Source organism: Terrapene carolina, unplaced genomic scaffold, assembly GCF_002925995.2.
Source record: "Terrapene carolina triunguis isolate 2854851 unplaced genomic scaffold, T_m_triunguis-2.0 Scaffold23, whole genome shotgun sequence".
NCBI classification, from domain to species: Eukaryota; Metazoa; Chordata; order Testudines; family Emydidae; genus Terrapene; species Terrapene triunguis.
In genome coordinates, this window is record NW_020664374.1 from 15,614,655 (window position 1) to 15,758,833 (window position 144,179).

At 41.2% G+C, this 144,179-nt stretch overlaps 2 protein-coding genes across 5 annotated transcripts; one reads left to right on the top strand and one right to left on the bottom strand.

Moving 5' to 3' along the window:
- Window positions 1–12,930: 12,930 nt before the first annotated feature.
- On the bottom strand, window positions 12,931–48,280 carry LOC113406149 (Fanconi anemia group B protein-like). Its single transcript, XM_026649108.1, has 9 exons — window positions 48,260–48,280; window positions 37,210–38,240; window positions 35,089–35,241; window positions 34,440–34,532; window positions 23,645–23,773; window positions 22,820–22,983; window positions 19,386–19,840; window positions 16,667–16,904; window positions 12,931–13,477 (listed from the first exon to the last, which is right to left on the bottom strand). The coding sequence occupies exons 2-9, from the start codon at window positions 38,131–38,133 to the stop codon at window positions 13,057–13,059; spliced, it is 2,577 nt and encodes an 858-aa protein (XP_026504893.1). The 5' UTR covers window positions 38,134–38,240; window positions 48,260–48,280; the 3' UTR covers window positions 12,931–13,056.
- Window positions 48,281–48,495: 215 nt separating this feature from the next.
- On the top strand, window positions 48,496–106,442 carry LOC112117523 (motile sperm domain-containing protein 2). 4 transcript variants are annotated; one of them, XM_024215483.2, is made up of 15 exons: window positions 48,496–48,654; window positions 48,945–49,008; window positions 62,449–62,604; window positions 63,529–63,615; window positions 66,335–66,489; window positions 73,439–73,499; window positions 75,634–75,672; window positions 77,743–77,867; window positions 81,322–81,492; window positions 92,168–92,280; window positions 93,777–93,873; window positions 94,691–94,787; window positions 102,367–102,496; window positions 105,313–105,415; window positions 106,281–106,442. In XM_024215483.2, the coding sequence occupies exons 1-15, from the start codon at window positions 48,646–48,648 to the stop codon at window positions 106,425–106,427; spliced, it is 1,554 nt and encodes a 517-aa protein (XP_024071251.2). In that variant the 5' UTR covers window positions 48,496–48,645; the 3' UTR covers window positions 106,428–106,442. The 4 variants fall into 4 exon arrangements, with proteins under 4 accessions (XP_024071251.2, XP_024071252.2, XP_024071253.2 ...); XM_024215484.2 differs by having other exon boundaries at window positions 48,948–49,008; XM_024215485.2 differs by having other exon boundaries at window positions 48,951–49,008.
- The last annotated feature ends 37,737 nt before the right edge of the window (window positions 106,443–144,179 follow it).

Below are 144,179 nucleotides of genomic sequence, written 5' to 3' on the forward strand. Positions count from 1 at the left end.
TTAGACTGATATACACTTTATAAAGAGGATGTATTCCCTAATGCACATTTATAAGATGCATAGACTACCTTTCCTTTGAACATAGCTAAAAAATGCTAAACAATCATCCTACCAACCTCATGGTGTGCAAAGTTGTTTTCAAATGCAAATAATTTTGTTAAATCCAGTTTCTGCCAGAGCAGATATTTCTCTGCAAAGACCCTGCCAAATGTTTACATACACACCCATTGACATCCAGAATGAATAAAAGGCCAGGGGAGTGGGGTGGGGGAGAAAAACCCAATTTCCTCAATCAAACTGGGCCACTGTATTTTGGCTCAAACTTTCACAAAGTTATTCATGTTCATGCAAAGACCAAGAATGGAAAATTTCAGCCTGAAAGATGAAAAATTTGGAAAAGCTAAAAGCAGCTGAAAATGGGGGTTTATAGTAAACAAAAACCAAACCAACCAAATAAAAAAAATCCTTCAATAAAATCCTGGCCTTCATTGGGACCAGGATTTCACTTATAACACCCCCAGACACGATGCCTTTATAAGCTGGGAAATTTATTCAAAGGACCCCCAAGAGATTTACAGACTTATTAGGCCCCAATCCTGTAAGTGACTCTGAGCAGATGGTCCCCTGGATGACAGAGGAGTCAGTTTCAGGATCTGAAACTTAATGAATATATAGGCTGCACACAGGGATTACTTCATTTTCAACTGAAATACAACCACTAGTGGAATGAGAGGTAGCAGCTGTTTAATTGCATGCAGCAGTAATTCTCAACAGTTTAGGAGAGGGATTGCATTTATAACTACACCAACCATTCTAGTTAGGCAGAATGTAATTACTGAAATTTGAATTTGGCCAGAACACCAGACTCAACACTTTTGTGAAAGGTGCTATAGGATCTTTAATGACCAAAAGTTTTTGTGGTTCTTGGCTTTATATCTTATCAGAAACAGGTCATTCCTCAACATTATGATGGAGCAGTACTTCAATATGAACTCAGAGGGAAGAATGCCACCTGTCAAATCATCCCAGTGTTCCAGTGAAATCTAGCCAAGTAGGCAACACTGCTTGATTAAGAAAAGTGGCAGGATTACAGAAATGTGCGCTATGGCTGCAGGAACAATAGCCTATTTATTCCTCCCTAATATTCAGCTCAGAAATATTTTTATTGGTTAGTATTTGGATTCAGATAATGCTAATAATGTGTACTAATGGGTAAATTCAAGAAAACCAATTGGTAAGCACCAGGGAACACTAACAATGAAAAACTCTCCATTTACCTTTGTAGATCCTTGGAGAAGGTGGGGGACAAGGAGGGTGAGAGAAAGGAATATAGCCCCTCGAAAGGGAGTGTGTTCAGCAGTGTTCATATCAAAGAAAGTAGTAAGTCACCACACATGCACTGCGTGATCCCCTTTGAGAAACAGAGCAGAGGATATTTGTAAATTAATATGCAGAGTAGGAAAGTCTCTCTTCAGAAACGCCAGCTCTGTACTTGACTTGGGAATAACTTTGAAGGATGCAGAGATACTGCATGCCCTGTATCACTAAAAAAAACCTGTTTGAGGACACATTCATCAGGGACTGGGGTGAGAGATTGGAAAGGCAAGAAGTGTCAATGAGATTGTGAGTTTTCTGCAGAGTGTGTGCCCTGATCTGATGAGAGAGAATGGAAGGGTTCCTCAAGGGGCATCTCACATTAATATTCACTGGAGATGTTTGAACGGTTACACTGTTCACCTACCATAAGCTACAGGGACTGAGACAGAGATATCCCAAAAGCCTATGGCAGGAAGACAACCTGCATGCAAGGACACGGGCATGATGAAATTAGAAGATTCACAGAAGCCCAAGGCAGGGAAGCAGACCCACAGGGAACAGGAGTAGAAACATTCAGGAGTGATCAGACAGAAGCTGCTTTGGGCATTATCTTACAACTTGGTTAAAATAAACTGCAAGCTGGCCCCACACACTTACTAAATCCTCTAGATGACAAAGTATACACACAAATAACTACAGTTAAAATGTAAGTGTGTTTACTGGAGTTTTGTCTGTATAGGACTGTTTTCCTGAAAGAGGAAGCCATGAGTTTTACTTGACCATTCCAATATCCATATCACAATCAAAGATATTTCTCCCACAATCTCAAGGCAACAATACTGTACAAGAGCACTACGCTATCCAGTGTTCACACTCATACACACAGCACCACTTATAACACCTGTAATTATCCTTATTTCTAGTTTAAGCACTGTTAGAGGTCCATTTCAGACAAGTGCGATTTTAGTGACTGGCGCTTTAATAGATTCATCAACAATATATTTGTTGCAATCTGAACTCACATAAAATGCACAGTGAGGTTTCAAGACAATTTTTATGATAATTCCATAAGGGGCTTTTTTTTTTTTTAATCCTATAATTCAATTAATTTATTTAAGTCAGATTAGATATTTTTTTTGGGGTTTTTTTTTTTTTTTTTGGTAAAAGCTTTGCTTTTATTTTAATGAAACCCGACACCATGTGAACTATACAACTCCTTTTAGTGAGTATGCTCTTCTTCAAGAATGCAGGAGAGTGAATTCTTGTCTATTTTTTTCTTCCCAAGTGAAATATTCATTTGTAATTGACTTTGCTATTCCAGTAAATTACAAATGGACAAGACCAGCATAGTTTATATAGATGGGATTTACTCCAATTTCTGTTAGATTGATATGGGATTCTAGCAGTGAGATACCAGTAAATCAATGCACAGTTCCTGCAATGAAGAGAAGACTTCTATCTGAAGGGGAAAAACAAAAACTGTTTAAATGTAAAAGACATGGTGAGGAACATATACTGATCCTTTTTATCTACTTCATTAAGTGACATGACAAAGTTTATTACCTTATAGTACTTCGAGATGAGTGGTCCCTCTATCTGTATTCCACTGTCAGTGTTCATATGCGCCACGTGCTCAGAGTAGGAGAATTCTTGCAAGCAGTGTCCATTGGTCTACGCATGCACCCTTGGTCTCCTTGTGCCGCAAACCAAGTAGATAAAGGGAAGAGTGGACCGATTACCTCTTCAGTTACTTTTTCTACCAGGAATGATCTGAAGCAGAAGGGAAGGAGGGTGGCATAGGGACCAAGGAATGGGTTGTCAGGTCTAATGGTTAGAGTCAGGAGCTTGGAACAACCGGAGTGGGAGCCATAGTCAGGTGCCAAGCCAGGATCCAAGCATCAGGGGTAGGGCATATGAGCAGGGACCTACAGTGAGGCAGGAAAGCAGAAACTGGAACAGAGGTGGAATCTGGGATAAGGAGGGCAGGAATCAAGAACAGGGAAGGCAGGGCTCAGGAGTCAGGCAAGTAGACAAGGTCCTGTAGTAACAGCCAGCCAGGGATTCACCTAGTTGCATGGACAAAATTCCTGAGTTTCTTTCTGGTTTAAATCCTGCAATCGGTGGGGCTGGACATCTCTTCCAATCAGGAGCTTAATGGGCAGGGTCCCATGAGCTACAGCTTTTCTAACCCCCTTCTCCACTGGTTTGGGCAAGCTCCTCGGTGGCAGCCAGGGTCTGAGCATGACCTGGGAGCCTGGGTTCCAGGCCTACGATCCCTCACAGGCAGGTAGTGGAATACAGATAGGCCACACTTCTCAAAGAACCTCCAGTTACTATAAGATAAATAACTTTTTCTTCTAGTGCTGGTCCTTATACATATTCCAATGCCAGACAAAGAGTAATCAGGTAAGAGGAGGATGCGAGAATGCAGGCAGCAGAGTAGCTTGAAGAACCGCTGTCCCAAAGGAAGCATCAGTAGAGGAGTCCTGTACTAGAACATCTCAAATATGTGTGGATGGATCTCCATGTAGCGGAGTTGCAAATGTCAAGTAGGGTACTTCCTGAAGCATTGCAACTGATGTTGCTTGTGCTCTTGTAGAATCAGCCCTTACCCCATAACAGGGAGGAAGATGTGACAGCTATTAGCAGAGTAGGATGCAGCCCAAGGTCTATTTAGAGACCCTCTGGGAACATATCGCTTGACTGGTGAGAAACAGTCTAAGTGATTTTTTGATTGTTTTTGTCCTTTGTAGGTAAAAAGTCAAGACTCACATGTCAGACAATGAAGTCACCTCTTCTCCTGAGATGCATGAGGTTTCAGAAAAACCACAGGTAAGGAGATGGACTGGTTGAGGTGGAACTCTGAAAGTACCTTGTGGGTGAACTTTGGGTGTAGTTGTAATGAGATTTTGTCCTTATGGAATATAGTGTACGGTGGATCTGCCTCTAGGGCTCCAAGCTCACCTGTCTTTCTGGATGAAGTGTTGATCACAAGGAATGCAACCATTGATAGGTGACACATGGAATATGTGACAGTGGTTCGAAGGGACGCTTAGTGAGTGTCAAAGTACAAGGTTAAGTTCCAGTGAGGCGTAGGCTTCCTTATTGGTGGGAAGGTTCTGATTAGGCCTTTCAAGAATTTGTCAGTCAACAGATGAGTGAAGATTAAGGAACCATCTGATGGTGGATGGTATGCACGGATTGCTGCCAGATGGACACAGAAGTGTGGGAGAGCCCAGTCATTTTGAGAGAAAGATGATAGTCCAAAATAAGGGGAATATCTGCTATTATATGGAGATATACCTATATCATAGAACTGGAAGGGACCTTGAAAGGTCATTGAGTCCAGTCCTCTGCCTTCGCAGCAGGACCAAGTACTGTCCCTAACAGATTTTTGCCCTGGATCCCTAAATGGCCCCCTCAAGGATTGAACTCACAACCCTGGGTTTAGCAGGCCAATGCTCAAACCACTGAGCTATCCCTCCCCCCTCCTGACACAGGAGATACTTGCGCAAATGGAAAAACACTTCCACTTGGCTGAATAGCATTTCCTAATGGAATCTTTTCTGCTGTAACTAAGGATGGTTTTATGGCTCCACAGAAGGAACATTCTAGGATTGATGCCCATCCAAAAAATTCAACCCATGAGTTTAAGTAAAAGTGCTTTGGGGCTGGGAAGCTTGATCCTGCTCTTTTCCTGGGTCAAGAGACTGGCAAAGGAATGGATGCTAATCGGAGGACGAGATTACATTAGAAGGAGATATGAGACCCAAAACTGTCTAGGCCAACTGGGTGCGATGAAGATGACTCATGCCCTGTTCTGTCGAACATTCCGTAGTATTTAAGGTAGGAGTGGTAAGGGAGGAAAGGCATAGCTCAGATATCCTGACCAGGGAGCAGAGCATTGCCCTGAGCATTGACTTAGAGCTTCCCTGGAACAGTAGATGTTGAATTTCCTGTTTATTTTGGAGGCAAACAGATCCCAAGTAGGGGTTCCCCACTGAGCAAAGATAGTTCACTACCGTATCATGCATCTCCCATTCGTGATTAATGGTGAAATGCCTACTGAAAGTATCTGCCAACACACTGAGTTCCTGGGAAGGTAAGCTGCTGACAGGTTGATTCGATTCCTGATAGACAGAATATGGTGAAAACCCAAATTGTCAACCTGAGCTTGACAAATTCATACACCCCTTCACCAGTAGCATGAGAGAACCTTTCCTAGTGAGTAGAGGCTTGCCCATCCAATTCTGAATTAAAAACAGTTACTCACCTTCTTATAACTGTTGTTCTTCGAGATGTGTCATTCACATCCATTCCAATCAGGTGTGTGCGCGCCGCATGCATGGTTGTCAGAAAGTTTTCCCTTAGCAGCTCCTGTTGGGTCAGCTGTGGAGCCCCCTGGAGTGGTGACTTCATGGCGCTCAATATATGACCCTGCTGACTCACCTTCAGTTTTTTTTTGCTGGCTACTTTGACAGAGGGGAAGGAGGGTGGGTATTGGAATGGACATGAACAACACATCTCAAAGAACAACAGTTACAAGAAGGTGAGTAACGTTTTTTTCTTCGAGTGCTTGTTCACATCAGTTCCAATCAGGTGACTCCCAAGCTGTACCCCGGAGGTGGGGTCGGAGTTAAGGAATCACTGATTGGAGCACCGCCCTGCCGAATGCTTCATCATCTCTGGCGTGTCGGGCGATAGCATAGTGAGAGGTAAACGCATGCACCGTTGCCCAAGTTGCTGCCCTGCAGATCTCTTGTATCGGGACTTGGGCCACGAACCCAGCTAACGAGGCTTGTGCCCTTGTGGAATGTGCCATAAGAGTTGGGACTAGGACCTTGGCTAACTCATAACACGTGCGGATGCAGGATGTGATCCAGGAAGATATTCTTTGAGATGAGATCGGGAGTCCTTTCATCCAGTCTGCTACCGCCATGAACAGTTGGTTCGTCTTTCTGAACGGCTTCGTGTGCTCGACGTAGAATTCTAGCACTCTCCGAACATCCAGTGAATGCAGCCTCTGCTCTTGGGTACTGGTGTGAGGCTTAGGATAGAAAACAGGTAGAAAAATGTCAAGACCAGTGTGGAATTGTGACACTATTTTGGGAAGAAAGGCTGGATGAGGCCTGAGCTGCACCTTGTCCTTGTGAAAGACTGTGTAGGGTGGACTGGAAGTCAGAGCCTTTAATTCGGACACCCAGCTGGTTGATGTGATGGATACCAGGAAGGCCACCTTCCACGACAAATAGAGCAGGGAGCAAGTTGCCAGTGGTTCAAAAGGGGACCCCCATGAGCCTTGAGAGGAGCAGGTTAAGGTCCCATGCGGGAACCGGTTGCCTAATCTGTGAATATAGGCATTCCAAGCCCTTGAGGAAATGTCCTACCATGGGGTTGGCAAATACGGAACGTCCAGACATTCCCAGGTGGAAGGCTGAGATAGTAGCGAGGTGTACCTCGACAGATGCTGCTGCTAGGTCCTGCTGTTTGAGACGCAGAATTTACTCCATGGTGAGTGGTATAGACGCCTGGAGTGGAGGTGTGTTGCTGGGCACACCAGCAAGTGAATCTCTTCCACTGGCGGTGGATGGTTTCCTGCTGCCAAGTAGACCCTCCCTTACTGGCTCCAAACATAGGAACGCCATGGGGTTTAACTGATGTTAACCCCAGGCTGTGAGGTGGAGGGACTGGAGGCAACAGTGGTCCTGAGTGATCAGATCGGGGCAGAGTGGTAGCACAAGCAGGGTGTCCACTAACAGCTCCAGAAGTGTGGTGTACCAGCGTTGATGGGGCCATCCTGCAGCCAGCAGAATTTTGAGCAGCCCCTTGTGTACAAGTGGGACCGGTGGGAAGGCATACGTGAGGTGGTCTCCCCAGGGCAGCAGAAACGTTTATTTTCAAACTTTAAGTTTTAAGGGGACTAGGCAAAGCTTGGTTTCCCTATGCTTTATTTCAGTTTAAGTCTCACTGAGTTAAGTTAAAGAGTAAACAGCTTTAACAGCTCTGCATTAGATTCCTCTGCTAAGAGGTGTGAAAACGGAACCGCCACAGGCGTGGTCCCTTATCTTCCAACACCGGGTTATTAAAACAGAGTGTGAGTATTAACCAAAGTTTGCAGCACATAATATTGTATTATCATACGTATCTCTTGAATAACAGTAATACAATTGTAACTCTGTAATTCTAACTGTTTTACCATTTGCTTACTATTTCATTGATTTTAATAAAAAGGTCTTTATGACTATATCTGTCTCAGTGTAAGTTTCCTGTCATACCCCCAAAGGTCCTTTTATAAACTCTGTGAAGCCTGATTCAGGACGAACTTTATCTTCTGATCAAACAAATCGGCGAGCCTAAACCCATACTAATTAATATCCATAAGTATTATTATTAATTAATTAAAATTAATTAAATAAAAATAAATTAAGTGGATATATTAAATCAACATTACTAACACACCCCAAATCAGGCTACAGGCATGACAACAGATACTGACCAACAGAGAGTGAGCAGAAGCCACAAGCCTGTTCAGACTGATAAATGGTTCCTAAAGTAATTTTGATACAGCTAATTAACAGAGTATTTTTTCTTTACTGCCAGGGTTATGGAAAAAAAATCTTTAATCTTATTGTTCTTATGGAATTTGTGTGGTTAGAGTCAAGGTTTCAGTATCCACATAAGCTAGAGACAAATATAAAGCAAACTCAAAGCTCAAGAGTTAGATGATCCACAAAATAGCTGGAGAAAATAAGAATAATGTCTTTCTATAATTTTTGGGTAAAACATCTATTGAGAGTTTCAAATAAATATTAATCACTATATCATTACTAAAAGTGCACAAAGATTTTCTTATTTGTAAAAGAAAGCTACACAACATTTCAAGTCCAAAAAAAAATTTATGTGAAATGGAAAACCACTATTATTGGCATAAAACAAGATTTTAATAGATTTAGGTATGTATTAGTAACCACATGCAATTAGTATGCCATTTATAAGCCAACATGCAAAATGTTTTAATTCCTTAGATGTTTGTAGGCATTTTTCAACACAGACTGTCCTTTTGTGTTTGTACACATCCTAGCAGAATGAAGTCTTGGTCCCCAGCCACTATCTTAATACAAATAAACGTACATGTATTTTGCTGAAACAAATGCCAACATATCATCTAAGATATTGTGTTTCAGTAATAAAGGAAATTAATTTAATGGAGAAAAATTACAAGCCTAGATAAAGAATTAGGGTAGCGATGGGTGGAAGACACTAACAGTTACCACTCATTATAATACAGATAGCTCATTTTGGGGTACAGTCTGCCACTCTTATGTTGAACATTTTATTCCACAGTTACCCCAGTTGCAATATTATTACTTACTCAGCAAGGATCTATGCAACTGAGAGTAAGGATGGCAAAACCTGGCCCTTGGGAAAATTATTTAATCTGAGCTGTTTATATAAATTTACATTATTAGACTTATCCATTCAGAAAACTGTGCTGTTTGGCTTCTGGAAAGATTCATGCATAATTTTTTTTGTACTGCTAAGAAGATTTTTTTTTTTTTAACTCAGCATAAGCAATTTCTACTTAGCACTTACAGGGCTTTGCGTCTTCAAAATACTGTACAAACATTAATCCTCACATTGCTATCAAGTTGATAGGTTTCATTCCCATTTTACTGATGAGGAAATAGGTTAGGTGATTTGCCCAAAATCATGCAGTAAGCCACGGGCATCAAAACTCATGAGTTCCTGTCTCCCAGTCCTGATCTAGCAGTCAGAGCATCACGTACCCTGATGAATAGGTCATCTTAGAATGCATTTAGAGGAGACTATAGATTCCTCATCTGGTTATCATCACTATCAAGATCTTCACAAACACTCTGTAGTGGACAATACACCAAAGGGCAATTGTATTAACTTATTTGGAAATTGTAATTATTATCAGTCACAGGGTTTGACTGGAATATGCAGATAAGTGCCTTCCAGGTCCACATTGGAGAGATTGTAGTGAGAGTAGAAGTTAGTTAGTTTTCATCCGGACTTTCATCTTCACTGACCAGTCAGCCTCCTAAAATTTAAGATGGCATGGACTCCTCCTGATCTTTTTCTTATTATAAACATGAAGTAGAAACCTTAGCACCTTTCTGGCCCAGTTACTAAATCACTCATTTTAGAAACCAGATAGTAAAGATAGCATCAACATTATCCAGAAGTTAGCGGGAACAAGCTGGGGATCAACTGTCCCAGTTCTATGAACATCAGCTTTGGCCCTGGTGTACTCAGTTCAGAGCATCATACACCAGTGTGAACAAAAAGCTGCCATATCCAAATTGTGGATAGGCAGGCTGAATCTGAGTATGTGAATCATTACAGGAACTTTAAAATCAACGCCTTTACCATGGCTTTCTGTATTAACAAATATTGATCCTCCATTTAGTTATATAGCCACAGCACGAGAACTTAAACGTGCCAAAGACTACCCAGAAATTCCCATCAGGCAGGTTATGGACAACATACACCAACAACAGCTGAAATCGTGAAAACCACTATGGACCTGACATGCGACCACTTCATGTCTTTGGATCTGTCCAGGGAATGGCAAAGTGCCTGGAGCTCATCCATCATTCCAAACAAGCATGTTATCACTGACCCAACAAGCCACCCTCCCAATTTCAATCATGCAGACTTTGGACCACACTAAACTGCACGCAAACAAACCATGGCAGATGCAGCTACTTGACGCACAAATGGAAAATCAAAGACTCCCCTTTGTGCAACTGCAGTGAACATCCAAACCATCACACACGTCGCTAATGCAGTGCCCCAAATAAGGATTCCAAGGTGAAATGGATGATATCCACGTCATAGAGATCTTGAAATGGCTTATGGACTTTCAACTGTATCTATAGAATGTTGCTCTGTAGACACCATATGCATGTGGAAGAGAGAGTGTAGATACACCCTGAGTTCCTTCCCCTGACGCAACAAGACCCTGTGGCCTGGAAGCATTCACGACAAAGCTCCTCTTCTCCTCTCCTGAGAGGGTGCGCCTTGTAGATGGATCATTTCTTGACCTTTGGCTTGCTCTGTTTGGCCTGCTCCATTATGACAGCAAGGAGGAACAGACACATGGAAAGAATTTAGTGCATGACCCATTCAGGGAGTAAAGCCCATGAATTTTTAGTCCCCCAGGGCAAAAATAAATGTAGGGAGGAGGGAAGTATTTTGCATGCTGCTGGATCCAAATAAATAAATAAGCATTAAAAGCTCGGATTGCAACTGATGAAATACAAAGGCTAATACACACTCTGCGCTGCCATAGCATCTGCTGCAAGGGAAGAAAAGTGGCTACATCCTAGAGCCTGATCGATAAATTTGAATTCCCTCCAGTATTTGCAGAAAGCAAGGCATGGGCCAATCAACTCTGAAAGGGGGAGAAATTGAGATCTAGAAAGCCAGTGATATATTTGATATAAGACAACTTTGAGCAAGTTACTCTAAGCAGTTTCTCCAACACTCAACTAAAATTGACACTTCAATCAGTTTTATCTGGGTTCTCTCCCAATATTAGAATTACAGTATGATAAATCAAAGTCATTTCAATAGAACATACCTGTAAAAATTCCTGGTTTTGTTCATGTACTTCTGCAAGTTTGCCCCACTGGTTGTTGGATTTCCTAAAGCATATGACTGTGTAGATTTGGATTGCTGTGGGGTTCATATATAATATTTAAACTAATCATCACACTCTTCCCCCATCCCAGTGAAGGCAAACAGCTTAAGGCAAATTTGGGAGTTTCTAGGCCAAGACATTTGATATATTGCAATTTTTAAAAATGCTCCCCATGTGAAAGGTCTGATTTTTGAACCTTGCCAAAAATAATATTGCACAATTGTTCAAACTTTCTAGAAAAAATTTACCGTGGTTTAAACTGTTAAATAATGTATTATATATTAGTAGCGGAAAACCCATGCTGTCACAGGTACGGGCTGTTGGGCCATCTGTACAGTCTCCCTTATACAACCAATGAAATTGTTGCATGCAAATTAACTGAAGAGCAATCTTGGGTGATTAGCTGAGTTACCTCTAATAGCACAATACTCTAGGTCTCTTGGCATGGCATAGATACATGCCTTCTGTCACACACGTGTAATTTGTAAAGTCAAAATGGCTGGGAACTTAAAATTCAACAGCAACAGACCACAAAACCCTGTGATGATTCAACCCGGTGATATCCTGAACAAAAAGTTCAGTTTGTAGCTGTTTCCATCACTTTGCGCTGACTCAAGACATTCTAGGCTTCAGAGTGACATGCAGACAGGTGAAAATCCTGGAATCTTATTTTATAGATAAGTGTTAAATATCAGGCAGACTGGTATAGTTTTGGTTGTTATTTCTTATACAGTTCACTTTAGACCAGGGATCGGCAACCTGTGGCATGCGGCTCGCCAGGGTAAGGGCTGGCCGCCGCTTCCCGCAGCCCCCATTGGCCTGGGACAGCAAACCGCGGCCAGTGGGAGCCGCGATCGGCCGAACCTGCGGATGCGGCAGGTAAACAAACCGGCCCGGCCCTCCAGGATGCTTACCCTGGCGAGCCGCATGCCAAAGGTTGCCGATCCCGGCTTTATACAGACAAGACAAGATTCCCTCCTGAAGGTGCTTACAATCTAAATACTGTGAGGGCATGCATGCAGTGTATCAGTCACTGTATTTCCATAGTCCTTCCTTATAAAGAATAAGCTCTTTAGCCCAGACAACTTAAATTCACTATTTAGGTAAAATCTAACAAATATTTAAAACTATCTTAATTGCATTTTGCCTCAGTTGACAGTCTGATTTCTTGTTTCTCTTTCCCCATTAATGTAACCAAAACCTGACAAGTTTGTTTGACATGTTCTGTAGTTTGATTAGTTTTCCCAGTATCAGTGTTATTATTTATTTGATAACAACCTAATTTTGCATTTATAGTCAGCCACTAATGTTCAAATGTGCTCTAGATTTGGTTGCGATGTTCCTTATTTTTGCATCTCAAATATATTTCTGAATTGCCCATTAATATCTGGAAGTCAATGTTATACATGTAGAAGTACATTTCCTATCTTAAGGAAATGGAACAAAGCTACCAATTCCTCACCATAAGGAGACTCAAATTGAGGTGGTTTATTTTAGCAGAGTGTGGTCACCTGAAATTATGGATACCACTTTTGATTCACCTCTCCAAAGAGGAAGTCTATACAATTTATTTTACAAGTCTAAGGGAATTAGGTGCCCAAGCCCTATTGAAATTCAGTGGAAACTGGGTGCTTAACTCCTTTAGATTCTTGTAAATCCTAACCTTAAGATTCAGTTTTAAATCAATACAAATCTAAGTATTGTCAATGTCTACAACAGACATCTTACAGGCTTTATTTAAAACTGTAAAAAGTACTTGCTATCTAGCTGTCCTAGAGGTCCATCTTTAATGTTCCATTAGTGTCAAACTGGCTATGCTTCATCAGCCAAAATATAGGTATTTATTTATAGCAATTTATGATTTACAAAGTGAAAAGCTATATTAATACTAAGTACTTTCAAAAAAGGAAAATATGTATCAAACAGTAGTGACAACACCGGTAGAAAAAAGTTTTATTCTACATCTTCTAAAAAGGAGTTACATATAGAAAGTAAAAACAAAATATATATAGTGCTTGATAGTGTCATTTAAATAAAATTGTATTCAAAATAAATTTTGAGAGGAGTCATTATGAAATGTTCAGTCTCCATGCAATCGTATCAGAACACAGTTGAGCCTCAGTAATTTCCAAAGTAATTTGTCTGTAAAGGGCACCGCTCACTGTTCGGTTCATACCCAATGCACTTTGCTTCTGTTCGTTTTGAAGCTCCTCTCTGAACTGCCGCACTGCTTCCTTTTTGTCAGACAAAGATGACACTGTAACCTTGCTCATTTTCTTGCCTGCCTCACAGCTCAATGTCAAGTTGTTTTCAACTTCACTTACTGCAGAGGAGAAAGAACTCCGAAGGGTGACCATTTCCTTTTCCAAAGCTAGTGCAAACTGGTCAGTAAGGATGTCCTTGCTTTCTAACCTCAGGGGTTGTACTTTGCAGGTTGGTGGGAGAACTCCAAGGAGGCTATGAAGGCACTGGAACAAGACAGTTTGATTTCTGCAAAATAAAACAATCATCAACACAAGGATACAATTCTTTCAAAATTCATTAGTGGAACTGTACAATGAAGCTACTTTAAACTGACTGGGGAAATTACCTAGACATCTTATTGTGTAAATCTTTTAAGTTATATTTCCTGCAGGTGGAAAGACAAGCAAAATCTTCCCTTTGGAGCTTATGCCAACTACTGTATAGCTAAAGAATTAATGCTAAGCAGACTTGTGCAACATCAGCAAATATTCAGTGCTGACATATATACCCACAGTTAAGAGTGCTGTGTATCATCTGTTTCTGGGAGAAGTATTGGACTGTAATTAAGGGGGTGCCTATAATGTGAAGGAGATTAATGTGTTGAGTTAGTGTGTTTCCTTATATGCTGAGCCAGAAGGAAGTTACAATGTGTTTTGTGTGGACATTAAAGTATAGTAAAGAGTTTACAGAGGGAATGGGTATTAGAATGAGAGTTAATTATAAGTATAAGGGCAAAGTGATACAGTGAAGTTAATAACTCTGATTAGAGATATAACCAGAATTCCTCAAATGTACACTTGGCACTAGTTTTCAATGAATTAATTACATGGGAAGTTTGAAGGATAACTAGCCAGTGGTTTGTTAGCAAAATCGATAAAAACAATGGTGAGAGACAGTTTCTTAAAAAGACTGATATTGAATCAGTTTTCACTAGCGGATTCATTCAGAGTTCCTCAGATGAGTCAATTTTTACTCAAATAATGTTCTTTAAATTTGGTGATGATACACTGTATTCTTCATTTGAAACAAAGAGGCTAATCCCTACTTTGAGCGAAAACTGAACCCACTATAGTTATAAAGGCACATCAGTAATACCCTCTCTTTACTCTGCCTTTTAGACTGAATTCTTCAGGGCAGGGAATGTACCATATTTCATGTTTGAGAAGTATCTAGCATACTGCGTAGGCTACTAAGCCAAATAATACTGCTATTATTAACATAGTACTTGGCCTGATGGAAGAAGTTCTGTGGCCTACCCATTTCTCAAACAGGTAAGATCCAAACATGGATACATGCTAGTTCAACTGATCCACACTGAAAAAAAATAACGAAGGGGCAATCGTGACTATTCAGACAAAGACTTATACTATCGTTTTAGAATTTGAGGACAGGAATTAATCAGCACTGCATACAGAATATTGAATTAAAAGTCACTTTGAGGTGTTATTAAGTGAAAAAATGGTTAATGATCAGATGAGCATTTGTAGATTTCTTATTTTTAATCACAGTGTTAAGGATAGGGGCAAATTTAGTTTTATTTACATAAAAGTTATATTACTACCTTTTAGTGAAATTCAGGATTTTCCTGAATTGACAGTCTTGCAATTCAAACTGAACTGCTATAAGCTGAAAAAAGTAGGGAACTCATGAGAGTTGCAGATATTTTCACTCTCCAAACTGCCTCATGAAGTTTGCATATAAGAAAGCCTCCAGGAAGGCTTGCAAACGGCTAAGCTTCATCCGTTCGCTGAAGATCTATGGTTAGCAGTGAGAAGATTCCAACTTCTAGTGCCAAGGGAATATAGCCAGAGATCTGACTCAGAGACATGCGTTATTTTCCAAGGGTAGTAAGCAAAGACAACCCTTAAAGTTGCTGAACATACATTATTGCACGTTCATGGAACTGTATATTTTGACATATTAAATAGCATTAGTCCTGTATATACTTTGATTTTATGTCCAGGTGTCTGGGCAGAGCACAAATGATTGCAAAAGGCAATCCAATCAGATCTACTAATAGGCATAGGATGGTAATTTAAAAACAGTTCTAAATGGCTGTCACTGCTATGCTATGCTTATTACACTATGACAAAATAATTACAATGAAAAAATGATATTCTGCCTCAAACTCAAGTTATGGAGGATGTGACATTGCACCCCATATTCTTCATAGTGATATTGCTATATGATCATAGCATAATTCTGATGTATTTTATGCAAGATAAGCCATGTGAGGTGCCATTGGAAAACTTATGATTCGCTGAATATGATTTCTTAAAATCATATGTATCATTGTATGTATGCATGTATCATTTTTGTATCTGAAGTTAATACTATGTATCTGTATTTCAAATGTACTTACACCTGGGTAACGCCCACTAGATAAGATGCTTTCAGTCTAGATAGCTGGTTGGGAAGGGCCTATTCAGAGCAATGAGCCATTAGAGAAAACAATAGGCCTTAGGAGAAGCTTATCTCCCACCTGGTGAGCTGTCCTGAGAACGTTAGACAGCCTATGAGTGATGGCTGCTATGACTCTACAAGGACATGTGACCAGGCCCCACGATGCTGGACTCCATCTTGGAATGTCAGTATTTTTCCACAGAATGGGCTGGGAACCAAGCTTTGGAACAAAGGGTTCCCTCCATATGCAAAAGCTATATAAGGCAGGAAGTGACATCATCTGGTCTTCTTCAGTCCCCACACAAGACTACACCTGGAAACACCTGAGGAACAAAGACTGAACTGGGGGAAGTGCTGGACCCAGGCTAAAAGGATTTCTAGCCTGCGAATGAAACACCTGGGCATTCCAAGCTGTGAAGCAAGTGCAACTTGCCCCTTAAGAATCTGCAGCCTGCTTGTATCATCTTTTATGGTGAGAATCTGCTAATTCATATCCAATCTATCTAGTATACTAAGCTTAGTTTGTGTTTTTTGTTTCTTTGGTAGATAATCTGCTTTGATCTGTTTGCTATCCCTTATAAATCACTTAAAATCTATTTTTTGTAGTTTATTAACTTGTTTTGTTTTAATCTATATCAGTGAGCTTTGACAGGAGTGCTTGGGGAAAACTCTCTCGCTTGGTTACTACAAGTGTGCATTGTTCTTGTCACACTGAGGGAGAGGTGGACCGGGTATTAAACCCTTATACTGGCCAGATTTGACCAGGGCAGGATGGTACTGCTCTGGGGTCCCAGGCTGGGAATCTGGTGGTTAGAGAGCCTGCGTGTAACTGCAGCTGGGTGTGTCCGTACCTGTATGAATGCTGGTGAAAGTGCAGGCTGGAGGGCTTTGCAGCTTGTCACAACAGTACAGTGTGAGGGAGCCCAGGCTGGTGGATCAGGGGGCTCAGTGGTACCCCAGCTCCAGGTGGCACCCCAGAGGGAACCCATCACATAGGTCTTGGTATTCCCTAAGCTTTCCAACTACTATTACCTGCAAAACAATGTTAAAGTTCCTTCAAATGGAGTTTGTAGATTCCAGTTAAAGATAGTGCCATGCAGACTTCCTAATTTATGACAAAACATATTTTCAGGGCATTCCTTGATTGGCATACACTCCATTTGTGACAGTAGCCACATGTTCACTGGAGTCAGTGTGCAGTCAGATGAGACTATCTGAAAGGAGAATTTGAGAGATATTGCAAGAATAGCAAATATATCTTCCATGATGCCTGTAAGAGAAAAAATATGAAAGGGTATTAAATCTAAGTATTTAAATATTTTACTAGTTAACAAACACTGATCAAAATGTGTTTTTCTTTCAGATTTCATCCTTAATTTCAATATCTCCTTTTTACTGCTATTTCAAGAAAGCTGGAACTGGGAAATTTCAATGTTTCTATGGTCACGAATGATATCTACCTTGCTTACCTAGCAATGGTATGTCCCTCTTGCTTGATCTTACATCACAACTGTCACTCTTGGATTCTACTTCACCTCACAAGTCTACCAAAGCATCCAGCCCTCCCGAGGGAATTCCCTTCCCACCACCTTCTTACTGGGGTTCTTAGCAAGCATCCAGGTCAGTTGACAACGGGCCTCCTGGATATTAGAGAGTTGTAGGGAAAAACATTGGTTTGCCAAGAGACTTATCAATAGCCTACTGTGATATTAATATGATTGGTGGACCTTGGCCATTGATACAGCAGCTCCTAAAGAGTCTCCTCTTCCCTGGCTTTGCCTTCAGAGAGGACAGAGAATTCCGGATTCCCTGCAGCTGATTGAGAGAGGGAGGAGAGATAACTGTATCACTAGAGAGGGAGGTCTGATTCTAAAATGGTTTTATGTATGGCTGCATTTCTGAACAGGAGTTTTTTCAATTGTTTCAGTGTCATCTGTATGAGGTAATCTCAAAATTTTTAGCTAGTTATCTCAGGAAAAATATTTTGTTATACAATTGTTTATATGAAAGTTAAATATCTCATATTTAGAGGAGATAAGCAGCAGAGACTGTACCTTTAAAGACATTTTGCTCCCCCTCTCCTTCTCAGAGCAAGCTCTAAGATTTGCCATATAAACTTGTTTGTCAGCTCCTCTTGAAGAATGAATTTTAAAATTGGTGCCCCTTGTTCCTCTATTAAACAAGAATAAACTGGAGATCCCAAATTACCTTCTTTATATCATTCTCTCTTTGTATACCTCTTTCCTATCTCATCATCCCCTTATTTAATTCCTCTAAATTAAAAAAAAATATCTCAGCCTTTTCAGTTTCTACTCATGTAGAAGTCTTTCCATGCCTAAAGAGATGTCACTTGTCTCTGGGCATCTTCTATTTCTGCTACATCTTTTTTTGCGAGAAAATGACCAGAATTGAATGCATTATCCAGGGAGAAGGCATTGATTTATAATGGGATAACCCCATTATATGTAAAACGGATATCCTAAACATTGTTTGCTTTTTGATCACCCATGTGCATTGAACAGAAAAGCAGATTACGGTTATTTTGATCCCAGCAAAGTTTAGGCAGAGCTGGTAAGAAAATTTCAGATAAAACTGTATACACTGGTTTGCCAAACCTGAAATTTCTTGTGAAAGTGAGTCAACTTCAACAACCTTTTGATGAGTATTTGCCAAATCACAGACAGTTGCCTGGTTCCCTGCCTGCTCACCTGGTTAGCTTCTGGGGAGCTGTGCCATGCAGATCATGAATCCCAGGGTCCGTGGCTCCAGAGCAGCCCCACTATGTCAGGGTTCCCAGGATTCCTGCCGGTAGCCTGAAAGCCCTGGGCACTTCTCAGGGTTTCCAGGCTCCCTGCTGTGGAGGGATTAATTGGGGCTCTGCTCCCGGTGCCATGGCAGGGAACCTGGCAGACTGGAGAATCTTGGCTGAAGCCAGGGCTCTCAGGACTTCCAATGTTCTCTGTCATGGAGCTGGGAGCCTGGAATGAGCTCCCAGGGTTTGCAGCTTTGGGACACTTTCCATGGCAGGGCTGCCCCAGCACAGTACACCCTGAGCAGGTCTGGGAGCCAGGCAGCTGCTGAGTGAAACTGACAACAATCTCAATTTCATGCAACAGCAGTTGGATGGGAGAGCACATTTTATTTTGGAAACACCACATGTCAGCATTTCTGAAATGACAGTTTTTCAGAATTTTCAGGTCACAAGAAGTTTTGAAAAATTTTGTTGTGTTCCAATATGGAACACAACCAAATTTCAAAGTGTCAAAAATTCTCAAACCAGAAATCTCTCAACCAGCTCTAGTTATATGAAGTTCAAATTATTCTTTCCAGGATACATTACCTTCCATTCATCATCCGCCATCAGAGTGCCAACTGACTTAGTTTTGTTAGGTCCCTTTGAAGTTCCTCTCAGTCTTTTCTAAATAAAGAATCTAAATTTTATGTTGCCTCCAAATTGTGCACTGCTCTTCACCTTTTTAAGATCAATAAATACATTTAAACACTAAACCTAGTACAGAACCTGGGAGCAACTCACTTAACATTTTTCCACATTGAGAACACATTTTTCCTACTGTTTTCTGTCTCAGTAGGTTTCTAATTCATGACAGACTTTGTAATGAAATTATACATATTTTGATAAAAATGATCACAACATGAAAAAATGAGATTATGGCTTGAAAACAAAGATGAGGATATTAAATTAACCAGCTCTTCTGACTAATGTGAACAAGTCAATGCATTACATATTTACCTGTACAATGACTATCATTTCTTAGCAAGTTTACGGAATATTTTCCACTTGAAATATCTTCCAGGCATAATGAAATTTTCCCACATAGTAAAGTCAGCTGTCTGCTTTCCTGCAGGTTGCCATCTTGATATTTTCTCCTCTTAGCATGCAGTAGTATCATACAACATATATCTCGGAAAGCCAGCAGCGGTGAAAGGCGGGTAACAGCAACAAATGTCTTTGCCCCATCTGATGGAATTTTAGAAGGTCTTCGAGGGTACTCTTTTTTCAGATCATTCTCGCTATGGAAGTCCAATTTTATCCTTTTTGGTTGTGGTTCCATTTGGCATGAGGAGATAGACAATGCTGAGAAAGTCTTATTCAGTTTAACTATTTTACTCTGACACTCAATAACTGGAGAAACTGAAGTGAAGTCATGCTCCATTACCAGGGATAAGCTAACATCATTCAGTGACCTGTAAAACCCATACAACATTATTGTACTTCAAGTTCACATTTTATAGTCAGACAAATATAATCAAAGCTTTGCAAAGATGTGTACTGACATTTAGTGCTTTAACGTCTTGGAGATTCAAGATTTTATGCTGTCAGCCGAATTACCAAAGAACAGATGAATTGATCAAAAATCTTTAACATACTTTCAGACTAATTCATGTGATAGTGCAAAGGTGTCTGGTTAGAACTTTGAAGTTATATATTAGCATATACTTTACCCAACACAGTATGCATGGTGTTAGGTTTCAAAAACACAGGCTGGGATTTTCAGAGGAGCCTACAGGAACTAGGTGTCAAATTCCCATTGGAAGTTAATAGGATCTCTGTGCTTAATTCTCTTAGATGTCACTGAAAATCCCAGTCACAAGTTTGTGTAGATAAATGATTAAAGTTTTAAGTTTATTTTTAAATTTTGTTTTAAAAAGTATATTTACTTATAATGCAGTACAAGGATACCTAACATACAGAACAGCAACATTCTTTCCTTCTTTAAAATCTGTTTGAAATGTGATGTTAATTCTTCAAGTGAAGGATAGGGCCCTTCTGCTACTCCATACTTAATTTTAGAAACTTCTATGCAGTTTTGTTCAAATAGCGTGTGAATTTCAAATTAAGATTCTAAATTACTACACTATTTGACTTAATAGATATAATACAGTGCTGTGTGAAATTTGTGAAAAGCTCTATTCACTTTAATATTACTATGTACTGTTCTCTCACAAGGGCCCTTAAATGACTTGAAACAATGTTTTTGTTAATTTCATTTTGTCAGTCAACTAAGCTTCAAGCTATGAGTCAGGTTTAAAAGACTCATGTTTCACAGTTTTCTTTGCAGTGAGGTAACATCTTATGCTACAATACAACATTGCAATTTTGCTCAAAAGGAAGGGGAAATGTTTTTAGGCATAGGCATCACTAGTTAAATATTCTGTGGTCCCATTAAAAACAATTACTATGTTAAATACAAAATTACTACCATCAGAGCTAAAAATTAAAACTTTAAAAGTGAAGATCATCTCTAAGAGCCACTGGGGGAAGAGGTTAAGTCAAGTTTTTTTTAAATAGCTATAGCAATCTGGCAGTTGAGAGAGACCATACCTATAGCTCAGGCACAGTGGCTAAAGGGCTTAGCGGGTCAGTTCACTCACAGTCATGGGACAGATTTTCAATGGCACCCTCCTAAAGCGTAACTTTTCCAACTTCTACTACATTGCTTGTGGGAATATACATAGGTCAAAAGGTGAGAGCGCTGTCTCTAACAAGCAATATATGTTCCTGTGTCAAGTTCATGAGTTTCAAGTATTTACTTTAAATCAAGTTTTCAAATTAAATACAGGTCTGTCGCATCTTACGCGCATTTAACATACGCGATTTCAGCTTTACGCGGTCGGCAAAAACAAAAAAAAGAGAAAAATAACAATTTTAATACTGTACCTGTAGTGCGGGCGATTCCGCCCTCCATTCAACTCAATGTAATTTTGACTATACGCGGTTTTCGCTTTACTCGCTAACCTTGGAACGGAACCCCCGTGTAAGATGAGACTCGCCTGTACTTGCTAATTATATTTTTCTAGAGTGTAAGTGATATTAGTGAACACCCTCTAGGGATGGAAAATGTTCAACTAACTATGAAAATCAAGATACATAACAGAATAAACAAGCCATTTTAAAGAAAGTTAGTTTTATTTAATTTATTTATACATACATACAGGAAGCGCTACAAATTTATTTATACTTGATTTAAATCATGTGGGATTGCCAAATTTTTATTTGACTTCACACCAAACTGTAACATAATTCAATTTAGAAGACTAACACTGGAGTATCTGGATGCACGTCACATGGCCAGATGTTACAAACGTTAGGGTCAATAAAAAGTCTGCAATGTTTTCTACTGTACTTTTCTCTTAAGATGACATGGACTCTTGCCAAGAATGGAAATAGAAAAACATTTTTAGATTTATTGAAGGAACTATGCTAAGGCAGCAGTAAGGGTACAGTGAAAATTTAAGCTTATAATGGGGTTGCTAAACCATGGCTCTTTTACAGTTAAAGTGCGGCTTGTGGAGCTCCCTACATCCCCTCCTCCCCTCCCTATTCTCCATCTACTCGGGGGGAGATCAGGGCTTCTGCCCTGCGGCAGGGTGGTGGGACCAGAGGTTCTGCCAGAGACAACTGGTGCCTTCTAGTGGAGGGGCACAATCTAAAGTTTCATTCCCCCCCCCCCCCCCCCCCCCCCCCCCCCCCCCCCCCAGACATGCTTCCCCCCTTACTCTCAGCGGCCCCTCCCTGCAGCTTCCAGATGTTAGCTCTTCAGGGAGAGGCAGCAGCAAAAGCAGTGGCTCTCCCTGCAGCTCCCAGCTGTTTGCCGCTGCCTCTCCCTATGTCTATAGCTCCCAGCTTGCCAGCTCCAGCAACTGCCGTGCAGGGAGTGGGCCTGGCGCCACCATGTGACTGAGCAGGGCCAGCAAACTCTGGCAAAAATCAGGGGACCCTACATGTCTCCTTCCATGTATCACCTTTGGCTTTTGCCCAATGGGGAGGAGGGTCTTGGGGCTTCAGCCCCACGGGGTATGCCTGCCAGGGCTAGGGGTCTTCAGCAGGAACGGGGCTGAAATCCTGAGTCTGGGCAAACGTCTCCCACACAGCTGAAGCCCCAAGATCGCCCTCCCTGCAGGGCTGAAGTTCCGAGACCCTCCCACCCTGCAGGACTGAAGCCTTGAGCCCCAGCAGGCGCGTCCCGGTTCTTGAACTTCTGAAAATTGTCATATGCGGCCTAAAGGGTAAGTAATCCCTGGCCACCCCTGGATTATAACATAAAATATAGATTTCTAAAGCACAGAAAGTCACAAGTCAAATTTTTAACTTTGCAGTCACCTTCAACTTTGTAACTGCAGGATCCAACTTATAGACTAAGTTATTAGAACGTATTTACTTACAAGTTAGGTGATTCTGTTATTTTTACTCCAATTACCAAACTGTCATCCACCACACGTTGCCATAATTTCTCTATGAGATATTCTGGGACCTCAGATGTCAATGTCATCTTTTTATCAAGAGGATGAAGATTTTCTGTATCATCCCAGAGCGAAACAAGACCTTCCTTACAGAAAAATATATCTGTTTAAATAACTGAAGTGCATACAGTATAATTCTTTTACTGCAGTACTTAAATGTTTTTACTTTCCTGATTACCAAAAAGTATTCAGCTGGTCATGAGGACAAAACAGAAACTTACCTGGAGTGTGTTATACCTGAAGTATTAATGGAAATCTACAGAAACTAATTCTATCCTCTACAATAAATGTAAGATGTGTTTATCTAACTGTGCTTTGCCATGAACTCCTCATATGCATTAAGAAACTCAAAATTCATCCTTCCATTGTGAAACTGATTATATATTACAACAACCCTGGACAGTCACATAACTGGCTTGAACAGGGTTATGTGATCAAAAGTTGTCTTGCACTATTGCCCTCTTAATTTCTTAATAGCTTTTGGTACCTAAAACTATTAATTAGCTAGACCTTGACTGAAAAGTGAGGCTTGAGATGCCCTAAAATAGAGATGCTCCAGTACAAGTTAATTGAATATGCCGCATATCTAGGGCAATATATTAAAGAGTCAGTTTCCTTAAGTCTGTCACCTTTTCAAACCACAACTGAAAAGTCAGTTTTCTACTATATACCCATCTCCACTTAAAATAGATCATATTTCATTTTGACAAAAAAATATAGAAACCATGACAACACAATCTATTTTACCTCTTCTGCAGTTGGTAGGATATGCTCTCGTTCTTGGACAAGATCTATTAATGCGCAGCAAGATTCAAAAAGAACCTTCTCCTTGAGCCGTAAATGCTGCTGTAGTTCCCGAACAGAAGTGTAACCAGCCTGTGGGGTATAAAAAGGATGGTGATTAGACTTAAGTCAGCAAAGTATAAGTGGAAGTGTCTTAGGGCCTTTCAGCTTTACATTCCACTCTAGACATTTAAGTCAAGATTTTAAAAAATAGGGTGCCTCAAGTTAGGCACTGAAATTCATGTTTTGAAAATCAGGCCACTTTGTTGACAAAACAAACTTAAGTGCCTAACATTAGGCACTTTTTTTTTTTTAAGTATCTTGGCTTTAAGATAGTCTTCTGGATCCTCAAAAAAAATCACAGACCCACACAAATAGTTAGTCATCTTTTCCGGATTCTCTTTTCCTATCTAAATAGAAAGTTCTTTTTACCTATGTTGGTAGGGATTATTGGCTGAACAAAGACCTTACACTTAACTTGATATCATGTTAAATACAGAGAAATGCTAACTTCTGAATGCCCCCATCTGATCAATTTCAAAATTGCCTGGAGTGTTCTAGGCAGAAATTGGCAGACATCTATTATTTTGGTGAAAACCAGAACGAGGGGAGAGAAGAGAAGGGGAAGCAAAGGACCCATTAAGTCCCTTGCATCTAGTTAGTAGACTTAGCTGCTTCAACCACCTCTTTAATCGTCTATAGGTCAAAAAAAAAAAAAAACAGTTGATGGCAGCTATTCAGCCTTCTTGCTGAATCTCAGCTCTGCCCATCGTCCCATTAGAGTTTGATGACATCCTGAATGCACTTATCTCCGGGACAGGAATAAAATGAGTAAGAATGGTGTGGAGGAAGAATGAAGGGTCAGGGAGCACACAGAGGCGGGAGAGTCAATAGAGGAATGCAAGGAATGTATGGTCTGTGCAGGAGCTCAGCCTGAAGAAGCAATAAAGAGTGTGACCCTCTGGTAATCTAATTTAAACTGTAAGGATGATAAATTATTGAACCCTAATTTGCATCTTCTAGGTTTTTTCTCCAGAAACCTTGGCACAGAAGTCTGGAATGTGCTCTGCCTCATGACAAAGCAGCAGTATTCAAGTATTTGTTTAGTAAACTTTTTGCTGGGTCTTCACCTCTGTCCTGCTTTCTAGAAGAGCATCAAGAGAATTTTAGAAAAGATTCAGGACACAGCTATCTTTTCAAAAGGATAAGGTGTGAAGATATAAAAGTAGGGGTTCATTCACTTAGTTGTTTCTGCAGGCCGAACTCCATGCACACCGCCCCGCTCTTGCTCCTAAGCTCCCTGTTTGGTACCCTCACATTCCTTTCTATTTCAGGAACTCACTGCAAACCCTTCACCATCCTCATGCCAAGGGCTCCATGTGTCCATTTCTCATTCCCCCAAAGACTCTCTGACTCCTCCATTCTAGGTGCTATGTGCACCTGCATTCCCCAGTCTCCCTCCATTTCCCCCCTTCCACTCCATACCAGGGTCCACCCCCCATTTTTCCCTCTTGCTAGGGTCCCTGTGGGCCCCTCTTTTCGCCCACCATTATTTCTTTTTTTTCTATCTGGGAGATATGTCATTTAGGATATCAACATGTCAAACTGTTTTGGGACAATGGGCAGAGGTGAGATAGTAACTTTCCAGCAAACATATCCCTAATTGGTGCTATCAACCAACTACAGTAAAAGCTGTGTTATCCGGCACTTTATCAGTCAGAAAGCTCTATTAACTGGCATTTCCGATATCTCCCAATACAGATTTTCAATCTAGTAACTGGGACTAGTATACTGCCCAGGAGGTTATGCAATTGCACATTCTGCACTCTGTTTATATGCAAAAGAGGCAGAAGACAAGTAAGCAAGCTGGTATCAGGGATTTATTCAAAAAAGCAGTTTCCAGGGTGTGTCATAGGATCATTACAGATCCAGCCCAATCTCCTACACCTTCTACATCTACAATGATAATTGATGTTGATCATGATGACCCTGAGGCACTGCAAGATCCTGAAGTGCCTTCTGAATCATCAAAGATTAAATTATGTTCAGAATCGTTTTAGTGTTAAACATATTTTTTGTGATCTGGGTCTATGCCATGCGCTGTCCATAGTGATATGTAGTGTCATAAGATAGCCCTACTGTATAGAAAACTTTACCTGTATTCACCTAAGTGCTTCAAGAAACCAACTACTCGGCAGTGCAGTACTGCTACTGGATTGGTGAGTACCTGTACACTCACTATTTTATACCTTATTCATTTTCATAATTATTTGAAAATTGGTATTCCATTGGTAAGTATAATTAACTGGAATTTTTACTAACCGGCATGCCCCTCCCCGCCCCATACCCCTAACATGCCAGATAAAGCTTTTACTGTAATTTGATCTATAGACAATTGCAGAGGTGCTTGAAGCTATGGCTCTGCTAAACATATTCCAAGGGCTCCACGTGTCCTCCATTTTCCCCCTTCCAGTTTTCTGAGCCCCCCCCCCGCAAAATTAATAGGGTTCTGTCCCTTGAGGCGTAGAAATTCCCTGAAATTTTGGAATTAATCAATGTGGCATTCAAAAGTTATCATGTTACATCCAAACTCATGAAATGCCATTAAGTTGAGAGTAGGATCTCTAAAACTTGTGCAATAATACTAATCTAAGAAATTAAGATGCACAGAATTTGAAAGTGGAGAGCAATTTTTTGAATAGGAATCAGTCTTGCGTGTTTCACATAAGTCATTTCCCTCTAGCGTAAATGAAGCCCTGGGACTTTTCTGGAAAAAATGTTGCATTTCATGACTGTCGATGAAATCTACCCTTGAGCAAGAGATAAAGTTGCCAATTAAGTTATATAAAATAATAATCAGCAGGAGGATGGAAATTTTACAATCCCAGGGTTCTCTATCTAGATTGCAGATCTATGAAGATCAAAAAGCACTCAAAAGGAAATTTTCAGTATAAAGAATCTTACATGGGAGGAGTCAACAGGTCCATGAGGCCCAAAGCAAAAATTATTGCCTTCGAGAAAGTAGGAGAGACAGGAAGGAGGCACCTATAAAACTTCAGTGGCCAGACAGGAAGGTACTGACCTATAAAGCTTCAAGGGTCCAGGCTACTTTTGGGGCTTATGCAAAGATTACCCTATGAATATATTTTTCTATAAGCATTTTTTTCTGTAGTCAGCTCTCACACAAACCACTACCTAGACTAGAAATGGGGAAAATAAAGCCCTGCATCATCAAAGGTTGATGAAGCATATGTTGCATCTACATACTGCTTATATCACATTATGAGTACAATGTGGTCCTGACCTGATTAGGGCATCTAAGTACTACTACACATACAACAAAAGAAATAAATCACAGCGCAGACTGCTTCATTATCTCTACCAGTGGCTTCATATATGTTGAGCAGGGCTTATAATAGCAGAAAACTACAGAACACAACATAAGTGATCCTTTGGGGGCAGATAAGCAAACAATTACCTAAAAATACCCCTTACAATCTCTGAAGATCACAGAGCCACTCCATGAGTGTATCTTAGCTTGAAAAGTTAACAGGTAGAACAAATACTTGTGATAATTCTCATAAATTAAGCATGCATATAAGTACTCATACCACAGTGATGGGGTCATATAATAACCAAGAACAGTAAGGTAGTCTTCTGTTAGAATGAGATCATCATATAATTCTACAGATTCTGAGCCATATCTATCACAGAGCCACATTGAAAGAATTGGGGGGGGGAAGGAGGGGGGAAAAAAATCAAGAAAGTCTGAGTACTCCAGGCACACCAAATTTTCTTCACCATAACATTACTGGAGCTTATGAAAGAGGAATAAGATGGTGGCTATAAGTTTTCAACAGAAAGCTGAGGAGATAAAACTGAAGAAACTGGATGTGTTCTGGACTTTGGAAAATTACCCCTCGTGCTTGCATTATTTTTCTTAGTCGATTCTGTTTAGGCATTTTACTTTTGCTTGCTTGTTTCGCAAGCCTAACCCCACAAATCAGCTCCTGACACATGGGAAAATATCACCAAAAGGTTAAGTGTCTCGTCCATGGTCAGAGACCAAGTCAGAATGAAAAACAGAATGAGGACCCAAATCACTTGACTGTTAGGCGTGTGCAAAACCTAAGAGACTACTGTGCCCTCCTTTCTCTCAAGGCAAACCATCACTGTTTAGAGAGCCTACAGCCTTGGCTACACTTGCAGATGTACAGCGCTGTGAGTTAAACCTGACTTCGTGCAGCTGAGTAGGGAAAGCGCTGCAGTCTGTCCACACTGACAGCTGCCCAGCGCACTGTCGTGGCTACATTTGCAGCAACTGCAGCGCTATTGGGAGCGGTACATTATGGGCAGCTATCCCACAGAGCACCTTTTCCCATTCTGGCGCCGTGGGTTGTGGGTGCGGGGGATTCTGGGTCCTGTCCCAATGCCCCGTGATGCATCGCTTCGCATCCCAGAAATCCCTTTGTTTCCGTCTACCTTTGGCGCCATCTTTCAACGGTTTCTGTGCAGCGCGATCTGTCTGCGGGAAATGGAGTCCGAACTGCTGAGGCGTATGCTGACGAGTCTCGCCAGCACGTCACGTTTGGCTGTCGAACTATTCCTTAAGATCCAAAGTGACAGTGAGGGTGAGGAGTCCGACGATGCTAGCGAGCCGAGTAACGCGTACGACACGAAATTGCTTGTGGCATTCACGGACATGCTCAGCACCGTGGAACGCCGCTTTTGGGCTCGGGAAACAAGCACCGAGTGGTGGGATCACATCGTCATGGAAGTCTGGGATGACGAGCAGTGGCTGCAGAACTTTCGGATGAGAAAAGCCACTTTTATGCGACTGTGTGAGGAGCTCGCCCCCACCCTGCAGCGCAAGGACACGAAATTGAGAGCTTCCCTGTCAGTGGAGAAGCGGGTGGCTATTGCAATCTGGAAGCTGGCAACTCCAGACAGCTACCGGTCGGTCGCAAACCAGTTTGGAGTGGGAAAGTCGACCGTTGGAATCGTGTTGATGCAAGTTTGCAAGGCCATTAATCGCATCCTACTCAGAAGAACCATGACTTTGGGTAACGTGCAGGAAACAGCGGATGGCTTTGCACAAATGGGGTTCCCTAACTGTGGAGAGGCGATAGATGGGACACACATTCCTATTATGGCACCACCCCACCTAGAATCCGAGTACGTTAATCGGAAGGGGTATTTCTCTATGGTTCTCCAGGCGCTTGTGGATCACCGTGGGCGTTTCATTGACATTAACACAGGCTGGCCCGGAAAGGTGCATGACACACGCATCTTTCGGAACACTTGGCTGTTCAGGAAGATGCAGGCCGGGACTTTTTTCCCAGAGCGGAAGATCGCGGTAAGGGAAGTTGAAATGCCCATTGTGATCCTTGGAAATCCCGCTTACCCGTTAATGCCGGGGCTCATGAAACCCTACACAGGGAGCCTTGACAGCAGCAAGGAACGGTTCAACTACAGGCTGAGCCGGTGCCGAATGACTGTGGAGTGTGCCTTTGGCCGTTTAAAGGCCCGCTGGTGATCTCTGTATGGGAAGCTGGACTGGGCCGAAAACAGCATCCCCGCTGTTATATCCGTGGTGCTGTGCCCTCCACAATATTTGTGAAGGGAAGGGTGAAAGCTTCACTCAGGCATGGACCTCCGAGGTTCAACACCTGGAGGCTGAATTTGCACAGCCAGAGAGCAGGGCTATTACAGGGGCCCAGCGCGGGGCTGCAAGGCTTAGGGATGCCTTGAGGGAGCAATTTGAGGCTGAAAACCAGCAGTGATCTCTGGTGCCCTGCACGGGAGTGAAGTGCAGTAGTTCCAATCTTTAGGAATCAGTGTCTGCTAAGCAGACAAGCAGACTTGCAGTGCCTGTTTATTTCCTGGGCTAAGGAGTCTTTTACTTTATGCAATAATAAGGAATGTTTTCAAAGCCAAAGAATCCATTTATTGAAAAGAAAAAAAAATTATTTATTGACAAGAAACAAGGCGGTGGAGTGGGGAACGGTACAATCACAGATTCGCGTATGTCCTGTCTGGTGTGCTGTGCAGTGAGTGCTGCACTTCAGGACAGCTATACTGCATGGTGATGGGGGTTGAGTGCAGAGGGTAAGGGTCGTGGTTTTCAGGGCTGGGTGGTGAAGATACTGGTGTTGGAGGCAGCGAGTGGCGTGAAGAACATGGAAGTTGGGGAAAGTAGGTTGGAGGTGACAGTGGGGCACAATGGAAAGAGTTTTGGGACAAGGGCTGTAGGGCGGGGTGACGTTTGCGTTTGCGGTACTGCTCCTCTTTCTGCATGGCTACCAGCTCCTGGATAGCGTCTGCTTGGCGCTCCAGGATGCTTATGAGCCTATCAGTGCTTTGCTGCCGGTGCGCAGTGCTTTGCTGCCAGTGCGCTGCGTTTTCCTGGCGGATCCTGCTTTCTCTCTCCCTCCAGTTCTGTGCTTTCTCATTCTCTTTAATAGATTGCCGCATCACTTCTTGCAGCATGTCTTCTTTGCTTTTTCGCGGTCTCTTCCTGAGTCTTTGCAGTCTCTGAGCAGGCGATAAGAGGGACGGCTGAGGTCTCAAGGTTGATGCAGCTGTATAGGCAAAATGCAACATTTAACAGAGTCAGCATTGTTTATACCAGACAGAGTAATGATTCCCCCTGCCCTTAAGGAGTAGAAAACACACAGGGTCTACACAATAGCATAATTTTCCCGTCCGAAACAGAGCACACATATACTCAAAATGGTGAGTAAGGGGGACTGATTGTTTCAGGGCTGCACTGGCCTCTGGGTTTCTGTGCCTTGGGGAGAGCCAACAGCTTCAGGGGGCACCTATACTGAACACTGTCCCAACATTTTCCACAGGAGTTCGTCCTGGACGATATCTTGCTGCTGAGGGTGACCTGGGAAGCAAGGGAGGGTCTTGTACTGCAATGCGGCTTCCGCCCTGGCCCATATGCAGCTTGCCTGTATGCAGCAATGGTCCCCCCGCCCCTTGCGGCACAGTGGCGCGGACACGTTAGCCTGGCTGGGACAAGGACCACGGTGGCTCTCCCGATAAACCTGCGCAAGAGCATTGCACACGTTCTGGATGAGACATTCGAGGAGATTACCGAGGCCGATTACCGCGATGTGATAAACCACATCAATGCACTATTCCGCATCTAGGAATGCATGCCTAACCCTCCTCTCCCAAAGAGCCCGCACCGAAAAAATTCCTTCCCGAAAAAAAAAACCCGCTTACCGGGAACCTGCTCTTCTCTTTGTCCTCCACCAAGTACTGGCCGCTGCGACTGGCTACTTTCCTCCTGGCTTGAGAAGAGCTCCTGGCTGCATGGCTCCTGGGATTCCGGGGTTTCTCCATCCGGCCCACCACCATCACTCCAGTTTTCCTCCTCCTCCTCCTTCCCCCCATACCAGCTCTGAAGTGTCCATGGTGGTGCTCGGAGTGGAGGTGGGGTTAACCCCAAGTATTGCATCCAGCTCTTTGTAGAATCGGCAGGTTGCGGGGGTAGCACCCGAGCAGCCGTTTGCGTCGCACGCTTTGCGGTAGGCACTCCGCAGCTCCTTCACTTTAATCCTGCACTGCAGGGCGTCCCAGTCATGGCCCCTTTCCATCATGTCCTTTGATACCTTCCCGAAGGTATCGTAATTCCTACGGCTGGAGCGCAGCTGGGACTGTGTAGCTTCCTCCCCCCAAAACACTGATGAGGTCCAGCAACTCGCCATTGCTCCATGCTGGGGCTCGCTTGGCACGTGGAGGCATGGTCACCTGGAAAGATTCGCTGATAGCACTCCACGCCACGCCGGGCTGAGCAAACAGGAAGGGGATTTTTAAAATTCCCGGGGAATGTAAAGAGTCGGTCACACGGTTGGTTACCTGAGGCCAGGGCAGTAGACTTTGAACTGATGACCAGAGCCGCTAGAATAGGCATTGTGGGATACTGCCAAATAAGTCTGGAGGCTATTCACAGAGCATTGGGCGGCCACACTGGCACCGCAGCGCAATACTCGCTATTCCTCTCGGAGAGGTGGAGTACATGCAGCGCTGCAACCACGGAGATACAGCACTGCAAATGCCTTGCCAGTGGGGACGGGGAGTGAGTTACAGCGCTGGGGGAGCCTTTACAGCGCTGTAACTCGCAAGTGTTGCCAACGCCTACGACTGCCCTGCCAGAAGAGAATCTCAAGCAACAAGAGTAACCATTCAAATATTAAGTTGGTATTTAAACACAGTGTGTATATAATGGCCATTGTGATGGTTTTAGGTATTTTGATAGAGTAGTTTCAACATTACTCCCAAATCCCTTTATTTTCTGGATTTAAGTTGGAAACAAGTAAATTCTCTGAAAACATTTGTGATTTTTTTCCCATTGCACAGAAATTTTATATATTTCCACACCACTGGTTTTGTTTCTGATGCAAGAACATTTGCAATTTAGTAGGTTCAAGTTCTGCTCTCAGGTACGCACATCCAACCTGTAGTAAGGTATGTTAGGAAAGACAATGAAGATTACTTGGCTAACAGAGTAATGAAATATGGACCACCACTGATGCAAAACCAGAATATTTCATATTTATTTCTCCCTGCGCCATACTATATGATACAATTAACAGCAGAAATTATTTTCTGCTTTTTTTGGCATAAATTTATCTTACGTTCTACAACAGGTATACAACGTAAGAATGGTCATACCGGGGTCAGACCAACAGTCCATCTAGCCCAGTATCCTGTCTTCTGACAGTGGCTAATGCCAAATGCTTCAGAGGGAATTAACAGAACAGAGTAACTATTGAGTGATTCATCCCTGGTCATCTAGTCCCAACTTCTTGCAATCAGAGACTTTGGCATACCAAGAGCTTGGGGTTGCATCCCTGACCAGCTTGGCTAATAGCCATTGATGGACCTACTCTACATGAACTCATCTCATTCTTTTTTGAGCCCAGTTATTCTTTCGGCCTTTACAACATCCCCTGGTAAGGGTTATGCTGACTGGGTGTTGTGTGAGGAAGTACTTCCTTTTGTTTGTTTTAAACCTGCTGCCCATTAATTTCATTGGGTGACCCCTAGTTCTTGTGTTATGAGAAGGAGTAAATAACACTTTCTTATTTACTTTCTCCACAGCATTCATGGTTTTATAGACCTCTTTCATATCCCCCCTTAGTCATCTCTTTTCTAAACTGAACCGTCCTCATCTTTTTAATCTCTCCTCGTACAGAAACTGTGCCATACCCCTAATCATTTTTGTTGCCCTTCTCTGTACTTCTTCCAATTCTAATATATCTTTTTTGAAATGGGGTGATCAGAACTGCATGCAGTACTCAAGATGGGGGCATACCATGGATCTACAAAGTGGCATTATGATATTTACTGTTTCATTATCTACCCCTTTCCTAGCAGTTCCTAAAACTGTTAGCTTTTTTGACTGCTGCTGCACATTGAGCAGATGATTTCAGAGACTTATCCACGATGACTCCAAGATCTCTTCTGTGAGTGGTAAAGGCTAATTTAGAGCTTATCATTCTGTATGGTTTTCACCTATCAACACTGAATTTCATTGGCAATTTTGTCACCCAGTCTTGTGCGATCCCTTTGTAACTCTTCACAGTCAGCTTTCGACTTAACTATCTTGAGTAATTTTGTATTGTCTGCAAAACTTTGCCACCTCACTGTCCACCCTTTTTTCCAGATCATTTAGAATATGTTAAATAGCATAGGTCCAAGTACAGATTCTTGGGGGACTTCACCATTTACCTCTCTCTATTGTGAACACTGACCATTTATTCCTACCCTTTGTTTCCTATCTTTTAACCAGTTACTGATCCATGAGAGGACCTTCCCTCTTATCTCATGACTGCCTATTTTGCTTAAGAGCTTTTGGTGAGGAACCTCGTCAGGGACTTTCTGAAAGACTAAGTACACTATATCAACCAGATCGTCCTTGTCCACAGGCTTGACGACACCTTCAAAGAATTCTAATAGATTGACGAGGCAAGATTTCTGTTTACAAAAGACATGTTGACTTTTCCCCAACATATTGTGTTCATCTATGTGTCTGATAATTCTATTCTTTACTATAATTTCAACCAATTTACCCGGTGCTGAGTTAGGCTTACCAGTCTATAATTGTCAGGATTGGCTCTGGAGCCTTTTTTTAAAAAAATGGAATTACTTTAGTTATCCTCCAGTCATCTGAGACAGATGCTGATTTAAGCAATCGATTACATACCATATTAGTAGTTCTGCAATTTCATATTTGAGTTCCTTTGAAATTCTTGGATGAATACTATCTAATACTGGTGACTTATTACCATTTATCAATTTGTTCCAAAACCACCTCTATTGACCGCCTCTAGTCTGGGATGGTTCCTCAGATTTGTCACATAAAAAGAATGGCTCGGGTATGGGAATCTCCTTCACATCCTCTGCAGTGAATATTGATGCAAAAAATTCATTTAGCCCCTCCGCAATGACCTTGTCTTCCTTGAGTACTCAATTAACATCTTGATTGTCTAGTAGCCCAATTGATTGTTTGGCAGGTTGCTGTTTCTGATGCACTTAAATTTGTTGTTGTTGTGTGTGTGTTTTGCTATTTGCTCTCCAAATTTTTTTTTTGGCCTGCCTATTGCACTTTTACCCTTGACATGCCAGAGTTTATGCTCCTTTCTATTTTCCTCAGTAGAATTTGACTTCTAATTTAAAAAAAAACAACAACAAGAAACAGCAATTTACATATTAGGAAATACAGAGAGCGCTACAGAATGCAAACCTGTAACCTTGCTTCGAGAGCTTGGATGGTAAGAAAACCATTCTCTTGTAGTTCTTCCGTAGGAGGAAAATCCTCTTTACAATTGATGTTGCTCTAAAGAAAACAAAACATTAGTCTACCAGCTGAAAGCAAGGTGCAGCTTATTGACATACAATTATAGAAGAACCTATGATGAGAAATTACAAAGCCACAAGGACCATAATGTGCAATAAAAAAAAAAATCTTATCTACCAAATGAAATTAGAGGTTAATGGTAAATATTGCAAAGACCAATTTATGAGAGGTTAATTAACAAGCGCCAGGCTCTTAATTAAGTGTCTTTGGTTGACCAGAAAATAAACAGTGTAGCAAGTGTTGCTATATGAAGTATCAACATGAAGCCTCTTCGGCAGCATTATTTTAATTTCCCCAAAGATCTTCTATTATTGACTATCACGTCAAGTCAGATAGTTATTTCAATTGATTCTTGTTTGTTATAACCTCACTATTAAAATCATAAGGCATTTTATTCAAATTCAAATTTAAGGGGATTTGACAACATATGTACAGCTTCACTTTGCAGAAATATTTCTATTAATATATTGAGGTTCTGTTAATGAAATTTCATTAGCATGTACTGAATGGGTAAGAAAAGGTAAACTGAACTTACTTCATAGCTGACCTCTCCCAAATCTGTTATAATGAATGTACTTAAATTATCTGTATTGGATTCGTTCTTAAAAAGCAATAAAATTTGTTCAGTCCCAGTGCCAATAAAGTCATCTACCAGAACAGACGTCACTTCTTGCCATCTGGAAGCAACCTGCAGTTAAATGCAATATTAAAAATGTATACACCTTTTTCTAAGACATCTGTATTTGAGATTCAATTTTGTTACAGTTTGCCTACAATTATTCACTTTTTAAAAGAGCACATAAGAGAGCAATTACTATATTTGCACAAGCAGGTACTTTTAGTCTAGGGCAGGGGTGGGCAAACTTTTTGGCCCGAGGGCCACATCAGGGTTGCGCAACTGTATGGAGGGCCGGGTAGGGAAGGCTGTGCGTCCCCAAACAACCTGGCCCCCACCCCCTATCCGCCCCCTCCCACTTCCCGCCCCCCTCAGAATCCCCAAACCATCAACCCCCCCGCTCCTTGTCCACTGACCGCCCCCTCCCGAGACCCCCACCCCCATCTAACCCCCCTGCTCCCTGTCCCCTGACTCCTATCCACACCCCCGCCCCCTGACAGCCCCCCCCCAGGACTCCCCCCCACTATACAACTGCCCTCTGCTCCTCATCCCCTAACCAGCCCCTCCCAGGATCCCCCGCCCCTAACTGCCCCCCGGGATCCCAACCCCCTATCCAACACCCCCTGCTCCCGGTCCCCTAACTGCCCTCCCAACCCCTATCCACATTCCCGCCCCCTGACAGGCCCCCTGGGACTCCCACTCCCAACCCTCCCTGTTCCCCATCCCCTGACCACCCCCTCCTCCCTGTCTGCCCCCCAGGATCCCCCGCTCCCTGCCCTCTTACCAGCAGCAGGAGCTCGCAGCCGCGACACCCGGCCAGAGCCAGCTGCGCTCCCCATGCCGCCCAGCGGGAGCGGCAAGCCAGAGTGCTGCCCGCGCGGCAGCGTGGCTGTGAGGGACGGGGACTAGGATCCCCGGCTGGGAGCTCAGGGGCCGGGCAGGACAGGCCCGCGGGCCGTAGTTTGCCCACGTCTGGTCTAGGGGCTGGACCATGGTACTGTGAGCTAAAGTCTCAAATTCTGTTCCTAGCTCTATCATTGACTAGCTGTGTCACCCTGGACAAATTAGTTATCTTCTCTGTCTCAATTTTCCCCATCTGTAAAGTGCATATAATGTCTTTAAAAGAAAAGTCCACTTTTCCAGATAACGTCTTTCAAATACTGCAACTTTTGAGTGTTTAGTCTTAAATACAATTTACAATAAGAATTTTCAGAATTTATTGAGACCTGTGATTTAGTCATGTGATTCCCATCAATATTAAGATAGTTGTAGAGCTAAATTCTGCACCATGTATGGAAAACTAGCTTATTCACAGAACAGTTAAGGAGATGGTAACTTCAGGCATTTAGAGCCCTCCATTTTCCCTCTCAAAGCTCAAATTACAAACAAAAATATCAAATTAAATGTTTATGTCAATTAGGTCCATTAAATGCAGAAAACTGAACAAAAAGTGTATTTTGTGCACTTTTAAGGCAAACTAAGAGTTTCCAAATAAAGCAAAATTATGCAGAGCTTTGGCAGCATATCAAGAAAACACTAATAATTCACACTGCCTCATGAATTTAGGAAAACTAAAGCCAAAAAATGTCCATGGGCTTCACCTGCTGCATTTCTTTGTTGCCAAAATGTCAGGGAAAGTTAGTAAAATTCAAGCAGCAAATTTAAATTTGGGGTCAATATCAATTCAGTTCAGTTCTCTAAAATGGATTATGTAAAAACATTCATAACAGAGTCTTGCTATATGGGCAATTCTTATTCTAAACAACTTTTGAAATAGGAATAGGGACACCGGCCAAGTCTCAATTTTTTAATTAAGCAACTGAATCATTTACTTGTTGTTTTTTAGACATATCACAGAGCAACACTAGGAAAGATGTACCCTACTGTATTTAGGTCATTTTAATGGAAACAACATAAGGAGGAGCAGAGGGTGAACACTAATCTCTCTCTTGTGGGAACCTGACTTACAAATGTAGATGGGGAGAGGAAACAGAACCCTTAAAAACTTCCATTGTTTCTAGCTATATAAGACCACAATACCTGAAAGCTGTCTCTCTGCACAGCACAGACATTTCCAGAAGCAAATGACACAACATACAGCACGTCATTTCTGCTTGTTGTCGCTACTTGTATTGAACAGGGCTCCTCATATGGAAGCTGGCAGATACCTTTAGGAAGACCATCTTGGAACCAAATCAACTGTTTTTTGTGGGTGATGGCAACAACTGATGTTCTGAATTGGCTTCTTGATATAGCAGTCCTGCAGACATGCACACAAGATATCACGCTGCTATAGGCATGAGGCAGAAAACAGATGCCAGTTAATATTTTCTGATTTTCAATTGCATATACAACAAACTCACTACCCCAGATGGCTCCATCTGATAATGAAAGTGTTTGCCCATCTTTTTCTTCTGGCAAACAAGCAGTTCTCGTCCCTAATACTACGATGCCTTCATTCTCAATCTCATCCGCCCATTCAATGGAAGAAAACTGAACAGAAGCACTTAGCACTGTGCAAGTTTTGGTAGAGACATAAAAGAGTTTTTTGGCATGTCTCCATAATACTGTTGGACCATTAAGCAACCTTATATCATTTTTCAATTCATAGTCCAATTTAAAATTTAAGCACTGTTCAAATTTGTTGGAGCTGTGAAGCAACAATAAAAAGTATTTGAAAACACTATTGTTTTTTTTCTTTCTCATCAAAATACAGGGGAGATTAATTCCTGTTCTGAAGTCTGCTGTACAGCTGCAACGAACAATTTTAATATTCAAGCTCCCACCATGCATGCTGAACAGTCCTGAGGATTTTTGAACAAACAGCTTAGTGCCACTGTCATATGCCATTCTGTTGACATGTAATCTTGTTGTTTTTTCAGCCGCACATTTTGCTTTTGACAGCTGAAAAATGAGGACTTCTCCATTGTAAGATAAGATGTTTTCTTGTTCATCTGATAGCATTTCCCTTTATGGTTATTCCACTACATGAATTCTGGACGTCTCTCCATTTTTCATTAGGATAATTTTTCTGTTGAACAAAATTTGTAATCCAACCGATCTTTTTCAATCTACAAAAGTAAAAAAGAAATAAAAGCTTTTTAGATTAATTGAATATAAGTCACAAGGATTGCATATAGAATCATAGAATATCGGGGTTGGAAGGGACCTCAGGAGGTCATCTAGTCTAACCCCCTGCTCAAAGCAGGACCAATCCCCAGACAGATTTTTGCCCCAGATCCCTAAATGGCCACCTCAAGGATTGAACTCACAACCCTGGGTTTAGCAGGCCAATGCTCAAACCACTGAGCTATTGGTTACTGGTTACAAACCAATCATATGGTCCCTACTATAAAGTTCTGACCTTAATGTGATGTTTGCCACAGTTACAAATGCAGGACTAGAATCAAACTTAGCAACTTTTTAATCAAATATAGATAATCAGTAACATTTTGTGGTAGAGATTTAATATTTTTACTATTAATATGACAAAATATATTTTAGTTAGTTTTTCACATTGTTATTTACCAGAATTATTAATTTACTGGCTGCCAACAATTCTACAACACAAAATAATTTATTTCATTTAAGCTATTTGATAACAAAATTCTATTAAGTTGTTTCACACGTATGGAATCATGAAAATTCAAGACGATAGCTCTAGGAAGAAATTAAACACATCAGGAAATTGCAACTCCAAGAACTCCCAAACTATTTACTCAGGCATAATTCTATTTACATTTAAAGAATTTATTACATAAAAACGGCCATACTCGGTCAGACCAAAGGTCCATCCAGCCCAGTATCCTGTCTATCGACAGAGGCCAATGCCAGGTGCTCTAGAGCAGTGGTTCCCAAACTGGGGTTCGTGAACCCCTGGGGGTTCACAAAATGTTACAGGGGGTTCTCGGAAAAAAATTCCCTAATGGCAGACAGAACTGTCCCTAGGGACCTCAGGCAGCACGGGGCCAGCAGCCCAGAGCCCCTGAACTTCCAAGAGCTAAGCAGATCAAAGCAAGCCTATCACACTGAGGAGATTTAAACTTCAAGACTCCTTACAAGAAAAGGAAAGGGAGGTGGATATTTTTTGCTGTTTTTAAAATGAAATAGACAGCTAGTGTTGTTTTTAAAATTATTATGAAGAACAAGTTTAAGCTTTGTTGTAACGTGCGTTGTTTGCCTGGACTGCTCAAGACCTGAATGCTTGTGTAGGAGGAACTCTTTGAGTTGACTTCTTAAATACACATCTGATACTCCTTGATGAAACATAGGAGCCTTGTCTTATAACAGGCTTATTCAAAGTGATACAAGCTAGAAAAGTGAGATCTTGGAAGAGTGTTGCCGTTTTCATAATGTAATAAAAATACTGTAATGATAGATAATAAATAGTATGTAATAAGCATGTCATAAAAACAAATTGTGTATTTCCAAGATCACTGCTTTTATAATTTATACTCAGGTAAAGGAGAAAATCCCTGGAAATATTCATTTTTAGGAGGGGGTTCGCGAGACTTGACATTTTCATGAAAGGGGTTCACAGGTTGTTAAAGTTTGGGAACCACTGCTCTAGAGGGAGTGAACCTAACAGATAATGATCAAGTGATCTCTCTCCTGCCATCCATCTCCACCCTCTGACAAACAGAGGCTAGGGACACCATTCCTTACCCATCCTGACTAATAGTCATTAATGGACTCTTGAGCACAGTTACACAAAAAGGTCTTTTTAAAAGACTTCATTTTCAGAATAAGAATACAATTATCATTGTTGCCTAGAAAACCTTTTCTAGACAAAATGTAAAGAATGGAGGCAACCTAAGCCAAGTGACAGGTCACAATTTATATCCCAACTACATATTCTTAGCAAGCTCCTGAGAAGAACAAAGGTTAATTTCCATTAGCTGGTCCCACAAATCAATAGCAACTGAAAACAGCTTGATTTATATCTAGTTTATTTTTAGCAAGGAAACAAGCAGATATTGGGAAAGTAAATTGAATTCTTAGCTGCATTTAAAAAAAAAATCAATACTATACATTGTGAAAAATATATGTTTTAAAATATGTAGCAACCATTTTAATAATACTAAATTACTTCCATACTAAGCCCTATAATTAATCTGCTCACAAGCTTCTCAAACAAAATTGTTTTTCATGTAATATTTCTCATTTCAACTGATGTAGTTTGAAAGTGATTTTTTTCATCCAAATCTGGGCCAAGTTAGTTGAGCTTTTCTGAGAAAAAACCAACACATTTTCCCCATAAGTTCCATTCAGAAGTTTTTTTCTTGGATAACAAACACATCCAAAGCAAGACGCTTCAAACTTGGCGTATTAGTTCTTATTGAAGCTTAAAAAGCGAACCAGGTATAAGGAAAACTGATCAGCAGTTGGAGACAGTTAGGAACTTTTAAAGTAGACGAGCCTGATCTCGAGCCTGTTCTTCTCTTCGGAGTTCGCTCTGCGGAGGCAGAACAAGGAGCCTCTCCGAAGAGAACAGGCTCGAGATCATGCTCGTTTCTCCCGGGCTGTGTGGGGAGGAGCACGGGCAGCACCCCAGGGACACGGGATGCTGATCAGGTGGTTTCACAGTTTCTTTGAGCATCATCTGGACCCATGGAAAAGAAGCCCTTGAGGAATTCCACCATGATTTCAATAATTTCCATCCCACCATCAACCTCAGCCTAGATCAATCCACACAAGTGGTCCATTTCCTGGACACTACTGTGCTAATAAGCGATGGTCACATAAATACCAACCTATACCGGAAACCTACTGACCGCTATACTTACCTACATGCCTCCAGCTTCCATCCAGGACACACCACACCATCCATTGTCTACAGCCAAGCTCTAAGATACAACCGCATTTGCTCCAATCCCTCAGACAGAGACAAGCACCTACAAGATCTCTATCAAGCATTCTTAAAACTACAATACCCACCTGCTGAAGTGAAAAAACAGATTGACAGAGCCAGACGAGTACCCAGAAGTCACCTCCTACAAGACAGGCCCAACAAAGAAAATAACAGAACTCCACTAGCTGTCACCTTCAGTCCCAACTAAAACCTCTCCAGCGCATCATCAAAGATCTACAACCTATCCCGAAAGTTGATCCCTCCCTCTCACAGATCTTGGGATACAGACCTGTCTTCGCTTACAGACAACCCCCCAACCTGAAGCAAATACTCACCAGCAACCACACATCACTGAACAAAAACACTGACCCAGGAACCTATCCTTGCAACAAAGCCCGATGCCAACTGTGACGGGTTGGATCACAGAAACCCCCTTGGGAGCTGCCACCCGATGTGCAAAGACTACCCCTGCTTCTGTTTTCCCTGCCAGCTCAGGACTCCAGCACCCTGTCTTGCTGAGCGAGACACTCCAGTCTGGCTCCAACACAGACCCAGGGTCTGAATTACTTGTCCCAAAGCTGCAAGTTTACCCAAAAACAGCTCATAGAAGTGTGCTTGTCTTTAGCACTCAGATGCCCAACTCCCAATGGGGTCTAAACCCAGATAAATCCGTTTTACCCTGCATAAAGCTTATGCAGGGCAAACTCATAAATTGTTCGCCCTCTATAACACTGATAGAGAGATATGCACAGTTGTTTGCTCCCCCATGTATTAATACATACTCTGAGTAAATTACTAAATAAAAAGTGATTTTATTAAATACAGACAGTAGGATTTAAGTGGTTCAGAGTAGTAACAGACAGAACAAAGTAAGTCACCAAGCAAAATAAAATAAAATGCGCAAATCTATGCCTAATCAAACTAAATACAGATAATCTCACCCTCAGAGATGCTTCAGTAAGTTTTTCTCAGACTGGACAACTTCCAGGCCTGGGCACAATTCTTTCCCCGGGTACAGCTCTTGTTCCAGCTTAGGTGTTAGCTAGGGGATTCTCCATGATGGCTCCTCTCCCTCTCTGTTCTCTTCCACCCCTTTATATATCTTTTGCATAAGGCGGGAACCCTTTGTCCCTCTGGGTTTTCACCCCCCCTCACTGGAAAAGCACCAGGTTAAAGATGGATTCCAGTTCAGGTGACATGATCACATGTCACTGCAAGACATCATTACTCACTTGCCAGCACACACATATACAGGAAGACTCACAGGTAAACACAGTCATCTGCAGACAATGGTCCTTGTTAATGGGAGTCATCAAGATTCCAAACCATCATTAATGGCCCACACTTTACATAATTACAATAGGCCCTCAGAGTTATGTTTTATATTTCTAGTTTTAGATATAAGAGTGGTACATTTCTACAAATAGGATGATCACACTCAGTAGATTCTGAGCTTTGTAATGATACCTTACAAGAGACCTTTTGCATGAAGCATATCCCAATTACCTTACATTCACTTATTTTTATAAAACCATATAGACTGCACAACGTCACACCAACTCTGTCCACATATCTATTCAAGTGACATCATCATAGGACCTAATCACATCAGCCATACCATCAGGGGCTCGTTCACCTGCACATCTACCAATGTGATATATGCCATCATGTGCCAGCCATGCCCCTCTGCCATGTACATTGGCCAAGCTGGACAGTCTCTACGCAAAAGAATTAATGGACACAAATCTGACATCAGGAATCATAACACTCAAAAACCAGTAGGAGAACACTTTAACCTGTCTGGTCATTCAATGACAGACCTGCGGGTGGCAATTTTGCAACAGAAAAGCTTCAAAAACAGACTCCAGCGAGAAACTGCTGAGCTGGAATTGATATGCAAACTAGATACAATCAACTTAGGCTTGAATAGGAACTGGGAATGGCTGAGCCATTACAAACATTGAATCCATCTCCCCTTGTAAGTATTCTCACACTTCTTATCAAACTGTCTGTACTGGGCTATCTTGATTATCACTTCAAAAGTTTTTTTCTCTTACTTAATTGGCCTCTCAGAGTTGGTAAGACAACTCCCACCTTTTCATGCTCTCTGTATTGTGTATATATCTCCTCAATACATGTTCCATTCTATGCATCCGAAGAAGTGGGCTATAGCCCACGAAAGCTTATGCTCAGATAAATTTGTTAGTCTAAGGTGCCACAAGAACGCCTGGTTTTTTTATAGATAAGTTTGTGATAAGAACCAGCAGATTAAAAAAAAAGGTAACTGATGAAAAAATTGCCCAGTTTGTTTATGCAACAATCTCTCCTTTCTGTACGATTGAGAACCCACACTTCATTAACATGGTTCAGTCACTAAGACCAGGATACAGTCCACCCAACAGAGTAGATGTCGCAGGCAAATTGCTGGATAAAGTGTATGAAAGAGAAATTGAGCAGTGTGCAAAAGGTCTAGAGGGTGAAATTGTTAACCTGAGTCTCGATGAGTGGAGCAATGTCCACAATGATCTTGTTGTATGTGCTTGTGAGACAACAGAAGAAGGGAATGTCTTCCTTACAGAAACAATTGATACATCAGGAAATGCGCACACATAGCAGAATACTTACAAGTAGCAGTAAAAGCTGTAACAAACTGTGACAAAAAAATTCAAATGTCTAGTATGCAGCTTGGTCACAGACAATGCTGCAAAAATGTATCCAAGATGAGAAGAAATTTAGAGGAGAGTCCCAAGCTAACATAATATGGTTGCAGTGCTCATTTGATGCACCTCCTAGCCAAAGACGTTAGTGTTCCAGAAATAAAGGCTAACGTTGTTGAAATTGCAAAATACTTCCGTAACAAAGCAGCACTTTGCAGCAGCTGCTCTGAAAAAAGTGGGATGAACCAAGCTAACTCTCCCAACAAGACATGCGATGGAACTCAGTAGTGGACTATTTTGAGCACTATATCAAGAACCAGCCTAATCTGATGACGGTTTGTGAATAAAATCGTGAAAAAATAGATGGCACTGTCAGAGCTAAAGTTCTCAGCATTGGGCTTAAGAGAAATGTTGAACACACGCTGAGTACCCTGAAGCCTATTTCTGTAGCCTTGAACAAAATGCAGGGAAATAATGCAGGGAAATAGTTGTTTTATTGCTGACGCTGTTGAAATATGGAAGGAACTGAGTGAGATCTTAAAAAGAGAAATATGCATTGACAGAGTTAAATTACAAGCATTAAAAAAACAAATGGGACAAGCACTATCTCCAGCTCATTTTCTTGCAAATATTCTCAATACTCGGTACCAGGGTCAAACCTTAACTGCTGAAGAAGAGGAGTTGGCTATGACATGGACATCCAGGAATCATCCCTCCATAATGCCGACTATAATAAACTTCAGAGCTAAAGGTGAACCATTCAAGAAATATATGTTTACTGATGGTGGTTTAAAGAAAGTCACACTAGTGAATTGGTGGAAGTCACTTAAACACTTGGATTCAGAGACTGTTGAAGTGATAATGTCACTTTTAACAGCAGTAGCTTCTTCTGCCGGTGTAGAAAGAATATTTTCTTCCTTTGGACTAATTCATTCCAAATTGAGAAATCGTTTGGGACCTGAAAAAGCAGGAAAACTTGTTTTTCTTTTCCAGATTATAAACAAACAGGAAAATGAAGGTGAAGATGACTGAGTTAGCTACAGAAGCCAGTATTTTAAATTTCTCATGTTGACCTGGCTGACATAGTCGATTTAAATTTTTAAAAAATATTTCATTTAACCATTTTAGTAAAAACAATTTTAACAAAAACAAACCTGATTTTAAAATATTTGAATGTTTAACTAAATTCAAAAATTCATATGCTTTTTTTGTTAAAATATTATATGTTTGCTTTTGAAAAAAAAATCCAGAATACATAACGTTGTTGTTTTAGTTAAATAAAATGATTTAAATGTCTGTCTGGTGATGTTCTCCTTCTAATACAGCATGGCAAGAAAATCCTCCAAATATTAACAACTAACCTGTTGAATTGGAGATAGTTCACCTCCCAAGGACTTCATAAATATCTGCTTCAATTACCTTTGCTAAATGAAATAACCAATCATTCATTTTCTGATATAGCTGTAAAACTAATCAGACAAGTTTTCAAAATAAATCACTGTAGTGTGTACCTTCTAAAAATGAAACCTTCATCTATCTCTGAGTTGTGAAGAATATGTATTAAGGTTATAACAACCAACAAAAATGCACTTTTATGTACAAATCCATGATTAAATCGAGTCTTCCTGACTAGTGATTTAAATCAATTTGATTTAAATCAAATCCACCCTGGAAATACAACCTGGCTACAAGTTACCATTCACAAATTGCACAATAATAAGAAAGAGATAATAGATAAAAAAATGGATTAAAATTTGTTGTAAAACATTTATAGTAAAAATTTAGTTGAAGTTTTCGTGGATACATTTTTTTTCATTAACAGTCCCACAAAAACAAAAGTGACCACATTCAATTTATAAAAGACCATGTTACAAGTAATTTGTTAACCTGTATTAGTACATCTACTAGTAACTTGTACAAACAAAGTTATACCCATCCAATGAACACAAGTTAACATTACCACAGGAATGGGCAAGTCATTTAGTCACTCGGTACATTAGTTCCCCAACTGTAAAACAGGAATAGTAGTAATTCCCTACTTCACATCAGTGTTGTGAAGATAAATACATTAATGATTGTGACAGTCAGATATTATAGTAATGGAAACCACTTAAATACCCAAGATTTATAAATAGTCTGCAAAAGTGAGGTTCCTATTTTATACAGATTCTTATAACATCCTCATCACTGTAGTATGTGTGCGCCATTTCCTATTTTTCAAATTCAGTGTATCTAAAGACCCAGAACTTGCAACTAATTCACCCGTGTGCTGAAATGGTACCTGTCTGTGCAGTGCAAGTTGCAAGGTAAGCCTTAAGATTGCACCAAAATAGGTTTTTCCAAGTAACAAACTTTGCAGAAATAGTATTTTCATTTAAAAAGCAAGTTAACACCTCTGATAAAATTTCTATCTAGGACTGATCCAAAAGGAAGGGAACTATTGTTCTAGCCATCCAGTGAGGAATCCCCCCATTACTCCAAGTACTTAATAAGACAATCTTACAAAAATGAGTGTTCTAAACTACATGTAAAATCTTGGCTGCTGCATATTACAGTATATTCGCATTAAAGCTACAATACTAGTTGCATTCTTCTGCTCTGTTTAGCAAAGTGCTTTTTACAGTAGCAGATGTTCACTGGGCAGATAGGATTTTTTCTAGCACCAAAATCTGGAGATCGTCCAAGGTTTTCTATTTATGGCATTGTTTTGTCATGGATTCCAACAGCTCTCCTCTTCAGTCATACTTTTTGATCAAGATGTAAGATATCAATAAGCTACTTATAACTACATGTATTAAGGATGTATAATTCACAAAAGAGAAAAACTTTACTAACTTGTACACTTTAGATAGAAAAGTAGCTCTCTGGATACCTAACCATCCTTGGACTAGCCAAGCTGAACCAGCCCAAATATAGCAGCAGACCACATTCAGAAATTACCAATTGAATGGTTGCCACTGGATGTTGCAACTCACACCATCAATGTGGTGAGAAATGCAAGTTGCAAGTGACTTATCAGGTGATGTGTACATTTTACAACTTTGAATGTGGGCAGAACACTTAGATTCTCTATTCAGTCTGATAGTTCAGCTATCAACTAGATCAGGGGTCGGCAACCTTTCAGAAGTGGTGTGCCGAGTCTTCATTTACTAACTCCAATTTAAGGTTTCGTGTGCCCATAATACATTTTAACGTTTTTAGAAGGTCTCTTTCTATAAGTCTATAATATATAATGAAACTATTGTTGGTGTCACTAGGCATAGCTACCAGGTAACTCGGGGGAGTGGAAGGCCATAAGTGCCGATGAAACTCCTTTGCTCTGGGTCTAAGTGAACCACAGTGACTCCATCTTGTGAACTTTCACCTACTTCTATGCTAGCTGCTTACATGCTGAAGCAGGCTGAAGCAGAAATGTAAGGGTCAGCTTTTTTCTAGCAGACAGCTGCTGTTTTGCTCGCACTAACAGAAACGTAGTGATAAGACGGGGGAAGACTGCTGCACAGGCCTTGCAAGGCCAAAAGATAAGCAGGCGAAGGGAAACTTTTCTAACATGCACAATGTGTACCTGCTGTAACTGCTATTGGGTAGGGAGGGGTATGAGGGAGAAACCAGAACAAAAGGCTTACTGAACAGAGCTTGGAATATAAAAGAGAAAACTTGCTTGTATGTGCTGTGCTTGATTTGAGATGCGCCTGTCTCTCAGCAACAATTTGAGATCTCAAATAAACTTGGTTTACTTCTCCATACCTGGTGTGTCTATTAGTGCGGCGCACACCAGGCAACGAACCCCGCTGCTGCCTCCTCGGGCCCTTTTGGGCTGGCAACACTATTGTTGTATGTAAAGTAAATAAGGTTTTTAAAATGTTTAAGAAGCTTCATTTAAAAATAAATTAAAATGCAGAGCCCCCTGGACCGATGGCCAGGACCCGGGCAGTGTGAGTGCCACTGAAAATCAGCTCGCGTGCCGCCTTCGGCACCCGTGCCATAGGTTGCCTGCCCCTGAACTAGATGAACGCTGTTCGTGTAAGTCAGGAGAGTCCGATTCCCAAGCTAGATAAGAGTGGGCAGCACCTTTCCCAATCTGCCCCTCGCCCCCAACACACTTTACTAAAGTCCTTTCCTGAGATGTGTAAATTAAATGCCAAAAGTAAAACTCAGCCCAAACCTCAGCCACGGGTTTCGCTGCGCTGCGGGGTCCTCCCTTCAGCCCACACCTGAAGTCATCGCTCTTTACACAGCCAATCCCTTACTTCCAGGCAGAGTAACTAGCCGCCTACCCCAGAGAGGCGGCCCTGCCCCGGCCCCTGGCAGCTCAACACGTGCCCCCAAGGGGGTGAGCGTTGCTCGGGCGGGGCGAGGATTGGGCTGAACACACGGGGGGGGGGTCGAGGCGCTCCGTAGCTGTTCCTAGGCAGCAGCCAGAGGCGCCAGGCGCGGGGGCCGTTACACAGGCACGAACCTCCCGACCCCGTAACTTCGCTAACTGCGCCCCGGCCCCGCCGCCGCGGTGGCGCTGAGGGCAAAGGGCAGCAGACCGCACCTGGCCGCGCTCGGGCCCTGCCCCACCCGCGCGCGCCCTTACCCGCCCTGTGCGCCGCGCGCGCCGACACCTCCCAGCTCAGCTGCTCCCGGCCGGCTCTGAATGGCCCGCCACGCAAAGCATTGTGGGAAAGGAAACTCTCCCGGAAAGGCTGGCGGGGGGGAGGGGGAGAGAGACAGACAAGAAATGACGGGCAGGCGCTGGGCGGGGCTTTGGGAGGGGCGGGGCTGTCTCTCAGGCGGGCGTCATGGGGGCGGACGGCGGCGGGCTGATTGACCTGTGGGGGTAGTTCCGGGAAGCGCGCGGCGTTAGTCGGCGCTCCCTTGCTCCCCCCCCCCCGCTGCTCTCTTCGTCACGCGCTCCCCTCCCCTTCCGCTCCGCTGCCTTGTCACCAGCTGCTGCGGGGACCGGGGAACCTCAGCGGGACCATGGCCGGCGTGAGTAGCTGCGCGAGAGCGAGGCGGTCTCTGTCCCCTCCCCCTCCCTACTGCGGAGCCCGCTGACCCCGGGGAAAACGAGGGTGTCCAACTTGCGGGGGGTGGGGACACGAAGGACTGGGGAGGGGAGCTGCTGGAGGGTATGGGGTCGGGGACAGGGGAGGGGGACCACTGGAGACCATGTGGGTTGGAAGACACAAAGGAGTGGGGTGGGGGGAACTGGGGGAGAGGGGGATACCTGGGAAAGGGGTGTGGGGGTCTCATACCGGGTTTATCCTCTTGTTTCTCAGCAGCAGGACAAGGCTGCCTTAATTAGCGAAACCAGACGACGCTTTGAGACTGAATATGTGCCAGGTTGGTACCATGGTGGTGGTGATGTCCATCTATTTTAGGGTTTCATGTGCTGTCCATCCCCAGCTGTAATGCTGGGGTAGTGTTAAGACAAGTGTTTCTTCACATAGATTGCACATCACGTGGTTTGCACAACCCTTCATTATTTTGTAATGCTTGTGTCATTTTGCCATTCTCTTTTCCCCATGCACCCAAGTGAATTGATGTCTTGTCCTTCTTCAGGTGAGTTGACATGCAGAGCCCTTCATTTCCCAGATCATGGGAACTAACACACATTCATGCTGTACACACTTGGTAGTTTCTGTGAAATGAGTTGTTCCTGTTTATTCCATTTTCTACTACCCAGGTGACTGCATCATAAATCATCACTGTAATTGGTGTGCTTCTAGTTGGCAGTGTTAGAGAGGAGGCCAAGGATAAAATGGGCATAGTGCTGATTCACTTTGACTCCTAATATTTTATTATTATTATTATTTATATTACACTAGGACCTAAAAGCCCTAGTCATGAACCAAGACCCCATTGTGCTATACACTGTATAAAAAGACAGTCCCTGCCCCCAAAGAGCTTACACTCTAAATATAAGACCAGACACAATAGATGGTCTTAAAGAGGTCTCTCTGTGTCTGTGTTGATTTGCCCCATGTCTTACACTGGGGGAATACATAGGGTGACAGCACATTAGTTAACACAACATCAAATAACTCCATTTAGTATTTAGCATTGTGGTATTAGAAAACATGCTAGTTATGTTTTCTAACACAGCCAGTGTAAACATACTCTAACACAGTGCTTCTCAACCTATTTACCATTGTGGGCTTCATATGCAGCTCTCTATGTGTTGTGTGGGCTGGTGCATCCACACAATATATATGCTACCTGTATGTCCCTGAGGATGCCACATGGGCCTCAGCTGTGTGCCAACTGGGCCACAAGCGGTCCATGGGTTGGGAACCACTGCTCTAACATGATCTCAAACATGATTTGGCATTCAGTGTAGATAACATCTCTCCCCTTTCTTCTTAGGAATAGAAGAACCCAGCAGCATAAGAACTATGATACTGTGTCAGACCAATGGTCTGTCTAGTCCAGTATCCTGTCTCCAACAATGGCTAGAACCAGAGCTACAGGGTTAGTGTACAGAATAGGGCAGTTGGAATGATCCACCTTTCTTCCCCTTCCCACTCCCCCCTGGCTTCTGGTAGAGGTTTAGGGTTGTCCCGAGCATGGGGTTGCATTCTCAACCATCTTAGCTAGTAGCCATTGATGAATCTATCCTCCATGAACTTATCTAGTTCTTTTTTTTTAACCCAGTTATACTTTGACCATCACAACATTCCATAGCAATGAGTTCTAGAAGTTAATTGTGCAAAAATGTACTTCCTCTTCTTTGTATTAAACCTGCTGCCTATTAATTTCACTGGGTGGCAGCTGGTTTTTGTTTTGTGGGAAAGAGTAAATAATATTTCTCTGTTCACTTTTTCTACACCATTCCTGATTTTGTAGACCTCTATCATATCCTTTTTAGTTGCATCTTCTCTAAGGTGATCAGCGCTAATCTTTGTAGTCTCTTCTTTTATGGAAGCTGTTCCATACCCTTCATCTTTGTTGCCCTTCTTGGAACCTGTTCCGGTTACGTTCTATCCTTTTTGAGATGGGGCAACCAGAAGTATTCAAGGTATGGGTACACCATGGATTTATATAGTAGCATTATGCTATTTTCAGTGTTCTTTACTATCCCTTCACTAATAGTTGCTAACATTCTGTTAGCCTTTTTGACTGCTATTGCACGTTGAGCTGAAGTTTTCAGAGAACTACCTACAAGTGATTCCAGTATCTCTTTTCTTCAGTGTATATATGCAGTAAATTGTGTTAGTTGAACACCCTGGACTCTACCCTTTTAATATAGGCCTCAAACCTTCAAATGCACATTTGCTTTAACTTTACACCCATGAGTAGTCCCATTGAAGTTAAACACGTGAATGAGTGTTTGGGGTTTGGGCCATAATAAGAATTCTTGTGACTTGATAGTGAGTGCTTATTGTGCTTCCTCTGCAGTTCTGTTTTTAAAACAAACAAACAAACAAAAACCTTGAATGCTGCATAATTTGACTCAAATTTAAATTTGGGGCACATTAATCTTGATTTTTTTTTGTTACAGTAGAAGTGGAAGGGACAGCTATGGTTAAGTTTGTATAATGGCCAGCATTCAAACTCCCTGTTTTCAGTAATTATGAAAGATTGTAACTTTCATCTTTTGGGGCTGCAATATTTTAAGCTTTACCTGAAGGTGAATTTTTCTTTACTAGTTTGGGAGGGCGGGAGAGGGGGTGCTGTCATTGAGCTCAGTGAGTTTCGAGTTCAGGGAGGGTGGATATACGTTTCCCACTATACAAAAGAAATACATTTTGCCACTTTTTAAATCGACCAAGCAGCTGCAAAACTTGTAATGAAAAATTGAACTTTGTCATGAAAATATTCCTGATTAAAGAGCAGAACTTTTTAATTTCTAATGATATCTTTTCAGCCAACAGCTCTGACTAATAGATTATATTTTATTTGGTAAATCCTCTGTGTATATATACCTTCAGTATATTTTTCTCCGCACAACTGTTTTAACCAGGCACCTGTGCATAGTCAGCCTTCCTTAGCTGCAAGTTTTGTGAATTTGTTTAAAAAACACATGACGTAGAATGTACTATATGAGCATGGCATGCAATATTTACAAAGCTTTCTAGCTCACTCAAACAAAACCGAATTTCATCATAACACCTCTCTTCCTTTCTAGGTTTCAGTCCAATCTCTCTTTTTAGCTGTGGAGCTGTTTAAAAATAAATAACAAACATCATTGTCACTTTAATAGCAAATTTTTTTGTTCCACTCATCTCATATTCTAAAATGTCTTTGCCTCTCTCTGGTCAAAGAGAAATTATATACTGCTTGAGTGCTGATAGAATTATTAAAATATATACCATGGAGCAGAAGGAACTTACCATACCATATGAAATCTCTACGTAAGTAAAGATGACCTTGGCAGTTCCGTAACAGAACTGTGAGACATTGGGGTTCTTGTTTGGATTATAAAGCCTCTTGAATATTGTCCTTTTCAGACAGGAAACCATTCCTTCCCCCGTATTAGTATTGGGGAAGGAGGATTACTCTTTATCAGTGTGATATTATCATGAGACCATAGCCATGTCAGGATGGTCGTGGGTGGTTATCTAATGCTGCTTTGGTCCTTACACAGTCTCTGTTGAGAAGTAGTATAAAATTCTCTAAGTTATATCTTCTTGGAATAGGGAGCAGCCTCCCTGATCATAGCTAGAGAAGTCTGTGGAATTTCCATGGGCTATTAGCCACAAAAGCTGTGTTGGGCTGGCTAAAACGCTTAAAGAAGAAGCTTATACCATTGCTACTGGAATACAAATAGCTGTTATACTACAGTACTTGGAATTTCTATAGAAATACCTTCTCCATAAGCCCCTTTTCTGGTCATGTTCTAGAGGTTTTTTCTTTAGTTCTATTTTTTCCCATGAAAGCAGGATTATGATTTCTTCAGTTAATTTGCCCCAAGGTTGTAATTCTTTGTTTGTGGCATCATAATCCTTCATGCAGTAATCAAGTGCAGTGTGAAAAAATGAGGATTTTGGCTTCAGAGAGGAATAATCAGCAGCAGAACCAGACAAGCTGTTAAGAACATAGAACATGTTATACTTAATTTTCCTCTTCCCCTTATCTGAGAAAATGTGAGGAACTCTGAGTCAGATACACTGATGAACACCTGAAACAAACATGGACTGCTCTGTTGTAAAGGAAGAAAACACTGCTTGATATCCAGTTCTGTTAACCTGTCTTAAATTTGGGCACCAGCACTGTAGGAGGTAGCTTGAGAGATGTGGGCTGCTGCTGTGTTCATAGTGTCCACTAAACTTGCCTGGAGTATTATAGTTACAAAATGGAAAAAATGGTCTACTTCCCATTTACAGAGGGGCTAGGAGAGGTAAAAGCTAGTCATTGTGTGATATTGTTAAATTCTTAGCATATTTGAGTATGAGAGAACTGCAGCTTCCACTGTTTTGCTTCTTTCTTTAATTACACAAGGAAGTCAGTGTCTTTAATTATACTGGGGAGAGGTTTTTTGCCCCACAACAGAAAGGTACCATACCATAATGCAGAATTCATGATTTCTGTGTTGTCTCAGCAGAGAAAGCAGACTAAAATTGAGGTGTCAGTGTCACGAACATGGTTACTATTGTTGTAATGTGACGTTATATTGTTGTTGTGTTGTTTATTTGTTTTGATATGAAAAGTTGGAGAGCCTTTGAAATATTAGTTTAGTGAAAACACTTAAACCTATATTGGCTGACATTCAAGCTTTTTTTCACATTCCATAAAAAAAGGAGTAAATTAAAAATATATATTCCTTGTCTGCTCACCTTTAAAGAAATTTGAATATGAAATGTAATCTATATTAATTGGTATATCTAACTACAAAGACTAAGGCCAGGTCTATACTACCACTTACTTCGGTATAACTAACATGGCTCTGGGGTGTGAAAAAGCCACCCCTCTGAGCGATATAAGTGACACCAACCTAAGCGCCGATGTGGACAGTGCTATGTTGGCGGTAGAGCTCCCACCGACATAACTACCCCCTCTCGCGGAGGTGGATTCATTATGCTGACGGGAGAGCCCTCTCCCGTCGGCATAGAGAGTCTTCACCAGACGTGCTACCACGGCACAGCTGCATCGGTGAAGCCACGCCGATGTAGTGTTTCTAGTGTAGACTAGCTCTTCATCACATAGTTTTTGAACCATCTTAGATCTAAAGAATAATCAGACAGAGTATACTGCTGTGTTGATAATTTGCAGTGTAGGAGTTAGGAATCAAATTCACCATTTGAGAAGTTTTTCAAAGCTTTTTATAAGGCTGGTTAATCGATGTGGTTAAAGTAACCAGCTGTTTAATAATCAGATATAGTTTGAGAAATAATACAAAACTTAAGGCTTCATATAAATATAGGATAATTTCACTCTCATTTCCCAAAAGAAGGGTACTTGCATGAGAGTGCCTCTTTGTCCATGTCCCTTGAAGCAATCTGGAAGGAAGATTAGGCAAATGTGAGGTATCTGATCTGGAAAACGTATATGTTTTCATGTTCACTATGATCTGAGTTTTTCTTACATTTAAAAACATATATCAATGTTGTATCTTCTGTCTTCTCTTTTTGAGTTAAAGGAAACAGCCTGTGCCTATGAACAAAAATATACTTTCTAGTATCAAAATGCTCTGTATTTGAATATTGTAAATATGCTTTTAAAAGTTCCTTTTGCTCAGCTTGAAGGATTAGTGGCTGCTATCTGAGCAGTACTGATGTGCAAGATTGTGGCAGTGCAGTTTGGCCCATGCAGTGGGGGGGAAAAATAATCTTTTTTGAAAGAGCTGTTGACATACGTGGTTGGGGTGGTGAGACAGAAACAATGAAAACAAGATTATTTGCCAGTAGTGACTGGTAATAGCAATATCTTCTGTCAATCAGTCTTACATTTTCCTCTTTTTTTTTTTTCCCTCTGCTAATACTTTTCACTGCTTAGGAAATTTCTACAAGTGGCTTTACGTTGCTACTGTTAGTGTTCCTTTCCTCATGTAAGTAGTGTGATCCTGAAAGAATAATACTAATTGTTTTAGTGATAGCTTAATCATTCCCATGCAAAGTCTTTAGTAATAAGGGAGGAGAATTGAAGAAAAGATATTAAATATATGTAATTATATTTGAATTATCAATTCATGTTTTTCCTTAGGCATCAGTGCATTTTCAAATATAATTTTGTCACATTAGTTTTTGAGATTTTTCCCATATGTAGTTCTCTTGGTACACATAACTCATTCCAAATGTAAGGTTTGTTCCTGTTCTCATTTAAGGCAATGGCAAATCTGTAGTTGTCTTTAATATGAGTAGGATCAGACCCTCCATGTTTTGAATTCTGTGTGCTGAGAGAACCATGATTTACATATATGGGAAGGGCTCACAGAGGCTAGTGCTGTGACTAGTTTTTTTAAAAAAACAGCCCAACACTCCTTAAGGGCAGATGTGTTGCTTGCCTGTTCACATCTGTTTAGGTTCTGAAAAACATGTTTTTCCAGGCTCTGACTCAACAAGCTGAGAAATGATATATTTACATTTGTATCCGTGCAGATAATGAAAGAATAAGGCCTTGTCTACACTGCAAAATTTTGTCAGCAAAAGCTGGGTTTTGCTGACTAAATAGGGGAGGTGTACACACTACAACGCTGTTTTTTTGTGGCAAAACAAAACTGCCTCAATGAGCGGCATAAAGCTTTTTGTGGCAAAGTTAAACTGACAGAGCAGCAGTGTAGACACTACTGTTCGTTTTGTTGACATAACTGGCTTCCACTAGTATCCCACAATGCCTGTCCTGACCACTCTGCTCACTGTTTTGATCTCTGCTGCCCTGCAGCCATGCACCTCTCCCCTTTCAAAGCTCCAGGAAGTATCTGACAGGTGAGTGTGCTGCTCCATTTAGGGAACAAAGAGCAAATCATTAATGTTAAATGCTCCTGTTCTGCCCTGCACTAGGAACACAGACTGGGAGTTGGGGTGGGGAGGGACTGCTGTGCTGCTTTGACATTCCTCAGCAGGGAGAGCTCACAGAGCTACTCAGGATGCTGCTCCCCGCAGCTGAGGAGGTTGTGGGAGAAGTCCGAGGGAATCACAGAACCATAGGCAGGCAGGCAGAGCTGGCTGCTCTGGGACTCGTTGTGTCTAAAGCCCCTTTCAGAATGCGGCCCTGCGAGCATGGGCCGGAGGACTCAGGAGGAGCAGGGGCAGCCAGCGGCTGGAGAGAAGCGGCACTTTCCCCTTCAAAGCGCCGCTTCTCTCCAGCCGTCTTTGAAGGGGAAAGCGCCGCTTCTCTCCGGCCACTGGCTGCGCGGCTGGCCCTGCTCCTCCTGAGTCCTCCGACCCGTGCTCGCAGGGCCGCATTCCGAAAGGGGCTTTAGAGCTGCAGGCCAGTGCCCTGCAGCCCCTAAAGCCCCTGTGTTCTAGGTGGCCCTGCTGGGGGGGGCAACTCTCAGAATCGCGGCTCCTAGAATCGCAGCCATGGGGGCGGTGCCGCGCTGCGCAGAGCCACCTGCATACCCCCTGCACCAAACAGGAGCTGCCCCAGGTAAGTGCTCTGCACTTCCTGCCTGCCCCAGCCCTGAGCCTCCTCCCGCACCCCCACCCTGAGTGCCCTCCCACACCCTAACTCCCTCCCAGACCCTGCACCCCCAGCCTGAGCCCCAGGGGCATCTCCCCACCACAGTACAGTACTGTACAGTATATAATGCCTTTTGTCTGCCCCCCAAAAATTTCCTTGGAACCTAATCCCCTGCATTTACATTAAATCTTATGGGAAAATTGGATTCGTTTAACATTGTTTCACTTAAAGTTGTATTTTTCAGGAACATAACTACAATGTTAAGTGAGGAGTTACTGTACTTAGCTTGTGATCAAATCACCACTTAACCTTTTCTTTGATAACCTAAATAGATTGAGCTTCTCAAGTCTCTCACTGTATGGTCTGTTTTCCAGTTCTTAAATCATTCTTGTGGTTCTTCTTCTCTAAACCCTCTACAATTTTTCAACATCCTCTTTAAAGTATGGACACAATATTCCAGTAGCAGATTCATTGGTATTGTAGTTAAAGGTAATATAACCTCCTTTTCGTACTCAATATTACTTGCTTATACATCCAAGGATTGCATTAGCTCTTTTGGCTACAGCTTCTCACTGGCAGCTCATGTTCATCTGGTTGTCAACCATGATTTCTAAGTTCTCTTTAGAGTCCCCTATCTCATAAGTATGGCTTATATTCTTTGTTACAAGTTGTGTGACCTTGGCTCACCTGTCGTTAGATCTAAAGGAAGAAAACGCCATCGTACAAAGGCACAGAATATGGCCAAAGGTTGCTTCAGAGTCTTTGGATAAAACAGCACACTTTGTAGCAAATGCAGTTAGAAAAGATATGCTCTAAGTTCCCCCAAAGCGTGTGAACAAAAGTAGATCTGTTCCCATACAAGGCAGAACTTAAAGTGAGAGAGCCGGTGAAACCCAGAAGAAACCCTGAAGGATTCAAAATCCATTCTTCATTCATCGGATCTGTATCCGTTAATGGTTAAGGCAGGTAAACCGGTTAACAGTTAACATTTTTACATCCCTACAGGAAAGGCATGGACAAATTGGAGAAAGTCCAGAGGAGAACAACAAAAATGATTAAAGGTCTAGAAAACATGATCTATGAGGAAAGATTGAAAAAATTGGGTTTGTTTAGTCTGGAGAAGACTGGGAGGGGACATAATCTTCAAGTACATAAAAGGTTGTTACAAGGAGGAGGGAGGCAAATTGCTCTCATTAATCTTTGAGGACAGGACAAGAAGCAATGGGCTTAAATGTAGCAAGGGAGGTTTAGGTTGGGTATTAGGAAAAACATCCTAACTGTCAGGGTAGTTAAGCACTGGAATAAATCGCCTAGGGAGGCTGTGGAATCTTCATCACTGGAGATTTTTAAGAACAGGTTAGACAAACACCTGTCAAGAGTGTTCTAGTTATTACGTAGTCCTGCCTTTACTTCAGGGGCCTGGACTAGATGACTTTTTGAGGTCCCTTCCAGTTTTATGATTGACAGTTATAAGTGGCCCAGAAACACAGTATTAGGTAGGGATATAAAATGTTAACCGGTAAGCATTAGGCTTACCAGTTAACTGACCTTAACTGTTAACCCCCAGTCATGTGGCACCGGCAGGCCACTGGCTCCCCGGCTACACCTGTCCCTGTCCCTGCCCCACCGGCCGGCCAGCCGACCCCAGTCCCATGTCCAGCTGACTGACCCCAGCCCCCACCTTGCCGGCCAGAGCAACCCCAGCCCCTCTCCCTTTAATCAGTTAACCGTTTAAATGATATTTTAATTGTTTAAACGATTAATTTTTTAACAATATTTACATCCCTAATAGCAAGTAGGGTGCAGATTTATATTAAGATACATCCCATAGAAGTAGATGCATTATGTAAGCTTCTACCTGTCTCAAACAAGTGCTCCTAATCACTCGTTCTCTTGACCATTGTACTCTGAAATACATTTTAAGAGAGCAGAGAACCTGCAAAAGGCAAAGTGGAGTAGTCTGATATTCCAGTTTTAGGACTAGAGCTGACTGCAGGGCCAAGGCATTGTGATTATACCTTGTTTTAAAAAATTATAAAGTGCTCTGCTGCACCTTAACTATAACTTGGTTTGTCAGGATTCAATCTAAATCGTTGGTCAGTAAATCTTGATTTCATCTGACACAGATATCCATGGTTAGCTGTTGGCCAACACAGCCTCCCCTGCACCAAGCGCAGAGGTGAGCAAACTACGGCCCGCGGGACCGTCCTGCCTGGCCCCTGAGCTCCTGGCTGGGCAGCTAGCCCCCGGCCCCTCCCCCACTGTTCCCTCTCCCCCGCAGCCATGCTGCCACGCGGGCAGCGCTCAGGGCGGCGGGGCTGTGTGCTCATGCAGGACAGTGCGGCAGCGTGTCCGGCTTCAGCCGGGAGGTGCGGCTCCAGACATGCTGCTCTGAGCCGCATGGTAAGGGGGCCAGAGGGTCTTGGAGGACAGTCAGGGGGCAGAGGTTTGGGGGGGGCAGGGGATGGGGAACAGGAGGGATTGGATAGGGGTTGGGGTGCCAGGGGGCGGGGGTGTGGATAGGGGGTGGGGCAGTCAGGGGACAGGGAGCAGGGGGGTTAGATGGGTGGCAGGGTCCCGGGGGGCGGCTAGGGTTCTGCGAGTGGGCGGTCAGGGGACGGGGGGGGGAGGGTTGGATGAGTGGGGGGTTCTGAGGGGGGCAGTTGGGGCGGAAAGTGGGAGGGGTCGGATAGGGGGCGGGAGCCAGGCTGTTTGGGGGGCACAGCCCTCCCTACCCAGCCCTCCATACAGTTTCGCACCCTGATGTGGCCCTCAGGCCAAAAAGTTTGCCCACCCCTGACCTAGCGCCTTCAGGGATCCCAATCTCTGCAGGCCCAAGATGTGGGGAAGGTCCTGATCCTGGTGAGGCAGAGCAGAGACCTGGACTAGGACTGTGAGGTGCAGGAAAAGGAGGAGGATGGGCCCCTGCCTTCGGGGGAGGTGATCCTGTTGCAAAATGGCTCCTGCTTGGGGATGTCCCCCCTCCCTGGCTGATAAGTGAGTGAGCAGGTATTGACAGTGGGGCTGCAGGGGGCTCCCTGCACAGCCCCGGGGCCAAAGACAGCAGTGTGGTCTTCCCCTCCGCCAGGTGATCCTGGCTTTGTCCCACCAGGATTGTGGTCTTCTCCCATCTTACTTTGTGCCTGCAGGAATTGGGTGTCACTGCCTGCAGGGAACCCCCTGCAGTACCCACTGTCCCAGTGCTGCTCACTCACTCATGGTTGGGAGTGTGGGAGTTATACTGCAACAGGGTGGCCTCCTCCGTAGCTGTGGCTTGCCCTCCTTTTAATCCTGGAGGGGTGGGGTGGGGTGTCGCTGCTCTGCTATGGTCTGCCCAGCCAAGATCTCAGCTTTTTCTGCATCTTGCACCTGCAGGGACTGGATGTCATTAAAGAATTGTCTGACCCCTCCCCACCACCTTGATTTCCCCCAACTCTGAAAATTCAAGTAGATAAAAATAAAGTAAACAAAGCCCCATAATTTCATTCAACTGAGAAAATTAAAATAAATAAAAATCAATGATATCCATTAAAATAACAAAAACAAATACTGAATTCTGCCAAGCCTAAATATAACTAGGGTACAAAGCTTGTCTAGCAAGAATATTTTACAACTGTGTAGTTTATGGTAATTCTCAATGGTTAAACTGTAGAAAATTTGAGTTAAAAGGCGCATGTTCACATTAACAGTAATAAGAACAGGAGTACTTGTGGCACCTTAGAGACTAACAAATTTATTAGAGCATAAGCTTTCGTGGGCTACATCCGAAGAAGTGGGTTGTAGCCCACGAAAGCTTATGCTCTAATAAATTTGTTAGTCTCTAAGGTGCCACAAGTACTCCTGTTCTTTTTGCGGATACAGACTAACATGGCTGCTACTCTGAAACCTGTCATTAACAGTAATGTACTTGATCTTAAAAAGTAAATGTCACAAGACTGAGAATCTCTCCTTATCACTTCAGCAAAAATTTAGAGGAACTTACAGTGTGTGTGAGTTGTACAAATAACCATGCTAACCCTTCTCTTTTTCTATTTATTGTCCATTCCACAAAATTACTTCTGCATTAGCAGAGTGGACATAAATTAATGGCTATTTGAGACATTCAGCAAATATTAATCAATTTATTTGTTTCGTTATTTTGCAGATAACTTCAGGGTTCAACAAATCATCTTTTGTTGTGTGCTTGTTACCTCTATTTCACCCCTCACTCTAGCATTCTAATCAATAAAAATTAGGATAACTTTCTGATAGGCTTAGGGCCAAATTCTATTTTAGGGTATGTAACCACTGAGTTAAATGGAAATATGTGCAAATAAAACCTTTATGCCACACTACATTATTACAGGTGGAACTGCCTACTGTTAAGGTTGCCTAGCACTTCCTATTATAAAAATAATATATGATCGTGTAATGAAAGGCTATATCATAATGGATACAGACAGTGGAGCCAAATTAAGGTTGTACAGGCAGCCTTAATTCTGGGATTTCCTAACTTCAGAGTGCTTGATTTTGCAAACTTAATAAAGTTCTTTTGACCTAGTGTTTGTGATTTATTTATATATATAATTGATATATTTTATATGTATTTATATATACTCATCAGTATCTACATATAAAAATATCAGCCAACATAATGGTAAAATATCAATTTTGAACTCTCAATTTGGTAAAAATTAAACACGATGTGTTAGGTCTTCAAATCCATATGTGGAGTCTATGTAGTAACAGAAGTCATCCTGGATCATCTAATAAGTTTTACTATTTTTCAATAAACGTTTTCTCTCTTTTTCACCTTTAATGCTCTTAATGGTAGGCTGTTTGAGTTGCTTGCTGCGGAAATAGGGAGCAGTCTTTCCCTCCTCCAGTAATTGAGGTTTAACAAAAGTATTTGAGAAAGGAAACACGTTTTTTAGGTATAATCATATATAGCGGTAGCTTCAGAGAGCAAAACCACAGTAGGAAGTCAACATAAAATCTATGAGCAGCAAAGAGAAATTAAAAAGTTTTTCAGTACACAATAAAGAGAGATGCTCAGAAATCTTTCAGAACCTGCAGAAATATATTTTCTCCATTTTGCTCTTATTCTAAGCACTGTATCTGTGTGTGTGTGTATGTGTATATTTTTTATATATATATATAAAATTAGACAGTCACTGCATCCAAAGAGCTAGAAACCACAACAAGAAGTTAAAAAAATTACTTCTGTTGAACAGTGGCTGACAATAAGGTTAAAGCATATTATCTGGATACCCAACAAAAAAAAATAAATTTTGTTGTGAGGTGCAATTCCATGTTACAAAATAAATTTTCTTTACTACTTTCATTTTATACCATTTTTATGGAAGTCAACATTGATCTAAAAACTGAACCTTCTCATCTGAACAAGTCAACAACAATACCCCCAGGTCATTTTCAAAGGTAGTTGTCTAAAGTTAAGCATCAAAACCCATAATTAGGCACCTAAATCAATAATCTGATTTTCATAAGTATGGAACCCTCCAGCTCCGATTTGACCTTAAAATAATTCCAATAAAATGTCTACCAGTTTGCTTTCTTGTGTAGGAAGGCTTGTGATGTTCTTTGTAATCTAAACCAAAAATTACATATAAGGGGAAAATAATAAGATAAATGTATAACCAATAGGCACTTTGAAATGTATCATTTAATTTTGTTTAATATGATGGTGTAGAGCATAGCTGGGAATGGTAGTCAGTTTTTATATATTTTGCCATTTCTTGAGGGATCATAAATGCCTATAATAAACTAATTTGGAAAATCCAGACATGAACTGATGTGTGCGTGCACTTGCAAATTTTTGAGACTTCCAGACTTTCTAGACTTAGTATTCTATTAGAAACCAGTCAGTCTTTCTGTGTATTTGAGGAAAAAGATCGGAAGAAAATTATCTGCTTGTCATGCGGATACAATTATTTTTGTCAATTTTTGATTTTTATTTAAAGAAAAATACTTACATAATGCATTTCTTTCCAACCCCATGAAATATTATGTCAGTTTCTTAATAAATTCCATTTTTTAATGTAGTCGATAAACATTTTCAATAGCTTACGTTATTCCATGCTTGCTTAAATGTGCTGAAATCTTGAGATCTTTGTATTCCCAGGCAGACTGCTGCCGTAAAACTTGCCTAGTTTCAATTTTGTAATATTTCTGTAGCAAGTGCTGTATGTTTACAACACTAAAAATTTCCATTTTTTAAACTAGATAAATCAGATAAATATGATTCCAGAGATGTGGAAAGATTGCAGCAAGATGATAATTGGATTGAAAATTATTTAATTTGGCGTCATGATGTTGTGGATGATACACTGAAGATGATTGATGAAAGCTTTCAGTGGAGGAAAGAATACATGGTCAACGGTAAGATGTCATTTACTGCTAATTAATATGTTGGTGATGTATGTCAGTTTCTCACTGAATTATACCTAAGGCCCTATATACAGTTTCATTAAGTACCAATGCAAATGGTTATATAAGTTCTTCTTTGTCAAGTTGACATATCGATCACTAGTTGTGCTTTATAATTTGGTGTGGCTGGGTTGTGGGCAGTGGAGTTATGCAATAGCCTACTGGGTCAAAGATAATTTGGAATTTGAAGGGGTTGGGGAGTTTGCTGGACTTCAATTCTTTGTGTGTTCCTCAGGTGCAAACCTCTACGGGAATAAAAGTTCTCCTCCTCTGGTCTGAAAATTATTCAGGAGAAGGTGGTCCATAGCTGGGAAGACGCATGCCCTGCAGGGGTCATAAGCTAATAATTCATTAGCTCCTCTACTACTGAGAGGAAAGCAGAATCTTTTCAGATTAGTAAAACTAATTAAACCTGTGAAATGTGATCATTGCAGTTATTACTGTAATGTCCAGAGGCTCCAATCAAAACAGGGTCCCTTTGTGCTGTATAAACACACAAAGACAGCGCCTGCCCCAAATAGCATACAGTCTAAATTAAGAAAAGTTGCAACAAGTGGGTGTAACAGAGTGGGGATGCAGGAGGGAGGCCAATGCTAACAAAATATTTGTAGGTCTTTTTTCCTCCAGCTATCTATAGCTACTTGGTTTTCTTCTCTCTTCCCACACAGATGCTAACCTTTTTCTAGCTTAGTTTAAAACAAAAAAGAGAAAAAATATTAGTTTGCAAATAGGTTTATCCCTTTATTTTACAATTCATTTATCTCACACATATGAAGATTATTTTGAATATGAAGTTTCTTATTCTGTTTTAAGATTAAATGGTATTTTTTAGTGACTTTTAAACAGCAAAAATAAGGATGCCTGTTTGCTTTGCAGATTTGTCTGAATCTGCCCTTCCAAAATGGTTATTTGAAAATGGTGCTCTTTACCTGCATGGATATGATAAAGAGGGCTACAAGTTATGTAAGTTACATGCACTCTTCTTTTTTCAGTTATCTATTAGTGTTTTTATATATACAATTATACATGTTCATATTGGAGACTGCTAAAATGCTGGAAGTAATTACTTATCAGGAACTACCTTTGTGGAAATAAATGAGGAAATCAAGTGAATTTTCAATGAATATCTGACATAGATCATGGGCAAATGGTTACATTTGCATTTTTCATCATGTATTGTTAAGACCTTCAGCCATGCTCGTTGAGTCCAAGAGTCTTTTACTAGAGAGGAAAAATCTTTAGTATTCATATTTTGTAGCTTGAAATTCAGCTTTCTCATTGTAGCGTTCATGATCCCCAAAAGCTCAATGTTAAGGTTACATTCAGTTTTCCTTCATAAACTTTACCTCCCATCCCAGTTTTGTAATGCAGTTGTAAAGTGTTCCATTAAAATGCAATGTTTTTATCTCTTTTGCTGCGAATATATAGCCATCTACAGGACAGCATATTGTCATTGCAATCATTTGGTACAGCTGTAACACACCATGCTTACACATACTTGAACTGGTGCACAAGTTTTCACATCACTGTTTGAATTGAACTTGTTCTGAGAAAGGCCTTGGCCCTCCATTACAGTTTACTGCCCCTATGCAATAACAGTATAGGCAACAAGCACTGGCATTGCAGATGCAATGGTGTAATTAGTTTTCCCTGTTTAATCCTCCAGTTCTCCTGACCATCTTTCCAGGTTACCTTTGACAGCCCAGAGAACTGTCTGTCATATGGCAAATCCCTTGGTTACCAGCTGCATGCAGGCCCAAGAACGCTCAAAGTACTGTAGTATCCACTCAGGTCTCAGATTTGCCTACCTCCTCCTGCCTCCCCCTCCCCAATCTCATTGAACGTAGCAGCACTTGAAGAGGTATGAACCACTCCTCCTCAACTTGTTTTAAAATAATAAAATAGGGAATGAGGCGGGCGGGGAGGGGGAAACAATTGTTTGTGCTTAATAATAGCACTTAAATGATCCCAGTTACCCATTGAAAAAAGTCAAATTACAAAGGTGATGTGTGAGGTCCCTTTTTTTTTGCTCCTATTGTATGTTTGGAAACAATTTTCTATTTATTTAGGTTAGGATGTCTGTATCTTTGCAGTGGAAAAAGATAGAGACTTCATTTAAATGAAAATATAGAATTTTCAAAATGTAGAATATAGCAAAAAAATGCAGTGAGACCTGATTGAAAATAGCAGATGAGCTTTTCTTGTCTCCTCTCTCCCATGTGTGTTGGGGACTTTTTGCAGGGTCAGTTTATTTCAGAAGTGTGTGTATCTCTATGTAAATGTAATTCTAAAAATCTACTTCATCTTTCTGTTCCTGTCAGAGTTACCTAATGACAACAGACAGTGAGAATGTTCAGTGTTGTCATACGGACATGGGATTTATTACTCTGTGCCTCCCACAGATCTCCCACTTCCTCCCGAAAAGGTGTCCAATGAGCATGCTCAGAAAGTATTTTGTAGTTAGTTAGGCTTTATTTCCCCCCAAATCAAATATAGACACTAGTTCTTAGTAAGTGTTCTAAGGTGGATTGATTTAAATCATCCATTTTAATCAATTTTTCCATTTGTACTTCAGTTATTTTCTAAAGAAAGATGCTTCTCATTGGTTGATTATAACATCTTGATTCACAATTAAATAAAGCCATTACACCAAATTTGGTGCACCTTTTTGCTACCTAGCAGGTACCCTATAACTATGTATATTTATTTAAGCAATTTATAGCTCAATATTTTCAGATTCTTATTGTTCATTTTCCATATGTTAGAAAATGATGCATGATATATTGCTTATTTGCTAGATAATTACCTTTTTGCTCATGATTTGTATCAAGTTGTGTTAGGATTGTAACTGGAATTTAAACAAACAGTATATTAATCTTTTATTTAAATGTTTTAAGATATTATAAGTATAGGCTTTAACATATTTTGTGTTAAATTCAGATTTCATTTTAAAGAGGTTTATTTTTTGAAAGAAAAACGTAGTGTAATTTAAAGACAAAAAAATCTAATTTAAATACAAAAAAAAAAATCATAGGTTTTTATCCACCCTGAAGGGGTGGATAAAAACCAAGATGCCAAGATGAAAATTTTAAGAACTGTTGGCAGTTTGCTTCAGAGGTGTGAGCCAAGTTTGGGCGTCAAGAAGTTCTAATTTTGATGCTTGCTCTAAAATGAAAGTTAGAATAGAGAATGCCTCGCAACCTTATCAATAGTGACTGTATCCAGAATCTGGTAAAATTAGTTCTTAGTGTCTGTATGACTATAGACTTTATTCAGGAAACAAATCGTGGTAGATGCAGGTTTTGTGTAGAAGCATTTGGAGAGAGAGAGAGAGAATGTGTGCTCATTTGTTGTTCACTGTACTACTAGCATTCAACTAAAAATATATATATATATATATATATATATATATATATATATATATAAAAAACTATATTTTCCCTTTTGTTCTTCTTCTATACCTTGTGTTCTGTATGAAAATACCAGATTCAAAAAGATCATTATTTTACCACTGTTTCTATAAGAACAGCTGTGAAATGGCTGACAATATAGAAACTGTACATAGCTGTATCGAGGAGTTGGTGGATTTTGTAAGAGGTCACTTAACACTTACCACTAATATGATTCTGGTATTCTGATAAGTTGTTGAAGTTTTTTATATACATATATGTTTTCTTTGTAGTCTGGTTCAGGGTGAAGCTTCATACAAAAGATCCTAAACTGCAGTTTGAAAAAAAGAAGTTTGTAGCCTTTTGGTTAGAGCATTATGCCAGAAGAGAGCATGGGAAGCCTTTAACAGTGGTGTTTGACATGGCTGAAACTGGACTCAGTCACATAGTAAGCATTTTAATTATGATTTCTGTTTAGACTGTATAGCTTAATCGAGCAGGTCCTGTGCAGCACATTAGATCTAAATTATACAGCAAAGTCCTAGAATCTTGATCTCATAACTGCCCCCTTCTCCCAGGCAGTCATGGCAGATGGCTTTTACGCAGCCTGGTGGCAACTAAGGCTTTTTGTTCTGTATTTTCTCTTCCCCTTTTGAACTGAGGCAAAGGTTACTTCATTTACTGGGAGGAGGAAGAGCTACCACAGTCACACTTAACAGCAACTGTCTACCCTACTATACCCTGACTCACTATCTGCCACTGCATCCAAAAATGCCAAATTAGTATGTTAGATTGTTAGTATTTTTGTTGCCTGCAATGAAATGGCACCCACTTACAGCAGTTGTGAATTTGACCCATACAGCCTGCCTCTAGTTACTGACATCAGTCTGTAACTTTCAAGAGCCCCAAATTCACAAAATTATATTTACTAAAGGAGGGGGCTAAAACACACTTACTTAATGTTGAGCCTCTATTTGTAGTGTAGGAATATAAATGTGGCAAAGTATAGATGTTGGGTGTTCTGTAATTTGCTTATGGCCGTGATCTAAAGCTTCAAGTCCATAATGTTTTTTGCATTATACTGAAATGACTATCTATTTCAAGATGAAAATCATGAATTTCATTAAAAGTTTTTTTCATTTTAAAAGGTTGTTCTCCGATAATGTGTATTTCCAACTCAATCTTCAGGATTTCAATTTGCAAAAAGCTACAATGACTAGTTATAAATGATATTTCTTCTCTTGCGTCCTCTGCATATTCCCACCAATGGGGTGTGACAGCGGGGGCAGCCTAGATGTTGGAACCTTCTTGTAGCAGTATGCATTAGAGGGCTCATGTGTTCCTCCTGCCCTTTTCCCTCAGCATTCCTGAACGTTCCGAGGGGGCGTTTTGCTCCTTGCTGCCTCAGTTCTTTCCAACCACAGCAGCAGACAGATGTGAACGGATACAGTTCCCTTCCACTAAAAAAGATTTAGTGCTTTTTAGGGATAGTTTTACTATTAGGTATGGTTCGGATCTATTATAAGTTTAGATTGTTCGTTTAGGATAAATTTTGTTTTATACTTAAATCTTCTATTCTAACTACTGGTTGCATGCAGATCCAAATGTGAAAAGATCAGGTTTTAAAATGTACACATCATTTGCAGTGGTCTTCGTGGCATCAGATTGCTTGCACTCAATTCCTAGCATGCCTGGGTGAGCTTCACTCTCCTTTAAGATGTACGAACTGCAGCACCTTTACCCCATGAGCAAGAAAGAAATGTCAGAATAGGCTACAAGCCTTATTGTTACAAGCAGCTCTGGCTGCAACTCCTGTCTGTTCGAACTCTTCTGAAGGGTCTGAGACTAAGAACAGGAGGCCAGTGTCAACTCTAGATACTTGCAGATCTAAGCAGAAAACAGTTCAGCACAAGACACAAAACTCCTGATCCAAAGCGATCATGTTGTTGATACTAAAATCAGCAGATCCAACATCTACATACTTACTACCGCCACTGGTGGTGGCCTTGTACATAAGAGCCAAACCATGTGAGCGCATCGGCTCTGAATACCCTGGCTCCATTGCATGTGACAAAGCTGGAGATTCTTCACATCTCTTGGAGCAGGATCAAATCTAATAGATACACATGTAACAAGAGTAAAAGCTCTCAGGATAATTTTTGCCCATTCCTTGCTTCAGAGGGTTCCATTGGATTTGAAGAAGCTTTTGGAACCGTTGTTGTCAGTTTGTCTGGGTCCTTTGGTCACGCTTGTGAAGCAAGTGCACATGGAGAAAGAAGAGAGAGACTCCTGTGAGTCACCCTCTTCCTTCGCTGTCTATATAGAAGAATATTCTGTTAGAGGGCTGGATATTTATCTGAAGAGGAAGCCGCCTGTGGTACAAATGGAATATCAGCAGCTAGACCCAGAATTTGATTAATTCTTCTCCTGATGAGAATGTCGGTATAGCTTACAGATTTTCCTAAATAGAATGGTGCCTACGTTAAAGCTCTTATCAGTTACCTTAGAGGAGACTTTTCACCAAGTCTTTGATATTCTCAGCTCTAACTTTGAGTAAAGTCTCTGTGCCAATTTTAGATGGTCTCTGGCAACCAGCAGAATCTATCTGATCTAATCGTGCTTCTTGTCAACTGCTCTCAAAAATGCTGATAAGCTATATCAAATTCCATATGAAAGATTATCTTGCTTCCATATTCTTCCTACTCATAATTTATTGGTAGTAGTTGCAGTGACCAACAGGTCAAGAGGTGGACATTTGCATTCTACGGCCTCTGACAAGGAAGGCAGGAATTTGGAGTTGGTGGGGAGGAAAATGATTGTTTCTTTCCTCACCCTCAGGATGAGAGTGGCAAATTACCAGGCAGTGACGTTGCGGTATCATCAACATTTTGTCCCATAAGTGGTACTGTTTGCAAAGACACTTTCTGAAGACCAGTGCAATATAGTAATTACATTAATACAGATGGATGGAGGGTAGTATAACACACAGTATCCTTTGATGTTTTTGACTTGGTTGTAAGATCGATTGCAGTAGCAATCACATGGTTATGATCTTCCATTCTCCCGCCAGAGACAAAATCTAAAATAGTGCATCTGTTTTGAAGGAGATGGCCTGTTTAATAATAGGAAAGATAAAAATTTGGAGAGAATGAAGGATAAGAATCTTACAACCAAGATCAGTGTGTCTTTTTCAGTCTTGGAGGAAGAATTCCATGACCTGTGTTCAGGTACAATTGAAAGCTTTATACACCATCCTCCTTGTCCTCTTAGGCTCAGAGACATCACTCATGCCATCACAAAGCTTCCTTCGCCTACGTCTGCTGAATGTCAAGCCTGAAGTTTGATAGGAGGATCAAAAGCTGCAAACAAATTGATAACATACTCACCTCCCTACCCTTTGGAAAACTGGTTTTCTTAATTCCTTGATTCATACAGTTTCATCAGTTTGGACAAATGGGTTTTGAGGATAATAAAAAAGTGTTTATGCCCAAGTTTGAAACCTATTCTCCTTGAAAGATCTCCTCCTTTCGTCTCCCCTGCCCCTTTTTCAATATTCAGGGATTTCTCCCTCAACAGTGTGCTAAGATCAGAAATCCAGTATCTGATTCAGGCAGGAGCAATAGAGGAGGTTCCAAGGGAGTTCAGAAATCAGGGATTTTACTCAAACTATTTCACTAATACCAAAGAAGGATGGAGGTTCATCTGATATTACATGTGAGGAAGCTCCACACTTAAGTCAGGAAGTTCTGGTTCTGTATGTTGACTGTAGCCTCATGTTATCCTTCCCTTTCAGCCCTAAATTGGTTTGTAGCTCTCAATCTAAAGGATACATATTTCTAGAAGATCAAATCACTGCAAATATCTCTACTATTGATCATGACTATCTTCAATACAAGGTCTTAACTTTTGGCCTTTCTACCACTTGTAGGGGTTTTTACTAAGTTCCTCTTTGTAGTAGGAGCTTGTCTTGAGACAATAGGGTATTTTTGTCTCCCGATACTTAGACAATTGGTTTCTTAAAGCCTCATCAAAGGAGAGCCTTATAAGGGACATACACATTAGATTTTCCCTTTTGGAAGGTTACGACTCTTGATAGATATGGAAAAAAAAACCTTCTCTTTCCTAGTCAAAGATTCCATTCATAGGAGCAGTCCTTGACTCACAAGTAGGCAGAGCATTCCTGTCAATAGAGAGCTTTCTGAAACTACTCTCTACCATATGGCTATTACATCAAAATCCTTCTCAAAAGATCACTTTCTTTCTGCATCTGTTGGGTCTTATGCTCTTGCAACATGCATCGCAACTTATTCCACACTCAGAAAGAGGCCTGTTCAGCATTGGGATGATACAGAACTATGACATACCCAAAGATGACATTTTTCAGGAGGATTTCTATCCCTAAAGAAATTCTTTCATCTCCTGTCACAGTGGACCTACCCAGAGAATGTTCTGAAAGAGGCATGTTTCAATCCCCCAACTCCTTAATTGAAAATCACTTTGGAAGCTTCAAAGACTGATGAGGGAGTGCAACTTGACTATCTCTTAGTTCGGGACCATTGGAGTTACCAAGAAAAGATATTACATATGAGGGTACAGTAATTGAGAACTATCTGTTTAGCTCTCAAATCATTACTACCTCACATCCAGAACAAAGCAATTCAAGTCATAATGGGCAACAAGACAGCAATATATTAACTGAAGAAGCAGGGAGGAGCTCACTTGTTTCAACTGTACAAGGAGATGATCAAGTTATGGGACTGCTGTGTCCACTTCAACATCTACCCAATTGCCTTGCTCTTAGCAGGCAAGGAAGTGACAAAGCTGGCCAACTCAGCAGAGATCTGATGCAGGTGCATTAATGGTCTCTAAAGGACTCAGTAATGTAGGATGTATTGAATGTTTTTGAGGTTTCTGGACATAAGTCTCTTTGCCACAGGCAGAACAAGAAGTGCCCTCTTTTCCAATTGAGAGACGGGAGAGACATTCTCCCAATGTCGGATGTGTTCCTTCTGAATTGGTGGATGGGCCTGTTATGTGTTTTCTCCTCTTTTACACTTTTTTATACAGAGGGTTTTACAAAAATAAGATGTGAGTGGGCCAGGATAATCTCAGTTGCTCCTTCATGTGAGAGACAACAGTAATATACAGACCTTCATCAATTCTCCAAGGGGATCTACATACTTATGCCAGTGATGCCAGGCATACTTCTGCAACAGGACAGGAGGATTTATCACCCGAAGCCTCTTTCGCTACATCTAGTTCCATTGGCTTTAACAGATGTTGAAATATCTTGCACTTTAGACGTGCAGCAAATGTTATGAACATAAGTGATGTAGATTTGTGAAGTGGGTAGCTGGAAAAACATATAAATCCTGTACAGGCACTAATTCATTGTATCCTTGAACATTTACTGCATTCAAAGTCTTTAGACCTGTAGCTACCTTCTCTGAATGCATTTAGCTGCAGTAGCAGCCTATCACATAATTATAGTTTTAAAAAAAAAAAATTCTTGGCACGTGACACAATTAAAAAAATGTATTGACCAGTAAAGGACACTGTTTTAGTTTGGTCCTGACACAGCTCATGAGCCCTCCTTTGGAACTAATAGCAGATTGCTCTTTATCTTTATGAAACATAGTAAATGGTGAGTCTGTCATGGGACATACAACTTGCTAATCCATCTTGCTGATGTAATGGCTATCATAAAAGCTGTTTTAACAGACCAATAAAATAAAGTTGTACTTGGACCTCATCCTAGATTCCTTCCTAAAGTGGTTGTTGAGTTTCATATTAATCAATCAGTCAGTATGCTGGTTCTCTTTCTGAGACCTCGTGCTCATAAAACATAATCCAAACTACATACTTTAAATGCTATAAAAGTACCTTAGCTTACTATCTAAATAGAACAAGAAAATTTTGACACTCTCCTAAAACTTTTTATATCTTATGCTAAAAGCCATAGAGGTCAGGATATTTCTGCTCAGTTGTTATCTAGAGGCTGAGATAGTGAACAGAACAGAGATATAATCAGAAATCATCAGTTCCTCTTTCTGCTGGAGTTAGGCCATACTCAACTAGAGCAATATCTACCTCTATAGGGACATGTTCCCATTGTTGAGCTCTGTTCAGACCTTTACAAAACACTATTAATTGGATTTGACATCTGAGTCAAATGCTCCATTCGGTAGGGCACTTCTGTATTTACTTAATTAGACCCTCAAGTCCTACTACCCAGTCAGGCATACTGCTTACTAAAGTATCCCATGCGTGGCAATGTGCAGAGTACATATGAAGAAGAAATGGAGGTTGCTTACATTTTTAACCAGAATTCTTTGGGATGGACTCTGCATATTAACACTCTTGACCCACCTTCCCCTTTTCTTCAGAGTCCTAATAAGATATTAACGCTGCAGAAGCTGTGAAAGGACTGAGGTGGCAGGAAGCACCTTGCCCTTGGAATGCTCAGGAATGGTGAGGGGAGGGACCAGGAGTGCTCTAACAGGCACTGCAAAAAGTAGATTTCACCATTGCATCTGCACCAGCCAGTGCATCTCATGAGTGTGAATGTTCATCTTGAAGAACTCTGGTTGCAAGTAAGTAATCTCCATTTGGCTCTGCTTCATAAGCTATGAAGATTGATTTTATTTATTTATTCATTTTTTTAGTTGCAATGTGCCTCAAGTATGTACCTGTTTTAACAAAAAAAATTCTGAGTTCTGTTGGGGTTGTGAATTTTCAGCAGTGACCAGATAGTGTTAATTCCTTAATCTTTTGCAGAACTATGATTGTTCATAGAATTTTAAATGTTAATTTTTGTCTCAAAATATTAGTGAACTATGATTTCATTAGAAATCAAGACAAACAGAACTAAAAACCCCTGATAAAAGGCAAAATTTTCTTATCCCTAAACGTTTTACCTCCAATGTACAGAACGTATGTAATTTGCTTGTCTTACTTCAGTGCAAGTCATTGCTTGTACTATGTAAGAAAGGCTTAGCACATTGCCATTTAGAGACAGAGGTTTATTTCTTCTGTTAGTCTGTAGTTCTTAGAAAATCTCTTGTTCCTTTCCTGAGACCCCAGTTCTTCAAAGACTTAATACATGTGCTTAACTTTATGCACTGCGAGTAGTCTTAGTGAAGTCACTAGAACTACTTTCAGCTTACAGAGTTAAGCATGTGTATAAATCTTTGCAGGATCATGGCCTTGCATTGCATTGGAAGTTGGGGTAGTGTTTGAAATTTAGTATACTGTATATACCCTGTGTACATTTATTATGTTTTTCTTTAATTGTGAACTTATCTCAGAAATTTTTTATTACAAAAGTCAGTTTTTATCTAATTTGTTTTTAAATTATAATTTCTACTGCATTTATTATTAATTTGCCTTTATTTTAGGACTTGGACTTCATTCGGTTCATCATCAACTGTTTTAAAGTTTATTATCCTAATTACCTCTGTAAGTAATGTATATTATCCTTTCTAAGGGGATACAATTTTATAGACATTGTATTATCCAATGTTGTTTTACTATATAAATATTTATAACTGATAAGGAGAGAGGGTTTTTTTTTTTTTTTAAAGGTTTGTAAATATTACTTTTTGCATGTGTGGACTGCAAAGGTAAAACCAAAATAAAGTCAAGAAATATGTGTTTGACATGCCCCTCCTGTATATCACATGATAGAACTTCTCCCAAATAATACCTAGAGCATATCTTTTGGAAGAACATCCAATCTTTGTTTAAAAATTGTCAGTGATGGGAGAACCCATCACAATCATTGGTAAATTGTTCCAATGGTTAATTAATCTCACATTTAAAAATTGACACCTTATTTCCAGTCTGGACTTGGCTAGCTTCAACTTCCAGCCATTGGATCACATTATATCTTTCTCTGGTAGACTGACGTGTGCATTATTAAATATTCGTTTCCTCATGTAGGAATTTACAGAATGTGATTCAGTCACCCATAACTTTTTCTTTGTTAAATAGCTAAATAGCTGTAGCTCCTTGAGTCTATCATAAGGCAGGTTTTCTAATCCTTTAATCCAAGGGTTCTCAAACTGGGGGTCGGGACCCCTCAGGGGGTCATGAGGTTATTACATGGGGGTCGCGAGCTGTCAGCCTCTACCCCAAACCCCGCTTCACTTCCAGCATTTGTAATAGTGTTAAATTAAAAACACTTCTTTTTATATTTATAAAGGGGGGTCACGCTCAGAGGCTTTCTGCGTGAAAGGGGTCACCAGTATAAAAGTTTGAGAACCACCGTTTTAATCTTTCTGGGCTCTTCTCTGAACCCTCTCAATTTTTTAACATCCTTCTTGAACTGTGGGCACCAGAACTGAGCACAGTGTTCCAGCAGTGGTCACACCAGTGCCAAATACAGCGGTAAAATAGCCTCTCGGCTCCAACTTGATATCCTCCTGTTTATGCATCCAAGAATCCCATTAGCCCTCTCGGCCACAGCATTGCACTGGGAGCTCATGTTCAGCTGATTGTCCACCATGACCCCCAATTCTTTTTCAGAGTCAATATTATAGTTGTGTTGTTGCCCTCCTTTCTTTGTCCATTTCTGTCCCTTTCCTCTTCAGTTTCATTGTTTGGCCAAAAGTTGGAAGATACTGCTATGACAATTGCCACTCTGTAACAGCCAAGAGGCTAAAGATTGAGTGGAAATGGACTCTCCCCATTATCTCAGAGATGATCCCTCCATGACAGAGTTGAGGCATATTGGTGGGGCTGTATGGGGGGAAAACTTGCACATTGTCCATGTTAATCTTCATTATGAATAGATACAAAGCTTCAGCCAATACTGTCATTTTTCTCTTCCACGACTTCTAAATTCTTTTTTTTTTTTTCAAGTGAAAATGTAGCTATGAACGTTTTAAAGTTTAGCTGTTTGAGTGGCATTTTATTTCTTAAAATAGAAGGTACCATTCTGTTATAGTTGCTAGTATTTTGAACTGTTAAAAATTAGTGTTGTAATTTCACACAATGATAAAGTTATTACAATAAAGGTGCATATTATTTGCATCTTTTATCTGCCATGGCGGGGAGGGATAGCTCAGTGGTTTGAGCACTGGCCTGCTAAACCCAGGGTTGTGAGTTCAGTCGTTGAGGGGGCCATTTAGGGATCTGGCGAAATCAGTACTTGGTCCTGCTAGTGAAGGCAGGGGACTGGACTCGATGACCTTTCAGGGTCCCTTCCAGTTCTATGAGATAGGTATATCTCCATATATTATATTATTTAATACAGTAATTTAAATGAATTCTTTGAATTCAGGATGTGGGTAACTATTCTGACTCTTTTGGGATAATTTTGCCTTTTTTTGTATACCAAAACAATACATGCCTTAGTTTCCAATGGGCTTCCTAATACTTCTGTTCATCTTACCATAGGGATAGTTTTGTATACGTTGATTATTATTTGACAAATGGAGGAAAGCTAATTTTTTCCTAAAGAAAGTAAGCATGGAAATTGAGTGTTCTGCTTTTAATAATCCTCTAATATTAACGCTTTCTCCCCTTCTTTTTTTTGTTAATATATAATATCTTTCATTTCAATTATCTCTTTTTCCTATTGTCTTTACAGCAAAGATAGTGATCTTTGAAATGCCATGGATAATGAATGGTAAGTTAAAGTAAACTAAAAATATTTGTAATTTTCTGTAATAAGTTTAAAAAGCCCTGTTCTGATATATTAATTCAAACATAAACTGATTTTTGGAGGGGGGGGGGTTATAAAATGTTTTTAATGTTGTGGGGTGTGTGTGTGTGTGTGTGTGTGTGTGTGTGTGTGTATATATATAGAAATATATAATTAATGCATAGGCCAAATTCTTCTTTTAGTTAAGCACATGGTACTTGACATTTGTCAATTATTAGGGCATTGAATGCTTTAGTGTGCAGCTTCCTGGCATGTTGTGCTGTGACTCAAAGATTAAATAAATAGTCTTATTCAAAGTGCAGATCAAGACCTGCATCCACCTCCGCCACGTTCATATCTTGGAAGCCCTTAATATGCAGATTACTTCTTGAAGCATCCATTTTCTTGGTTTCCTGAACCCCAATCCACTCCAGGTCCAGACTTGCTAGGCTTGGTAAATGTTTTTCTGCTATGGCGAAATCCAAATAGTGCGTTATGCTGGTTAGGGTATATGCATGACATTGATAATTGCCATATATATCTATGCTGATACACCTCTACCTCGATATAACGCTGTCCTCGGGAGCCAAAAAATCTTACCGCGTTATAGGTGAAACCGCTTTATATTGAACTTGCTTTGATCCACCGGAGTGCGCAGCCCTGCCCCCCGGAGCACTGCTTTACCGCGTTCTATCTGACTTCATGTTATATCGGGTGGCGTTATATCGAGATAGCGGTGTACGTGTACACCAGTAATCAGCCTAGTCAACAAACTGGGTAGACGTGTTTTATTCCTCTATATTGCACATGCGCACATAGCTATAAAAATTACCCTTTTGCTGCATGTGCACAGTCCATCTCTATTAAGACTCTTTTAGTTTTACATTAAGCAGGTTAAAACTGCTACCATTTAAAACAACAAACCTGCCCGAGAAATGCTTCATTCTCCCAACTCTTCTCCCACCCAAAATTGGGAACTTACCCACTTCTCCCTCCACCTTCCCTTTCCTCTCCAAAATAAATTACTGGTCTGATATTCAAGAGGACTAAATATTTAGTCTTTGATCTGTCACTGCTTCAGTTCATAGCTTGATGAGGTCTTGGGAAGGATGTAAGTAATCATGTTAGTGTCTGGGTCATGGAATTTGAGCCAGCTTGCTTTAGGTTCATAGAGGACATTTCCAGCAATCCTCAGGAGCAAATTACCATCAGACACCGAAAGTCTTGCGGAATTCTCCAGAAGCCTCACTTCTTCCCCTATTTCAGCCACCTTTGCAAAAACCGGTGTTGCACTCTAGGCAAATTTGAGGATACAGTGGAGAATTCCAAACCAGCTATAGAGGATGAAGATCCTCTTTTTACCCTACTACTTTGGGATTGTTTGTTGCATTTTTTTTTCATGTGTAGCATATGTCCTGATGCTACTTTTGAACTGTGCTACTTTTTCCAGTAAGAAACCATGCCAAATACCATTCCTCCTTTCCTTTTCAGAGATCCCTTTCATAAGCAGAGGTCCTGGCCTTTACCTAGGGTAGAGCTGCTGCATGAAGTTCAGTACACCCCTTCACAAGTCACTATGCCCTTGACAAGACTAGATGCTTATTTTCAGTGAACAGTACTTCAGTTGCTGTTCAAGGAGCTAGTCTCCTGCAGTGGGGCACTGGGGAAACAATGTTACAAACTGACTACTTACCAACAATAACTTTTGTTGCCCAAATATATTGCCTTCACCGAGCCTCTTCTCAGTTTTGGAGCACACATCCAAATGAGGTTTCTAGGTGTAGAGGGGTACTGCTTTGGGAAGTGGGGTGGGGCAGGCACACAGGGTATTTATATTCTTTTTTTTATACCGCAAAATCCTGGTACGTGCATGTGCTCTTTGCCTAGTGGGACGTTTTATAACGGGTAAAGAAACCCTAGCTGGATATCTAGCTATTTCACTGAATTCCGTACTTAGCCTAATATTTTATGAGCATTTATTTACATGCTATCAATGGCAGATAAAACTGCAGTATTTGTTTCAGGCAGTTTATGTATTATTATTTTTTTGTCTAGCTGCTTTTAAAATTGTGAAGGGTTGGCTTGGTCCAGATGCGATAAGCATGTTGAAGTTTGCAAACAAGAATGAAGTGCAGGAATACATCAGTGCAGAGTATCTGCCTGCCTACATGGGTGGAATTGTAAGTATATTGAAATTTTAAAATACCTTGTAATGATTAATATCTTCATGCAATTTTTGAGTGCATATAAATTGCACGATTACACACTGTAGTAGAGCCAGCTAGCATTTTTCAGATAAGTATCTGAGTGTCCATTTGATAATAATAAACTTACAAATTAACTGTTAATGATTTAAGTTCTATTAAAAATCTCAACTGATGATTTTCAAATTTTTGTATGTTAGTTTTAAAAAAGTTTTCATAGCTCTTTTTGTAAGGTAGGAAGTAATTCTGCAACCCTAATTTAGTGACTTCATTTTGGGAATTTTAATAGTGTGAATAGGAAAAAGGGGGTTTTGAGGGCATACAACTGCTGTTTCTCACATCCCTCCAAAGCCATGATTGAATGAAGACCCTCCAATCCTTTCTCTGGCCTTCTGCCCTTTCTAGCTCCTTCTGTTGCCCCTCATCTCAAGTGTCCTAAAACCCCTGGCGTACTTGGCAACTTCTTTAAAAGGAAGGTAAAGCCCAACTGGTTATACTGCACTCCAGTACTGTATTATTGTCAGCTTTTACACACCCCTATTTATCACATTATAGTGCAGTCTAAATGCTGATGCAGGATAAGCAACTTGTGTAAGGGGCATAAATTTGTCACCAAGCTAATAAAAGTATACCTCTACCTCGATATAACGCTGTCCTCAGTAGCCAAAAAAATCTTACCGCGTTATAGGTGAAACCGCGTTATATCGAACTTGCTTTGATCCACCGGAGTGCGCAGCCCTGCCCCGCCGGAGCACTGCTTATTCGTGTTATATCGGGTTGCGTTATATCGAGGTAGCGGTGTAATTAATTCTGTGATTTCCTATCCTTTTCCCTTAAACTTTGTAACTTTCCTTTAATAATTTTTTTAATCCCAAGCAGGGTAAAAGTAATACCACTGCCATAGAGGGAGATGGCATCACCTTTTCTCTCTGCAGAAGAGATGGAGATAGGCAATGACAATCTGCCTTCCCCTCTGCAACATATATTTGAATATTAATACGCCAATAAAGAAAAACACACCAGAGGGTTATCTGAGGGACCCTCTTGAGACAAGATAGCTGCTGGAATGAGGTGTGGGGGTTCTGTTCCTTGGATTCAAGGGTATGGAAGTATGAGGGACTCGCTTTCCTAAACTCCTGCAGGGGCAGGATGTCTCTCTGGATCCTCTTCTCAGTACCTGCAAGAAACATCCAAAAGGAATCATTTCCCAAGGAGTGAGAAGTAGTAGCTGCCCAGAGATTGAAGAGGGGTGGTTGAGTGTTTTCTGGGTGCTGAGGGAGATGCTGAAACTGAGAGTGTGTAGAAAGTGACGATTCTGCTGTCATCTGCTTCCCATATCTCTCTCCCCTGGCATACGTGGGTAAAAAGGCTTGCTGCTACATAGGAATTCTGGTGGTCAGCATCAACAGGGGTGGGGAAATCATAATGATGAACCATAGCATTTCATTTACATTTTGAAGGCTTCATTGTTTAAAAGCTTGGGACCTTATTTAATTGAAATCTTGATTGCAGTGTCTTTTTAAACAAATTTTGTTAAATCATAAATAAAATACGTGCCACAGTCACAAAACAAAACAGTGGTAAGCAGTTAGTGAGGAAATCCTCTAAACTTATATCATTTTTGTTCAGAACTGTCCTACATACTAGTTCTCTGGAAAGATCAAAGCATAACGAATTTGAACGTTTAAAATCAAGTCATGTATTAGTCCTTGCTTCCCAAAAACTTTCTCTTTCATTGGAATTGGCTACTCTTACATGTTTGGAAGCTATTTGTTTCCACCTCTTCCAAGTCTTTGAAGCAGAGCAAGAGGAACCTCTGAAACTTTTTTGAGCAGCCTGCCTTTAAGTACCTTCTGGTGGCTCTTGAACCTGTGGTTCACAGGAATCTATGAACTGGGGAAATTGACCCAAAAAATCAGTTCAACCAGTGTTAAAATTGGTTGGAGGTGCAGTGTAGGTGAAATCCCATGACTGACCCTGTTTTTACCACCATTTGAACCAGTATGAACTTCTTAATAAATTTCCTCAACATAGACATGGCCTAGATGTGTTCAACATGGTGTTTAGATTAGTACACTTTCCCAGCCTTCTTTCTACTTTTTAAAAATTATCCACCATAATCAAGGCTACGTTTATGTCACGGAGGTCATGGAAGTCACAGAATCTGTGACTTTCTGAGACCTCGGTGACATTCTCTGCTTCAGCCCCAGGGGCTGTGGGACTCTGGAGCTGGTAGTCAGCAGGGCCCTGGCAGGGTTCCAGCGACAGGTGACAGACTCCTGAGGGGGCCCTTCTCAGAGTTCTAGCGACGGGTGACAGCCTTGTGCAGGGAGAGGGGGATGCCTTGGGCAAGCACTGGGGGTGCCCTGTTTTTTCTTTGGGAAATATTGTCACCCTGCAGCTCCCAGCCGCCGAGGACGGGGGGGAAAGGGGAGGGGTGGCAGCTTCCAGCTGCTCCAGGCAGAGGGGAAACCCCACAGCTCCCAGCCACCAAGGTGGCGGGGGGAGGGATAGCTCTCGGGGGAGGAATAGCTCAGTGGTTTGAGCATTGGCCTGCTAAACCCAGGGTTGTCAGTTCAATCCTTGAGGGGGCCACTTAGGGATCTGGGGCAAAAATGAGTACTTGGTCCTGCTAAGGAAGGCAGGGGGCTGGACTCAATGACTTTTCGGGGTCCCTTCAAGTTCTATGAGATAGGTATATCTCCATATATTAAACCACAGAGATGCAGCAGCAAAAGACACAGACAGGTCACAGCTTCTGTGAATTTTTGTTTATTGCCCATGACCTGTCCCTGACTTTTACTAAAAATAACCATTACAAAATCTTAGCCTTAACTATAATCCATGTATAGTGTGTGTGATATGGACTAAAAGCCTGTATTAAAATAGGTAATGCACATGTATAATGCTAGTTCTTTAAACATTAATAAATAGGCTGTTTTATTTTTTACAAATCCAAATCATGGACTAACTGTCTACATGATTTTTTTTAAAACCAAAGCTGTTATAAAGTTACAGAAGTACAAAAAACATCTGAAGAGCCACTGTTTTTTCTTATTTTGTTTTAAGTTTGCCTCCGTGTAATGTAGAAACAAAATTTGGTTTAATTCTCCCCCGCAACCCTCCTAAGATTTTTCAATACCAAATTTCAACTCAGAACAAATTCTGCAATCTCTTTAGGAATATGTAAACATTGCCACTAGCTATAAATTAGTGGCTGTGTTAGATGATTATCATATTTGATTATTATATAGGGCAAAACCCAACATCAACTTTTTGCCCATGGGTCGAATGGAACTTAAAATGTATAAATGAAATATGTAAAAGGACTAAAAAAAAATCCTGATAAGATCTGTATTTTAATTATGCTAGTGAAATCACTTTTCCTTCCTTTTGATACACACGTGAATTAAATACCCTTGTATTTTAGGATACTTTCAAGTACAGTTACCCTCCATTGGTTGATGATGATTTTCAAACTCCATTATGTGAAAATGGACCTATTACTACTGAAGATGAAACTGAAAGTAAAGAGGAGGTGGAAGCAGACAGCAAGGAGGCTGGAGAATCCAGTGAAGAGCAAATTCTCAATGTGAAAAAGGTATCCATTAACTCTAAAGGCTAAGAAGGAACGAAAATATGAAAAGTTGGACATGGTTTATTTTTTATGGCAGATTTTTTACAGTCTGTTGTAGTTGGATGTCTTTGCCACTTACAGTGAAAACCCAGTAAAACCCTAAAGACTAGCTTCACTATCATGGATGGATTACAGTACACACACAAAAATCTAGTATCTGTTTTATTCTGGTATTGCTCCATTAAATGTACAATGTGAAAATTTTAAAAAAATATTTTAACTTTATCCCTAAAAAGTTAGGTTTCTCTAGAGTTATAGTCAGTTTTTTATACTTCCCTCGGGGCAACCATTGTATTGATTTTTAATACCAGATATCTAGTTTTCTCAATAGATGTTTTAATCAGCTCCTGAGGAGAGGGAATACTAAATAAACAATTGAAAACATGCTATTGAGAGCTACTGTCTAGAGCAGTATTATGTTTTTATTTATCTTATTAGTTACACAAACTCCAGTTAATCTTGATATGGTCACAAAACAAAGTAAAGCCCTGAATCCTGCAATCTGATCTATGTGGCTGTAACCTTACACCTGTGCAGAATTCATTCCAGTATCGGGGGGCAAGGAATACATAGTGAGTGCCTATGGGAAATGTAAACTTTGTCCATTAGTATTGTTCTTGAAAAATAGCTACTATAGTCCAAAATCTGGAATTCACTGTTGTTGCCATAACTTCTGAATCAGAATATGAATTTACTAATTTCTTGTATCGTGTATGTTTAATATTCTTAATTTTATAGTACAAAAATTTTCAGTTTGAATTAGTATTTTAATATTTGGTCAGATTTTGAAACATATGGAGCAATTTCTTTTTTAATTAAGGTATTTTTAAAACTTGGCCAGCCAAATTAATAAGGGAGATTCATAGAATTTAAGGTCTGAAGGAACCATTAGATCATCTACTCTGACTTCCTCTCTATCACAGGCCCTTAAATGTAGTCCAGTTATCCCTGTGTTGAGCCCAGTAACTTGTGTTTGGCTTAAAACATATCTTCCAGAAAGACATCCAGTCTTGATTTGAAGATGGCAAGAGTTGAAGAATCCACCGCTTCCCTTGGTAGATTGTGTTCCAGTGGTCAATTACCCTCATGTTAAAAAATATGTGCCTAATTTCTAATTTGAATTTGTCTGGTGTCAGCTTTCAGCCATTGATTCTTGTTATGCCTTTCTCTACTAGATTAGAATCCTTTAATACCTGACATTTTGTCCCCATTGTAATCAAGTGATCTGTCTTCTTCTTGATAAGTGAGGCTGCACTCTTTAAGTCTCTCGCTTTGTCATTTTCTCCAGCCTCCCAATCATTTTTGTGGCTCTTTTCTGCCCACTCTCAAATTTTTCAACATCCTTTTTAAAACATGGACACTGAAACTATATGCAGTATTCAAATATTGGTCTCACAAATGCAGTATACAGAGGTAAAATTACTTCCCTACTCCTGCTCACTTGTTCCGTTGTTTATGTATCCAAGGATCACTTTAGTCCATTTTGCCAACGCACTGGGAGGTCATATATAGTTGCTTGTCCACTGTGACCCCTAAATCCTTTTTTGCAGAGTCACTGCTTTCCAGGACACAGTCCCCTATTCTGTAGGTATGTCCTGCATTCTTTATTCCTAGATCTGTAACTTTACATTCAGATGTGTTAAAAATGCATTTTGTTCAAATGGGCCGAGTCTACCAGTTGATACAGGTTGGTTGATTGTCTGACTATCTTCTCCTTATTATTTACCACTCCACCAATCTTTGTCATCTGCATATTTTATCAGCAATACCTTTCTATTTACTTCCAGACCATTAGTGAAAATGTTGACTAGCATCAGACCTAGTACTAGTCTTTGTAGAACCCTACTAAAAACAGACACTACTTCCACAGCCAGTTCTTAATCCATTTAATGTATACTCTACGGATATTTTATAATGTTCATTTTTTAGTTAGAATGTTGTATGGTACTAAATCAAATGTCTTGCAAAAGTCTATGTATATTACCTTTATCAACCAAACTTGTAATCTCAAAGAATGAAATCTGGTTTGTTTGACAGGACCTGTTTTCCATAAAATCCCGTTGACTGGCATTAATCATATTAATATCCTTTATCAATTCAATGTCCTATCAGCTTTTCTATTATTTTACTAAGGATTTATGTCAATCTAACCTGCTGATAGTTACCTGGGTCATTCTGCTGACTTTGTTTGAATATTGGCACTAGATTCACCACTTCTTTAATCTTCTGGAATTTCCCCAGTATTCCAAAGTTTAATAAAAAATTAACATCAGCAGGCCAGAGATCTTCTCAGCCAACTCTTTTAGAACTCTTCAGAGCAAGTTATTCGGGCCTGCTGATTTTAAAATGTTTATCCCTTGTAGATGATGTCAATATCCTCTTTGGTTACTAATGCACTGGAAATTACTTCATCATCCTCATATGATGGGAGTACATCATCCTGTTTCTTTCCAAATAAACAACAGAAATTTATTTTGAACACTTCTGTCTTTTGTGCATCATTAAGTTTTACCATCATCGTCTAGTAATGGAGCTATACGAAAAGGGTCAATTTGACCCCAGAATATGCAATTTTGATATTTTTGTACTTAGAAGTTATAATGTAATGGTATAACGGAACAGCTAACTTTTGAATCCTCCATTGAACCAAACCAGAGGCCTGTCCTGAGTTTCAGGCCACAGTTACCTGCAGATGAATTGTGGATGTTAGACTTGGTTTATTATCTTCTTCCTTTTTTGTGTAACTGAGTCTTTTCAGTTACTTTCAAAGAGAAACATATGGTTGTAAGGAAAGACATCACGTGGTCCTCATTTAACACCTTCAGCATTCCATTGTCTAAAGAAAGGTTAATTCACTCCTTCTTACTCCCCACCCCCAGCCCTTTTTTTTTTTTTTCTTAAATTCTTACTCTGACCCTTTGGATAATCTGTGATATTGAACTAATATGTTAACCAAATTGGAAAGTAAGATGTAGCCCAGCAGATGTTTAGGTTTAATCCTAAAATAAATATATTAATCCATCTCCTAAAAAGTTGCATACAAGCTCTCAAAAAGGCTGTAATTTAAGCTCCATACTGAGGTAAATACTGCTCCTGTTAGCTATGGAGAAGTAATAACATGATGCTACCAAGGAAGGATAAGACCATAAACTGTAGGATATCTGAACGTAAACGAACCTTCCAAATTTATTTCTGGAAAAATTCCTTATGTCTGAACCAACCAGACATCCTGGGGGCCATCTTTGTAAATTAAATACTTTCTGCTATACTTCCTTACATTTTTTTTTTAACATAAATGTTTTCCACCAAAGAGTCTCAGATTTTGAGATTAGAATTGCTACACAAATGTGTTCGCTATCCTGAGAATGGAACTATTGAAACCAAATAAGCCTTTATGTTAAGTTTCAAGGTGATAAACTTGAATTCCTTTCTTATAATAAAACCAACTTGTATAGAATGAAGTTTGTTATAATCCTTATATTTGTAAGTAAATATTCTTATCCCTTTAGGATTATACTCAAGTTATTAGCATAAGTGATTGTAAGTATGTGAATAAACATTTCAGCACTAGGAATGTTGTGCAAAGTTTGAGAATAAAAGTTGTGAATTAGACAATATTAGTTTTAGAAATAGATTTCTTGTTTGTTTTTACTACTGTTATCAAGTATAGTGCCTAGAATAGCTAAAATATTTTAATAGTTGGAAATTAGGATATTTTATAATGAACCTGGAAGTTGTTTAAAATTAGAATCAAATTGAGAATACCTTCCTACGCTTGAAAGATGGGATAAACTCTTCCCAAATTACAGCTAAGTGAAAGAAGAAAGAATAAACTTTAAAATTTCAAAATGAAGGAAAACTTCGTCACCAAATTACAACAAAATATAGGAAAATGTTATGGTGGTTCTTTCAAAAGTTTACAACTGAACGTTGACTTAATACAGCTTTTAAACTTTACTACACACAAGAAAAATGCTGCTTTTAACGATCTTAATTTAAATGAAATAAGCACAAAAACAGTTTCCTTACCTTGTCAAATCTTTTTTTAAACTTTTCCTTTATTTCTTTTAGTAGTTCTGTACTGTATTTGCACTGGTAGTATCAATAAACTGAATCCTTTTAGAGCTGGGCTAGCCCACCGTTACAGCTGAATGGAATATTAATGTATGAAAAGAGATGCTAAGTACAGTTGAGGAGTTTTTTGTCTTTAGGCAATCCCGAGGGTGAGTCTTCATTGAAAGGTCCAAAAGTCCTGAACACATCGCTTCAGTCCTGATTCAGATAAGTCTCCCTGCTTCCTGTGAGAAATGCTCAATTTTTGATTCCACTCTCCCAAGAGAGAGTGATTTTTCTTTAACCAGAATCCTTTATGAACAAGAACTTGGGTTTTGGACCTGAAAGTCCAAAGTCATAACTATAAGCAGCCTTGGGAAAGAGAGAGCTTTCCTAAAGAGCAAATATGCCAAGAAAAGATCACCACCGCACCAAAATACTCCTCTGATAACAGATGGCAGGGTATGATTTGACAATTAATATTTCTCTCTGAGATACCATAGGAATTTCTGTGCTTTGAAGGAAGTCAGAATTTGGCCTTGAAGAACAAAGGTATTGATTGTCTTTCTAGAATACTGAACTCTTCTGAAGTTCAGACCTTTGTTTCTTTAAATCCAGACCTTTGTGCTGATGGGATTTAAATATTGAAATATACCAAATTAATAAACTTAACTTCCATGGATGCTACTGAAGTACCTGATTCCAAATAAATATCAAGCAAGATTACACTAGGAACAGGAAAGAAAAGAGCACTGAAGTAGCCTTAACATTTGCAATCTTCTAAGAACCATAACTGGACTGTTACAGGAATTAAACCTAACACCTTGTAACTAAATTGCTATAGTGTTTGATTCAATTGTCTGTTTTTCATCTAGATAGCCCTGTAATGGTAGGAAGATATTATATTTGCATTTTTATATGTTCAGGCTGATCTAATCATCACCTAGCTTACTAAAGTTATTTTGTTGTTGTTTAAAGAATTAATCTTGAACTCAGAATTGTCTTGCTGTGTGCTGCCTAAAATCTGAAACTATCCTGTGTCATATCTTTGTGAGAGTTTGTTGGTTAACTTTTGTCCCGTTAAAATTAATCCCTAAATGTAAGGACCACTAAAAACTGATTAATATACTCAAATCACTGTTTTTGTTTGTTTTTTTTGTTTTCCTCCACTGTATGTGACTTTCACTCACTCCCAGCAGCTGTGATGCATCTGCAAGTGTGTATGATTACTTGCTCGTTGAAGAAATCCTCAGATCTCTCCCTCTGTGACCATTAGAGTGAGTGTGTGTGTGTGTGTGTGTGTGTGTGTGTGTGTGTGTGTGTGTACAAGAAAAGCACCCTTCTAACCTCACTTCACTTAATTTGTGTGTGCTATAAAATCTAGAATACTTTTGTATACTGATCTTAATTGTGTTGTGTATTTCTCACTAAAGAGTTAATAGCATGTGTGAATACCTCATGCTCCATACTCACCTCATTTCTATTTTTGTGTGGTAACTTATTACTGGTTTACCTTTGTTTATTTCAAATAGAAACAGCATTGTGGTATTATTACTTTACTTTTCTGCATATCAACTTTGTGTCACAAATCTGGTCAGGTGCCCCCTTGCTGGCCGCCCACTGGACTGCTGTGGAGGAATCAAAACCTCTGTGTCCCTGGATCTCTGGGTGTTTTAAGCTTCTCAAATGGGAATATAGCCAGTCTCCAAGTCTGTAGGCACACTCAGGCACAGACCTTCTATCTGGCATCTTCTGAATGCTGGCACCCGCTGTTTAGGTTCCTAGCCTCTTTGAGCACATTGCTGACCCGTCAGACAGTCCCATACGTAAACACACTTTCTCCAAGAACTCCGCCCAAAAGGTCTGAAGCATCTGGCTTACAGTTTAACTTTCTGGAAGCAACATGGTAGTAGTAAAGCATTCAGCACACACTGACACTTTGCCCAAAGTCTAACACAACTGCTCTTTTGCTTAATTATATAAAGCACACAAGAGTACAGATCCCCAAAATAATAGCCTGTACACACCTTTCCTTGCTCAGTTTCCTCACCACTCCAGAGCCTTCTTTGGGCGTGTGTCCATCCTTCCTCCAGGCACGGGAGTGCAGCAGTGCCATCAACGCCATCTGTCTCTCCTTCATAAGCAGTCTTCACTCCAGCCTCCACAGCTCTGGGCTTCTCGCCATCACCATTACATCTTATCGACCATCTTGGGAACAGTCTGTGGCACCATCTCTTTGGTTACCTGCCTACCCTCTAGGAGGGAAAAAGGGGATCTAGTCTTGCCCCTGGCTTGGAGCAGCTGCCCCATCCATCCCATGATATATGTATGCAGTGTGGCCACCAATTCCAATTTTTCTGATCAGCAGAAGCCAGACCTCACTGTGCACACAGGCTCAGAATCTGCTCTTTCTTGAGCTGTTCCTAATTCATATTTGGCAACTACTTTTACCCAAGGCAATTAAAAGATCTGCTCCTGGCTTTCAGACTAACAGCAGAAGTGAAGTCCCTTGCAAAAGTGTTTTTAAAAGCTTCTTATACTACTACACTAATCCCAAGCACTGCCACCATTCTGCCGTAGATCCGGTCAGACACGCCCTTGCTGGCCACCCAGCAGACTACAGTGAAGGGAGTTTAAGACTCTGTCCCTGGATTCCAATCTTCTAGAGCCTAAATGGGGGAGTCCAGCCACTGCCCCACTTTTGGGGTCCCTAGGCACACTCTCAGAGCACAGACCTTCCATCTAGCATCCCCTTCTCAGAGCTGGAACCCACTGCCCAGCTGCCTACCTCCTCTGGGCAAGTCACTGACCCTTCGGACTCTCCCATACTTAAATACACCCGCTCCCAAAACTCCACCCCAAAGGTGTGAAGCATCTGGTTTAGTTTAACTCTCTTAAGAGGCAACATAGTAGTTGTAAGCATTCAGCACAAACTGGCAATTTGCCTAGTATCTAAAGCTACGTCTACGCTACAAGCTAGGGGTGTGGTTCTCAGCTTGTCTATGTATACTCAGGCTAGCGCGCATGAACTAGCGCGAGTATAGATAGTAGCATAGCCACGGCAGTGGAGGTACAGCTTGGCATGGCTAAGCTGTATTGCTACTGTCACTGCCCATGCTACTGTGGCTACACTACTATTTATACTCACACTAGCTAGCATAAGTGCGGACGTGAGCTGTGAGTCACACCCCAGCTTGTAGCGTAGCTATAGCCCAATGCAACTGCTCTTAATCATATAAAGGGCAAGAGAGTACACGTCTACAAAACAAAACTCTGTACGTGCCTTTCCCTTAATTTCCTCACCACTCCAGAACATTCTTTGGGCTTGTGTCAGAGTTCCTTGGGGCCGTCTCTGCCCAGTAAAGCAGGCAGTTTCGCTGCTTCATGCAGGCAGTCACATGTTGGATGGCTTCTCCCTCAGAGAATCCTTCCCATTTTCTGTGACTTTGCTCTCTCCTCCTGCCCAATGCTTCCTTTTCCAATCTGACTTCTGTTCTTTTGTGTTTTGCTTATTTAAACCCCTCCTACTCAGCTGCTTTCTTTGTTCTGTCTCCTGGTAGCGACCCACTGTTTAAAAAAAAAAAAAAAAAAAAAACACCACCACAACCCTCCCCTCAAATGGAGGAGGAAGTAGCTTTTCCCTTGGGATGCAGTTTCTCTTTTGCATAACTTTTGCCCCATCATTAGCCTTAAATACCTTCCTTTTTTCCTCAGTAGTGCACCTGGTGCATGTTCTGACAGCAGTGGTGGATCCTCATAAAGTGAAGCGTTCATGATGTAGCAATTTTAATAAGAACATTTCATAATCCATAATGTCAAAAAAGAATTCAAAAGTTGGATGGATTCCCAAATTATCATGTTTTGTCCATGCTTACACTTTGTGTGTGTTTTGTCTGTGACAAAATATACCTTCATATAGAGAATCCCTCATGCAAATAAACTGAATGACAAAGGCACCTCATTGCACCTAACTCAAGCTTACCAAATTTTTGCTTTTCTAATTTTAGCTTTCACCTTATACGCTTCCTAAATGCTTTAGCCCCTGCCACCAAATTAATCATTTAGTTCTGTGTTGTGACATTAATAGGCAAAAGTATCCACTTTGTGCTGTTGTAACAATCATGTTATATGTATGAAGTTACTGGAACCTCAACTTCTTTCATATTGTTAAAACAACTAGGAGTCCTTGTGGCACCTTAGAGACAAACAGATTTATTTGGGCATAAGCTTTCATGGGATATAACCCATTTCATCAGATGCATGGAGTGGAAAATACAATAAGCAGGTATAAATATACAGCACATGAAAAGATGGAAGTTGCCTTACCAAGTGGGGGGTCAGTGCTAACAAGGCCAATTCAATCAAAGTGGATGTGGCCCATTCCCAGTAGTTGACAAGAAGGTGTGAGTATTAAGAGAGGGAAAATTATTTTTTGTAGTGACTCAGCCACTCCCAGTCTCTATTCAGGCCTAATTTGATGGTGTCAAGAATTGTCAAGTCAAGAATTGTAACATTCAAAAACCAGTAGGAGAGCACTTCAGTTTCCCTGGACACTAAGTAACAGACTTAAAAGTCGCCATTCTTCAACAAAAAAACTTCAAAAACAGACTTCAATGAGAAACTGCAGAACTGGAATTAATTTGCAAACTTGACACCACCAAATTAGGCCTGAATAAAGACCCCTTCTCGTCAACTGTTGGGAATGGGCTACATCCATCTAATTGAATTGGCCTCGTTAGCACTGACCCCCTATTTGCTAAGACAACTCCCATTTTTCATGTGCTGTATATTTATATCTGCTTATTGTATTTTCAACTCCATGCATCTAATAAAGTGTGTTATATCCCACAAAAGCTTATGCCCAAATAAATTGGTTAGTTTCTGAGGTGCCACAAGGACTCCTCATTGTTTTTACTGATACAGACTAACACGGCTACCCCTCTGAAACCTTGCATATCGTTGTAATCTTCAGCTAGGCATATGTATATAACAATATGTAACGTTGAGCTGTAATTGTCACGTGACCTTGTATTTACCTTGTTAAAATCTATGATTAGTCCTAGAACTGTAGTTTCTTAAAACACAATTAAGAATCACTAGTTGTTTAACTATCCTTGTTTAAATTGGGATTACTTTCAAGTGTATTATCCTATTTTATCATTTTTTATTTACCAGTAGTTTGAGACTCTTGATATTAAGTTGAATCATAGTTTTGTAACCTAGTTTTACTTTAATTAAATTTACATTTGGTTTTCAGGTACTATGTTCTTAAGTATGTTTATTGAATTGTTGCTGTTTCTTAACCATTAGTCTCTCTCAATGGGAAACATACCCATTTGATATGTTTAGTGTTCCAAGAAGTAATCGATTTAAATAGTGTTGATTTTCATGGCTGTTTGAATCTTATACTCACTTCTGTGATACTATTCCTTTGACATAGGTAATAGAATTTTATTTTGATTTTCTTTCAGTTTAGAATGTCATACTTAAAGTTGCTTTTCAAGCATTAATACCTTGTATCATTCATTTATTTACTTTTCTTTTTATGTGTTGTAACTTATTTGCATATTCATTCTTGACTGATTAATTTTTTGGTTTTCTTTTTGTCATCGTAATTCTGAAACATTTTTCTTTATTTCAAAATCAAGTTTAGTTATTGATTTACATGGCATCCCCTAGTTCATGAAAGAGAACTCTTGGTGGTAAATAGTCGGACTACCCTCTAAGTTTAGTATAATGAAATTATTAATAATTGCTATTCATCTTTTGAAAGTTTTTTTTTCCTGAATAAATTGCATGAGAAACAATTAGGTAGTAATTCCATCTATTTAATTCTTATTTCTCCCAGGTCTCAATTTTGATAATTTGGTTTGTGTTTTTTACTAATTTTAAGATAAAATTACTTGGTGCTTACACCCTTTCACCCCCATAATTGCTAGGATTTCTTTCACTTTTAATATACTTTACAAAAACCTTATTTTATATATAATATAATATAATTAATAAAAAAAAACCTGTAGGGCAATGCCTACAGTGTTCCGCAACATCAGCATTATACTTCCATCAGTTTTATTAATCAAATCACATTTTTAAAATTCTCATGATTGCTTTATATTTTTAACACTAATGCACAAAGATGAGTTTAGAAAGTCCATGAAATGTAATTAAATACAATATCCTAGTTTATTTTATCTGTCCAACATAATATTTAGTCATTGTTATATTGCAATATTTATTTGAATGTTTTGCTTTGCTTTGGAGGGATGAGTGAGGCCAGTGGTTTGTAAATTAGAACAACTCAGGGTAGCTACATGTCCAGAGTTTTAAAGAAATCTCCAAGCTATGAGGCATCATATAAAACATGTAATTTGTTAGAAGCCTGATTGTATGCGTATATTTCAGAGCCATCATACGCGGTTCATTCATTGAAATTACAAGGAATTCAAAGATTAACAGATTCAATAACATATAAATTTGGCGGAATGAGCATCTTGCCATTATGTTTGATGCAGAAATATCTACATGATTGTAATGTGTGTGACTCATACTTTTTATTCCTTTATAATTCTCATTTATTTTTACTCAGGTATGTTCTGTAGAACAAATTTCCAAACCAGACGAGAATGACAAAACAGATTCCAAAACAAAAAATGCAAAGAAGGCGTTAACCATTTTTAAAGGACCGTTATTACATATAAGGTAATAGTGTGCAATAGTAATTTTGTTTGCTTTGTTGCATTGTATATCGCTCACTTAAAATTAAATTAATCAGTTTTAAAACCACAAAAACTGAAATCAAGAGTTAAGTGATTTGACTAATCTTTAATTAATCTTTTGTCTTCTAAAAATTCTTACTTTGTCTGATATGAAATCTTCTCAGACTAGTTTGTTTTCCATTCAACAATTTTAAGTATCTGTAGCATATTATATTTATCTCTGTGGATGAACACCTTCAGTGATCCTTAATTTTTCCACATAGATCAAAAGTTATTTTTTGGTTGTTTTTTCAGTGCCATGTCTGTGCCTGTCACTACTTGACAGTCTAATGGCTTAACTGTATTAGCAAAGTGACCAGTTTAACTAAATTTTAAATGATCTAGTTAGACCAATGTAAACTCCATAAACTTAAACTAGTTTAACCCTTGCTTAAAATTGCTTAGCTTAAGTAAGATAACCAGGTTGATTTTTAAAACGTATTTCATTTGATTCCATTTTAGTTTCTGATTTAAGTTAAAACCAAATATAAACAAGGGTTAAAGTAGTGTACGTGTGTCTATGTTAAGGTTTTGTACCAATTAAACTAGATCAATTTAGTTAACTGGTGCAACTTTTCTAATGTAGACAACGGACATGCTGGCCGCCACTTCCTGCAGCTCCCATTGCCCGGGAACGGTGAACTGCAGCCACTGGGAGCTGTGGTGGGCTGTGCCTGCGGATGGTCAATGTAAACAAAATGTCTCGCGGCCTGCCAGCAGATTACCCTAATGGGCCGCGTGTCAAAGGTTGCCAACCCCTGGTATGAGGGGTGGGTAGAGGGATAAAGTAGCTTTGAGGGAGAAGGGGTCAAAACAAGCTAAATTACTGTTAAGAAATTGGGGGAAAGAAAGGAACTGACCATGATTACTTAACATGACCCTCACTTTTCAGAAAAAAATTGTCAGGAAAAGGAATACAACAACACTTTTATGTGCACCTTTCAATGATTTTTTTTTTTTTTAACTAATATTTTCTTGTGCCAGTTCTCTTCCTTCCATTACTCATCTTTTTCTTACTTGGCTCATGCATTTGCCCTGCTTTCTCTATTCAAGAAGAATGTCAAATTCCAGAATGATGATACCAGTGTCATATAATTTTGAAAGAGGCATAACCAACTTTTTTCCAATTACATGAGAGTACCAAGGGAAGGAGAGAGATAAACCTTTAGTTCCTAGTGCACGCGCACACACAAAACACTTACACCTTTTACTGTTACCAGCTCTGGATTCTATCAAATTTAAATATGCTGCAGAATATTGTGGCAGCTTGCCTGTGGAGACTTAATTTACGGTGACTGTAACTGGTGGATAGAAAGCACTTTTTTTTAATAAACTCAAATTTGTGTTATGATAAATGATTTAGAAAGATTATTTGTGTTAAAAATAGTGGATTGCTCAATGAAAATTGTATAATCCAATTTTTAATTTATTTTCAATTAGTCCGGCAGAAGAGCTGTTTTTTGGATCCAAAGAAATTGGAGAGAAAAAATGCTTGATAGTTCTCACAAATGTGACTAAAAATGTAGTGGCCTTCAAGGTAAATATTATTTGTGTCTATACATTGTTTTGTTTTGCTGTCCACATGCCTTTCATTTGTACAGAAATATAAATTTGTTGTGGCAGATTTTGTGCAAAGTCCCAAATCGTTCATGGAATAAAGGTCAAATGAGATAATTAACAGTAAAAATAATGAAAGGGTGGTGTCCTTACTCATATTTGAGTGTCCAGCCATTGCTGGATCTCCCCTCCCTCCCCCTTATTCCAGGAACAAGTCATCAGCACTTTGTGATCAACTATGTCAAAGCTGCTGAAAAATCCATTCCCCATTAGCTCACCTTCAGAGGAATAAGTGCAGTCTCTATTTCATGTTCAACTCAGTAGCCGTATTTTTAGGGATGCAGGAAATTAAATGAATTTAGGTGTGCATAGACTTGGTTTACCACCACTTTGTACATGTTCTCTGCATATATACATGATTCAGGTTTCAAAGTTGTCAAACTAGCAACTTTCACAAGTATTACGTTCAGTATTTTTGTTTGTTTAGTGTTGTTTATATAAAAAAAGAAGAAATCCAGTCTTTGCCAAATAGCGAAGGACAAAACTGATAGAGGAAGAAATTGGAAGCATTAGCTTCTAAGACTACTCCCAAAAAGGAAAGGGGTGTGGGGTGTGTTTTTGTTTTTTAAATCTATTGTCTTCATTATTCCATCTTTTGGTAATAATAGAGGTCTGATAACATTTTAGGAACACCAAACCCTGTCTCTTCTCCTTTTTTGTAAATTAGCAGTAACAGAACTGGTAGGCGGAATCTGTTTAAATTCTGACATACACCATATGCTTGTTTTTATTCTTAGGTGAGAACAACTGCTCCTGACAAGTATAGAGTTAAACCAAGTAATAGTAGCTGTGAACCTGGTACATCAATAGACATAGTAGTATCCCTCCATGGTGGTAAGTAAAAACTCATAGGACACAATTTTCAAACAAGTCTACAGGAGGTACATGCACAATTAACAGCTCTTCTTTGAATTGGCCTCTATATATACTCAATTGTGGGACACACCTCCTGGCACTGTGAGCTTTGGGGCCTGCTAGAAGAGCAGTGGACTAACCATGGAGATTTGCTAAACATAACAAGGCACTCAAACTGCATTTTTTTTCTCCTTGGTACTGCTGTAGTATCACAGTTGACACTGCTTCATTATCCAAATTTTTTGCTGCTAAGATTGTGTGGGCCCATGTTCGGTTATCTGCAAGAATGGCTGAAGGCTGTTTTAATCTGTTGCAGTAGTCCCTAGTGAAGGATTTAAAATAAGCATCATATTTAGAGATGTATATTGAGGCGATTTGGTTTGAATTATTTTCTTCATCCAGTAGAGAAGTGTTCTGTTAATCACTAATGCAATTAACAGTAGTCCTGTCTTTTTACCAAAGTGCCAGGATTTTGAGTGTAAAACAATGAAAATGAGGTTGGCTTCTGGAGAAGTTGAACAAACACATACAATTTATTTCATTCAGTACAGATAACAATGCTAATATTTCATCCATGTGATTTGTAATTATACTGAAATTGTACTGCTTACTGATATTTGATGGAAAAGAAAAAATTCAAATGTTGAGTTATGGAAGTAAAATGTAAGTAATTTTGGGAATACATTTCTATAAAGAGCAGTTGCATCTTTCTGCCTGGTTAGCTCTTTTATAATGAAATGATATGGAATTTTTTAACAAATTTTAGAGAGGAATGTTTAGCATGAGTGAATAATAAATTCATTCTTTATATTTCCCATAAGATATTGCCAGACATGTCTCCAAATGAGTTCTCATTTAAAATATTCCTAATTAAAAATGCATCACTATGTTTAATTTTCTTTTTAATCTCAAAGGGTCCACATGTTGAAATAATTTTGTTAAGGGTAATTGTCAAATTATACCATAAATCCACTAAAGTGGTTGTTAGCTTGTTGTCTTATGCCTCTATTGCTATCCAGCTGCTTTTTTACAAATTTTACCAAATGCAACAAGTCCATTTTGTGAAACAACAGCAACAAATAAGTTTTGGATTGTTCATTAGCACTGATTGGTTGTTGCATTTTAACTAAATAGTCTCCATTTGGAAAATTTTAATTCCTACGGTTTAATGTGTTTTCTCCTTTATTCCTGTGTGACTTCACAATTTTTTGATACCTATTGTAGTTGCAGTATCCCTACCTTCTTCGAGTGATAGTCCCTATGTGTATTCCACATGTGGGTACGCATGCATGCCACCCGGAAATGTTTCTCAGCAGTGTCCGTTGACCTACACGTGCATAGTGAGTCTCTTTGTGGCTCCCAGGCGAGGATAAGTAGTAGTGTCGGTTGATGCCACTCCAGTTCCCGCTCACCTCTGCATGGCCTCAGTCAGAAGCCCTGTTCCTTCACGCTCTTAGTCTACTAAGAGAGTGATTTTACTTTGTATATAGTATGTAAATAATTTCATTAGTATAGGTAGATAAGTTAACTTATAGCGCTAGGCAAGGCTGAGAGTTTCTTAATGAGGCTTTGATCTCCAAGCTCTTTAGCACCCAACAGCCCTTAACCGGGGGTGGGGCTACTCAGGAAGACATCCCTTAGGGGAGTATCTATTAATGAAGATTCTCTATGTCCTAGTAAGGAGTAGAGGATTGAAGATGATAAAATACAGGTAGGATCTGATGAGAAACAGTCATATGAAAAAGAGTCCCATTCAATTACATCAGGTAATGTCAGCCAGCTAAAAAGTGACAAGTTTTTAAAGAGCTTTTATACAAATGCTAAAGAAGTCTAAATAATAAGATGGGTGAACCTGAGTGCCTCATATTAAATGAAGATATTGGTATAATAGGCATCACAGAAACTTGGTGGAATGAGGATAATCAATGGGACACAGTAATACCAGGGTACAAAATATATCAGAAGGACAGAACAGGTCATGCTGGTAGGGGAGTGGCACTATGTGAAAGAAAGCTTAGAATCAAATGAAGTAAAAATCTTAAATGAACCAAACTGTACCATACAACCTCTATGGATAGTGATTCCATGCTCTAATAATAAGAATATAGCAGTAGGGACCTATTACCGACCTGACCAGGATGGTGATAGTGACTGTGAAATGCTCAGGGAGATTAGAGAGGCTATACAAATAAAAAACACAATAATAATGGGGTCAAGTATCAGGAATGGGGAATTTCAGCTATCCCCATATTGACTGGGTACATGTCCCCTCAGGACGGGATGCAAAAATAAAGTTTCTTCACTCCTTAAATGACTGCTTCTTGGAGAAGCTAGTTCTGGAATCCACAAGAGGAGAGGCAATTCTTGATTTAATCCTAAGTGGAGCACAGGATCTGGTCCAAGAGGTGAATCTAGCTGGACTGCTTGGTAATAGTGACCATAATATAATTAAATTTAACATCCCTGTGGCGGGGAAAACACCACAGCAACCCAACACTGTAGCATTTAATTTCAGAAAGGGGGACTACACAAAAATGAGCAAGTTAGTAAAACAGAAATTAAAAGGTACAGTGCCAAAAGTGAAATCCCTGCAAGCTGCATGGAAACTTTTTTAAGAAACCATAATAGAGGCTCAACTTAAATATGTACCCCCAAATTAAAAAACATAGTAAGAGAACCAAAAAAGTGCCACCATGGCTAAACAACAAAGTAAAAGAAGCAGTGAGAGGCAAAAAGGATTCCTTTAAAAAATGGAAGTTTAAATCCTAGTGAGGAAAATAGAAAGGAGCATAAACTCTGACAAATGAAATGTAAAAATATAATTAGGAAGGCCAAAAAAGAATTTGAAGAACAGCTAGCCAAAGACTCAAAAAGTGATAGCAAAATTTTTTTTTAAGTACATCAGAAGTAGGAAGCCTGCTAAACAACCAGTGGAGCCACTGGACAATCAAGATACTAAAGGAGCATTCAAGGACGATAAGGCCATTGCGGAGAAACTAAATGATTTCTTTGCATTGGTCTTCACGACTAAGGATGTGAGGGAGATTCCCAAACCTAAGACATTCTTTTTAGGTGAAAAATCTGAAGGAACTGTCTCAGATTGAGGTGTCATTAGAGGAGGTTTTGGAACAAATTGATAAACTAAACAATATTAAGTCACCAGGACCAGATGGTATTCACCCAAGAGTTCTGAAGGAACTCAAATATGAAATTGCACAACTACTAACTGTAGTTTGTAACATATCATTTAAATCAACTTCTGTACCAAATGACTGGAGGATAGCTAATGTGACACCAATTTTTAAAAAGGGCTCCAGAGGTGATCCCAGCAATTACAAGCTGGTAAGCCTGACGTGAAGAACAAAATTGTCAGACATATAGATGAACATGTTTTGTTGGGGAAGTGTCAACATGGTTTTTGTAAAGGGAAATCATGCCTCACCAATCTACTAGAATTCTTTGAGGGGGTCAACAAGCATGTGTACAAGGGGGATCCAGAGGATATAGTGTACTTAGATTTTCAGAAAGCCTTGGACAAGGTGCCTCACCAAAGGCTCTTACACAAAATAAGCTGTCATGGGATAAGAGGGAAGGTCCTCTCATGGATTGGTAACTGGTTAAAAGATAGGAAACAAAGGATAGGAATAAATGGTCAGTTTTCAGAATGGAGAGAGGTAAATAGTGGTGTCCCCCCAGGGGTCTGTACTGTTCAAGATATTCATAAATGATCTGGGAAAAGGGGTAAACAGTGGGGTGGCAAAATTTGCAGATGATACAAAACTATTCAAGATAGTTAAATCCCAAGGAGACTGCGAAGAGCTACAAAAAGGTCTCACAAAACTGAGTGACCAGTCAACAAAATAGCAGATGAAATTCAATGTTCAGGGGGGAGGGATAGCTCAGTGGTTTGAGCATTGGCCTGCTCAACCCAGGGTTATAAGTTCAATCCTTGAGGGGGCCATTTAGGGATCTGGTACTTGGTCCTGCTAGTGAAGGCAGGGGGGACTGGACTCAATGACCTTTCAAGGTCCCTTCCAGTTCTATGAGATAGGTATATCTCCATATATAATCTTGATAAATGCAAAGTAATGCACACTGGAAAACATCCCAACTATACATATAAAACAATGAGGTCTGAATTAGCTGTTACCACTCAAGAAAGAGATCTTGGAGTCATTGTGGATAGTTCTCTGAAAACATCCACTCAATGTGCAGCAGCAGTCAAAAAAGCGAACAGAATGTTGGGAATCATTAAGAAAGGGATAGTTAATAAGACAGAAAAGATCATATTGCCGCTATATAAATCCATTGTATGCCCACATCTTGAATACTGTGTGCAGATGTGGTTGCCCCTTCTCAAAAGATGTATTAGAATTGGAAAAGGTTCAGAAAAGGGCAAAAAACATTATTAGGGGTGTGGAACGGCTGCCATATGAGGAGACATTAATAAGACTGGGAATTTTCAGCTTGGAAAAGAGACGACTAAGGAAGGGATATGATTGAGGTTTATAAAATCAGAGAGAGGTGTGGAGAAAGTAAATAAGAAAGTGTTATTTACTCCTTCTCATAACACGAACTAGGGATCACCAAATGAAATTAATAGGCAGCAGGTTTAAAACAAACAAAAGGAAGTATTTTTTCACACAACATACAGTCAGCCTGTGGAACTCTTTGCCAGAGGATGTTGTGAAGGCCAAGACTATAACAGGGTTCAAAAAAGAACTAGATATATTTATGGAGGATAGGTCCATCAATGGCTATTAGCCAGCATGGGCAGGGATGGAGTCCCTAGCCTGTTTGCCAGAAGCTGGGAATAGGCGACAGAGGTTGGATCACTTGATGATTACCTGTTCTGTTCATTCCCTCTGGGGCACCTGGCATTGGCCACTGTCGGAAGGCTGGATACTGAGCTAGATGGACCTTTGGTCTGACCCAGTATGGCCATTCTTATGTTCTTATGTAGTGTAGTTAATATAGTAGTTCTCTTCCCTGTTCGGGAACCGCATCCCCCTCCACCCTGCCTCGGGGACTATCTATCCCCAGGATCACAGGCTTCAAAAACTGTGTCTCCTACCCACACTCCATCTGTGTGAGTGTCAAGTCTCTACTGCCTGGATGAGGCACACACCGTGGCACGCTGCGCCCTCTGTAAGTCCTTCCTGCCCAGGACCAGGAAGCCCACAAGCTCCGCCTCCGCAAATATAAGACCATAAGAAAGGCCGTACCGGGTCAGACCAAAGGTCCATCTAGCCCAGTATCCTGTCTACCGACAGTGGCCAATGCCAGGTGCCCCAGAGGGAGTGAACCTAACAGACAATGATCAAGTGATCTCTCTCCTGCCATCTATCTCCACCCTCTGACAGACAGAGGCTAGGGACACCATTCCTTACCCGTCCTGGCTAATAGCCATTAATGGACTTAACCACCATGAATTTATCCAGTTCTCTTTTAAACTCTGTTATAGTCCTAGCCTTCACAACCTCCTCAGGTAAGGAGTTCCACAAGTTGACTGTGCGCTGCGTGAAGAACTTCCTTTTATTTGTTTTAAACCTGCTGCCTATTAATTTCATTTGATGACCCCTAGTTCTTGTATTATGGGAATAAGTAAATAACTTCCTTATCCACTTTCTCCACATCACTCATGATTTTATATACCTCTATCATATCCCCCCTTAGTCTCCTCTTTTCCAAGCTGAAGAGTCCTAGCCTCTTTAATCTCTCCTCATATGGGACCCGTTCCAAACCCTTAATCATTTTAGTTGCCCTTTTCTGAACCTTATGAATATCTTATGGAGGAGGCCATGCAGCCTCAGGCTCACTGAGATCCTGGCCAAAGAGGCTCCCCCCCCCCCCCCCCCCCCCCCCCCCCCCCCCCCCGCCTGGCAGTGAGTGCCCCCTCCAGCCACAATGCCTGCCTCGGAGCTCCATAGGCTAAGGACAAATCCTGATATGAGGGCAAAAAGCTCTGACAAGCACAAGAGCCAGGTCTCGGCAAAGGACTGCTCCCAAGCTCAGTGTTTTCAACTCAAGCCGAGTCAGGGAAGATGTCACGTGTAGATCCGGCTGGATCAGCACCCAGGATACCCCATATGCAAGGCAAGGCCAGGCACCAACGGGATCCAATGGTACCGACGGTCACCCGGACACCCAAACATCTGGAACATTCACTGGCATGCGCAACACCACTCATCCCTCTGTGTTTATGCACCATATCACTATCCACTTCATGAAAGGATTATTCAGCACCTTTCCACTAGCGTTGAAGCCCACACCCTCATGTGCCCTTAATCTCATTCTCTTCGCCCTCACAAGACCACCCTTTGAACCAATGGCCACATACTCTTTCTCCCACTTCTCAATGAAAGTGGCATTCTTGGTAGCCATAACCTGACCAGACAAGTCAGTGAGCTTGCAGCCATGATTGCAGACACCGCCCCCCCCCCCCCCACACACACACACGATATTCCACAAGGACAAGATGTCCTTATGGCTGCACCCCAATTCCTTCTAAAAGTGGTATCTGAGTTCCACCTCAATCAGTCCATCCACTTGCCAGTATTCTGCCCGAAGCCACACGCCTCCCCACTGACAGGGCCCTGCACTCCCTTGATGTCTGATGCACGCTAGTGTCCTTCCTCCACAGGACTGGACCATTTCAAAAATCACTTAAACTATTGGTGGCCATTGCCAAAAGGTCAAAGGTACAAGCCCTCTCATCCCAGCCCATCTCCAAATGGGTCTTGGAGCGCATCCTCAAATGCTACAAACACTCCAGCTATTTCCTCCAGGCAGGGTCATGGTTCATTCTACATGGGCGCAAGTCGCCTTCTCAGCCTCACTGGCGGATGTGTCCTGGCAAGACATCTCTCGAGCTGTGATGTGGGGTTCTGTCCACACTTTCACAGCACACTACACCATAACACAAGTGGCAGTGACAGACACGGCCGTGGGCAATGCCATACTACAGACCGCAGTGCCATTAGTATCCTCACACCCACCTCCGTGTTGATCATTGCTCGCAAGACACCCATGTGTGGAATACACTTAAGGACCATCACTCAAAGAAGAGAAGGTTACTTATCTGTAACTGAAGGTTCTTTGGGTTGTGTGGTCCCTCTCTGTAGTCCACTACCCGCCCTCCATCCCCTCTGCTTTGAACTGGATTTTGTAATGGTAAGAGGGAAACTGGAATGGCGTCGACCCGCACTCCATATACCCTCGTCTTGGGAGCCACTAGGAGACTCCCTATGCACATGCAGGTCAATGGACACTGCTAAGAAACACTTCTGGATTCAGGTGCGTGGCGAGCATGCACACTCGTGTGTGACATACACACAGGAACCACACATCTCAAAGAACTTCCAGTTACAGGTGAGTAACCACCTCTTTCTAGAATTTGTGTTGTTCTGTTAAATTTACTTAAACCGCACAGTTCACATTTTCCTTAGTAACTAACATTACTTTTTAATTTCCTTCCTAGAGAGGTAAAAGTGGTGTTTTAGTGTATACATACAATCTCTGCTAAATTTATTGTTTTGGATTTTTTGGTTGAGGGTAGGTTTTGCCGCTTCCCTGCAGGACCGTTTCCTGATAATGGCAGCAGAAATGGATCAGGCTTCTGGAGCAGGCGTACCAGAATTAGCTCAGTTTTGGAAAGAAGTCCCTAGAAACAAAGTGATGGAACATAGGTAAGCATATAGTTGGCTTAAAGGCTTTCTTATTTGGGTTTTGTATTCTAATTTCTCGTATTTGTGCATTATCACCAGTATTAAGGATTCTACAAGTTGAATTATGCTCTTGGTGACCCCTGTTCATCCCCATTGCCTGCAGTGGGTTTTAAAGGTAAAATTGATTGGGACTTAGTTTGTTATTGATGCATAAGCTGTAGTAGAAATGAACTCTCACACTGTTAAGTGTTAACATGAGTAAGCAGCAGTAGGAAAAATTATTTTTGTAACAAAAGTGAACAGATGTTACTGCATAGACAGAGTAGATATGCTGAGTAAGAAAGTGCTATTTTTATAAAATCACTTTTTAGATTAGAACTGCAGTTCAACATTCTCTTGATAGTGGGTTTTGGGGTTTTTTTGTTTTTTTTTGAGGGAGGGCAGGGTGGTATAATTTCTTAGGTGTTTTCTAAAGAGCAAATAGTTAGAAAGAAGAATTAGGTAATATAGAAATTTTCTAGCCAACGCTAGAATGCTCTTTCCCCCATCAGACATGCACTGGTAGAAATGTCTCCTGCAGAGCCACCAGACCCGCTTTACTGAGCGTATATCTTAATCCATGATGCAAAGCTTCTCCAGAACTCCACTTTATTTCATGCACACCTTAATTACCCTTACTAACAACTGCTCTTCTACATATTTTTGAAAAAATATGTTATGCATAACATAACATACACTTTCACTTAGAACTTTCAGAATTTAGCTAAATCCAAATCAGTTTTCACCAGGACAACACAAAGCATATCTCATAACATTAATTCTCTAGTAGAAAACAGAGCTGGAAAATTTCATCCTACAGTGTGAATGTTGGAAAAAGTTAACAGCAATTAAAGTAAAGTCTGGAGGATGGAAACACTTGGGTTCAATAAAACTGGCAAGTTTGTTAGGGCATTACAAACTAAGATTTCTCTTCATTATATGTTTCCCCCCTCTTTACTGAAATTCATGTTTTACTAAATTGCTTCTTTGTGTTTAATTAAATCTGTTTTCCAGCTCATATATGTTTGAGATGTGAATGTTGAACCTAACCATGTAATTCAAAATGATACATAGATGCTCATAAGAGAATATCTTATGATAATTAAGCAGTTTGTAAATGCAACCATTAGGTAAATTTTCTGTTGCTATGTCATTCAATAAACTTATTCTTTCTGGAAAGTATAAAAGCAATGTCACTTTTCAAGGAATTGTGGGATTATTTCTCACATTTTAGCTGCTTTTTTTCAAAATACAAATCGTGTAAGGGTAGATTCTTCCAAAATCCCCAAAGAAAAGAATAAAGTTCTATATAGGAAAACATGACACAGTTTTTAGATCATTTTTGTTTACACATACTGGAAAGGTAAACTGTGTGCATTTGCACATTGAATTTGTAAAATGTAAATAAATGCTTTCTTGCGTAGACACTGGTATTTTGTTAGGGTAGGCCATTGAGCAATAGTGAGAAATTGCTTGACTTTATTAAAGCTGCCACAACAGCCTTCAAGGGATACTTGACTAATAAACCAATACAAATGAATGCACCAGGAAGCAAGATGTTCTGAAATGTGCTTGATCCAGTAATGTGGAATGTGGCATGTAGATTTATACAGTGCTGACCTTTTCGTTTTCAAGGAAACCTATATCAAGTGCAGTAGAGCATGTCATTATTGCCCACCTAAAGTCATGCATTCTTGTTTGAATATTTATAGACGCAGATGAATAGCTCCATCTTGCTAAGTCCTCTCCCAGAGGAAGCCAGTTAGCATTTTGTTTTTTCAAAAACAAGTTATTCCAAAGCATTCTGTCCTTTTTATTCTGCTTTATTCGTCTCTCAAAAGTTTTAGTATTTCTATTCTTCTCACATAAGAAGACTGAAAGTCTCATGATAAGCTCGTCTCCCCGCCCCCCAGAAAATAAATGCATCCATCTCTTCTCTAATGGGCTTAAATGTTTCCAAATTGGTTCCTGCTGTGTTTTTATAAAATGCTTTAATTTTCAATATCATGTGTGACATCAAATGCATGCACTGGTTATTTTTTCTCAAGTAACTTTTTTCTAATCTTGTTATTGTAAATGATGTCTTGAAGCTGGTAACTAAGTATATTTAGGCATGCTTTGAAATTCTGTTTCTGCTTTCTCTGAATATTTTATACTTAACATAAATGAAACAACATTTCTTTGGTATTGAATCTTGGGTTATAATCAGTTATATAGTGTATGTAATAGTAAGATTAAAAGCATAAAGGTAAGTGATATATTCTGAGGCAGTGGTTCTCAACCTGCGGCCTGTGGGCCACTTGCGGCCCAATCAGCATACAGCTGCGGTCCATGTGACAGCCTCAGGGCCACACCTGTAGAGTGTGAGTGTGTGTGTGTGTGTGTGTGTGTGTGTGTGTAGATATATATATATATATATCTACACACACACACACGTGGCTGCAGTCCAAATAACACATAAAGAGCTGCAAATGTGGCCAACCCAACAATGGTAAATAGGTTGAGAATCACTGTTGTAAGGGATTATTCTGTTCCTGTTGTGCCTTCATACTTCAAAAGCTGTCACAATGTAACCATGGTATTTTGGGCATGATCCATCTCCTGTCTATTTCATTGGGGTCAGAATCATATCTTTGATAAGAATGTTGTGTTGAACCATTCAGTGGTAAAATAATTGAACTGTAATATGTTATGAATAGTGTGTTTTAGGATTTTTGTCCTTTAAATGTTTTTTTTTGTTTTAGTTAAAACAACAGACTTTATAATAATATTGATAAAGTGCATTTAAATTTTCACAGGTTAAGATGTCATGTTGTAGAAAGTAGCAAGCCTTCTACTCTGACATTAAAAGAGAATTCATTTAATATTCCTACAAAAACCAATGAAGATTTACACTTACAGGTAAGAGAGTATTCTTTCATACAAAATGGTCATTGAACAGAATTATAGATTAATAGCTTGCCGTTATAAATGGCAGTAGAAGATTTAATGAAATAGTACAAAACAAGTTCAAAACTGAAAATATTTTCAATGGAGGAATTGAATGCTTCAGAGTAACTGTAAACCAAATACAGTGGCATAATTATTTTAATTATTCTTGATATGAACTCTGCTACATTTTCCACTTCCAACACACTACTCTCATTCCTTTTATATGTATTAGGCCTGGTCTACACTGGGGGGGAGATCAATCTAAGTTACGCAACGTCAGCTACGAGAATAACGTAGCTGAAGTCAACATATCTTAGATCGACTTAGAATCACTTAATTCACGTCCTCGTGGCGCGGGATTGATGGCCACCGCTCCCCCGTCGACTTTGCTTCTGCCTCTTGCCATGGTGGAGTTCCGGAGTCGACGGAAGAGCGATCGGGGATCGATTTATCGCTACCCACCGATCCGGCGGGTAGTGTAGACATACCCTTACATACCTCAAGTGGTAGAATTGCTAAGTGACCCTATCTGTCGATTAGTAGAAAAGTGTCATTTTTTTATATACATACATAGATATGTCTATCTGTCTATAGATCAAGATAGAATTGCTTATACCTCTGAAATAATATCTTCTACAGATGTGATCCAAATTATGGGAGCACACTGATAGAGGAATTCTTGAAGATTTTTTGTGTGTATCTTATAAAATATACTGTTGGCTAATTTAGTATTGTAAGTGCTTCTCAGAATTACCTACAGCTAAAATCACTAGAGATAGGAGAGTTCATTCAGTAAAAAGCTGTTTAATATCATATAACCTGTTTTTCTTTTCAGCTAACTCAATTATTACAGGTTAATAGAAGACTTCAAGAGCAGATTGATCGCTGTGTCTGGTTCCAGCAGCTAATAGTTGTATTAGCATTGTTCTTAGTTGCTATTGCTGCCTTTTGCTTCTTCCTGTTGTACACTCAGAGATGCTAAACAGCAATGCTTTGCACTACACGTGCCAGCTGTGTTAATCAGTTTGAAAAGAGAGAGAATCCAATGCTGCTCCATTAAACCCTGAAACTACCAAAAATGAGAGAGGTCTGTACTGTGAAGTACAACGTTGAGTCATACTATTTGCTGTTAAAAGAAGAAACGAAAGACCAACAAGAGCTCAGAAATTTACTGAAACTGTCTTGACACTTACAGTACAGGAAAAAGAGGATATTAGAAGAGCTAGGAGCTATGTTCACTGGACAAGTTATTGAATATTACCAAACAGAAGAGATGAGTAAATGTAACAATATACCGTAACTTAAAACTACATAGAATATATTATTTTTCTCTTTTTGGTTGAACTACTTTAAATGTCACCTTTTTAGTTTCATTCATGCTCATGCATACAGGATATACTAAAAGGTGCAAGCAGGCTGCTTAAATTTATTTAAAAAAAACAACCTTTTTTCCCCCCCCCCTTTTTTTTTTACAGAATTAAAATTGTTACATAGTACAGGTTAGATTTTTCTTACATGATGTGTGTATGTACATAGTATGTATGAAAATAGGGAGACCTGAACCTATAGTACACAGTAATTAGATGGTCGTTCCTTTTGAAATTCAAGAACAGCATCCTTATCATGGTTAAGTCTTTATTTTTGTTTTTTTTGGAATGTAAAATTATTGTATAAATATTTCATGCCAAACAGTATATCAGTTTGTAGCCGTATTCCCCAGAAAAAATGCCTGCCATAATTCCGAAGACATTTGATAAAAATACTTTTGTTGAGACGCTGTCCTAATTAATTATAGATATTTTGTTTATTAATTTTTCTTACTTTAATGTTTACTAATTTCACATTGTTGTGGAAGGAACTCTTTATACAAACTCCAAAGCAACATGCTGTTAAGTAGGTCAGCAATAGTCAACTGCATGATTCATATAAAAGTTAAAAATCAATGTAAAAAACATTTCTGACAGAGGTGCAATCATTCAATCATGCATGGAATATTTGGAAGAAACAAGCCAGATCAGGAAAAGATTGGGTATATTAGATGGACTATGAAAAATACAGTATCTGCTGCTTCTTTGAAAGCATTTTCGGAATGCTATATAAAATGAGTGAGAATTTATTCTAGCAAATATTCTTTGTACTCATTTCTGTAAATATTTATATTGAAATGATCTAAAAATTAAAAGCCTAAAAGGAGACATGGTATCTTTCATAAATTTTTAAGCCCCCCCCCCCCCCTTTTTTTTTTTTTTTTTTTTTACTGACCTTTTATAATAAATGCTTGAAACTTAAAACTGAAATCTGGTTCTTGTTTTCACCACAAATTGGCTTGTCCGGATAAGTCTCTTCATTAGTGCTGGGCCGATGACTTTGATTTTTTTTTAATCGATTAGAAAAGATCATTGCAGAGGTCATGTTATATTTTGAATGTACTCTTCCCTCCCCAAAAAAAAACAAATTTAAGGGGGAAAAACAGGACAAACTGGGTGTCAGTGTCTCTTTAATGATTATAGGTGTGGCATCATTGACATAAAGTAAAAGAAAATTGTTTAAAAAAATTTGATCAGTATTTTATTCTACAAAATTGTAGGTAGTGAACTAATAGACTAATTCTGATGAAGCAGAATATCAGTCCAATAAGGTTACTGAAAATTTACTATATAAATGGAAAGCTTCTGCAGGAATACCTTTGTACTTGGTGAGCTATACTGAATTAATTCATACTTCATGTAATTTTATCACAATGTTCTCTTCATTTTTCATTATTCTGGGTTTTGTTCAGCTTGCTTTCTGCTGTTCTTTTATTTTCTATAATATTTAATACATTCCAACATAGGTTACCATTAGCCATATTGTTTAAATTATTTTTCTGTACTTCACATTCCAAATATTTCACTGTCAACAAAGCATTTAATGGAACATCCTCTGGAAAAATAATCTAGAGTTCTGGTAACATACAGTAATTTGTAAATTAGAGACAAGTTTTACTAACTCTGTTTATAAAATGCTTATCACTAATTTTGACTGGATATAGTAGCACTTTATTGTAAAATTGCAAGAAATATATTCTTAGAATCTTTGCCAATATAGATATTCTAATGTTCTGGTGCTTTCATATATTTTCAGTATTTTTAATACTATGTTAGTATTTACTTTGTATAATTGATCAGATGAACATGTTTTCTATTTTAATATGTTTTAGAGGAATAAATGCACTTGTGAAATATAAGGAAAAAATGTGGCATTTACTGTTCAGAGTCTTAAAAAATTGATTGTCGAGTTAAAAATCTGTGAGTTTTGCAGTAGGAGTTTGTCCTTTTAGGGTACAGTTCCTAGCACAATGGGACACCAACCTAGCAATGGCCTCTAGGTACTAGGTTTACCGTGTGTGTGTGTGTGTGTGTGTGTGTGTGTGTGTGTGTGTGTGTAATGATTTTTTGGTATCGGATGAACTGGAGTCTTTGCTTTTTTTATGGGTACAATGTGACTTTCAGTACTGAGACCCTGTGTCCAGGCTACTATCCTCCGGCACTGCAGGACTCTGCACCATTTTCAATGGGTGCCCTCCCACCATAGGATGATGTGAAGAAGGAAACTTCTAAATGGTGGGGTTCCCCAACATATCCCTTCAGGAATACCTTTTCAGCTTGTCAACAGGGAGCATTATACTGGTCACCAAGGGTGGTGGAGCCAATGCTGTATGCCACCTCTACTTGCTGTAAATTGACAGCAATTTACCAAACCACTGGTATTGTCTTACAGGGAGACCAGGGTTATGCAACCTTCACCTCGCCAACCAGCCTCCTCACAGGAGACAGTTGAGGAGCAGGAGGCTAGGCGGATGAAACTCCAAGTCGTCTTTGTTGGCGGACGAGGCGGTTATGCCTCCATTACCTTCCATTGCTGACAACTTCAGACAATTTCAAGACCTCATTAGGACAGCTGCCACTCTTCAGATCCCTTCGAAAAGGTCAAGGTTCCACAATACAAAGTGCTGGATATCTTGCAGTCAGCAACACTCTCCAAAGTGGTGCTACCTATCAGTGAGGCTAAAATGGTGTGGCAAACACCTGCCACTATTCTGCCCCTCCCCCCCTTGTAAAAGGGCGAATAAAAAGTACAATGTTCCCCCCTAAAGATTCTGACTCTTTGTTTTCCTATCTCCTACCTAACTCATTGGTGGTGCATGCAGTAAGTGAATGGGGTAGACAGCATTTTTCTAGGTTTATCCCTTACCATAAGGACTAGAAAAGGCTGGATCTCCTATGGGCGGAAGTCCTATTCATCAGCAACCCTGCAATTTTTGATTGCAAATTAGCAGGCGATCATGGCTAAATACAACCTCACCAATTATAACAGGCCTGTGACCTTTATTGAACAATTGCCACAAGTTCCAGCAGTGTGTCAATTGCAGCAGTTCCAGTCTGTGGTCTCTGAGGGCCAATTAATAGCCAGAACTGCTCTTCAAGCATCCTTAAATGCTGCGGACACTGCTGCCAGATCCATCTCCACAATGATAGGCATGGGGCATCATGACTCCAGCTCTCAGGGTTTCCGAAAGAGGCACAGAACACTGTGGGGGACCTCCTCTTTGACAGTCATAAACTCTTTTAGGAAACCATGAAGTGTCCCTGCACATACTGAAGGACTCGAGAGCTACTTTACAATTCCTGAGTATATATATACCTACAAATAAGAGTTTTAATAGATCACAGACTGCCCAGAGGTCACGTTCTGCTCAGTTTTCTGGATTCCATAGAACCTCTGAACCTGCCAGAGAGACAGATTCCAGAGAAAAAGAGCTGCTCAACCACCCTCCTCGGCCACGCAGGCCTCATCCAAGCAGCAGTTTTGATAGGTTGGTCAAGAGTTTGAATCCTCCCATACCTCTGGAGTTATAGTTGCACCCATTGACCCAACTCCCCCTTTGTGGACCACCCTTTCTGTTTTCAGCAAGCTTGGGGACAAGTGGGTCATGGAGGTCATAACATCAGGCTATACCATTCATTTTACATTGCTCCCTCCCTTCCACCTCCATTCCCTGTCCCTCTTCAGGGACCCTTTTCAAAAGCTTATGTTAAGACAACAGTTGGACTCTCTCTCCTCCAGCTAGGAGCAATAGAAACAGTCCCTTCCCCTCACATGGGTGCAAGAGGTTTTACTCAAACTGTTTCCTGGTGTCAAAGTCTTACATCCTCTGTCCTTCTATCTTAGATCTAAGATACTTAAGCAAGGACGTGAACCCTCAAAAGCCTAGGATGATGACTATGGCAACAGTAAGTCCCTTACTGGAGGAAGGAGATTAGTTTTTGGCCCTCTACCTACAAGATTCCTATTTTTCATATATCGATACACACATCACACAGGAAATACCTACACTTCACCATTGGCCACAATCATTTCCACTAGCGGGTGCTTCCCTTTGGCCTGTCATCATCCCCAAGGGTGTTCTCAAAGGTATTGGCAGTAATGGCAGCTTACCTTCAGCAGGAAGTGATCCTAGTCTTTCTGTACCTCGACAACTGGCTGCTCAAAGGTCTCTCCTACAAAAGTAGTGTTATCCATCCACATGGCCCTTGTTCTGTTCCAGGAATTGGGCCTGCAGATGAATGTGAAAAATCCACATTGACATCTGTACAAAGGATGCAGTTTGTATGGGGCATATTCGGACTCATTGACAGCCGGACCCTCCGTTGTTTGGGCACTTTAGGACATGGCAGCTTGCACCTTTGTGATGGATTACACAAGGCTGCATTTTTTATGCTTCCAAGGTTGGCTCTGATCAACCTACTCCCTAGTCAGGGATACCCTGGACAGGCTGTGATGGTTCCCCTGCAAGTTTTTTTTTTTTTTTTTTTTTTTTTTTTAAAACCCTCCCTAAGCTGGTGCAAATCAGTGTCTGTGTGGGCATACTTTTCTGTTGCCTCACCCATCAGAGACTTAAACAACCAATGTATCCCTGTTAGGATGGGGAGCCCATCTCAATGCCATCACAGTTCAGAGCAGGTGGACAATCCAGGAAACAGATCTACATATCAGTCTATTTCAGGGCTGTCTGGAATGCTTGCAGTCATTTTCTACCCCTCATCAAGGACAAATCAATCAGAGTCATGATGGACAACATATCCTGCGTGTTCTACATCAACAAGCAGGGAGGAACAAGGTGCCCCATGCATGGAAGCAATGAAGCTATGGAACTGGTGCATAACCCATCAGATCTGTATTCCAGTTGTCCACTTCACAGGCATTTGGAATGCCACAGCCAATGCCCTCAGCAGACACTTCTCACAGTACTACGAATGGGAGTTGGACACAGATTCTCCACAGCATATTCCAAAGATAGGAACTGCCACAGGTTGACCTTTTTGCTTCCTCAGAAAACAAGAAATGCCCTCTTTTTTTTCTCCTCACCACTTCTTAGGAGACACCTTCCTTCCATGTTGGAAGGAAGGGTTTGTTTTATGTTTTCCCCCATACACCCCTAATTCTGTGGGTCATAAACCAGATCAGACATGAGAGCCAGAGGCTACATCTACACTACCCGCCTGAATCGGCAGGTAGAAATCGATCTCTCGGGGATCGAATTATCACGTCTCGTCAGGACGCGACATTCGATCCCCGAATCAACGCTCCTACTCCACCAGGGGAGGTAGGAGTAAGCGCTGTCAACAGGGGAGCCGCGGAGGTCGATTTGCCGCTGTCCTCACAGCGAGGTAAGTCAGCTCCGATACGTCGAATTCAGCTACGCTATTCGCATAGCTGAATTTGCGTATCTTAAATCGACCCCCCCTCCCAAGTGAGGACGTAGCCTCAGTCACTCTTATAATGCCTACCTCTCCAAGACAGCCATGGTACTCATACTTGCTTCACCTCTCTGTCTAACTGCTATTCAAGCTTCCAGCCATTCCTCATCACCTATCTCAGAATGCAGGGTGTGTGCTTTATCCCAGCCTAGTGGTTCTGCATCTCAGGGCATGGTTCCTCAATGGTTCTGAGGTTAGAGGCTTCCTGCTTTGTGGAAGTACAAGAAGTGCTACTAAACAGCATGCAGACATCAACCTGTAGTACTTACCTTCAGAAATGAAAAATATTCTCTTATTGGTGTGGTCATCGCTCCCACTGGCCTGTTCAGTTCCGTTTCCACTTATCCTGGATTACCTGTTGGATCTGAAGAAATCGGGATTATCCATCAGCTCGACCAAAGTACATTTGGCTGCTATATCAGCCTTTCATCCCACAGTGGAGAGATACTCCATATTTTGCTCACCCAGCATTTCTTGATTCATTAAAGATAGGGCTATCTGTACCTCCGCATTGTATAGCCAACCCCAACCTGGAACCTCAACCTAGTTCTCAATCACCTAATGAGACCTCCATTCGAACCAATGGCAAATTGCTCTGTGCTCCATTTATCTATGAAGACTGTCTTCTTAGTTGCCATCATGTTGGTCCGTAGGGTCGGGAAAATCAGGTCCTTACTGGTGGATCCCCCCACTTTTACAGTGTTCTTCAAAAATAAGTTCTCCTACACCCACAGCCTAAGTTCCTACCAAACGTTCCACTGGATTGCCACTTTAATCAATCCATCCACCTACCAGTGTTTTTTCCGAAACTTCATAGTTCTCAGCAGGAATCCTATTTCCATACCATGGATGTTAGAAGAGCTTTGGCCTTCTATTTTGGCTAGGCAATTTTGAAGATCACCTAGGCTTTTCATCTTCTTTATGGATAGATCCAGGGGATTCTCTCTCTCTCTCTCTCTATTCAGAGACTATCAAAATGGATAGCTGGTTGTATTTTCACTTATGTGTCTGCAGGTGCTAACCCCACACTTAAGGTGATAGCACATTCAACCAGATCTCCGGCAACATCTATGGCATTACTGAAGAATGTACCAATTTCTGAGATATGTAGGGCCACTACATGGGATTCAATACATGCATTTATGAAAGATTACGCCCTTATCCATGACATCAGATCTGATGCAGCACTTGGTTCTGCAGTATTATCTTCAGTTCTGGACTCCATTCCAAATCTTCCCCCCTCCTAAGGATACTGCTTGGAAGTCACCTGAAGCAGAGTACCGCTAGGGATGGAAGAAGGAGAAATGACACTGTGTGCATACATGTGGTCCGTCACGATGTGTGTCCCTATGGGCGCTCCATTACCCACCTCTTTCTCCACTGCTATGGACTGTTCCTTCTGAGACGTTTGGGTAGAGAACCGAGGGCGGTTCATCCGCACAGCCCTATAGATCCTTGTTGTCTGGCACAAAGAGGCATAGGTCACATGCATGTGCCGAATGGGCACGGCTAGATGAAAATCTCTGATCAAGGGCCCTACAGGCGCATGTGCACCTAAAGTGGAGCACCCAAGAGGGGACAAATTTTGAGCAACCTCAGTTATAGTGCAAAGTGAGTAACCTCTTCTTCAAGCATGTTTAATCCTAAAACAGCATGTTAAACTAATTTTATGTGTTTTAGCTAAAGACTGTACATATTACTGTTTTCAGGTGTTTTAAGCTCTTGTGATTTATTTACCCAGGGAAGTTCCTACTTTTGAAGCTGAGTAGAGTCATATAGCACACAATGATCAGGCTAGGTGATTTGAAGTGAGTGGCTTAATTTAAAATAGCATACATTTTCTTCTAAGTTCATATGTATATCTAAAGTTCTGAGCCAAAACACATTTTAGGCAATATAAACCCATGAATTGGTATTAAGTAAATTAGCAAAATGGAGAAAAGTGGGTCTGTGTTTTTCCTTATTTTTCCTCATCACAGCTAATGCAATTGATTCATGTACTGCAAAATGTGACAGTTACTAAATGAATCATATATATTCACACTTTGGGAGCTAAGACGAGAACCCTACTTCTTGAGCTGTAAACACTCACATTTGAACTAAAGGAGAGCTCCCTTATTTTTACAAAAGTAGCAAGTCCCTCACACACTCTGTGGGCCAGCTAGTTGAGGGCAGTATTGTACATGCGCACACAAACCAGTACATTATGTAGTAGCAACCTAATGATGTAGTGGAGCACAGATCTCTTCAGTGGTAATCATGGAGGGATTCAAGATATAAAAGAAGAGTTCTTCTATTCTTTTCTTACCAGATGAAGGACCATGATTTCACCAGTGTCATTGCACAGTATGGTTGATGCCTTCTGAACAAGAGACCTCTTTAGTCATGAATGATAGGTAGAATTGTTCTGAATAAATGAAATGAGACAAATTGCATTTGGGGTGAAGAATGTGTTAAAAGGGGCAAAAATTAAGACTCCTACCCCCAAAAAATCTTTTATTCAGTGGAAGAGAACAGCAGAATAGTATGTCCCTCCTTTCCCCATTGATCTATAATCTTCCATAAATGAGGCTTTCAAGAAAAGGTACTGTCAGAGGCAGATTTGGGGGTTGTGGGGCTCGGGGCCAGAGCAAGTGGGGGCCCCTCCCCACCCCTTCCACCTGCAGTCCCCCCCCCCCCCCCAGTGCTCCTGTCAGAGAGCAGGGTCAGGGCACAGCGGCTTGCCCTGTTCCACCTGCCTGCCCAGTGCTCCTGCTAAGGAGTGGGGTTGGGGCATGGGGGTGCTCCAGCTGGCCAAGGCCCTTGGGCGGGGACCGATTGGCCCAGTGGCTAATCCACTACTGGGTAGTGTTTGTAATGTCCCCCACCCCCATGGCTTCTGCTCTCGTATCTGGAACTGGAGATGATTAGCAACTCTACGGTAGACAAGGCTCATCATAACCCCTGCCCCCCCTCCCTTCTTTCCTCTTACTCTGTTCTCTTATTACATCAACCCACTCCACTCTGCCAATGATTCCTACCTTTAGTGCCCATGTATCATTTTCTCCCAGAAACATCTCTGTGCCTTCTTCTAGGCTGCCCCTTGTGTGAAACACCTTTTCAAAGCTAGCAGACCAGGGTACTGCTCTCTCCTGCCAATCTCTCCTCAAAGCCCAATTCTACTACGACACAAGAACCTGCCCAACTTGTATGATCAGGTTGAGCAGCATTTGGAGACAGCTGATTATACTTCGATAAAAGCTTCCAAATGGTTTGTCATCATCAAGTAATACATATTGTTAGCCTGTCTGATTGCTGTTGGTGGTGGCTGGTTGGGTGTGCCAGATGAGTTGTCATGATGTCAGTGTGCCACATGGGGGATTCCCCTAAATTGAGTGAATTCTAAAATGGAAGCGTTAAGGTAGTTTTAGATTAGCTGTGTGCTATCAGAGTTGTGCAGGGCAGGATCTGGCCCTGGAGTGTTATCAATTCTAGTAAGGTTTGAATTTACTCAGTAACTAGAGAGACCTCAGATCAGTCAGCTTGATTGAGTTTATTAGACGATTAGTCAATTGGCGCATAACAGATAAATTACCACAGTCTGTGAGACTGCAGCTAGTGCTCATTAGCTTGCACTATTGTCTAGTTCTGCAATTGGTTTACAAGTTGGTATTCTTACCAACCTGTTTACCGTTTCATTATTATTTCCTCTTTTTCACAGACAATCTTATTTTTAGTATATTATATTCCAATAAATTTCCAACTGCATAATCAAATATCTGTTGTTTACTTATGTCTTATGATGGATTTACCTCTCTCACAATGAAGAGAAGTAAACAGTAAGGGCCCCAGGGATCTGTACTGGGACTTGTTCTATTCAACAGATTCATTAATGATCTGGAAAAGGGAGTGAACAATGAAGTGGCAAAGTTTGTAGATGATACAAAATTATTTAAGGTAATGAAGTCCAAAGCTGGCAGCAAAGAATTAAAGGGGGGATCTCACAAAACTGGGTGACTGGGCAACAAAATAGCAGCTGCAATTCAACAATAAATGCAAAGTAAAGCATATTGGAAAAAATAATCCCAATTACACATATAATGCGGGGTTGTAAATCAGCTGTCACCACTCAAGAAAGAGACTTTGGAGTCACCATGGATAATTCTCTGAAAACTTCAGCTCAATGTCCAGCAGCAGTCAAAAAGGCTAACAATGTTATGAACTATTAGGAAAGGGATAGATGATAAGACTGAAAATATCACAATGTCACTTTATAAAGCTGTGGTGCACCCACACCTTGAATACTGTGTCCAGTTCTGGTTGCCCCATCTCAGAAAGGATATAGTGGAAGTGGAAAAAGTTCTGAGATGGGCAACAGATGATCTAGGGTATGGAATGACTTCCATAAGAGGTGAGACTAAAAAGATTAGTGCTGTTCAGTTTAGAAAAGACATGACTAAAAGGGGAATATGATAGAGGTCTATACAATCAGGAATGGTATGGAAAAGGTGAAGAGAGAAGTGTTATTTACCCTTTCCTGCAATACAAAAACCAGGGGTCATCCAATGAAGTTAATAGGCAGCAGGTTTAATATGAAAAAGTACTTCCTCTTTTTTTTTTACCATATACGATTACCCAGTGGAACTCATTGCCATGGGATGTTGTGATGGTCAAAAGTATAACGGTTCAAAAAGAATTAGATAAGTTCATGGAGGATAGGTCCATCAATGACTATTAGCCAAGATGGTCAGGATGCATCCGCTTGTTCGGGGTGACACTAAATCTCTGACTGCCAGTAGCTAGGAGGGAAAAACAAGGATGGTTCACTCCAACTGCCCTGTTCTGTACACTCCCCTGGAAGCTCTGATATAGGCCAATGTTGGAGACGGGATACTGAGCTAGATGGATCCATTCGTCTGACCTAAGGTGGCAGTTCTTATGTTCTTTTTTTATTAGTACGTTTTTGTTTTTTGCAAACTCAAGCCTCTTGTCAATGCTCCCCCTCTGCCTTGGAGTCACTCCCTGCTCTGCATATGCCCTCAAAGTACTCCCCCTCTGCTCTCATCACTTCCATGGGGGCAGCAGGCAGCGGGATGGGGAGTGAGATCTGGGCAACAGCAGTGCAGAGGAAGGCGCTGAAGCCAGTGAGTGTACAGTCAGCAGCCTGGTAGCAATCACAGCCCGGTCATGGAGAGGGGCCACCTGGGGATGCAGGAGGGAGCAGGGTTTGAAGGAGTGAAACAGAGGGCTGGGGGTAGGGGAAGCAGGTGGGGCTAGGAAAGGAGGAGAAGGGGTCTGGAATTAATACGAAACCAATATTGTTGCACAGTTACAGGATTTTAAAAAGTCATTATATATGCACCATACACACACGCATTATATATGTAGTGGTAGGACTCCAAAGAAGACAATTTACAGTTGGTGGGGTACCTTAGTAAAATATTTGGTAACCACTGTCTTACACCTGTGCTCAGATATTTGCATTGCCTGGCAAATTTCTAGGTGGAATTCAAAGTGCTGGTTATAAACTAGAAAGCTCTAAATGTTTTGGAGCCTATTTATCTGGGAGATCACCTTTCTGTACCATTCAACTACTGTTGAGTTCAGTGGAGGTGCTTGAGCAGGAGCCCTCTAGTTGAATAAACAAGAGGAAACTGCTGGTGAGACATTCTCCATCAGGTTCCTTCATTTTTGATTTCACCACCCCTCTGCTCTGAAACAGATTGAATTTCATAACCTCCTTGGAATGCTGGAAGGCCCTTCTATTTCCTCCCAACTGTCTGGGGTGAGGGTGGGGGAAGGGGGGTTGAAGCTGCCTGGTTACTTCTGTATGCTGCTAGTGGGTATTTTACTACTGTTTGCTAATGTGGGTTTCTTTAGTGGAGTGGGATGACCAGTCCATTTTGGTATTGTGAAAGTTAATTAAGGTTGCCCAAACTTTTCCTCAGGAGAGAGAGCACTCTCTCATCTATCAAATCCCCATCACCATAATATCTGGTACTCTAGAAGGTTACAAAATACAGCAGCAGCTGCCTGAGGGGCAGTCAGTTCTCTTTTCTGTACCAATCAAAGTCTCTTGATTTGTTTATGATGATTGTTCTACGTCCAGTCACTTCAGCTGTGCAACCTTAACGTTGTGTTGGGACTTGTCGCATTTATACAAAATGGAATGCCTCTGCAAATACTTGCCTATGGTTTCTGCACATATCATATTCTTTAGTCAGCAATAAAACTTTTATTCCTAATTTTACCGTCAACCCATTTTGTTTTTGTTTTGCTAACAGAGTATTATACAGAGGTTTTGCCTCCAGTCAAAAATGTATATTGTCACCAACCTCAGGGCAGACTGTTAAGAAGCAGAGAACAAACCCCAAACCAGGTGTGGGTTCTATACTTAGATTTCACCAACCCAGTAACAAGTGTGAACTCCTCAGGCACTAGAATAGCCTTAACATGGAGTCACAGACAGCCCCTTTGAACATGCCAGTCTATCTTGCCACCCGGACAAGCTGGACTCTGTGATAGATGGACACTTTACACCAAATATCACAAAATATTCAGGTTACTACCAGTCCCAAAGGAGCAGTCACTTACCCCAGGTCAACTTGCACCTCAGATCTCACACCAACGACAATGTTTGTAGCCAATCCTATAGTAAACTAACAAGAATTTATTAACTAGGAGTAATAAATGAGGTTCTTTACAATGTTTAAAGTAGGCAACATACACACACAAATGAGTAGTCTTAAATTCCAAATGATAATAGCAACGTCTATAATAAGCAAACTTTGTGTCTTTTAAGGCTAACCCAAGCTAAACAGTTGGGGACTCCTTGCTTATGCTTAGAAAGCCTCTCCCCTCAGAGTCCAAGAAGCATACAAATAATCAGTTATTTTTTAACAGGCATTTTCATTACCTTCCCCCCCTGCATTCAAGCTGAGGTGGGACAAGGGCCTTAGCACATACCCTCTTCAGGGCTGTGGGGGAAGCAATCAACAAAGTCTTTGTTCCCTAGTGGCCCATTTGGATTCAATAGTTCTTCCTGATGGGCAGGAGGTAACACCTCTTGTGGTGAAGTGGTATTTCGCATTTGGTAACACTCCCCTGACTTTGGGGGGGGGGAGGGGGATTTACAGTCTTAGCAAACATTTTTGTATTTACAGAGCAAACATTTAAACATTACCTTATAACATGGGATACAGATATTATAGGTAGGATTAATACATGCAGCCTCCTACAAGTATTCCGTAAAGTCTAAACACATTCTTATAACTCTAATATTGATTTTAACTATACTAACCCATGGGTGAGCCAGACTAGTTTCCAGCTATGCATTTGTCAGTGTTCAGTGAGGTCTAGGGGCCTTGACATGAGCTGGCACCTGGTCTGCCAACATCATATTGTCAAAAAAACTATGTATTTCATTCTTCTTTCTTTAGCCCCTGGGGTATCACTGAGCCTTGGCATGATACAGTTGTCATGGATCAACAGGATCTGTGCTATTCCCCAGTTTTTAAACAGGCCCTTGGAAGAACTCCTTCAGTGTGGCAGACCTCCAAAGGGTCCCACTCTTCCTTTAAGGTAGGCCATGTGGCCTCTATACTCAGGCTGGGCTCCAGCACACCTGCTTCACCCTGTGAACTCTGCCCAGTGAGTTCCATTGAAATAAACTCTGCTCAGAGACTTGCACACTCTTTGCACCTCAGCAAGTCTTTGCAGTGACTACCAAGCAGCCTTTTCAAAACAGAGTAGGGTTTATTAGCCAACTGGAACACAGCATCGGGAAGTCCATAGGATAGCATAGGGAAATAAAGGTTAATACAGAGTCCGTACTGGACAAGCCAGTGCCATTGGCCAGCCAAGCTGCCATGGACTCCATTTGAGGCTCTGGCTTTCTGTCCCTTTTTCAGGCCTGGTCTACACTACAGGGTTAGGTCAATGTAAACTGCCTTCTGTTGACCTAGCTGTAGAAGTGTCTTCACTTAAATTTGGCTCCTGCCAAGGTAAGTGCCTCTCTACATCAATGTAGTAACACCACCTTCCCAAGCGGCATACAGTCCCAGTTCATGTAATGAGGTTGACACAGTGTTGGTGTAGACACTGTGTTGCTTATGTCAACCATTAATGGCTTTCAGGAGCAGTCCCACAATGCCCCCCACTAACACACAAGCAGTTTTATAACTGCAGTGGCTATATGCTGATGTAAGTTAGGTCAACATAATTCCATAGTGTAGACGTGGCCTCAGTCTCAGGTGAGAAATATCCATCCTCTTCCCAAAAGCCCAGCCTTATCCACTTGCTATCACCTCTCAGTCTTTTGTTTTCAAGCAGAGCCATGCGGAGTTCACATACCCTGCCTGCTGGAGCTTCCCACTGTTAAGTATTGATTGTTTGATCATTGAGGCTTCTGTTGATCCATTTTCTCTGGGCCCTCTGTTGATTTGGGTTAGTTTGAACCAGTTCTCTAACAGCCCATTCATTCCACCTAGACAGCGAGGTGACACACATGCACCATGTCTCCTGCAATGCCCAAAGAGCAGACTTAACCCTTTTTTCCCCTCACTGGGTAGCAATGCAAAATACGGAGGGAAACTGAGGCACATTTAGGCTTCATAAAAATATTACACAAAATTCCCACTTTGTGACAGCACTCAATAAGGAACAATGATATTCCTGAGCTGTCTTTTCAAAAACATTATGATTCAGAATGCCACTTTTCTCTGAGCTCTGACTGAGTCTTGCTCAGAAGAATCTCTGCTGACCATACACATGTGTCTGTGTGTATATGTAAACACTCACTATTTATATATAGTTGGGAGTATAGGTATTGTTTTCTCCTTGCTGGAATCCTGGAGATGGTGTCTAAGTCTTGCTAGAAAGAGTAGGTAGTTCAGTAGGTTAGTGTACTTACCTTTGGAGTATTCCATTTAAATCCTAGGTTAAATTTAGTTGACTCTTCCTAGTCCTTTTGTGTACCACAAAGTAGCCATGTGATTCAGCAGCTTCTGCATGAGAAGCCAAGGAGTAAGATTCCAGCCATTTCCTTATCATGGGTGAGCACTGGGCAAGTTTCCTTGAGAGGGAGCATGGAGAGCGCATCCTGCACAGCATCATTCTCCCCACTGTCAGAGATGACAGCAGCTTCTCCTCTAGCTCTGCAGGGATAGAGCTCCATAGGGCTGGGGGCCAGGGGAAGGCGTGGTTGCAGGAAAGACTCCCACTGGCATTTCTGGGCGTTGGTTCAGGCCCCAAGGGACTTCCAGTGTCACACAGGGAGTCTAGCAGAGCCAGGAACAGAGTCCCGATCCCATCCATCTCAGTCCAGTCTGACAACAACCAGATCCTCCATCCTTTCATGAAGAAAGCTGAATTAAGATTTTATAGTTAAATGATGAGGCATGCTAACAAATTGTGTGTGTTGTTTCATTTTTCAAATAATCTCCATGTGTTTCCTCAGCCCCCAGCTCCACTACAATCACTTCCAAGCAGTTTCATTTTTGACAGCTTGGAGCCAGCTCTGAACACTTGTTCTCCAAGCCTCAGGGAAAACGTCAGACATGGGGAACATCATTTAAATAAATACAGATGACAGAAGTAGTGTGAAAAAGAAACACAAACAGAATTTAAGTTTTTCTTTCTTTTTCTAGCATGGCACAATTGGTAAATTGCTAAAAGGAAAAGCAAATCTGTACAAACACCACAGATGTCTCATTAATCTAGTACAACTAGCACATACAGATTGATGCTTAACACTCTGGCATCAATGTGTACCTGTAATTCCCATGCCATAATGTTTCTTTATGCACGTTCATATACACAAAAACCATTGACCATATAAATTCTTATTCTCACAAATCTGCTTTAAACTTATGTACATCTGTTATTTTTCTGATAGCGTGCCAGCAGTGCTCAGTAATGTTCACAGCATGGAAAGGTGTGGTACCTGCCTTGAAGACTTTACAGATCTAAGGACCTGATTCTGCAAAGGGGAATCTGTAAATGTGGATCCTCATTCCTGAGATGCTGTGCAGGTAAGGGTCCATGCTTGTAGGTCCACAGTATAGATGGCAAAGCTGTGCTAGATCTACTATGGGCTAGATCAGGGGTCGGCAACGTTTGGCATGCGGCTCGCCAGGGTAAGCACCCTGGCGGGCCGGGCCAGTTTATTTACCTGCTGACGTGGCAGGTTCAGCCGATCACGGCCCCCACTGGCCGCAGTTCGCCATCCCGGGCCAATGGGGGCAGCGGGAACCCGGGACGGCGAACCGCGGTGAGTGGGGGCCACGATTGGCCGAACCTGCCGCGTCAGCAGGTAAATAAACTGGCCCGGCCCACCAGGGTGCTTACCCTGGCTAGCCGCATGCCAAACGTTGCCGACCCCTGGGCTAGATTGTGATTTTAGGCACAGCCCTGGGCTAGGGTTGGTGTAGTAGTAAGATGAGGCCCTGAGACATAAACCCTTGGGGTACGTCTACACTACCCGCCGGAAAGCAAAGTTAGGCTGTGAGCCAGAGGCAGGCCCTGCTCACAGAAGTTGGCAAGAGCGTATACACATGTAAGTACTAGTAAGATGAACGTATGCCAGGATGGCACCCACACAGATAACAAGGAACAGGCAGACACAGTCTAAAGACAGTATAAAAGGACAATACGATGAATAGACAGTATGATGGAAAAGACTTGTTTGTTTGAACCAATCTGCACCATGAGAAAGGCAACACCGTAATGCATAGAGGGGCTGTACCTCAGTGAGTTCAATTATGCGAAACCTGTTTGTGCCTGTGTATAAGAATGCATCCCTGAGTGGACGTCTTTGTCTGGCGTAGGAGGCAGTGGAGAGTCCCACCACTGACTGAGCTGCATCCATTGTCAGGGGGCACATATTCGTAGTATGTCCTGTAGAGTCTGCAGGGAACTATTAATGTGCTTCGTTTGACAATAAACCTGGCCAGGTGCCTTCGTACCTTATTGGAGTCTGTGGTCATTGGGGGTTCTCTCGGGGTCTGCTGTGCCGGCAATCTGCAGAGCTGGGGCAGCACACAGAGGGAACACACGCACGCAGCCAACTGTTATCAACATTGAACTGAGCAGAGCACCACACCGGTAGCGTCTGACAACAGTGTATAAATTGGATCATCCCAGGAATAGCCCCAGCAAGCAGAGATACCCGTCTTGCTTTCTCCTTGTGCCAGATGTGTATTGGCTGTGGGAGAGGAATGCACCATCTGTATTTTATTCTAAACCCTTCCACTAACACCAGTACAATGCAACATCACGGTTTTAAATGCCTATATCTTTCAGCCCCTCTTCACTGGGGCCCAAGAGGAAAAGAGATCTCTCTCTCTCTCTCTGGAGCTCTTTCCATCTCAGCTTCCTCTCCCCTCCATAACACTTCCCTACTGGCTTTTATCAGGTTAGCCAACTGAGGGCTAATTAGTTCCTTATATCCCCCAACCTTTCCTTTTGATTAGCTAATTGTACCATCAGCCACCATGGGGGAACTAATTGAGGTTACAGTGATCAGAGTGCAGACCCACTTAGAGTACTTCTAGCCTATACCCAGGGCCGGCTCCAGGCACCAGCGCAGAAAGCAGGTGCTTGGGGCGGCCAATGGAAAGGGGCGGCATGTCTGGGTCTTTGGTGGCAATTCAGTGGCGGAGGAAAGGACCAGACGCCAAATTGCCGCCGAAGAATGAAGCGGCGTGGCAGAGCCGCCGCCGATCGCGGCTTTCTCTTTTCTTTTTTTTTTCTTCGCCGCTTGGGGCTGCAAAAAAGCTGGAGCCGGCCCTGCCTATACCAGCAGCAAATTACAACACTCCTATGGCAGTTCAGCTGTAGTAGATAGTGTATTGGGTGGATAAAGCCAAGACACCAGGTATTCCCTACCCACCTGCTGCAGGAGAAAAAAAACACATAGCGCCCATTTACTCCTGCATGCTTAGACACAAGGTTGGGGTAGATTGCACAGGCATGCAAGGGGGTAGTGTCTTATTCCCTCTTACTTCCCTGTGCATATGTGTAGTCCATGGGTAACGTTTTCAAAAGCACTCAAATGACTTAAGTTCAGGTGGATGGGGAATGAGTGATGTCTTGCCTCCCGCATTCAAAGTCCCATTTTCAAAAATGACTTAGACACTTTGAAAGCCAATGGGACTTAGGCTTCTGTGAGACAGGTTCCAGAGTTCCTTATTCACTTCTGAAAACAGGATTTAAGTCACTTGGGTGCTTCTGAAAATTTTATCCCAAGCCCAAACAATGTAAAGGATGTAATGCAGTTTCAGATCCTCAGAACTAAAAGTCCTCATGCAAAATAGCGATATGTTAGAAAATGGCCTTTTTTATTCTCCCCCTTCCCGAGGTGACTGGTTAAATTGTTTTGAATAATTTATCTGATGAATTTGGGCATTTCTTTGTCAAATATTCAGACACAAATATTTTCATTTTTCAGCCAGCCCTCCTCAGGTGGTCAAAAATGTCTCTGCACTGATTGAGAGTTTGTTCTAAGGGCACAATGCTGAATGGAACAAGAAGGCTGGAGGGAGGGAATGAGAAAAGGATGCCATGGATGGACTGCGGGCTGTGAGACAGCTTATAGTGATGTGTAAGGGGACTTCCACATTTTTTTGCAGTTATGTGAAATCATCCTGTTTTCTCTCTTTCTCACGGGATTCATTGTTCAATATTTGATTTCCAAGGCATCTGTACTCAATAGCATTAGCTCCTTGTTGTGATTTAGTCATGAAACACAACTGGCTTTTATCATTTGGGTTGAAATCCTTGTTTTCTGGACTCTATACACCCATAAAGCCTTTCCAGGTGCAATTCATGGGTTCTGAATATAGACATTTTTCCTGAAGTTTACTAAAGAGGAGAGAGACTGTGATACCTTAGTGTACACACGAAAGGGGGTCAAAGCGTATCATACTTCCTTAACTGAATTAAACTCAGTAGCATGCTCTACTTGGGACTAACCTTGAATGGCTCTTGGGAAACTTAAAGTGTTCCTACTCAGGATAAAGCTGGGGCTAAGCCTGGAGACCTTTAGAGCAAGCTGTAAATTGCACCTCTGTGTTGTGGCTTTCCATTAAATACAAATCTAGAGTCCTCTGGTATCTAGACTGGGAGTTGGATGTTTCCTTTTCTGGTCTCCAGAGGACGTTAACCCAGTTCTAAAGGGGGCACAGTGTACATTCTGCTAGAGCCAGACTGAGTAAATTTGGGTGGGTGAACACTATTCTGAGCACTACTCTCCGCTATCCATGGTGATGTATAGAGCTATCATTTCCAAGATTTTCAAGCCTCAGAAGCCAGCTGAGAAACATGCGGTGGGGCCATGACAGATAGAAAACTAAATATTCCAGTGGAGAGAGGCCAAAGGCCTAAAGAGAGTGACTTTTTAGCTTGAGAAATTCTGAGATTGCAGGAATCAGGGTCCAAGAACCAGTGGAGTTGGACAAGGCAACGAATACTGTGTTAAATAAGAGCTATTCGAATGCAAATAGGTATGGAGGCTTACACACATTGTATAAGGTGTAGAAGACACAAAGGACTCTATAAAGAGAGGCAGTGTGTGTTTATTTTAACATTGTAATAAAAAAGGCACATGAATTATTTGCCTACTGAGAGGAAACTTTGGAAGGAAAAGAGAAAGAAACTGGAGGTTGAATAATTTTCTTTAAGAGAAACCAAGGACATATGTACTTACGGCAGACTGCAACTTTTCAACCTAAAAACAAGACAACAGAAAGTAACACTTAAGAAACCAGCTTAATCCCCAGGTGGGATGTTCCAGAATGGGAGGTCATGACATTCAAAGGTAGAATTGGGTGCGGACTCATGGTTTGAGTGACTCTTATCTGGCTCTGTCTCCCCCTGCTCCTCTTACCTTATATTCCTTACATGACTTACTTCTCCCTGCCACAGGTTCCTGACATCTCCAGATGGGAACCAGTAATGGGAGGGAGAGGGGTGCACAGCCACAGCTATGAACTTGAAAGAACGAGCACAGAGCTCAAAGTGGGTCTGCATATTGGAACAGTGCCGGTGGTCCTGTGAGGTGAGTACATAACATGAAACTCTCCACCTCTTTGAAGGGATTTGGGGAAGGAATAGAAAGGCTTGGGAATGGGGTCATATCTCATTTTGTTCATGGAGTGAGGACTTCTGGTGCAAGAGAAGCGGAAGGACTGAAAATTAGTGGATAAACTCAGTTCCATGTTGAAGAGCCAACGTGAGTGTGCAAGAGGTATATAGATGTTATGGGACTTGTTCATGTTTGTGCAGTCTCTTCAGAATGTGAAGCACTATATCAAATCTAAATAATACACTTGTTTCAGATTTATTTTAGCAAGAAGCCAGTATACAAGTGTCTTTAAGAATTTTCTTTACTGTACATGAAAATGACAGACCTAGCCAGAGCCAGTGTGGGGCTGGCAGACATTCATGCAGGTTTCCAATCTAAGGTTGCCTCCTGTCCAGATTTTCCCAGGAGCCTCCCTTTTTTGAGGTAACTGGGAGTCCTGGGAAATCTATAAGGGTGTTCAGTACACACAAACAGCCAGCCAGTGTTATGGGCTCAGGATCACCTCAGATGTTCCAGTTGTTTAGTCTGGGGTGGCAGCCAAAATCCCCACACAGCTCTATCTATGGTACTTATATGGTCACTATCACCACAGAATCTGAATGCCTCACAATTTTTTGCTCTATTAACCGTAACAACACCCTGTGAGGTAGGGAAGTATGAGAGGGAACTGAAATCAATCAATGGAAGTTAGGAGCCTACATATTTTTGAGGGTCTGTGCCAGAGAGACAGAGGACTGTCTAAATGTCATGGCAATGCGCACTATGTTAGTGTGATTTCTACGGCGCACCAATGTCTTGTGCACTAACTGGCACTTGTAGACCCTGCTAGCACACACTAGCAATTCCCTAGGGCGCATTAGTGTAGTACTGCAAACTATCTTATATTAAAGCACTCCAGGGAACTTAAGTGTGTGACAACAGGGTCTACATGGGCCAGTTAGTGGGCAAGACATTGGTGCGCTTTAGAAATCACATTCCCATAGTGCGCGTTGCTTTGCTGTCTAGACAAGCCCTACGTGATTTGCGCAAGGTCACACAAGTCTATGGCAGAACAGGAATTGAACTTGGGTTTCCTGAGGCAAAGGCTAGCCCCCAACCACTGGATTTAAAACTGCTGCATTTTTCTTTAAAAGAAATGAGTGAAGAGAGTTTTGTATGTAAGCTTATGGTGTGCCAAAACAGCTCTCAGTCTATTAATGATCTGGGCCAGGCAGATTTACTTGTACATGAAAACAAAATAATAAACTTAGGGTTCAAAATGAAGCTGGGAGAAGGTTGGACAGCTGTGTGGTATAGCCATACACTTTGTTCTTGTTCATGCGGAAGTGACAGATGGCAGCAGTAATTTTCACAAGCATGTCCTCTCCTCAGACCCCATTTTTAAATGAGTCAAAAGGAGACAAAATAGCACATGGGCCACCTTGGTGGAATGCATATAATATAGCAATGTTTTATCATTTGTCTCCAATCTCTAGCCAAGTGAATCACTGCTGTGGTGCTGAAAAATTCTGAAATGTAGCATGACAGGGTTCAAGTCTCACATGATAATTGAGTGGTTGAAATGAGCTCATTTTTGGATGCAAATGGACGGAAAGACTTTCAAATATCACTCTTCCCAGAGCCTGTGGAGAAAGACATTTGCCCAATATAATGCCTACTGGAGAGAAGCTGAAAGTAATTATACACAATTAAACAAACCCTTTAATGTTTTATGACATATTTTACTCACCAAAGACTCTTACAGAACTTTCTACTTGAGTTATTTTGCAATATTCAGGTAATGTGCACCACCAGCTCACTCTGGATACATGATTGCTATACAAAGTTTCCAGTAACTCAGGGGGAAACCTTTCAGTTTTCAGGAACATTTTAGAATACACAATTATGTGCTAACCTTGCAAAGAAAGTGCTCACCTTGTGAACTATGGGTTATTTCCCCTTTGAAGCACAAGCATGATTCCAATTAAGGCTAATGGAAATTACACATACTCCACAAGGGGCGAATAAAACCATTTAATTAGAGGCCTTGTGATTTTGAGAAAGCTTTAAGGAATCAGCTGAAGTAGCAATTTGAACAGTATCCTTGATAATATATTTTACCAACTTTGGTTTGCCATAGAAAATACACTTTACCTTATACATTTTGAGCAATAAATGGAAGCAGTTTCATAAGGTGAGAATATTACAAGAGGGTTTAATATAGACAAGCAGGGATTCAAGATAAAGTAGATTTAAGCTAGAAGCTTAGGGAAAAGTTTACAGGGTCTCAGATAGGGAAAAGGGAGTGAGAATTCACATAGGTTTACTGTGCTCTAGACTGCAGCTGGATTGCCTCAGGACAGGATAACATTCCGTCATTGTGACACATTGCATTTGTGACTGGGAGCTGCGGGCGGCCGTGCCTATGGACGGTCAATGTAAACAAACTGTCTTGCAGCCCACCAGCAGATTACCCTGACGGGCAGCAGGTTGCCCACCACTGCCCTTAGAGATGATACAAGCAAGCTGAAGATTTTTAAGGGGCAAGCTGCACTTGCTTTACAGCTTGGAATCCCCAAGTGTTTCATTCACAGGCTAAAAATCCCTTTAGCCTGGGTCCAGCACTTCCCCCAGTTCAGTCTTTGTTCTTCAGGTGTTTCCAGGAGTCTTCTTGTGTGGGGAGCGAGGAACCCAAGATGATGTCATTCCCTGCCTTATATAATTTTTGCATATGGCGGGAACCCTTTGTTTCAAAGCTTGGTTCCCAGGCAGTCTGTGGAAAATCCAAGATGGAGTCTAGAGACGTGGTCACATCACATGTCTTTGTAGAGTCATAGCAGCCATTACTCGGAGGCTGTCTAGAGTGTTCTCAGGAAGGCTCCCCAGGTGGGAGATAAGCTTCTCCTAAGGCCTATTGTTTTTTTCTAATGGCCCATTGCCTTGAATAGGTTCTTCCCCACCCACTATCTAGACTGAAAGCATCTTGTCTAGTGGGCGTTATCCAGGTGTAACCACATTTGAAATACAGATACATACTCAATATTCATCACTCAGATACAAAAATGGTTAATGCATATAAATGGGATAATCATATTCTGTAAATCATAACCTTTCCAAGGACATCTCACATGACTTATCTTGCATAAAATACATCATAACTATATCATAATCATAACATCATAATATCACTGTGAAGAATATGGGGTGCAGTGTCACAGCATTCTCATCACATGCTCACGTTGCTTCATCACCCAGTAACATGTTAGTAGCCCAGTGCTATGATGCAACATCTCAAAGCTATTATGACATTGTGGCAGGATGCAATGTTGTAATCTAACGACTGATATTACAGAAGAGCAGGGCCCGTTTACCTCTTGAACTCCCTGGACCACCTTATAAGTTTGTATCAGGGAGCTGATATGAAAAAAATCTTTAACAAATGGTAAGGTGGTGAACACAGCTGTGTTTGAACTGGACGGGGGGTCGGGAAGAGTGATTCTCCCAACCTTTTATTTTAACAATAGTTTTTCGTTTTTCCAACTAGACATGTGGGTATGGCACATCCACTTGCATGCCCCCTTCTCTCCTCTAACAGAAAATTAATCATGATTTAAAAATCATTTCTATATCACTGTATATTTACTTGGTGCTTTACAAACATAGGCCCTGGTTCTGCACACACTTATGAATAGGTCTAATGCAGGGATCCGCAACCTTTGGCACGCAGCCCGTCAGGGAAATCCGCTGGCGGGCCGGGACAGTTTGTTTACCTGCAGCGTCCGCAGGTTCGGCCGATCGCAGCTCCCACTGGCCACGGTTTGCCGTTCCAGGCCAATGGGGGCTGCGGGAAGCGACGCAGGCCAAGAGATGTGCTGGCCGCCGCTTCCCGCAGCCCCCATTGGCCTGGGACGGCAAACCGCGGCCAGCCGAACCTGCGAACGTGGCAGGTAAACAAACCGGCCCGGCCCACCAGGGGGCTTACCCTGGTGAGCCGCATGCCAAAGGTTGCTGATCCCTGAACTAGGCAATCATCCATGATAGGGGTTTCCTTTTCAAATTTCTCTTAAACCATGTAGCAAGCTTTGGCAGCTACTGCATGAGAAACTGCTAGAGCAAACTGTGTTGGAAAAATTCTGTTGTGGCAATAGACCATCAAGCCAAAATATTCTTGATTTCAAGAAAATGGTAAATCTGGTGTAAAGGCAATTTTCCGTAGATAAAGGATTTAGGTTGTGATTTTTTATAGTTAACACAATAATGCTCTGCTCTTGTATAGTGCCTTACATTGGATAATCTTACAGATACTGTGGTCTGCAGTGGGTTTGCCACAGGGCTACTCTTACTAATGCTGGGGGCTGTACCGGGTTCAGGAACATGGCCCTGCAGGAGGGAGAAAGGATGGTCCCATGGTTAGGCCACTAGCCTAAGACTTGGAAAACCTGGGGATATGTCCTTGTTCCACCACAGACATCCTGTGTGACCTTGGGAAAGCCATGGAGTCATAGAGCTTAAAGCTAGTCTGACTCCTGTATATCACAGGACTCCAACGCCACCTAACATCTACACGCTAAATCCAACAACCAAAATTAGACCAAAGTATTTAAATCCACAAGAGATTAGATGATTGTGAGCCACAGGCACCTTCCTGAGCCTGAGTTCCCCATCTGTAAAATAGGGATTAAAGCACTGCTACCTCACAGGGTAGGTGCTCCAATACTACATTAGTGGGGCCATACAAATATCTTAGGGCATGTCTACACTTACCTCCGGAGCGATCAATCCAGCAGGGGGTGATTTATCCTGTCTAGTGAAGACGCGATAAATCGACCACTGAGCGCTCTCCCATCGACTCTGGTACTCCACTGGAGCGAGAAGTAGGTGGAGTCGACGGGGGAGCATCAGCAGTCGACCTACCGCAGTGAAGACACCGCGTAAGTAGATCTAAGTACGTCAACTTCAGCTACGTTATTCGTAGGGTGGTGGACTTTTACCAAAGGCAATGCTATGCTTTTTTATGTATACATATCCTAATTTAATTTCTGATCTATTAAGAACACGATTATTTAACACTGGCATTGTATGTGAGCTGCTGACAAATCCTCACTGAAACAATTCATTGTTCTGAGGAGATCAAGCAGTGATTGCCACATAGCAGAATAACCCTAAATGGAGGAGGATGGATGGGTGTTTGTAGCATTGCTAGACCCAGTCCTGTAAACAATTACTTCAATAGGACTGCTCATGATAGTAAGCACTATGCTTGGTACCAGGTTCTGCATCACTGGGCCATTGGTGGCACATCTGCAGCATCTCTCAATTTGCCCCTTAACTGTTGTTCCACTTGGCAGGATACAAAAGCATTTATTGTTTGTTGGTCTCATTTCAAAAGACTGAAGAACACAGGCAAGTTGTGAGCTGAGTTTCATTAAAGAGCTGTTTATTTTATCTGTCCATTTTGCTGGACTCGCCAAGTTCATTTCACTTTAAGACTGCACCTCCTTTCCCTGCTCTTGATGATCCTATTTTCAGTTTCAGCCCTCTTTATCTTTCCCTGTTAATGTTATACCTCCACAAATACATGGATTAATATACACATACATACACACACATTAGTTTTTTTGTATAGTTAATACCATTATGGTAGGAGTCAACAGGTGGCACTGTTATAAATTGCCAAACAAGTTCTTTTTGTTAGAGTCTGAGCTCTGTTCAGTCTTTAAGGAATGCTTGTATTGTTAGTTTTGACTTGCAGTTTCTACTGTGGAGCTGTGGCAAGTACCAAGGGAGATTGCTGCCAAAATACTAATACCGGATTCCCAGTAAGCATTTCTGACTCAAAAACTTGCTCTAGCTAGAGGGATTAAAGCAAAAAGCAATTTCCAATAGAGGCTCTTGCTTATATGCTGTTTTACCACCTCTGATCCAGGACTGGTGTATATGTGTAAATAAACAATGTTATATTAAAAATATACCCAGACTCCATGACACAGATTTTTCCTACTATGGGAAGCTGATGTGCAAGGCCCTGGACATCTGTTACTGCTTGGCAAAGAGGCAATGATATTAATACCCAGTATGTACATATATATCTGGTAGTTTCTTTCCATAGACAAGACTCTCTCCCACTGGTGTCTGCAAATGCAGTTTGTACCTCCTTGCATTATTAAGAGCAACCCTTATGGGGAGCTTGCTTCTGAGGAATGGCAGTTTTAAGTTTTGCTAGCAGCCCCCCAAAAGCCTCTCCATAGAGGTTACACCAGGTATGTACTGAATCAGCCCTTTGGATGGTCGATGAACACCCCCCCGCCCCACCAGCCCTATCCATTTCTGGTGTGTTACTGGGTGCTTGCAGACTTCTGAGTGAAAGGTTGATATAAATCTATCCCCAGGGACTTTCTGCCTTAAATCCTTCCTGTTTGCTATAGTTTTCAAAGTGATTAAGTAGAAATCACTTTGATTCTGGTGCTCTAGCCCTCACCCAGGCAAAACTCCCATTGAATTTTGTCAGACAGTCAGAACTGCAGCAGGATTGGACCTGAGGTTCTATTCTGTATGAAGGGTACCATGTAAACATGTATCGCTGTGATAATCTGAGCGCACTGCCTGCTAATGTGAGATTTAGGCTGAATAAACTCTGAGATCCAAGTTTTTAACAGCAGTGCAGATGATTTTTACGGAGTTAACAAGAAGCACCCTCAGGTTGTTATTGCACTGAAAGTAGCTTTAATTATGTATTCAACTTGTAAATGAAGGAAACCCCTAAAAATAAAAAATGAAACAATACGATGAAACAAAACAAACAAACAAAAATCCAGCAACCTGAATGGGCTCCAAACTGCTATCTTTTTAAAGATAGACTATTTTGCTTCTCCCATCAATGGCAAGCCTACCTCCTCCAATTCCTTCCCACTGCTTTACCTTTAAGTCAGCTTTTCTCCCCAAAATAACTGCATTATAGTTTAGTTTTACCTCATATTGAACATCTGAATTGGAAGGGAGTCTTTGAGTATAAACAAACAAATTACAGTCCATCCAGTGAGAGTGCAGGGAATTGCATTGTTTGGAAAACCTTATAGACTTTAAGGTCAGAAGGGACCATTATGATCTTCTAGTCTGACCTCCTGCACAACACAAGCCACAGAATCTCACCCACCCACTCCTGTAACAAACCCCTGACCTATGTCTGAGCTATTGAAGTCCTCAACTTGTGGTTTAAAGACTTCGAGGTGCAGAGAATCCTCCAGCAAGTGACCCATGCCCCATGCTGCAGAGGAAGGTGAAAAACCCCCAGGGCCTCTGCCAATCTGCCCTGGAGGAAAATTCCTTCCCGACCCCAAATATGGCAATCAGCTAAACCCTGTGCATGTGGGCAAGACTCACCAGCCAGACACCCAGGAAAGAATTCTCTGTAGTAACTCAGATCCCATTCCACCTAACATCCCATCACAGGCCATTGGGCATATTTACCGCTAATAGTACAATTATACATCAGAAACATTAGGGCATCTCCATATTCTCACATTGGTTGAGATGATTCCAATTCAGCACAGTGTACTGTATGTAGACGTGACCATAGAATGGGGGGAAACTGTGAATATTACATAATATTTTATGTATCAGAGGGGTAGCCGTGTTAGTCTGGATCTGTAAAAAGCAACAAAGAGTCCCACCCGCATGCGTCTGACGAAGTGGGTATTCACCCACAAAAGCTTATGCTCCAATACATCTGTTAGTCTTTAAGGTGCCACAGGACTCTTTGTTGCTTTTTACATAATATTTTATTTGATTTCACTGCATTCAAGAAGCTTTGGCTGGTGGTCTGATGATGTAACTGAATACATTTATGTGAAATCATATGGCATATATTTATTCAACCCATTAGTGCTGTGGCCTGAGCTACTTCCCTATGCTGAATAACAGGCTCAGGGTTGAGTATTTAGGAGAGAAGTCCATGAGTCACTTAGCAAGCTGTGTTGCTGCTGTTATTATTTTTAATTAGTATTCTGGTAGCACATAGAGGCCCCAGTCAGGATCAAAGCTCATTTGTGCTAGCGACTGTACAGTCATGGTTCCTGCCCAAGAATCTGGCACCAGGAAATACCCAGGTGACCCATATTACCACTTTCTAAATTCAAATCGGATTTAACAATGGATGCATTGTGACTAATCCGCAGATTGTCATGTTTTCACTTGGTGTTACTGACTGTTTTTGCAGACTGAATACATTCACAAGCAATAGAACTGGTACACAAGTTCCAGCCACCCCTTTCACCCCAGAATTTTCCCAATACTGTGATTCATGAATACTGTGATACCAGATCCAAGTATAACACCACACTCTTAAAACAATACAGACCAGAACCATTCTCAGTATCTTCCAAATGTATATTTTAATTATTTTTAATTTTTAATAATTCTTTTGATTTCCCAGACATTTCAATTACTTGTATCTTTTAACACTTCTTCATTGTGGTTGAGGCACTCTTAGTGAAATTAAGAGATTCTCTATCCTTGCCAGCGTGGGACTGTGCAGTGTGTGATGGGAAGAGTAAAATGTTCTAAAGTGGCTAAGTAATTTAGGGTAAAAAAGCACCTAAGTAAGCAGGCCCCTAAGATCCATTCAAAGTAGGGTGTGACTTTAAATGGATCTTAGGGGCCTGTGTTACTTAGGTGCTGTTTTACCCTAAATTACTTAGCCACTTTTGAACATTTTACCCAGTATCTAATTAGTGACCAGTGACATGGGAAATCTGAATAAAGCAAAAGTCTGTTTGAATTTCAGTAACATTTATAACATGTTGTGCTTTTTAGCTTTTTGCCGGGATATCATTTTTCAATGCAAATTTTATTTCCCTGTCTGTCAAAAAGCATGCCCACCAAATATCCCAAAATATGACATATCCTATTAAGAAATCCAAGTGTCTACACAATGACAATTCCTAGTTTTGAACTGAAACCTTGGGTGGACTCATTCTGAATTTTATCAGAATTCAAAATGAAAACTGAACACCAATTTCCAATTCATTGTGGAGTGCTTCATTCACCCAGAACAGGACTCTGCTTCTCCATAAAAGCTGCAACAGTGTTTCTTTTCCCCAGAAGTATATAGTGCACTGTCACTTTAACATCTCATAAGTCCATGCTGGTCCTTCCTAAGGCACCAGATGCCATCTCAGGTGCTTTCTCTTTTAGCAGAGTGACTGAATGGGGCTTTGTCTACAAAAACAAAATTTGTCCCAGTGTCCAATGTAACCTGTCTACATTAGCTGCTTGAAACAATATAACGAAGGGTATGTCAACCCTGCAATCAGAGGTGTGATTGCAGCTTGGGTGGGCATACCTGCCCAAGCTTTAAGCTAGCTAGCATGGCTAAAAATAGCAGTGAAGATGCAGCAGCATGGACCGTGATGTAGACTAGTAATGTAAGTACATACTTAGGGTTCCAGGTGGGCTTGGGCAGTCCGTGCTGAAACCTGCACCGTGCCTTCACTGCTATCTTTAGCTGTGCTAGTTAGATTAAAGCCTGCATTGGTATGCCTACTGGAGTTTCAGTCACATCTCCGATTGCAGTGCAGACATACACTGGTGCAAGTTTTTTTTAATGTTGACAAGCCCTGGGTGTAACAGTTTTAAGCTGTAGCCCACTGATCTTAGTGACCGTTATTTGTGTGTTTGTTTGGTTGGTTTTTGTTTTTGTTTTGTTTTGTTTTTTGGTGCCAGCCTTTAGATACTTTGGCTGTGATTTTCAGAGGGGCTGAGAACCTGCAGTGTCCATTGACTTTGGCTTTATCTGTCTAAGGCTATGTCTTCACTACCCGCCGATCCGGCGGGTAGCAATCGGTCTATCGGGGATCGACTTACCGCGTTTCGTGAGGACGCGGTAAAATCGATCCCTGATCGCTCTGCCGTCGACTCCGGAAATCCACCTCGGCAAGAGGCGGCAGCGGAGTCGGCGGCAGCGGAGTCGGCGGCAGCGCGGCAGCGGTCGACTTTCCCCCGTCCTCACCGCCAGGTAAGCCGACCTAAAATACGCAACTTCAGCTACGGTATTCACGTAGCTGAAGTTGCGTATCTTAGGTCGGAACCCCGCTGTAGTGTAGACCTAGCCTAAGATGGTCTGTATGGAACCTTTTCCCATCATAACTGAGCACCTCATAGTTTTTGGTGTGTTTATCCTCACAACTGTCCTGTGAGGTAGGGAAGTGCTAGTATCTCTTTTACAAGAGGAGGCACACAGAGTTTAATTGACCTGTCCCACATCACACAGGAAGGCTGGCAGAACAAAGATTTGAACCCCGGTCTCAGGCCAGGGCCTTAACCATTGAAGCAGCCTTCCTTTCTATTACAGTGAAAGGTACTCAGCATTTCTGAAAATCAGGCCCAAGGTGTCTCAAATTGGGCACCCAAACCTCAGGGACCAGTTTTGCAAATATTGTCCATGGAATGTAAGCACCTAGCTCCCAAGCGATCTGGGCATTTTGATATAGAGTAATTGAACACTGGTAACATTTTGAACAAACTCTAGCAAAGGTAATATGCAGCCCTTGAACTTCCCCATGTTCTGGATAACAAATATTTACACAAGTAAATTATTTCTCAGGATGCTTCCCTACTTCATCAAACTCAGGAGCCTGAGCTTGAATGATTTCTGATGCAATCTTTCAGCAGCAAGCAGCAACTTTAGAAAACAGAAGATGCTCTGTACACTCTGTCTCCATTGCAGCCCTCATGTATTCTTGTTATCAAGATGTATCATGAGAAAGGGATTAAAAATCCCTTTACAGAAGGAATTAAAGAGGCTTTGCCTGCTTATTAAACAGTGCTGTTCTATAATCCCTCTGTCACTGAGAATTCAGTGGTTGGCTCTCTCTCTCTCTGAGAGGTGCTGTGCAAAGTGAAGTGCCAGTGAAATGAAAATGTAATCTTTTACATGTAACTTCCTCCTTTTTTCTTTCAGACATGAAGAAGCTTCCCTCCCCACCCCACTCCCCGAACATTATGGGCCTGCTCCTAAACCCACTGAAGCCAATGGCAGTCTTTTCATTGACTTGAGAGGGCTTAAGATCAGATCCTTTATGTCTTTAGACTTTTCAAAGGATCTCATAAGAGCGTCAGGCCTGCACAGAAGTATGGTGAGAAGGGGAGAATGCAAGTCACCAGCTCCCTGCAGTTTTCTTACTGTAACATCTTTGTATCAGGACTACAGTCAAAGAAGGAGCAGCTGCAGTGAAGTGTTCCGGGGACTGAGAGCTAGTCCTTTTCCTCTGAACTCAGCTCTGGTTAGGCAGGGCTGGCCCTAGTCCAAATGGCACCCAGGCGAGAAGTGTCTTCGGGGCCCCCCCTCCATTTGTTAAACTTTTGAATACCTTATTTTTTATTGCATTTGTAGCCCATTTCATGACTTAGAGGCACAATTTACATGCATCATTTTCCCCTTCATATAAGACGATAAATGTGCACTTTAGGATCTGTAAATCTGTATTTATTCATGCCATGTATAAGCAAATAAAAAAAATTGTTTCCTCTATGCTTGCCTGCTGCCTCATACTCCTAACTGAAGGCATAAGGGGTGGCAAGAACTGACCACTTCTCCAGTTCCCTTCTACTGTTCACAGTCTGGGATGGAACCCTTCTGTGTTCATAGCATTCTAGTGTTCCTTTCCAACATCAGCTCTGTAAATAATTTTACATTGTTTTATATTAGATGGTTCACTTAGTAAAGTCTTAAATGGCTTGGAGATCAGGGGCTTCCCCCACAGTTTTTTTTGCTCCCTCATCTTCAGAGCATTTAGTATGCCCAGGATTCCAAGCTTCAAGTCCTGCCTGGCCTGCCCTTGGATCTTCCCTGTGAGTGACCCACATGAGAGTTGCCCGTATTGCCTTGAGGAATTACACATTCCCTCAAAGTGTGACATCTGCCACTCTTTTCTCCCCTGCCCCCCACTACGCAGTCTTGGGAGTTCAGACTCAGTAAGCATCTCCCAGAGCTCTTTATGAGATCTCTGTCTGACCCAGGACCAAACCCCCCTCTATCTCTTCGATCTGAACCTCTGGGTACTATCCCACCACTGCTGCCGCTTTCCAGCTTGGAATCCTCCAGAAAACCCAAGGACTCCTCTAAATGAAGCCATGAGGAAGGTATGGAGAAACACCCTCATAAAAAGAGAGAGACAAAAATCACCATATAAGTCTGCAAAAAAAGGATTGCCTTGCTTCTCCCGTTGGTGAGACTCTGTGCCCCAGAGCAATTGTGTCTGTCCAGGGATCGTGGAGTTTCCAGTGCTCTTAAACCATCTATAAAGGAGGCAGGATGAACCAACTCTTGGACTGTGCAAGGATAGGAAGGAGCATTCACCTTCTGCACAGGTGGTACTGCACCGCACCAAGACCACTGTGCCTGAGTTCACACTGGCGGTCCAGCCAATGCATAAAACTCCTGCAAGCTCTGTTCCTGTTGGGCCTCAGTACACCCTTCTCAAGGGCCTGGCAATTGTTGCTGAGCCTGTCAGACCCAGTTCTATTGCGAGATATCACTACTCCATCAATGTGCCATTTGCTGGTCCCATGTAGTAGCTGTGCAGTGGATGTTCCGACAGTATGGGGGCACATTTTGCTGGTGTATGCCTCCAGCCACGCTGCCTTATGACAGACGGCACTGTCAGCTCTGCCTATTTAATTGGAGAGCTCCTACTCCTCAGACATGCAGGAGGTGGTACTGACGGTTTCCCCAACAGTCCAGACACAAGACATCAGCCTAGGCAAGGCTTCCAGAGCTTTCTGCATCTCCATGACCTGTACTATTGGGCTAGGGATGACTGGTCCCCCCAATGGGGCCTGCATCCTCACCCTTATGATCCCAACCTCTGGCCATACTGGGGCCCTTGGAATCCATACTTTCAAGCCCCCGATTACAAGGACCTTGGACACTGCTTTCAACTCAGATCACCTCCAAGACAGGAATCTCAGCTGCCCTGAGATGGGGTATATCAACCCTGCACTGGCAATGCAGGGGTTAACAAATTGGAAGAGGTTCAGGATCCCACCCATAAACTCCTGGACATTCTCCACTCTTCAGCTCCTTCCAAAGTGTCAAACCTATCCCTGAGGCCATACTGGAACCTACCAAGCTATTTGGCACACACCAGCCATCTGTGCCTGGTCCTGAAAGCGGGCTAAGGAAAAGTACTTTGTGCCCTCCAAAGAGTCAGAATAGGCTAACCTGAAATCCCTTGTTATCCATGTGGTCACAGAACAAATCAGGCTGCACCATCCTAGGTCCACTCCCTCAGACAAGGACGCCAAGAGACTAGATTTCTTTTGCAGAAATAATTTTTCATCAGCCAGCCTACTATTCAGTATTGCGAACTACCAGGCATTCGGGCCAATATCTGACTTTATTAATTACAACAACCTGTCAGAGCTCTCTAAAAAACTACCACAGGAATGCAGACCCCAATTCCAGGTTGGAGGAGGTCCAATCCACTCTTCTCAATAGCAGGAAGCCTTCTACAAGGAGGTGCTATGCAGACAAATGGAAGACATTCTCCCTGTGATAGCAGCAGCATCACTTATCTCCCACCTTTCAAGCCCATGGCCTTTTCAGTGAAGGTAGCCTTCCTAACTGCTATTACCTCAGCCAGGAGAGTGGGTGAGCTCAGGGCCCTCATGGTGCACCCACCTTATACGATCTTTTACAGAGACAAAGGCTGCCTGAGGTTACACCCCAAGTTTATCCCCATGGTTTCTTCTGATATTCACTTGAACCGAATGGTCCAGCTACCTGTATTCTACCCGAAACCTCACAACACTAGTGAGGACAAGAAACTCCACTCCCTGAGCATACGCAGAGATCTAACCTTCTATGTGAGCAGGACGAAGCTCTTTTGGCGGCTCTCTGAGGTTATTCATCTCCATCATTGAGAGGATGAAAGGCGAAGTCTCTTCCCAAAGATTCTCCAGATTGATTTCCAGCTGCATCCTCCTCTGTCAGGGCTCATTCAGCCAGAGCACAAGCTGCTTTGGTGGCTTTGCTGCAAGGAATTCCACTCTTGGACATCTGTAGAGCAGCAACCTGGAGCTCCGGTCATAGGTTTACTGGGCATTATGCCCTGGTTCAAACTTTGGCTCAAGATACTTCCTTTGGTTCAGTGATACTATGAATAATGGTGCAAAGCACTTCCTTGCGCCCTCACCCTCAATAGACACTGCATGGGAGTCACCACAGAGAATTCCCATAGGGACCAGCACTCGAAGAAGAAAGGAAGGTTACTTACCTTATACTAACTGGAGTTCTCCAAGTCCACGGATCCTCTTCTATTTGCAGTAGAGCAGGAACGGGAGAGGTGGTTGGTCCACACCAGCCCTTATGCCCTCAGTTGGGAGCACATGTGGAGCCACAGTGATTACCCACAGGGCCCACACATCTCATGGAACTCCAGTTATTATAGAGTAAATATTCTTCCTTTTCTTCTATTCCATTAATTAAGTCTTGTTACAGATACCTAATATATTCTGTTCCTGTTATTATTAGTATATATTATAATATTACTGTGTTATGTTGTTAAGAGCTAGGTGAATCTTTGTTATGGACTGTATTAAAAACCCATTGAGATTGATAAGTGTGAACTCACTGTTCAACTAATGTAACTGTAAGCATAAGTCCCCACCTAAGACAAAAAGGAGTGTGTGAACCCACCCAGGAGCTCTCTGCTGAATATTGTTTTGGATAGCTGGGTGGGTGGGAGGGAAGGCAGAAAAGGCAAAAGACTGAAAAAGCCAAGAACAGAGAGAGGCAGAGGAAAAAAAGGCAAATAAGATAAGCAGTAGCCTGTGAACATATTGTGACCCTGGAAAATGCTAGAGAGAGCACTTTTGGGTCTCTTGGCTAAAGAGGCTTGGGGCTTTAAGCTAAGAAACTGCTCCTTTTGTTCTTGGTTCCTTCTGCATTTGGAGGTGAACTTCTTACATCCCTTGTAAATAAACAAAAATGCATCAGAGTAAATACCATACTCCATCAATTTCTACTTCCAGCTGGAACATCCTGAGGGCCCTGAACTTTGACTAGCAGCTTGGATCAAAAAGGGGCAATGATATTATGTGTGTATTGAATTATTCAATTTGTTATTAATTCATACCATAAAATATTGACCATAGTATATGCAACTCAGTTAAATGGCCGTTGTAGTTGAAATCTGAACTTCTGGAAAGTTCTGACTACACAGTCTCAACATTTGTCAGCAGACCTCCTCAGGTAATACTTTAGCATGCTAAAATAGCTCAGCATTGTCTTTCCATAATCCTTGTCAAATTGCAATAGATATTAGAACTATTTTCAAAAATTCCCGCTCCCGATGCTTTTCTAGTGATCTTATAAATTTAGTTTCTTAATACAAGAAGTGCAGAAACCTGATTTTTTTTATTTACATATGTTGTTTAATCTAGCAAACTACCTCAATGCTCAAAACATCCTCTTGAATACTTTTTCTACCTCTGATTCCAGTGGAATTTTACTACTATTCTACAGTTTTGCTTCCTGTTACAGTGGAGCAGCTTCATGGCTTCAGGGGTGCTGAAATGAATTTGTATAGTGGGGGTGCTGAGAGCCATTGAATCAAACTGTAAACCCTGTATATAATGGAAACCTCTTCAAGCCAGGGGCTGCGGCAGCACCCTCAGCACCCCTACTTCCAGCACCTATGCATGGCTTATTTTAACTATCCATTCTCGGTGCATAACAAGGTTCATGCCCAATTCGCTTTACCTATTTTTACCACTCTGACCTTTTCTGCCTGAATGTCTTTGCTCTTTTTTTCCCTGACCTTCAATGTGTTGGACATTGTAAAGTTGTTGATCCAACTGTGAACTCTGCTCCTGACATGTTTCTGCAGAGTTCTCTTCCAAAGTACTGGAAACATGGGACTTCCAAAGACAACAGGAGGGAGCCACAACTTCAGCTTGAAATTTCACATGCATATAACTGGACCAAATTCTCTGCTGATGTAACTCCACTAAATCAATGTTCTTAACTGGTAGAGAATTTGCACTGAGTGTTTTGAAGGGATTTTGCCATCCAAGAATCCCAGTCTGTCCTTGGCTCCAATGAGACATTATTAATAAAGATCCTAGCAAATATTGTCTGTAAAATCAGTGAAGAATGTTTAACTTCTGTCCCCTGAGACTAGCTGAAATAATGTATTGTGCAAGTGTCACAGGAAGAACTGGGCCTCTAAGTGGTGTTGAGATGAGTTCCTGTCTGCATCCTGTAAAACTTGCCCATACCGGTATTGCCCTGGCCTCTTCTTTTGTCATTCAGTGTTGCACGCATTCTAAAACAATATGCATTTCCTCACCTTTTGGGGGCGAAGCCAGACTTTGAGGCACCTGCTCCCCTACTTGGTGTAAACTTTGCTTGTGCCAATCAGAAACGAACACAAACAGGTTTTGGGCCCCGTCCCCTATGACACTTCTATGATGTCATAGTTGGTACTTTATGGGCCTGCCTGCCATGTGCAGGCAGGAAGAGGAGAAAGAAAAACGAATCCTGTGTATCCTGTGTACACCCGTAACCGAGCCTGATCACCTCGAAGCCTCTCTCTCAGCTCACGTGTTTCAGAGTTTCTACGTTTGCCAGTCGTTATGCGTTGGTTTGTATTTGTAAGTATCAGTTATTACTAAATGCTGCATCTTTGTTTATAAATATTGTTAGTAGATATTTTAGTCATTGTGTGTTTTAAGTTTCATTAACTCTATTAGCTAATCAAACGCTGCTCCCTTACCCCTTGTAATTATCCCCAATAAAACTTTAAATTGATTAATTTTAGTTGTGTGTGTGTGTGTCTGCAGTTTGCATCGTGACCCATACTCTCCTTGCATCTCTTACCAATATAGTCTATTGCCACGTGCAGCCTGGTAAATAACAGGCCTGCATTTTCTTTCGCCCCTGCGTGCCCGTGGCAATCCTCAAGTGGTTCAAATAATACCTATGACCCTTGCCTGGGTTTTCTTCTAATGAGAAGAGAAGGAGGTACAAGGTCATGTGACAGCAAGATTATTTAAGGTGTCCTATGACTCAGCTGAGAGAAATGCGGGGGAAGTTGAATGAACTGAAAAGTTTCTTTATAGTGGCTCAGGGAAGAGGATACAGAAGAGAGGAGCTTTAGAGAATCCTGGAGCAGGCCAGGAGTAGTGTGGTTCAGGTTGGATAGCAGCTAACCATGTAATGATTCTGGAGATGGTTCCCCTGCAGAGAGGGGAAAGGGCAAGGGCTTGGAGGAAGTATGTATGAAGTGGCTGAGGAGAATTCTGACAAAGTGCAAAGTGGCTCTGGAAAACAGCAGAGCAGGGCAATTTTGTGCATACCGCTGCCCCTGATTTAGGATCCTAGGGTTGGGGCTCCTCTATAATGCCATTTATGGAGGTAGTATAGAAATCCCTGAGCCAAGGAGAAAAGAATCGTCAGCCTGGGGAGGTTAAAAATACCTATAGAATTTGCCATTGGTAGTTAAAAAGCTGTTTCATTTGGATTTCTGTTTTTCATTTTCCCCCAAAAGGATAGGACTTTTGCTTTGGCCAAAGGACTAAAGCACCAAATAGACCAAAATCTCCACAGCCAGTCAGAGGGAAACTGAGGCACAGTAGTAGTCCCAAAAAGGATAATAGCTCTGACGTGTCTTTGTTCCATTCTTTAATGATAAGTTATAACCCATCCTTTCCACATTCACTAACGGAAAGTGAGTGAGTGACATTCTAGAATCCCAGCATCTTCCACTGAAAGGTGGAGAGAGAGAGTACTGAAGAGGGAGAGAGAGAGAAAATAGTTCTCAATTCTTACTTCTACAACTTCTCTACAGTTCTTCCATGTTTTAAAATCATGCTGCCAAAAAGGCAGTCCAAT

Excerpts from the sequence above, each read along its gene's own strand:
- LOC113406149 (XM_026649108.1), bottom strand. The coding sequence starts at position 38,133 with ATGCTATCAGATGAACAAGAAAACATCTTATCTTACAATGGAGAAGTC. Across the intron at positions 19,841-22,819 it reads ATAACAGAATCACCTAACTT|GTCACTGAATGATGTTAGCT; the intron begins GTAAGTAAATAC and ends TGGGTTTTACAG. Across the intron at positions 13,478-16,666 it reads ACTTTAACATTGTTTTGCAG|AAATCAAACTGTCTTGTTCC; the intron begins GTAATAGTAGTT and ends TTTATTTTGCAG.
- LOC112117523 (XM_024215483.2), top strand. Across the intron at positions 77,868-81,321 it reads CTGCCTACATGGGTGGAATT|GATACTTTCAAGTACAGTTA; the intron begins GTAAGTATATTG and ends CTTGTATTTTAG. Across the intron at positions 92,281-93,776 it reads GGACCGTTATTACATATAAG|TCCGGCAGAAGAGCTGTTTT; the intron begins GTAATAGTGTGC and ends ATTTTCAATTAG.